Below are 109584 nucleotides of genomic sequence, written 5' to 3' on the forward strand. Positions count from 1 at the left end.
AATTAATAGCACAGTCGCAATCCCTATGAGGAGGCAGGGCACCGGACTTTGGCTCCTCAAATACATCCCGGTAATCTGATAAAAACTCAGGGACTTCAGAAGGAGTGGAAGGCGAAATTGACAGCAATGGAACATCACCATGTACCCCCTGACAACCTCAGCTGGACACAGACATAGATTTCCAATCCAACACTGGATTATGGACCTGTAGCCATGGCAACCCCAAAACGACCACATCATGCAGATTATGCAACACCAAAAAGCAAATATCCTCCTGATGTGCAGGAGCCATGCACATGGTCAATTGAGTCCAGTACTGAGGCTTATTCTTGGCCAAAGGCGTAGCATCAATTCCTCTCAATGGAATAGGATACTGCAAGGGCTCCAAGAAAAAACCACAGCGCTTAGCAAACTCCAAGTCCATCAAATTCAGTGCAGCGCCTGAATCCACAAATGCCATAACAGAATAGGACGACAGAGAGCAAATCAGAGTAACGGACAAAAGAAATTTAGACTGTACCGTAGCAATGGTGACAGACCTAACGAACTGCTTAGTGCGCTTAGGACAATCGGAGATAGCATGAGTGGATTCACCACAGTAAAAACACAGCCCATTCCGACGTCTGTGTTCTTGCCGTTCAGCTCTGGTCAAAGTCCTATCACACTGCATAGGCTCAGGCCTATGCTCAAAGAATACCGCCAGATGGTGCACAGCTTTGCGCTCACGCATGCGCCGATCGATCTGAATGGCCAAAGACATAGACTCATTCAGACCAGCAGGCGTGGGAAATCCCACCATGACATCCTTAAGGGCTTCAGAAAGGCCCTTTCTGAAAATTGCCGCCAGGGCACATTCATTCCACTGAGTAAACACAGACCACTTTCTAAACTTCTGACAGTACACCTCCGCTTCATCCTGATCCTGACACAAAGCCAGCAAGATTTTCTCTGCCTGATCCACTGAATTTGGTTCATCATAAAGCAATCCAAGCGCCAGAAAAAACGCATCAACATCACGCAATGCAGGATCTCCTGGCGCAAGGGAAAATGCCCAGTCTTGAGGGTCACCACGCAACAAAGAAATTATGATCATTACTTGTTGAGCGGGGTCACCAGAGGAGCGGGGTTTCAAAGCTAGAAACAGTTTACAATTATTGTTGAAATTCAAGAACCTAGATCTATCCCCAGAAAATAAGTCAGGAATAGGAATTCTAGGCTCTAACATAGGATTCTGAACCACAAAATCTTGAATGTTTTGTACCCTTGCAGTGAGATGATCCACACAAGAGGACAGACCCTTAATGTCCATATCTACACCTGTGTCCTGAACCACCCAAAGGTCTAGAGGAAAAGAAAGACAAAACACAGTGCAAAGAAAAAAAAATGGTCTCAGAAGTTCTCTTATCCCTCTATTGAGATGCATTAATACTTTTGGCCAGCTGTACTGTTATGACCTGGTGGTTAGGAGCACCCGAAATCACCTGATAGTTAAACCTCATACAGGACGAGCTCTGGGATGTGGGAGCTCTGCTGACCGCAAGTCCTAATCCTATCACACACACTAGAAATAGCCGTGGAGCGCTCCTGACCAGACCTAGGCGCCTCGTCACAGCCTAAGAACTATCTAGCCCTAGAGATAGAAAAAAAAGCCTACCTTGCCTCAGAGAAATTCCCCAAAGGTAAAGGAAGCCCCCCACATATATTGACTGTGAGTAAAGATGAAAGTCACAAACGCAGAAATGAAACAGGTTTCAGCAAAGGGAGGCCAGACTTACTAAATAGACAGAGGATAGGAAAGGTAACTTTGCGATCAGCACAAAAACCTACAAAAGACCACGCAGAGTGTGCAAAAAAGACCTCCGCACCGACTCACGGTGCGGAGGGGCCACTCTGCATCCCAGAGCTCCAAGTAAATCAAACGTCTGTGAAATCAAACTGTCCACTTAGGAAGCAACAATCAATTTCACATGCTGTTGTGCAAATGGAATAGACAACAGATGGAAATTATTGGCAATTATCAAGACACACTCAATAAAGGAGTGGTTCTGCAGGTGGGGACCACAGACCACATCTCAGTACCAATGCTTTCTGGCCGATGTTTTGGTCACTTTTGAATGTTGGTTGTGCTTTCACACACGTGGTAGCATGAGACGGACTCTACAACCCACACAAGTGGCTCAGGTAGTGCAGCTCATCCAGGATGGCACATCAACGCAAACTGTGGCAAGAAGGTTTGCTGTGTCTGTCAGCGTAGTGGCTGGAGGTGCAACCAGGAGACAGGCCAGTACATCAGGAGACGTGGAGGGGGCCGTAGGAGGGCAACAACCCAGCAGCAGGATACCTCAGCCTTTGTGCAAGGAGGGACAGGAGGAGCACTGCCAGAGCCCTGCAAAATGACCTCCAGCAGGCCACAAATATGCATGTGTCTGCACAAACACCAGGATTAGCAAATTCGCCACTGGCGCCATGTGCTCTTCTCAGATGAAAGCAGGTTCACACTGAGCACATGTGACAGACGTAACAGAGTCTGGAGATGCCGTGGAGAGCAATCTGCTGCCTGCAACATCCTGCAGCATGACCAGTTTGGCAGTGGGTCAGTAATGGTGTGGGGTGGCATTTCTTTGGAGGGCTGCAGTGCACACTCCTCCATGTGCTCGCCAGAGGTAGCCTGACTGCCATTAGTGTTATGACCTGGTGGTTAGGAGCACCCGGAATGACCTGATAGTTAAACCTCATACAGGACGAGCTCTGGGATGTGGGAGCTCTGCTGACCGCAAGCCCTAATCCTATCACACACACTAGAAATAGCCGTGGAGCGCTCCTGACCAGACCTAGGCGCCTCGTCACAGCCTAAGAACTATCTAGCCCTAGAGATAGAAAACAAAGCCTACCTTGCCTCAGAGAAATTCCCCAAAAGTAAAGGAAGCCCCCCACATATATTGACTGTGAGTAAAGATGAAAGTCACAAACGCAGAAATGAAACAGGTTTCAGCAAAGGGAGGCCAGACTTACTAAATAGACAGAGGATAGGAAAGGTAACTTTGCGATCAGCACAAAAACCTACAAAAGACCACGCAGAGTGTGCAAAAAAGACCTCCACACCGACTCACGGTGCGGAGGGGCCACTCTGCATCCCAGAGCTTCCAGCTAGCAAGACAAAATCATGATAACCAGCTGGACAAGAAAACAGTGAACAAATAATGACTATCAGGAACTTAGCTTCTGCAGGAGAAGGCAGGTCACCAGAGAGATCCAGGAGCGAACTGAACAAATGCAAAAACATTGACAGCTGGCATGGAGTAACGATCTGAGAGGAGTTAAATAGAGCAGCCAACCAAAGGATAAACCACGTCACCTGTGTAAGGAACCTCAGAAGCAGCAGCTTCACTCATAGCCACCAGAGGGAGCCCATAGACAGAACTCGCCGAAGTACCATTCACGACCACAGGAGGGAGCTCGACAACAGAATTCACAACACATTAGGTACCGGGATGAGATCCTCAAACCCCTTGTGAGACCATATGCTGGTGCGGTTGGCCCTGGGTTCCTCCTAATGCAGGACAATGCCAGACCTCATGTGGCTGGAGTGTGCCAGCAGTTCCTGCAAAATGAAGGCATTGAAGCTATGGACTGGCCTGCCCATTCCCCAGACCTGAATCCGATTGTACACATCTGGGATATCATGTCTCGCACCATCCACCAGTGTCACGTTGCACCACAGACTGTCCGGGAATTGGCGGATGCTTTAGTCCAGGTCTGGGAGGAGATCCCTCAGGAGACCATCTGCCACCTCTTCAGGACCATTCCCAGGCATTGTAGGGAGACCATACAGGCACGTGGAGGCCACACACACTACTGAGCATCATTCCAACTCCAGATCTCCGTAGGATATTAGTTGTGATTTACGTTGATAATTTTTAGGTTTTATTGTTCTCAACACATTCCAGTATGTAATAAATAAAGATATTTCATTCAGTGATATCTAGGATGTGGGATTTTAGTGTTCCCTTTTTTTTTGAGCAGTTTATATATATTTTACACAACTACAATTTCCAGAATGATCACTTGTGTTCTGCCCATCTTAATGTGCAGAAAGTTAATTATCATGTTATTCAAGTTGTGGCCACTGGAGGTCATCAGTTGCCTACTCTTCATGTTGTTTACCAACCTTTCCCTCCTAAGAGCAATGTCTTATGGGTTAGTTCCGCCCTCATTCTTCTTGTGGAAGACAATCTTCAGTAGCCATTTTTTCCTCAGGTCTGAACAGAGGCACACGTGCTCCTGTCTCGCTTACTTCCTTACCCCTGTCCTAACGGATCTCGGTACGTTTATAAAGGTTTAATGCATCTTATGTTTGTGTTAGTATTTAAGCCTTATGCAGCTCCTATAGTCAGATATAGTTAGGCAGATGTGCTCTGCAGCTTGCAGTTAGGTTCAGGTGTACTCTGCATTTAGATAGATGCATCTTTGTATAGTATTATTATTATTATTATTTATTGTTATAGCGCCATTTATTCCATGGCGCTTTACATGTGAGGAGGGGTATACATAATGAAAACAAGTACAATAATCTTAAACAATACAAGTCATAACTGGTACAGGAGGAATGAGGACCCTGCCCGCGAGGGCTCACAATCTACAAGGGATGGGTGAGAATACAGTAGGTGAGGGTAGGGATGGTCATGTAGCGGTTTGGTCGATCGGTGGTAGCTGCAGGTTGTAGGCTTGTCTGAAGAGGTGGGTCTTCAGGTTCTTATAGGGCAGTGCTGCAGAATTACTGTGTAATGCACTCTGTATAATTTCTGCTGTAATGTCCCAGTTATTTATGTGATTGCACCCTGTATATGCATATACTGAAATGCTGTTATTCTTTACAGTTTTTCACAAGTCATCCACTATGATTATTCACTGAACATCCACCTTGTACATCAACATCATTCACTATTCGATCATCTACTATGAATACTGTCCACCATTGTTGTTCAACGTTATAGTTTTGGTTATCATCACCCTAATAAATAAGACTTAAGCATCAACACAGTCTGTTTGCTGGGATGTGGATGAAGGTTTAGCCGTATGTTGGACTCCACATTCGGGTATCACAGCAGCCGCCATACAGCCGCAGAACTATACTGCAGCCCGCCAAGAAGAGCTACATCATTCCCGCCACGCGGAAGCTCACCGCACATAGACTCGGTTTCCCGCCAAAACACTCAACAGTACGCAGCTAAGCGCACAATGTCTCGAAACAGCACATCCTCACTCAAGACGAGGTCACGAGCAAGCTCTAACAGGTCATCATTAGCAGAGCTGGCTGCTGTCGCTCGTGCGGAAGCTGAAGCAGCCAAAGCGAGGTCCTCATTTGCTGAGAAAGAAATGCATCTAAAGCTGAGACAAGCAGAGCATGAGGCAGAAAAGGCACTTTTGCAGGCAGAACAAACTGCACGCCTGCAAGCCGAAACCACACGTTTGCGGGCAGAGCAAGAGGCAGAAAGTGCGCGCCTGCAAGTGTCTCTAGAAAGACTTATGGCAGACAAAGAGGCAGCAGCTGCAATAGCTAAGGCAGAGTACTTGGAAGCCATGAAGGATCCTGATTATGAGGGATGCAGCAACGTTCTTGGAACAGATCTAGAGCAGCAAGATCCAGCTCAGTGCGTTGCAGAGTACGTTCATCGACACTCCAGCATGGACAACACCCTCGACAGACTACAACGATCAGCCTACATCGATTATCATCGATCCAACCCCGAACTTCACTACTGCAAACAAGAAGACGTCCAACACAGAGGAGTCGACCACAGCTACCGTTCCACTGAGAAGAAGGTACAGCTCCCACCTCACCTTAAAAAGACATCTTCTTCACCAGAAAGGTACTATGCAGACTGTCTGAAGCCAAGAGCGTCTCACAGGTATGGTGATGCACCACACACTAGACACGGCTATAACATACCGGCTCGTACCAACACTGATCAAGCCACCGTAGACTTGGCAAAGTTCTTTGCCCGCCGAGAACTGGTAACAAAAGGACTTGTAAAGTTCACTGACAAAGCCGAAAACTATAGGTCATGGCGAGCTTCATTCCAGAACGCCATTCAGGGACTGGACCTTTCTAGTAGTGAGGAGTTAGATCTCCTGGTAAAGTGGCTTGGAACTGAATCGGTCGAGCATGCTAAAAGACTAAGAGACATTACCATAGAATACCCACACATAGGTCTATGTAAAGTGTGGGAAAGACTTGACGAATGCTATGGGTCCGTAGAAGTAATAGAGAATGCTTTATTCAAAAAAATTGATGATTTCCCTAAGATAGGGCCCAAGGGTTATCAAAGACTTAGAGAATTGAGTGATTTATTGATAGAGTTACAGGTTGCCCAGAAGGAAGGTCACTTGGCTGGATTGGCATTTTTAGACACTGCTAGGGGTGTCAATCCAATAGTACAAAAACTTCCTTACAATCTTCAAGAAAGGTGGATTATACATGGTTCACGGTATAAACAAATTCATAACGTACACTGACCCGCAGAAAAGGAACTGAGCGGCACTCGATGTGTTAATCTTCACAGGCAGTAACAGTATAGGAGAAGTCTCGGCATAAACTTCAAGCCACCAGTCTATGTGTTTGCAGATGCTTAGCATATAAAGCAGACAGACTTTCCAACTTGTTAAATAACAAAAGATGCAGCACTCACCAGATTCTTGCTGAAGATAGTGTCCTTTATTCGCTTAAAGCGATGTGAGACATTATGCGGAGAGGCGGCAGGAAAGAGGATTAGGTGCGGGGGAGAGGAGAAGGACTACGGCCGTTTCACGCAAAATGCGCTTCCACGGGTCCAGGTCCTGGACCCGTGGAAGCGCATTTTGCGTGAAACGGCCGTAGTCCTTCTCCTCTCCCCCGCACCTAATCCTCTTTCCTGCCGCTTCTCCGCATAATTAAATAAATAAGGCAGCACACTGCAGCGCTAGAACATACAAACTTGAAATACGAAATTTGAACTGCATTACTGCACTAGAAATATGAAAAATGAGAGCGTTTAGCGCATAAAAATGGCCAATTTTATGTGGACCTGGTAGCCACTTTACGGCATCTCTCTTATACCAAGTCCTACGCTTGCCTTACCTCGCTGAAAATAAACGTCTACATCTGAATGGGTACATGTGAAACATCTTCCTAGGTTCTGCACCTGTTCACACTTAGTCTATGTTTGGATGTGCAGGTCAGGTTTTTGAAATGTATTCTCTAGCCTTCTGATCGTGCACTCCGCCTTCTAGCCACAGGTGTTTTAATTACAGCAGGTCCAATACCCCTGCATAGAGAGAGAGAATTTTAGTCTAGGAAGAGGTTTCACATGTACCCATTCAGATGTAGATGTTTATTCTCAGCGAGGTAAGGCAAGCGTAGGACCTGGTATAAGAGAGATGCCGTAAAGTGGCTACCAGGTACACATAAAATTGGCCATTTTTATGCGCTAAACGCTCTCATTTTTCATATTTCTAGTGCAGTAATGCAGTTCAAATTTCGTATTTCAAGTTTGTATGTTCTAGCGCTGCAGTGTGCTGCCTTATTTATTTAACTATATACGAGTTGGCGACTCTAGGTTCAGCACCTGTTCACACTTAGTCTATGTTTGGATGTGCAGGTCAGGTTTTTGAAATTTATTCTCTAGCCTTCTGATCGTGCACTCCGCCTTCTAGCCACAGGTGTTTTAATTACAGCAGGTCCAATACCCCTCCATAGAGAGAGAGAGAATTTTAGTCTAGGAAGAGGTTTCACATGTACCCATTCAGATGTAGACGTTTATTCTCAGCGAGGTAAGGCAAGCGTAGGACCTGGTATAAGAGAGATGCCGTAAAGTGGCTACCAGGTACACATAAAACTGGCCATTTTTATGTGCTAAACGCTCTCATTTTTCATATTTCTAGTGCAGTAATGCAGTTCAAATTTCGTATTTCAAGTTTGTATGTTCTAGCGCTTCTCCGCATAATGTCTCACATCGCTTTAAGCGAATAAAGGACCTATCTTCAGCAAGAATCTGGTGAGTGCTGCATCTTTTGTTATTTAACAAATTCATAACGTACCATTCCCTCCTTTTACTGTATTTGTTGAGTTTGTCACCCAGCAAGCCAAGATCAGAAATGACCCTAGTTTTGATTTCACTCTGTCATGTTCCACTACCCCTGGTGTCAAACCCAGTAAGACACCCGTGGCAGTCCATAAAACTAATATTGATTCCACAGGTCTTCCTCACAAGATAATTAAGCCCCCTACGGAAGAGAGCAAACCTCAGGATGTCAGTAAGCAGTGTCCTCTACACAGGAAACCACATCCTCTACTAAAGTGCAGAGCCTTCAGGGAGAAGACTTTAGAGGATCGCAAAGGTTTCCTCAAGAAAAACAACATCTGCTTCAAATGCTGTGCTACAACCTCTCACTTCGCCAGGGATTGTGGAGCTAACGTGAAATGTGCAGACTGCAGCAGCACGGATCACAATACAGCCTTGCACCCTAGACCACCTCCAGGAGTGTTGTCACAGGTGTTATGACCTGGTGGTCAGGACAATAATGGACCTGGTGGTTAAGAGCACACGGAATGACCTGATAGTTACTGATAATAAAGGACGAGCTCTGGGACGTGGGAACTCTGCTGACCGCAATCCCTAATCCTATCAGACACACTAGAAATAGCCGTGGATTGCTCCTAATGCTCCCTATGCAACTCGGCACAGCCTAAGGAACTAGCTAGCCCTGAAGATAGAAAAATAAAGCCTACCTTGCCTCAGAGAAATTCCCCAAAGGAAAAGGCAGCCCCCCACATATAATGACTGTGAGTAAAGATGAAAATACAAACACAGAGATGAAATAGATTTAGCAAAGTGAGGCCCGACTTACTGAACAGACTGAGGATAGGAAAGGTTGCTTTGCGGTCAGCACAAAAACCTACAAAAAGACCACGCAGAGGGCGCAAAAAGACCCTCCGCACCGACTCACGGTGCGGAGGCGCTCCCTCTGCGTCCCAGAGCTTCCAGCAAGCAAGACAACAATAAAAATAGCAAGCTGGACAGAAAAATAGCAAACCAAAGAAAATACAAGCAGGAACTTAGCTTCTGCTGGGAAGACAGGTCACAAGAACGATCCAGGAGTGAACTAGACCAATACTGGAACATTGACAGGTGGCATGGAGCAAAGATCTAAGTGGAGTTAAATAGAGCAGCCAGCTAACGAATTAACCTCATCACCTGTGGAAGGAAACTCAGAAACACCCACCAGAGGAAGTCCATGGACAGAACCAGCCGAAGTACCATTCATGACCACAGGAGGGAGCCCGACAACAGAATTCACAACACACAGGCAGAGGAGCACGATGAGAAGCAGAAGAACACCGAAGAAGACACCCCCGCGGTCATCTCTCAATGTACGGAGATCTGTAAGGGACTCACGGGAGGAAGATCCTGCTCAAAAATCTGCCTTGTCCGAGTCTATCCAACAGGCCACAGAGACAAAGCGCTCAAGATATATGCAATCCTGGATGACCACAGTAATAGGTCTTTAGCCAGGTCCATCTTCTTTGACAACTTCAACATTGTAGGCCCCGGTTCTCCCTACTCCCTTAGGACATGTTCAGGTACCGTCGAGACGGCGGGGAGGAAAGCAACCGGATACAAAATGGAGTCCATGGATGGCCAGACCTGTCTGTCACTACCGACCATCCTGGAGTGCAACCAGATTCCTGACAACAGGTCTGAGATACCTTCACCAGAGGTGGCAACGTATCACCCCCACCTGAAGCGTATAGCCCACCTGATACCTGAGTTGGAACCAGAAGCGCCAATAGCTTTACTTCTGGGAAGAGATATACTACGAGTCCACAAGACTAGAGAATATATCAATGGCTCACGGAATGCTCCATACGCTCAGAGGCAAGACCTTGGATGGGTCATTGTAGGAGATGTCTGTCTAGGAGGAGCACACAAGCCGGTCTCAGTCAACAGTATGCTTACCAGCACACTAGAAAATGGACGTCCATCTCTCTTCCAGCCGTGTCACAATAGTCTGCTGGTAAAGGAACTACCGAGCAGCACTCCCCTACCTTGCCCTTTCTCAGTTCCTATCAACGAAGACCACGCCTGTGAAGGTGAACAAGACCACATAGGATGTACAGTCTTCCACAGGACGAAGGAAGACAACAAGGTAGCGATGTCTATAGAAGACAAGATATTCTTGGACATCATGGACGAACAAATAGTCAAGGATACGTCGAATAGTTGGGTCGCACCTCTACCATTTCGACCTCACAGGAGACGCCTACCCAACAACAAGGAATTGGTCTACAGCAGATTCATCTCCCTAAGACACAAGCTTCAGAAGTCACCTGAGACGAAGGAACATTTCTTTACCTTCATGGGAAAGATATTCCAGAACAACCACGCAGAGATTGCACCTGCACTTCGACACGAAGAGGAGTGTTGGTACCTGCCCATCTTCGGAGTGTACCATCCTAAGAAGCCAGGTCAAATTAGAGTGGTATTCGACTCAAGTGCCAAATGCGAAGACGTGTCATTGAATGATGTATTTACTGTCGGGCCCAGACCTCAACAACAGACTTCTGGAAGTATTACTCTGTTTCCGTAGAGATTCAGTGGCATTTATGGCTGACATACAACAGATGTGCCACTGTTTTCTCGTCAAAGAGGAACACAGAAACTACCTGAGGTTCTTCTGGTACCGTGACAACGACCCGGACAAAGACATCGCAGAGTACCGGATGCGGGTACACATCTTTGGGAACAGCCCTTCCCCAGCGGTCGCAATCTACGGCCTCCGACATTCTGCCAAAAAGGGTGAAGAAGAGTATGGCTCGGACGTCAGGTCCTTTGTGGAAAAGGATTTTTACGTGGATGACTGTTTGAAGTCCACACCGACAAGTGAGGCCGCAATCAGTCTACTAAAGAGGACTCGTGACATGCTCGCTCAGTCTAACCTAAGATTACACAAGATTTCTTCCAACAGCCGAGAGTTGATGGAAGCCTTTCCCTCTGAAGACTATTCCAGCAATCTAAATGATTTAGACCTCAGCATCGACCGCCTTCCCATGCAGCGGAGCCTTGGATTGCTGTGGGACCTGAAGACAGATACCTTCACCTTTCAGATCAGCAAGGATGAGAAACCCTTCACGCGCAGAGGAGTTCTTTCCTTCGTGAATAGTTTATACGACCCCTTGGGGTTCGTAGCTCCAGTAACCATCCAAGGAAAGCTGATGCTCAGGGACTTCACCCAAGACACTACTGATTGGGATGATCCACTTCCAGCGGTAAAGGCTGACCTGTGGACAGAGTGGAGGAAGTCTCTTGAAGCTCTGACCGACCTTCATGTGAAGCGACCGTATGCTCCTGTGCCATCCACAGAGGTCAAAACGCAAAGACTTTGTATTTTCTGTGATGCATCAGTCAAAGCGATTGCAGCAGTAGCGTACCTCAAAACCATAGACGTAAGCGGACAATGCCATATCAGGTTCGTTATGAGTCGGACGAAATTGGCGCCACTTCGTGAACACACGACACCCAGACTGGAACTCTGTGCTGCTGTCCTCGCAGTTGAGTTGGCCGAACTGATCTCGGATGCGATGAGCCTGAAGATCAAGGATGCAGAGTTCTACACCAATAGCAAGGTGGTACTGGGGTACATCTGTAACGAGACACGGACTTCGGATAAGAAGATCCACCGACCCTAATAAGTGGCAGAAAGACCGCCCAAACATTCAATCTGGCGATGTTGTACTCGTCAAAGACAGTCAGTCACATCGGAACGAGTGGCCACTTGGCCTAGTCGTTAAGACCCTTCCCAGTAAAGATGGGAAAGTGCAGAAAGTAGAGGTCAGAGTGTGCAAGCTTGGGGAGAACAAACTGTTTCTCAGGCCCGTTACCGAGCTTGTATTATTATTTTCCCCAAAAGAACCTAATTGTGGCATCTGTTGACGCCAAGCGGGGAGTGTTCTGCCCATCTTAATGTGCAGAAAGTTAATTATCATGATATTCAAGTTGTGGCCACTGGAGGTCATCAGTTGCCTACTTTTCATGTTGTTTACCAACCTTTCCCTCCTAAGAGCAATGTCTTATGGGTTAATTCCGCCCTCATTCTTCTTGTGGAAGACAAGCTTCAGTAGCCATTTTTTCCTCAGGTCTGAACAGAGGCACACATGCTCCTGTCTCGCTTACTTCCTTACCCCTGTCCTAACGGATCTCGGTACGTTTATAAAGGTTTAATGCATCTTATGTTTGTGTTAGTATTTAAGCCTTATGCAGCTCCTATAGTCAGATATAGTTAGGCAGATGTGCTTTGCAGCTTGCAGTTAGGTTCAGGTGTACTCTGCATTTAGATAGATGCATCTTTGTATAGTATTATTATTATTATTATTATTTATTGTTATAGCGCCATTTATTCCATGGCGCTTTACATGTGAGGAGGGGTATACATAATGAAAACAAGTACAATAATCTTAAACAATACAAGTCATAACTGGTACAGGAGGAATGAGGACCCTGCCCGCGAGGGCTCACAATCTACAAGGGATGGGTGAGAATACAGTAGGTGAGGGTAGGGATGGTCATGTAGCGGTTTGGTCGATCGGTGGTAGCTGCAGGTTGTAGGCTTGTCTGAAGAGGTGGGTCTTCAGGTTCTTATAGGGCAGTGCTGCAGAATTACTGTGTAATGCACTCTGTATAATTTCTGCTGTAATGTCCCAGTTATTTATGTGATTGCACCCTGTATATGCATATACTGAAATGCTGTTATTCTTTACAGTTTTTCACCAGTCATCCACTATGATTATTCACTGAACATCCACCTTGTACATCAACATCATTCACTATTCGATCATCTACTATGAATACTGTCCACCATTGTTGTTCAACGTTATAGTTTTGGTTATCATCACCCTAATAAATAAGACTTAAAGGGAACCTGTCACCCCGAAAATCGCGGGTGAGGTAAGTCCACCGGCATCAGGGGCTTATCTGCAGCATTCTGTAATGCTGTAGATAAGCCCCCGATGTTACCTGAAAAAGGAGAAAAAGACGTTATATTATACTCACCCAGGGGCGGTCCCGCTGCTTGTCAGGTCGGATGGGTGTCTCTGGTCCGCTCCGGCGCCTCCCATCTTCATTACAAGACGTCCTCTTCTGATCTTCAGCCACGGCTCCGGCGCAGGTGTACTTTGCTCTGCCCTGTTGAGGGCAGACAAAGTACTGCAGTGCGCAGGCGCCGGGCCTCTGACCTTTCCGGCGCCTGCGCACTGCAGTACTATACCACTTATATCCCATGCTCCTCTTGGGATTCTTGTGGCCAGTCAATTCATTACAGTCTGTGATTGGACCGATTTGCACAGACGTTTGAATGATCCCTTACAGTCAATGGCAGAGTTTCTAACTCTTATCTGTCTTTTTCTGAGCTCCTTTCAAATGCTTTATGACCACAGAACACAAAGGTGAAATGTACTGGGAAGCAAAGAGCCTGTGAAAGTAAAATAGTGCAAAAATTTTAATGAACTCAATTGCAAAAATGATTTTTAGCCCCAAATACATGCATTTAAATTAAAAAAATTGTCTCTAGGTGGCCAAATCTTTGAGCCTACGTATATGAAAAGTAACTCTATGCATAAATATGCCACCTACAGTTGTGGTCAAAAGTATTGACACCCCTCCAATTCTGTCAAATACTCAGTTTCTTCCTGAAAATGATTGCAAACACAAATTCTTTGTTATTATTATCTTCATTTAATTGGTCATAAATGAAAAAACACAGAAAGAATTGTCCTAAAGCCAAATTGGATATAATTCCACACCAAACATAAAAAAGGGGGTGGACAAAAGTATTGGCACTGTTCGAAAAATCATGTGATGCTTCCCTAATTTGTGTAATTAACAGCACCTGTAACTTACCTGTGGCACCTAACAGGTGTTGGCAACAACTAAATCACACTTGCAACCAGTTGACATGGATTAAAGTTGACTCAACCTCTGTCCTTGTGTGTACCACATTGAGCATTGAGAAAAGAAAGAAGACCAAAGAACTGTCTGAGGACTTGAGAAACCAAATTGTGAGGAAGCATGAGCAATCTCAAGGCTACAAGTCCATCTCCAAAGACCTGAATGTTCCTGTGTCTACCGTGCGCAGTGTCATCAAGAAGTTTAAAGCCCATGGCACTGTGGCTAACCTCCCTAGATGTGGACGGAAAAGAAAAATTGACAAGAGATTTTAACGCAAGATTGTGCGGATGTTGGATAAAGAACCTCGACTAACATCCAAACAAGTTCAAGCTGCCCTGCAGTCCGAGGGTACAACAGTGTCAACCCGTACTATCCGTCGGCGTCTGAATGAAAAGGGACTGTATGGTAGGAGACCCAGGAAGACCCCACTTGCCAAAACTTACCTGAAAAAGCCTAAAACGATTTGGAAGAATGTTCTCTGGTCAGATGAGACAAAAGTAAAGCTTTTTGGGCAAAGGCATCAACATAGAGTTAGAGGCATTCAAAGAAAAGAACACGGTCCCTACAAACATGGCGGAGGTTCCCTGATATTTTGGGGTTGCTTTGCTGCCTCTGGCACTGGACTGCTTGACCGTGTGCATGGCATTATGAAGTCTGAAGACTACCAACAAATTTTGCAGCATAATGTAGGGCCCAGTGTGAGAAAGCTGGGTCTCCCTCAGAGGCCATGGGTCTTCGAGCAGGACAATGACCCAAAACACACTTCAAAAAGCACTAGAAAATTGTTTGCGAGAAAGCACTGGAGACTTCTAAGGTGGCCAGCAATGAGTCCAGACTTGAATCCCATAGAACAGAGGTCCCCAACTCCAGTCCTCAAGGCCCACCAACATGTCATGTTTTCAGGATTTCCTTAGTTTTGCCCAGGTAATAATTGCATCACCTGTGCAATGCAAAGGAAATCCTGAAAACATGACCTGTTGGTGGGCCTTGAGGACTGGAGTTGGGGACCTCTGCCATAGAACACCTGTGGAGAGATCTAAAAATTGGCAGTTTGGAGAAGGCACCCTTCAAATATCAGGGACCTGGAGCAGTTTGCCAAAGAAGAATGGTCTAAAATTCCAGCAGAGCATTGTAAGAAACTCATTGATGGTTACCGGAAGCGGTTGGTCGCAATTATTTTGGCTAAAGGTTGTGCAACCAATTATTAGGCTGAGGTGCCAATACTTTAGTCTGGCCCATTTTTGGAGTTTTGTGTGAAATGATCAATGTTTTGCTTTTTGCTTCATTCTCTTTTGTGTTTTTTCATTTAAGACAAATTAAATGAAGATAATAATATCAAAGAATTTGTGATTGCAATCATTTTCAGGAAGAAACTGAGTATTATATAACAAAATTGGAGGGGTGTCAATACTTTTGGCCACAACTGTAGGTTCCTCAGTACTTCTTTAAGGAGTTGGTCTGTCTTAGGCCGGCTTCACACTCAGCGTATGAAAATACGGTCCGTATATTACGGCCGTAATACGCTGAAAAGTCCCGAAAATAGTGGTCCGTAGCTCCTCCGTAGGCAGGGTGTTTCAGCATTTTTTGCGCATGGCATCCTCCGTATGTAATCCGTATGTCATCCGTACTGCGTGTTTTTATCGCAGGCTTGCAAAACCGACATACGGATATACAAGGGATCCATGTGTTAAAAAAAAAAAAAAAAAAAAAAAATATATATATACAGTGGGGCAAAAAAGTATTTAGTCAGTCAGCAATAGTGCAAGTTCCACCACTTAAAAAGATGAGAGGCGTCTGTAATTTACATCATAGGTAGACCTCAACTATGGGAGACAAACTGAGAATAAAAAATCCAGAAAATCACATTGTCTGTTTTTTTATCATTTTTTTTGCATATTATGGTGGAAAATAAGTATTTGGTCAGAAACAAACAATCAAGATTTCTGGCTCTCACAGACCTGTAACTTCTTCTTTAAGAGTCTCCTCTTTCCTCCACTCATTACCTGTAGTAATGGCACCTGTTTAAACTTGTTATCAGTATAAAAAGACACCTGTGCACACCCTCAAACAGTCTGACTCTAAACTCCACTATGGTGAAGACCAAAGAGCTGTCAAAGGACACCAGAAACAAAATTGTAGCCCTGCACCAGGCTGGGAAGACTGAATCTGCAATAGCCAACCAGCTTGGAGTGAAGAAATCAACAGTGGGAGCAATAATTAGAAAATGGAAGACATACAAGACCACTGATAATCTCCCTCGATCTGGGGCTCCACGCAAAATCCCACCCCGTGGGGTCAGAATGATCACAAGAACGGTGAGCAAAAATCCCAGAACCACGCGGGGGGACCTAGTGAATGAACTGCAGAGAGCTGGGACCAATGTAACAAGGCCTACCATAAGTAACACACTACGCCACCATGGACTCAGATCCTGCAGTGCCAGACGTGTCCCACTGCTTAAGCCTGTACATGTCCGGGCCCGTCTGAAGTTTGCTAGAGAGCATTTGGATGATCCAGAGGAGTTTTGGGAGAATGTCCTATGGTCTGATGAAACCAAACTGGAACTGTTTGGTAGAAACACAACTTGTTGTGTTTGGAGGAAAAAGAATACTGAGTTGCATCCATCAAACACCATACCTACTGTAAAGCATGGTGGTGGAAACATCATGCTTTGGGGCTGTTTCTCTGCAAAGGGGCCAGGACGACTGATCCGGGTACATGAAAGAATGAATGGGGCCATGTATCATGAGATTTTGAGTGCAAACCTCCTTCCATCAGCAAGGGCATTGAAGATGAAATGTGGCTGGGTCTTTCAACATGACAATGATCCAAAGAACACCGCCAGGGCAACAAAGGAGTGGCTTCGTAAGAAGCATTTCAAGGTCCTGGAGTGGCCTAGCCAGTCTCCAGATCTCAACCCTATAGAAAACCTTTGGAGGGAGTTGAAAGTCCGTGTTGCCAAGCGAAAAGCCAAAAACATCACTGCTCTAGAGGAGATCTGCATGGAGGAATGGGCCAACATACCAACAACAGTGTGTGGCAACCTTGTGAAGACTTACAGAAAACGTTTGACCTCTGTCATTGCCAACAAAGGATATATTACAAAGTATTGAGATGAAATTTTGTTTCTGACCAAATACTTATTTTCCACCATAATATGCAAATAAAATGTTAAAAAAACAGACAATGTGATTTTCTGGATTTTTTTTTTCTCAGTTTGTCTCCCATAGTTGAGGTCTACCTATGATGTAAATTACAGACGCCTCTCATCTTTTTAAGTGGTGGAACTTGCACTATTGCTGACTGACTAAATACTTTTTTGCCCCACTGTATATATATATATATATATATATATATATATATATATATACACTATATATATATATATATATATATATATATATATATATATATACTATATATATATATACTATATATATATATATATATATATATATATATATATGTCAGGAGACACATATATGTATATATATTAATATTTCATCCAGCGCGATATAGCAGAAAGCCGGTAATTCAATTACCGGCTTTTGCTTTCTCCTTCCTAAACCCGACATGATATGAGACATGGTTTACATACAGTAAACCATCTCACATCCCCATTTTTTTTTGCATATTCCACACTACTAATGTCAGTAGTGTGTCTATGCAAAATTTGGCCGTTCTAGCTAGTAAATTAAGGGGTTAAATGGCGGAAAAAATTGGCGTGGGCTCCCGCACAATTTTCTCCGCCAGAGTAGTAAAGCCAGTGACTGAGGGCAGATATTAATAGCCTGGAGAGGGTCCACGGTTATTGGCCCCCCCCTGGCTAAAAATATCTGCCCCCAGCCACCCCAGAAAAGGCACATCTGGAAGATGCGCCTATTCTGGCACTTGGCCACTCTCTTCCCATTCCCGTGTAGCGGTGGGATATGGGGTAATGAAGGGTTAATGCCACCTTGCTTTATGAAATAAAAACAAAGGTTGTTTTAATATTTTATTGAACGCCCAATCCAATCACTGAAGACCCTCGTTCTGTAACAAAAAAAACATAATAAACCAACAATATCCTTACCTTCCGCAGATCTGTCCAACGATGTAAATCCATCTGAAGGGGTTAAAATATTTTGCAGCCACGAGCTTTGCTAATGCAACATTGCTCATGTCTGCAAAACCCCGGAGAATGTAGGTAAAGTAGGTCATTGACCTATATTTACCTGCATTTGCGGTGAGGCGCCCTCTGCTGGTTGTTCCTAGATCGTGGGAACTTTCCTAGAAAGCTCCCAGGCTCGAGATCATAAGAGGCGCCCTCTTTTTTGTTACAGAACGAGGGTCTTCAGTGATTGGATTGGGCGTTCAATAAAATATTAAAACAACCTTTGTTTTTGTTTCATTAAAATAATGTTTAATATTGTGTTTGTGTATTTTTTTAACCCTTTACTAGTATTGGATTAATAATGGATAGGTGTCATAATTGACGCCTCTCCATTATTAATCTGGCTTAATGTCACCTTACAATAGCAAGGTGGCATTAACCCTTCATTACCCCATATCCCACCGCTACACGGGAATGGGAAGAGAGTGGCCAAGTGCCGGAATAGGCGCATCTTCCAGATGTGCCTTTTCTGGGGTGGCTGGGGGCAGGTGTTTTTAGCCAGGGGGGGGGGGGGGGGGCAATAACCATGGACCCTCTCCAGGCTATTAATATCTGCCCTCAGTCACTGGCTTTACTACTCTGGCAGAGAAAATTGTGCGGGAGCCCACGCCAATTTTTTCCGCCATTTAACCCCTTAATTTACTAGCTAGAACGGCCAAATTTTGCATAGACACACTACTGACATTACTAGTGTGGATTATGCAAAAAAATGGTGATATGAGATGGTTTACTGTATGTAAACCATGTCTCATATCAAATATAGAAAGAATGGGGGCACCACGGTCAGTGGGACTCAAACCCTGGGTCTAAACAGTACCAAATGTAAACTAAACAAAAGAAAAAGTAGGCCCAAAACAAGGGGGAGTACAATACACAGGAAATATATATATAACCAAAACAGCTTTATTAACACATATATGCAAAAGACAGAATACATATTAAAAACATTAAAAATAGGGAAGAAAACACTGAACCCTATATAAGCACAGGCCCAAAATAAGGCCAAAAACCCACACCTACCCAAACCGAGTACAGTACATATGCCTATAGTTTACCCATAACCAAAATTACCATCATGATACCATGTCACAGAATGCCCAAAGAAAAGTCCCTGCAAGAAATACCAAAGGGACAGGAGGATGTCCTAGGATAAAGACACGTGACTCACCAGGTTAGTATGCCATGATAGCCATCTGGGCAAAGATGATTGTAAAGTAAGCACAAACACACGGTCGTGCCGGCCGTGGACTCAACATGCAAAAAACCAAAGCATAATAAACACTGCATGTAGTCCAGTGCCTACTCATGCACTGACTGCCCGGAAGCAGGAGGCCCCATGGAGGGAAAAATGAAGGCAAAATGCCGAATAATACCTATCCGAGGCAGGGCAGTGAGGCATATGAACCCAGAGAAGGAGAAGGTGCGGGCACCAGGCACCCAACGCGTATCGCCACGCACTGGTGGCTTCGTCAGGGGTGATGCCTGCAGTATCTGCCCTTTGCTTAAATATCATATAATTAGCGTCTTACCAAGAAACAGCTGCGTAGCGGCCGAGGGGGTCGCATGGAGAGCGCGTAGTGGCGATATCTGCAAGCCGGGCCCGGCATGTGTGCACTGCGCATGCGCCGGCATCTAGGAGCGGAAGTGTACACTCCGCTCCCAGTCACCATGGCAGCACGTGCACTGTGCTTGCGCGCGCCATATAGGCAAGTACCATGAGCACCGAGGACACAGAGAATCACCGTAATCGGTGATAGATAAAGGTACACACATCGGAGCATACATTCCCAGTCACCCTAGCAGCACGCGCACTGCGCTTGCGCGTGCCATATACGCAAGTACAGAGAGCACCGAAGACATAGAGGATCACCATGATCGGTGATAGACACAGGGGCACACAATAAGGCATGAAGGTTTCAGGGGAGACATGCGTCCTAAAAGCTAAATTAGCTAATGCAATAAGCGCCGAGGACATAGAGGATAACCCTGATCGGTGAAAAACACAGAGACACACATCGGAGCATACACTCTGCTCCCAGTCACCATGGTAGCACGCGTACTGCGCTTGCGCGCGCCACATAGGCAAATACAATGAGCGCCGAGAACATGGAAGATCACCGTGGTCGGTGATGAACACAAAGGCACACATCGGGGCATAATGGCTTCAGGGGAAAACATGCGTCCTAATGGCATAATAGGCTAGCGAAGCCAGATGCAATCCCAGACGCCAGAATGACACACATCATAATAAAGATCAAGGGGAATTAAGCGAGCCCCGGAAAGTAGAGCAATGCACCCAAAACATATGTCAAGGCAAATAATTAGCAATTATGGCCATAGGGCATGTGCACACATAAAGAACAGCAGTAGTGCCGAGCCCAATAAGTTGTAATAAAGCCCCCACCCCCACATGGGAATGCACAGGGACTAAATACCCAAGGCCACCCTATACTCCACACAGAAACAGGTAAATAAAAAAGCCCCAAACACCTGAATAAGGAAAAAGGATGGAGGCAAATTTAAATAAACATACAGACACATGTCCCACATTCTTTCTATATTTGGTACATTGTCTGTATATGCGGTGCTTGTTACCCGCATCTTCGGGGTGTAGGCACACGGTCTTTTTGATATTTAACATTTTGCCTAGATTGTTTATATTTGCTTTTTATTCAATATGGATTTGGCAGCGAGAGAGGCTGCATGGAGTAGCCAGGCTAAGAATCTGTTTAGTGATGATAGTGGGGGTATATTTGACAGTGGATCTGTGACTGATGGCTTTCAGCAAGTGACCAGGGAACTCACCAATTTGCATAAAACGTATGCTAAAACCTGGTGGAATTTAAAGACCCTGGAGGAATATAGACGAGTGGGCATTGTCCCCAGGGGTCTCAGGGTACAAATATTCCCAGCCTGGGAGGCGGATGATGGATTTAAGAAAACGTGGGAGTCTGGTTTATCTAAATGCTCGTTTATTATTTTGGATATGCTGATTGACCATGATCAGGAGGTCTTGAGGTCACTGAAGGATAAACTCCAGATTTGTGAGGGTAAATTAAATAGTTTTTATCATAACTCGCTGGTGGCACCGTTCCAGGGGCAGCTTAAGGCCACTCTTGATGCTTTTGAAAAAGAAATCACTAGCAGGAAGAGACAAAAATATATATAGGGTGGCCTTGGGTATTTAGTCCCTGTGCATTCCCATGTGGGGGTGGGGGCTTTATTACAACTTATTGGGCTCGGCACTACTGCTGTTCTTTATGTGTGCACATGCCCTATGGCCATAAGTGCTAATTATTTGCCTTGACATATGTTTTGGGTGCATTGCTCTACTTTCCGGGGCTCGCTTAATTCCCCTTGATCTTTATTATGATGTGTGTCATTCTGGCGTCTGGGATTGCATCTGGCTTCGCTAGCCTATTATGCCATTAGGACGCATGTTTTCCCCTGAAGCCATTATGCCCCGATGTGTGCCTTTGTGTTCATCACCGACCACGGTGATGTTCCATGTTCTCGGCGCTCTTTGTATTTGCCTATGTGGCGCGCGCAAGCGCAGTACGCGTGCTACCATGGTGACTGGGAGAGGAGTGTATGCTCCGATGTGTGTCTCTGTGTTTTTCACCGATCTGGATTATCCTCTATGTCCTCGGCGCTTATTGCATTAGCTAATTTAGCTTTTAGGACGCATGTCTCCCCTGAAACCTTCATGCCTTATTGTGTGCCCCTGTGTCTATCACCGATCATGGTGATCCTCTTTTCGACTCTGCAAAAACTCTTACTGTTTCACTTATTCATTCTCGTCTGGACTATTGTAACTCTCTACTAATCGGCCTCCCTCTTAATAAACTTTCCCCACTCCAATCTGTCCTGAATGCTGCTGCCAGGATCATATTCCTCACCAACCGTTACACCGATGCCTCTACCTTGTGCCAGTCATTACACTGGCTACCCATCCACTCCAGAATCCAGTACAAAACTACTACCCTCATCCACAAAGCACTCCATGGCTCTGCACCACCCTACATCTCCTCTCTGGTCTCAGTCTACCACCCTACCCGTGCCCTCCGCTCCGCTAATGACCTCAGGTTAGCATCCTCAATAATCAGAACCTCCCACTCCCGTCTCCAAGACTTTACACGTGCTGCGCCGATTCTTTGGAATGAACTACCTAGGTTAATACGATTAATCCCCAATCCCCACAGTTTTAAGCATACCCTAAAAACTCACTTGTTCAGACTGGCCTACCGCCTCAATGCATTAACCTAACGATCCCTGTGTGGCCTATTTATATAAAAAAAAAAAATAGGTTCCTCGCATCATGTTCTAATTCATTTTATGCAGTTAATAGCCCTCTGTGTCTGTACTGCTACATACTTAGGCAGTTAACTGGTTCATGCAGCTTTACATGAACACCCGAGCCTTACACTATGGCCGGTCCGAATAACTAAAGCAATTGTTACCATCCACCTCTCGTGTCTCCCCTTTTCCTCATAGTCTGTAAGCTTGCGAGCAGGGCCCTCATTCCTCCTGGTATCTCTTTTGAACTGTATTTCTGTTATGCTGTAATGTCTATTGTCTGTACAAGTCCCCTCTATAATTTGTAAAGCGCTGCGGAATATGTTGGCGCTATATAAATAAAAATTATTATTATTATTATCCTCTATGTCTTCGGTGCTCTCTGTACTTGCGTATATGGCACGCGCAAGCGCAGTGCGCGTGCTGCTAGGGTGACTGGGAATGTATGCTCCGATGTGTGTACCTTTATCTATCACCGATCACGGTGATTCTCTGTGTCCTCGGCGCTCATGGTACTTGCCTATATGGCGCGCGCAAGCGCAATGCACGTGCTGCCATGGTGACTGGGAGCAGAGTGTACACTTCCGCTCCTAGATGCCGGCGCATGCGCAGTGCACACATGCCGGGCCCGGCTTGCAGATATCGCCACTACGCGCTCTCCATGCGACCCCCTCGGCCGCTACGCAGCTGTTTCTTGGTAAGACGCTAATTATATGATATTTAAGCAAAGGGCAGATACTGCAGGCATCACCCCTGACGAAGCCACCAGTGCATGGCGATACGCGTTGGGTGCCTGGTGCCCGCACCTTCTCCTTCTCTGGGTTCATATGCCTCACTGCCCTGCCTCGGATAGGTATTATTCGGCATTTTGCCTTCATTTTTCCCTCCATGGGGCCTCCTGCTTCCGGGCAGTCAGTGCATGAGTAGGCACTGGACTACATGCAGTGTTTATTATGCTTTGGTTTTTTGCATGTTGAGTCCACGGCCGGCACGACCGTGTGTTTGTGCTTACTTTACCATCATCTTTGCCCAGATCGCCATCATGGCATACTAACCTGGTGGGTCACGTGTCTTTATCCTAGGACATCCTCCTGTCCCTTTGGTATTTCTTGCAGGGACTTTTCTTTGGGCATTCTGTGACATGGTATCATGATGGTAATTTTGGTTATGGTTAAACTATAGGCATATGTACTGTACTCGGTTTGGGTAGGTGTGGGTTTTTGGCCTTATTTTGGGCCTGTGCTTATATAGGGTTCAGTGTTTTCTTCCCTATTTTTAATGTTTTTAATATGTATTCTGTCTTTTGCATATATGTGTTAATAAAGCTGTTTTGGTTATATATATATTTCCTGTGTGGTGTACTCCCCCTTGTTTTGGGCCTACTTTTTCTTTTGTTTAGTTTACCATGTCCCATATCATGTCGGGTTTAGGAAGGAGAAAGCAAAAGCCGGTAATTGAATTACCGGCTTTCTGCTATATCGCGCTGGATGAAATATTAATATATATATATATATATATATATATATATATATATATATATATATATATGTCTACTGACACACATATATATATATATATATATATATATATATATATATATATTATATACCTATTCTATGTGTACATATTTATTCTACCTAATCTACTGGAAGCTGTCAGTGTGATTTTACTGCACACCGTAATGAATTGCCGGCTTTTCTCTCTAACAGCGCTGCGTATTCCTCGCAAGTCACACTGCTGGTCCGTGTGTGATCCGTATTTTTGGGGCTTCCATAGACTTTCATTGACGTTTAATTTGCACAATACGGTGACAAACGCAGCATGCTGCAATTTTCTACGGCCGTAGGAAGCCGTATAATACTGATCAGTTTAATACGGCAGATAGGAGCAGGGGCATAGAGAATAATTGTGCCGTATGTTTTGCGAGTTTTACGGACGTAGTTTCTGCGCTCTTACGTCCGTAAAACTTGCAAGTGTGAAGCCGGCCTTAGGGTACAAGTCTGCAGTCACTCTATGTGACTGTAGACTTGTGAATCCTCAAGCACGTGCACTGCGAGAAATCTCTGCTGTCAGGCAGCCATGTGATGGCAAGTATGTGATTTGAACATTTCCAGTCACATTCCGACTAGACGTGTCTGGCCTCGCTCAATACACTTGCACTGAGCAAAGCTGCCTAAGTCTAATCAGCACATGTATGCAAATCATGTACCTGTAATCCCATGATCGCCCGTTCCCCGCACAGGAGAAGCGTCACAGTGCAGTGCAAATGTACAAGTCTACAAACACATAAGAGTCACTGCAAGCTTTAAATGGGTTTCCCACTACTAGGACAACAACCCTTTCATGATCTAAATGTTTGACCCCTATAAAATAAAAAAGCCTATGCTCACCTCCCGTGCAGGCGCCGTTCCAGTGGTATCACGTTCCTGGAGCTCGTGTGGTTGTATGACAGGTGGTGCCTGATGCCCAATCAGCGTCACTGTTCCCACCTTCGACCGAATTGAACATGAAGAGGAAATCAGAGATCAGCTGCTGCCCGGACTTCCTCTCATGTTCAGTTTGTTCCAAGGTGGAGACAGTGACGCCAGCAGTGGTTGGCTGATCACATCAATCACAGTAGGGCCCTGGAGAGAGCAAGTGCCGACACCGCTAGAACAGCGCCAGCATGGGAGGGGAGTATAAGCTTTTTTTATTTTATTGGGACCAAGTAGTTAGATCATGCACAACCCTATAAACAGAGTACATGCAACAGCAAATCTGCACAATACACCAACACCTGGCTCACCCTTAGGAACATTACCATGCTTTTTCACTGAGCCACATACATACTAGCATCCCTGTGTGTGGAACATCGCTTTTTGCAGGTGCCGAGGCAGTTGTCCTATGAAGCAGGGACCTCTGACAATGTTGTAAGGCCGGGTTCACACTTGCGTATGGGGGCTTTGTGGATGGCTGTGTACTTCATCCAAAGTCATATTACACGACTCGTAAAAGGGTTGATTGTGACTTGTAGGATCGCTACTTCCAACAGGTGGCGCTATAGAGTTTAAGTCCTCTTTCTCTCAGAAGAGGCAATTTGCATATTTACTTCCTCCATGAAATTCCGCCGTTTAGGTCCGCCTACTTCTGCATGCATCCTGCGTACCTATCTTTAACACTGGGCACGCAGGACATGCGGATGCGTCCGCATGCGGCGATTTGAGGTGTGCGACGACCGTACGGGAACGCAAAATTTTGCATTCCTGTGCGGTCGCCGCACACCTCAAATCGCCGCATGCGGACGCATCCGCATAAAACGCATGTCCTGCATACCCAGTGTTAAAGATAAGTACTCAGGACGCATGCGGAGTAGGCGGGGTTTCAGGGAGGAAGAAGGGAAGTACGCTGCCATCCGAAGCCCTCGTGTGCAAAGAAAATAACCACTGTGTGGGACTGAAATTCTAGTGCCACAGTACACGAGTGGGAAGGGAAGAAGTTGACGCATGCGCACAGCTCTGTTTCTAGTCATGCGTAGTTGGGGGGTGGGGACATTACAGAACAGACGTGCATTTCATGTTCGCAGGGCCACACCAACGGCTTCTAACAGATCACAAAACAAAAAAAAACACAAACCGGAAAAATGAGTTAAACAGGCGGAAACGGAAAACTTACACGCCACTAGCAATATGGCGCGTTGCTACTTGCTATATGGTTGGCGCGCACCAGAGGGCGCTGTGACTAAAGGGCTAGGCCGGTACACCTGCGACCTGGATATAAAAGCCGTGCTTCCAGCTATTGTCGGCCTCTCTTGTACTCGCTGCCGAGCGGGGTGCCGGCTACAAGGTGCTTTCCTGAGGGCGACCGGGGCGCAAAGCTAAAGACATAAATAAGAGGGGTAACTGCAAGACACACACTGCTCGGTACACGGGTCACTTCGCAAGACTGTAACCCCCCGGTCTCTCCACGGAACGGCAGCCGGTCAACTGCTCCTTGCCCGTTACGTTGCATGTAGTGAAAGCACCAGCCTGAGCACATGACTCTCTCATCACAAGTGTAACTCCGCCGAGCCCATCCTCCCATCGGTGTGGTAGCGGTCGTGCAGTCGCTGCCGGTGACTTCTCCTGTGGAGATCCCCGGGCCTGTAGTGCGGTGATGCACACAGCCACTAGCAGTTATCCTATGGCCTCCCTGTATGTGGGTGACCTCCATCCAGATGTCACAGAAGCCATGCTCTATGAGAAGTTTAGTCCAGCTGGGCCTGTGCTGTCTATACGGGTGTGCAGGGACATGATCACAAGAAGGTCCCTTGGTTATGCCTATGTCAACTTCCAGCAGCCTGCAGATGGTGAGTATGGCTGTGTTGGCTCACTGCCTGGCCAAGCTGCTGGATGTCATTGTCATGTCGCTGTATGGTTGGCTTTGTGTGTGTCGCTGCCGATTTGCTTCAGCCCATCTGACAGCACTGCGTCCGTGCCCACCATCGGGCACATGCACTTACGTGTGCCCCCGGACACTGACCACAGACAGGATGGAGGCTGAAGCATCCGTCACCATATGAACACCGTAAAAGTGGAATGGGTTTCTCTGTAGTTGCCCCCCTAAATAGGAAAGCAGTCTGCTGTACTCTCCATATAGTCAACACTCCCAGAACTCAAATGTTGGCCTTTGGTGAATGGAGGCCTCTGGGGACGTTCCAGGATATGTCGGAAGGTACTAAGGCTGTGTCTTTTTGCTGAGGTTTTGGAGTGGAAAGCTCCCAAATTTTTTTGGACGATTTGCAGAGTTCCGCTCCAAAATAATCTTCCCACACCCCCCCCCCCAAAAAAAAACAAAACTAAGTGTGAACATAATCTTAAGTCTTACGCACACAGCCTTATGTAGTGGTGTCCTAATACAGTGCCCAGACTACATGCATTTGTTTTTTTTCTCGAGCTTTGCTGATTTCTTTACTGAAATTACCTTTCAGGTAGGCAGGGGTGGTTACTCCAAAAAAAACTTCTAATGATAACTGCTGATCATGCTCTTATCCTGGCAGGTATCAGTAAACATGATGTCTCCAACCTTGCTCCCATCCGGATACAATGTGAATGGAGGCAAAATAAACCTTTTAGTAATAAATAAAAAAAAAAAGTTGCAGGCAGCAATTTAGATAAAGTACAAGAGAGAGGCCTGGATGTCTTCCTGGAGCGTAACAATATTGTATCTTACAGTTATTACGGTAGGTTCTTTAGAAGGACGTAGATCTGGGGATATATTCTGACGGAATGTAGGCTGAACTGGATGGACAAATGTCTTTTTTCGGCCTTGCTAACTGTTACAAATTATTCATTTATACCCCATTCATCACTGAAACGCCAATCCTACCTTCTGATAGACTTGACTGCAGTCATGATATTCCATAAACTGATGATGCTACAGACAAACTGCTGTAACTGACTGTTCAGACTAAGTACAGGCACCTGAAGCATGATGGCGAGGCCAAACATTTTAAGTGCACCTTCTCACTTGCCCTGCCATGAAGCACTTAGTGATGGGACTTGGTTTGAACAGTGATTCTGTGTTGATCGTTCCTTTAATTGCACCTTCTCGCCTGCTTGCTTTCCAACTACCAGAGCTGTCAAAGAGGGGGTGCAGAGATAGGTGGGAAGGTTCATTTAAAGTGACCCTGTCAGCAGGATTGTGCACAGTAACCTACACACCGTGTCAGGTCGGCACCATTATACTGAGTAAAATGATACCTTGGTTGATGAAATCCGTCTTGTGGCTGTTTCTTAATCTTTATTTTTGGTTTTGTGGTAATGATATTGCTCGTGGGGTGGGTTATGTGGTGCTCTGATTGTATATTCATAATGCTGACAGGTCACTGATCCCTCACTGACCTGCCCCCAGGGCCGGACTGGCTATCAGGCAGTTCTGGCAAATGCCAGAAGGGCCGGTGCCAGTAGTGGGCCGCTGCACGCCGACTCACCCTTCCCTCCCCCAGCGCCGCCACTGCATTCAATGCAAACTAGGGGGCAGATCAGTGACCTGCCAGCGGGCTGTATTATGAATATCTAATCAGAGCACCACATACACCGACCCCACCTTGGGGCACGAGAATCTCATTAACACAAAACTGAAAATAAAGATTGAGAAACGACCACAAGACAAACTTCATCAACCAAGGTATCATTTTATGCAGTATAATGGCAGCGACCTGATACTTTGTGTAGGTTACTATGCACAATCCTACTGACAGGTTCACTTTAAATGTTTGGCCCTGCTATGATGTTCCAGACACCTGTACTTAGTCTGAACAGTCATTCTGTACTGACAGTCCCTTTTAATGGGCATTGATGACACATGCACACCACACTGAACTGCAAAAGTGTTTTTGCATCTGATACCACTATGCTCTTATGTTAGTCACAGAGGTGTGGGTACTGCATGTTATCACCAGGGCTGTGAAGTCGGTAAGCCAAACCTCCAACTCCTCAATTTCCATGACAGACTCCACCAAAATGGGCTCCGACTCCACAGCCCTGGTTATCACTAATTTTGTGCATCTTGCACCTAGAAAATTTGGCAAATACAGGTACAGCAGATAGTAAGCGTGCAATACCCACTACTCTCCTGCACTTGTAATAGCAATCTTAAGGCAGTCTCAGATGTGTATTACAAGTTCCAGCCTAACTAGGTTTAGGCCATGTTCACACAGTGCGTTTTTTACCGCGGAAACGCAGCGGTTTTGCAGCTGTTTTCCATGCAGGGTACAGTACAATGTACCCTATGGAAAACAGGACCCACTGTGCACATGATCCTGAATTTAAAAAAAAAAAACGCACTGATTAGCTGCGGTAAAAAAGTACCATGTCACTACTTTTTGTAAAACAGCAGCGGTTCTGCACCCATTGACCTCCATTGTGAGGTGAAAGCCGCAGTAAAACCCGCAGATGAAAAAAATATCTGCGGGTTTTACTGCGGTTTGTGGTGCAGAGCCGCTGCAGTGTGGCTGCCCCCCCGTGCCCCAATCCCACCCCCCATGCTCCGACGCCCCCTCCCCCCCCCCCCCCCCCGTGCCGCCATCTCCCCCCCCTTATACTTGCCCGGTCCCGTTGTCCGTCCGTCCGTCTTCTCCCTGGGCGCCGCCATCTTGCAAAATGGCGGGCGCATGCGCAGTGCGCCCGCCGAATCTGCCCGCCGGCAGATTCATTCCAAAGTGCATTTTGATCACTGAGATATAACCTATCTCAGTGATCAAAATAAAAAAAAATAGTAAATGACCCCCCCCCCCACCCTTTGTCACCCCCATAGGTAGGGACAATAAAAAAGAATTTTTTTTTTTTTTTTCCCCACTAAGGTTAGAATAGGGTTAGGGGTAGGGTTAGGGTACTTTCAGCCATTTTAACCCTAAAAAACTTCCTAGAAAACACACACTCTGGCTAGAAAACTGCATAAAAAGCGCATCAAAAAACGCATCAAAAAAGCACCAAAAAAAGGACCTGCGTTTTCTGCCAAGAGCTGCGGTTTCAGTCCTGAAAAAAAAAGGATGGAAATCAGGAACGTGTGAACATACCCTAAAAGTTTCATACTGACTGCTAGATGTGAATACTTTTCTGCCCAATGATGACAGAAGTATTCTGGGAGTGATACCTTTATTGGCTAACAAGAAAATATGTTTGCAAGCTTTCAGAGCACAGTGGCTCCTTCTTCAGGCAAGATTACAAATAGATTAAAGGTACCTTCACACATAACGATATTGTTAACGATATCGTTGCTTTTTGTGACGTAGCAACGATATCGTTAATGAAATCGTTATGTGTGACAGCGACCAACGATCAGGCCCCTGCTGGGAGATCGTTGGTCGCTGAATAAAGTCCAGAACTTTATTTCGTCGCTGGACTCCCTGCTGACATCGCTGGATCGGCGTGTGTGACACCGATCCAGCGATGTCTTCACTGGTAACCAGGGTAAACATCGGGTAACTAAGCGCAGGGCCGCGCTTAGTAACCCGATATTTACCCTGGTTACCATCCTAAAAGTAAAAAAACAAACACTACATACTTACCTACCGCTGTCTGTCCTCCAGCGCTGTGCTCTGCACTCCTCCTGTACTGGCTGTGAGCCGGAAAGCAGAGCGGTGACGTCACCGCTCTGCTTTCCGGCTCCCAGACAGTACAGGAGGAGAGCAGAGAAGCAGAGCGCAGCGCTGGAGGACAGACGGCGGTAGGTAAGTATGTACTGTTTGTTTTTTTTTACTTTTAGCATGGTAACCAGGGTAAACATCGGGTTACTAAGCGCGGCCCTGCGCTTAGTTACCCGATGTTTACCCTGGTTACCGGCATCGTTGGTCGCTGGAGAGCGGTCTGTGTGACAGCTCTCCAGCGACCAAACAGCGACGCTGCAGCGATTCGGATCGTTGTCGGTATCGCTGCAGCGTCGCTAAATGTGAAGGGGCCTTAAAGGTACCGTCACACTTAGCGACGCTGCAGCGATACCGACAACGATCCGGATCGCTGCAGCGTCGCTGTTTGGTCGCTGGAGAGCTGTCACACAGACAGCTCTCCAGCGACCAACGATCCCGAGGTTCCCGGTAACCAGGGTAAACATCAGGTAACTAAGCGCAGGGCCGCGCTTAGTAACCCGATGTTTACCCTGGTTACCAGCGTAAAAAAACAAACAGTACATACTTACATTCAGCTGTCTGTCCCTTGCCGTCTGGTCCCTGCACTGACTGCTGGCCGTAAAGTGAAAGTGAAAGCACAGCACAGCGGTGAGTCACACAGCGGTGACTCACCGCTGTGGCTGTGCTCTGCTTTCACTACGGCCAGCAGTCAAGGCAGGAACCAGACGGCAAGGGACAGACAGCTGAATGTAAGTATGTACTGTTTGTTTTTTTACGCTGGTAACCAGGGTAAACAGCGGGTTACTAAGCGCGGCCCTGCGCTTAGTTACCCGATGTTTACCCTGGTTACCAGTGAAGACATCGCTGAATCGGTGTCACACACGCCGATTCAGCGATGTCTGCGGGGAGTCCAGCGACGAAATAAAGTTCTGGACTTTCTTCCCCGACCAGCGATCTCCCAGCAGGGGCCTGATCGCTGCTGCCTGTCACACTGGACGATATCGCTAGCGAGGACGCTGCAACGTCACGGATCGCTAGCGATATCGTCTAGTGTGACAGTACCTTAAGGCTATGTGCACACGTAGGAAATGTGGTGCAGAATTTTCTGCACTAAATCTGCAGATTTGATGCAGTTTCTGTGCAGATTCTGTGCAGATTCTGTGCAGATTCTGTGCAGATTCTGTGCAGATTCTGTGCAGATTCTGTGCAGATTCTGTGCAGATTCTGTGCAGATTCTGTGCAGATTCTGTGCAGATTCTGTGCAGATTCTGTGCAGATTCTGTGCAGATTCTGTGCAGATTCTGTGCAGATTCTGTGCAGATTCTGTGCAGATTCTGTGCAGATTCTGTGCAGATTCTGTGCAGATTCTGTGCAGATTCTGTGCAGATTCTGTGCAGATTCTGTGCAGATTCTGTGCAGATTCTGTGCAGATTCTGTGCAGATTCTGTGCAGATTCTGTGCAGATTCTGTGCAGATTCTGTGCAGATTCTGTGCAGATTCTGTGCAGATTCTGTGCAGATTCTGTGCAGATTCTGTGCAGATTCTGTGCAGATTCTGTGCAGATTCTGTGCAGATTCTGTGCAGTACAATGTAAATCAATGTGAAAAGAAAAAAGCTGTGCACATGGTGCAGAAAAATCTGCTGCAGAAATGCTGCAGAACTGCACAAAAGAAGCGACGTGCACTTCTTTGAAATCTGCAGCGTTTCTGCGCAGATTTTTCTGCACCATGTGCACAGCTTTTTTCTTTTCACATTGATTTACATTGTACTGTAAATCACAGTGCAGTTCTGCAGCGTTTCTGCAGCAGAAAAATCTGCTGCAGTTCTGCACCAATTCTGCACTAAATCTGCATCGTGTGCACATACCCTAATAAGAAACAAGCACAACATTTAAAGAACAGTACAGCAGGACATTTGTTAGGGGGTGGGAAGTGTGATGAGTCCATAGATAAGCCAAGGTAATCAAATTAGGCATTTTCTTACAAATGGAGAGGCAGTGGGAACAATGTTCTAAGGGTACCGTCACACAGTGAAATTTTGATCGCTACAACGGTACGATCCGTGACGCTCCAGCGTCGTAACAATATCGCTCCAGCGTCGTAGACTGCTGTCACACTTTGCAATGTACGACGCTGGAGCGATAATTTCATGACGTATGTGCGATGTAGAAGCCGTTGGTTACTATGCGCACATCGTATACGATATATGTTACACCATGCGATCATGCCGCCACAGCGGGACACTAGACGACGAAAGAAAGTTTCAAACGATCTGCTACGACGTACGATTCTCAGCGGGGTCCCTGATCGCAGGAGCGTGTCAGACATTGCGATATCGCTCGAACGTCACGGATATATCGCTCGAACGTCACGAATCGTGCCGTCGTAGCGATCAAAATTTCACTGTGTGACGGTACCCTAAAGGTACCGTCACACAGCGATTTCTTTAACGATATCGTTGCTTTTTGTGACGTAGCAACGATATCGTTAAAGGGAACCTGTCACCCCGTTTTTTCAGTAGGAGATAAAAATACTGTTAAATAGGGCCTGAGCTGTGCTTTACAATAGGGTATTTTTTGTCCCCTGATTCCCTACCTATGCTGCCGAAATACCTTACAAAAGTGTCCTTTTTCGCCTGTCAATCAGGCTGGTCAGGTCAGATGGGCGTGGTCACAGCGCTGTTTTTCCCCCACATCTTGCTTAAGTTCACGTTGGTGGCGTAGTGCTTCTCGCATGCGCAAGTGCCGATTGCACTGCGCAGCTGTCGAAAAAGAGCACGCTCGCCGCTATTCAGTTCGAATCTCGGCTTCAGGAAAATGGCCGCCGCGATGTCCATCTGCGCACGCGCGGCATCCCGCGGCCATTTTCCTGAAGCCCCGGGAAGCAGGAGACTCCATCTGCGCATGCGCGGCCTCAGGAAGATGGCCGCGCCCACCGAGAAACCGTTGAATAGCGGCGAGCGCGCTCTTTTTCGACAGCTGCGCATTGCATTCGGCACTTGCGCATGCGAGAAGCACTACGCCACCAACGTGAACTTAAGCAAGATGTGGGGGAAAAACAGCGCTGTGACCACTTTTGTAAGGTATTTCGGCAACATAGGTAGGGTATTTTTTGTCCCGATTCCCTATCGTAAAGCACAGCTCAGGCCCTATTTAACGGTATTTTTATCTCCTACTGAAAAAACGGGGTGACAGGTTCCCTTTAACGAAATCGTTGTGTGACAGCGACCAACAATCAGGCCCCTGCTGGGAGATCGTTGGTCGCTGGGAATGATCAGGACCTTTTTTTTGGTCGCTGATCACCCGCTGTCATCGCTGGATCGGCGTGTGTGACGCCGATCCAGCGATGTGTTCACTGGTAACCAGGGTAAATATCGGGTTACTAAGCGCAAGGCCGCGCTTAGTAACCCGATATTTACCCTGGTTACCATTGTAAAAGTAAAAAACAAACAAACAGTGCATACTCACATTCCGTTGTCTGTCACGTCCCCCGGCGTCGGCTTCCCGCACTGACTGTGTCTGCGCCGGCCATAAAGCAGAGCACAGCGGTGACGTCACCGCTGTGCTCTGCTTTACGGCCGGCCAGCGCTGAAAGTCAGTGCGGGAAGGTGACGCTGGGGGACGTGTCAGACACCGGAATGTGAGTATGTAGTGTTTTTTTTTTTTTTTTACATTTACAATGGTAACCAGGGTAAACATCGGGTTACTAAGCGCGGCCCTGCGCTTAGTAACCCGATGTTTACCCTGGTTACCTGGGAACTTCGGCATCGTTGGTCGCTGGAGAGCTGTCTGTGTGACAGCTCTCCAGCGACCACACAGCGACTTACCAACGATTATGGCCAGGTCGTATCGCTGGTCGTGATCGTTGGTAAATCGTTTAGTGTAACGGTACCTTAAGTTATCTGGAGTATGTCAGGTGGAGGTGTGAATTGTATCCATGTAGTGACTCATAAATCCAGGTGTTAAAATTGAGCCCTAGTGTCAACGAATTAAACATATTCATTAGTTTGTATTCCCAAATTTTTCTTTCCCTGTGGTCCTTAAAATTACCTTTTAGTATTAAGACTTAAATCTGTCATACTGTGTCCAGGTCCAGAGAAATGTTTTCCCACCGGTGTCCATTTCATTCCTGATTGTGTGTCTGTGTAGATTCATCCTAGTTTGTAGTCTTTGCGTAGTTTCCCCAATATAGATATTTCCAGGGCACCTCATACATTATATCATGTACACCACGTTGGAGGATGTACAAGAAAAGGAACCCACAGCCTTGTAGTCCTGATTTGTGTTTGGTACACGGACTATATTTGTTGGTAATGTGTGGGTACAAGTTTTTGCATTTTTTATTGTTAATATGTGGGTACAAGTTTTTCAGCGCTGGGCCCACTTCCAGAGGACACTCTACTAGCCACCATGGATGTAGTGTCTCTCTATTCTAACATTCCTCATTCCTAACACATATCATCAATGGATTTGATTCCTCTTCATCCTCACTGCTGGAACTAATACCAGACAATCCCTGAACCGGTACCTTCTACATGTTGCCTAAAATACATAAAGGTAATCCTGGGAGGCCTATCATCTCTGGTATTGGGACTTTAACTGAGAATATCTCAGGTTGGATGGAGAACATTCTGAAACCCTTGGTGAGGCGCACACCCAGCTATATCCAGGACACCACGGATATTCTTTGTAAATTGTCAGCGCTGGGCCCACTTCCAGAGGACACTACTAGCCACCATGGATGTAGAGTCTCTCTATTCCAACATTCCTCATGAGGATGGAATTGCAGCATGTAAATATTTCCTTCAAAAGAACAATCTAGCCACAAAACCAACACTGCAATTTATCAGGTTTGTGCTCCATCACAACTATTTTTCTTTTGGGAACAATTTATACCAGCAGTGTATGGGCAGCGCCATGGGAAGCAAAATGTCCTCACAATATGCTAACTTATTTATGGCGAATCTAGAGGAAGAATTTTTGTCCTCTTGTTCTTTTAAACCTTTTGCATACTTCTGCTACATTGATGATCTGCTAATAATATGGACAGGCTCAAAAGATGAGCTACTCACCTTCCACAATAACTTCAAGTACCACTCAACCATCAAGCTCTCCCTCAACGTTTCAAAGACCCAAATACGTTTTCTGGACATGACCATATACATCAAGGACAATGCCATACAGACATCCATTTACCACAAGCCCACCGGACATCCGGCTTATCTTAGATGGAACAGCTTTCATCCAAGACACACAAAAAAAATCCATAATCTACAGTCAAGCTCTGAGGTATATTCGGATCTGTTCAGACAGCAAAGACAGGGAACTACAGCTGCGATCACTGAGGAACACATTCCTACAACAAGGATACCATCCACTGGTAATAGATAAGCAGATCCACAGGGCTACAAGGATTCCTAGAAACAGCCTCCTGGATTACAAACTGAGAGAGGAGAACAACAGGGTACCTCTTATGGTCACACACAACCCCCGCATGAGCATCCTAAGGAAGATTGGTGCTGATCGCCAACCCATATTCCATAGAGATCACAAATTGAAAGACATATTCCCAGAACTACCACTTCTCTCCTATAAACAGCCCCCTAACTTAAGGAATCTCCTTGTCAGAAGTGTCCTCATCACCATCAGTGACTGGCACATTTCCCTGTAACAATAAAAAATGCAAAACTTGTACCCACACATTACCAACAAGTACAGTCTGTGTACCAAACACAAACACCAATCGGGACTATAAGGTCATGGGTTCCTTTTCTTGTACATCCTCCAACGTGGTGTACATGATACAATGTACGAGATGCCCTGGGAGTATCTATATTGGGGAAACCATGCAAAGACTACAAACTAGGATGAATCTACACAGACACACAATCAGGAATGAAATGGACACCGGTGGGAAAACATTTCTCTGGACCTGGACACAGGATGACAGATTTAAAAGTCTTAATACTAAAAGGTAATTTTAAGGACCACAGGGAAAGAAAAATTTGGGAATACAAACTAATGAATATGTTTAATTCATTGACACTAGGACTCAATTTAACACCTGGATTTGAGTCACTACATGGATACAATTCAGACCACCACCTGACATACTCCAGATAACTAAAGGTACCGTCACATTAAGCGACACTGCAGCGATACCGACAACGATGCCAATCGCTGCAGCGTCGCTGTTTCGTCGCTGGAGAGCTGTCACACAGACAGCTCTCCAGCGACCAACGATGCCAAAGTCCCCTGGTAACCAGGGTAAACATCGGGTTACTAAGCGCAGGGCTGCGCTTAGTAACCCGATGTTTACCCTGGTTACCATTGTAAATGTAAAAAAAAAAAACACTACATACTTACATTCCGGTGTCTGTCCCCCGGCCTCAGCTTCCCTGCACTGTCTCAGCGCCGGCCGGCCGTAAAGCAGAGCGGTGACATCACCGCTGTGCTTTACGGCCGTCCGGCGCTCAGTCAGTGCGGGAAGCTGACGGCGAGGGGACAGACACCGGAATGTAAGTATGTAGTTTGTTTTTTTTTACATTTACAATGGTAACCAGGGTAAACATCGGGTTACTAAGCGCGGCCCTGCGCTTAGTAACCCGATGTTTACCCTGGTTACCAGTGAAGACATCGCTGAATCGGCGTCCCACACGCCGATTCAGCGATGTCTGCGGGAGATCCAGCGACGAAATAAAGTTCTGGCCTTTCTGCTCCGACCAACGATGTCACAGCAGGATCCAGATCGCTGCTGCATGTCAAACACAACGATATCGCTATCCAGGACGCTGCAACGTCACGGATCGCTAGCGATATCGTTAAGTCGCTCAGTGTGAAGGTACCTTAAGAACATTATTCCCACTGCCTCTTCATTTATAAGAAAATGCCTAATTTGATTACCTTGGCTTATCTATGGACTCATCACACTTCCCACCCCCTAACAAATGTCCTACTGTAGTATTCTTTAAATGTTGTGCTTGTTTCTTATTAATCTATTTGTAATCTTGCCTGAAGAAGGAGCCACTGTGCTCTGAAAGCTTGCAAACATATTATTTTCTGGTTAGCCAATAGAGGTAATATGTTTGCAAGCTTTCAGAGCACAGCAGCTCCTTCAGGCAAGATTACAAATTGAAGGAGCCACTGTGCTCTGAAAGCTTGCAAACATATTATTTTCTGGTTAGCCAGTAAAGGTATCACTCCTAGAATACTTCTGTCATCATTGGGCAGAAAAGTATTCACATCTGGCTAACACGGAATCACAATACAATTTGTTTTTGTACATCATACTGACTGCTTCAAAGATCCCAAATTCACCTTCAGTATGCTTGTCTGAATTTGGTCCTAGGCTGCATTCATATTTTGAAAACATATTTTGCTTTATTTCTTGGACAGCACAGTTCCCCATAGTTTTCTGGATAGTGAGACTCGCTGTATGTCTTATCTGTTTTTGCAGATCTACTTTCACACTAGCGTTTTTGGCTGTTCATCGCAATGCGTCGTTTAGGAGACAGAACGCATCCTGCAAAGTTGTCTGCAGGATGCGTTTTTTCACCATAGACTAACATTAGCGACGCATTGCGACACGTTGCAACCGTTGTGCGTTGTGTTTTTGCGGACCGTCGGCACAAAAAAAGTTAAATGTAACTTTTTTTGCACGTCAAGTCCGCCATTTTCGGCCGCGCATGCGTGGCCAAAACGCCGCCCTCTCCTCCCCGGAACTTACAATAATGCCACGTCAGGCATTATTTTCACAACGCGCGTCGAGGCGACGCATAGCGACGGCCCCGTGCCAACGCTAGTGTGAAAGCAGCCTAAGGCCTCTTTCACACATCCGTGTCTCTGGTACGTGTGGTGACAGTTTTCACACGTACCGGAGACACTGACACACATAGACCCATTCAAATGAATGGATCTGTGCACATGTCAGTGTGTTTCCACGGACCGTGTCAGTGTGCCCCACACGTAGACATGTCCGTTTTTTACCGTCAGCACAGGCGGCAAAACATTCCGCACACGGAGAACACATTCATGTCATCCACGTGATACGCTTCGGCAACGGGGAAGAAGCGCTAGAGTAAGTGCTGTTCCCCGGCGCCGGGTGCTGAAGACGCTCTTGCCATTCTCCCCTACCTTGCCGGCGATCGGCGCGAACAGAAGAGAATGAGGAGTTATAATAAAGTCCGAAGATGACAGCAGGTGGGGGCTTTTGTTACTATTACTCCCATCCAGGCTGAGGAAGAGACCCCACATGCAGCCACCTGTGTCCCGACACGCGTTTTGCGGTTATGCTTTTTCAAGGGGAGTGTGCACTATTTTTGCTTGTATATGTCATTAGAACCATTTATTGACATTCATATGATGGAAAGACTAACATTGAGATGCCTTTAGCCCGTATAACCATGTATATGTTTTTTTTGTACTTTTGTGTTTTTGTGATTTGAAGTTGCCATTTAATGACACCTTATATATTGTTTGCTTTATTCTGGTCACAGGTAGATGGGTTTTTGGCCTGTACTTTGTGGTGATTAGGCCTCATCTTCTCTTTCAGTTTGTGTCTTGTTTTTCCAACATGGAGACAAGACATTTAGGGCACTGAATTAAGTATACCACGTTTGTAGACCATCTGAATGTCTCAAAAATCTTATAGTCCTGCTATGCATTGGGGACTTGTATCCTGTCTATGGTCATTTTAGAAATGTAGGTTTTGCAGCTCCTTACACTGAAAGGATAGGTTAATTTTGCTCGTCAGCAGCTATTGAACGTCTTGTCATGATCTTTCCATGTTGGAGAAACAGGACAGAAACTGAAAGTAAAAATGGTGTTATCACCCCACAATTACCAATGAAAAGGTCCATCTACCCATGGAGAAATGTTTTTCTGGTTCAGGACACGACATAAACATTCAAAGCGAGAGAGGAGCACAACCACAGATTGACTACGGGGCTCTTGTGGCATAACGGGTGCTAAAGCCTCTGAAGACACAGCTCTGGTATTTGAAGGATTGTCCAAATAGTGGACAACTGCTTTAGTTATTTTCACATATTTCATTCCACCACTACCTCACAACTTGAACCTGGTATTTTTCAATCGCTTGTACAACAGAAATATATATTAACAGATCTGTGGAGTCAATAGTCCTTTTTGGTGGAGTTGTACAGGGTGGGCCATTTATATGGATACACCTAAATATAATGGGAATGGTTGGTGATGTCAATTTTCTGTTTGTGGCACATTAGTATATGGGAGGGGGAATACTTTTCAAGATGGGTGGTGACCATGGCGGCCATTTTGGATCCAACTTTATTTTTTTCAATGGGAAGAGGGTCATGTGACACATCAGACTTATTGAGAATTTCAAAAGAAAAACAATGGTGTGCTTGGTTTTAACGTACCTTTATTCTTTCTTGAGTGTTTTACAAGTTTATCACCACTTATAAAATGTGTTGAAAGTGCTGCGCATTGTGTTGGATTGTCAATGCAACCCTCTTTTCCCACTCTTGACACATTGATAGCAACAAGGCAGAAGAAATGCTAGCACAGGCTTCCAGTATCTGTTGTTTCAGATACTGCACATCTCGTATCTTCACAGCATAGACAATTGTCTTCAGATGACCCCAAAGATAAAAGTCTAAGGGGTAGTGATGGGTAGTTCGTGAGTGAGTAATTCAAAATGAACTAATCTTCAGAGTGAACTAGTTCATCTAGTTCACCATCCTGACAGAGATTAGTTCATTATGAACTAAACAGCAAGTGGGAGGAGAACAGAGAGTGATCCCTCACACAGCTCCTCACACTGAAGATCCCTGGTCTCACACTTGCTCTTTATAGCTCCTGATGCTGGAAAAGAAGGTAGTAAAACACTATACCACACATCAAATAGTAAATACAAATATAATAGTAATAATAAAAAATGAAATTGCACAGTAGACAGACACAGCTCATGTGTGTATGAGAGAGAGTGTTCTGTGGTGGTTCATGCCCCTCACCAGTCTTTGTGATAAGATCAGCCTCCTGTAGAGGATCAGCCTCAATACAGAACATCTAGTTCAGTAGTTCACATAGTTCATTTAGTTCACAGGTCACATGACATGATGCATTCCCTATCAGCTCCTCCCAGGATAGGGTGGAGAATTATCAGGCTGTCTAATAGAAAGATTTTCTTTGCCCCATAGCAACCAATCACAGGTCAGCTTTCTGATACTGCAGTAGTGCAGTGCTCTGCCAAGTGAAATCTGAGCTGTGATTGGTTGCTATGGGCAGCCAAAGATCCATTTACTGTGCGGCAGCTGGTAAATCTGTAGTTCTGTGTAGTTTCACCACATCTCTTCCTTTTGCCACCTATTGCAGTGGTGTGAAATGAATCCTGTCTGACTGCTCAGTGCTCAATACCAGAGACTGCAAGTGACCATAATGTGTGCAGATAATGCACTGAAGAGACAGGAGCTAGGTATGGAATCATTTCACACTTAGGCTACGTTCACATTTGCGTTGTGCGCCGCTGCGTCGGCGACGCAACGCACATAAAAACGCACCAAAATGCACGCAAAAACGCTGCATTTTGCGACGCATGCGTCCTTTTTTGCCGAAATTTGGACGCAAGAAAAATGCAACTAGTTGCGTTTTCTGCGCCAGACGCTTGCGGAAAAAAAAACGCATGCGTCACACAACGCATGTCCATGCGTCCCCCATGTTAAATATAGGGGCGCATGACGCATGTGTCGCCGCTGCGTCACCCCACGCAAACACTCAAAACACTAATGTGAACGTAGCCTTAGTGGAGATCAGAAGAAAGCAAAATGTTCCTACTGCTCAAATGTGATAAGTGTAGCTTGCAGTTCTGTGGGCAATCTGTCACGCCATTTAAATAATATTAATAATAATAAATATTTCGCAAAGAAAAAAAAATTACTAACTTGAATAAATAACTTTTGAATTTTTTTTTTCTCCAGACTGAGTACCCCTTTAATAAGAGTTTATGTAATGATCAGATGTATTAACTATTTCTGATTATTTTAACAAAACTGTAACTCATCCTAGGAGCCACAGCGTCTGTGTAACGAACTAGAACTGATCCATCTCTTCTCAGCAGAATCCAGAGAATGACTAAACTAAATGAACTAATCTTTTGAACTAATCTTTTCAGTGAACTAGTTCATGGTGAACTAATCACCAAAATGAACTAGATTTCCCATCACTACTAAGGGGGTCAGATCGGGAGACGTTGGTGGCCATTCAACTGTCCCACGACGACCAATCCACTTTCCAGGAAACTGTTCATGTGAGAATGCTCGGACACCCAAGATGGTGCACCACCACATTATGGTTGTCAGGTCCGAGCATTGTCATGTACTAGAAAATGGGGGAAAAAAATTCCAAGGACGGTGAAATTGCAAAAAAAGTGCCATCCCACACTTGTTTTTTGTTTGGCTTTTTTGCTAGGTTCACTAAATGCTAAGTGACCTGCCTTTATGATTCTCCAGGTCATTACGAGTTCATAGACACCAGACATGTCTAGGTTCTTTTTTTTTTTTTTTTATCTAAGTGGTGAAAAAAAATTCCTAACTTTGCTTTAAAAAAAATTGCGCCATTTTCCGACACCACCTCTGGTGGTCATGCCGACGGGCCGAAGATCCCCAATCTCGTGACGGGGTCACCGGTGCGCGCATTTCCGTCCGGAAGCGCTTGTTAATGCCGCTGTCGGAGTTTGACAGTGGCATTTAACTAGTTAATAGGTGCTGGTGGATCCCAATTCCACCCGTGCCTATTGCAGGCACATGTCAGCTGTTCAAAATAGCTGACATGTCCCGGCTTTGATGCCGGCTCACCGGGGGTTACATTGGATTGACTGACTCCTAAAATATATAATAATAATAATTTTTATTTATATAGCGCCAACATATTCTGCATCACTTTACATTAAAGGGGACTACATTTTGTACAGTAGCACATTGCAGGATGTGCTGTAAATGTTTTCATAATTTGTAAAAGCTTTAACCCTCCGTCACATACAACTGATCTGACAGGCGCTTCTTTTACTTTCATTTCTCCTTCCTCACCAGATTGTGAGGAAACCCCCTCCCTCCAGGTAGTCTTTTGTCTCTTGAAGGTCTGTGAAACCTGATATCACAGTTGGATTTCAGAACTTCAGGGGAGAGGATATAGCTGCACAGATCTCTCAGGCTCATTGTATGTGAATACGTCACATTCAGTAAGGTTGGTATTTTATGTTTCCAGGTCGTCCACATGACAGCACCACAGGAGGTTGCGCTTCATATCCTTGATAGGGACAGGAACACAGAAGAGGTTAAATAGCCCCTCCCAACCTCCACCCCTCAGTGTTTTTCCTGTCCCTATCAGGGACAGATGCAGGAGAGAGTTCTCCAGAAGATTAGGTTTTCTCTTTACCTGATCCGAGGTCAGGTCTTGGAGCAGGAGCTCCGGAGTGCGGTCCATCCTCCTGGAGGGGGCTCTGGCCGTGAGAGTCTGGCGACTCCTGAAGTCGCACGATACCGCTGGAGGTCCCTCTGCGACTAGGTCGAACTGTCTGCTCCCATGCGCTGCCTCATCCCCTCATCAAAGGGGGCGCTGAGGCAGCGGCTGCGGCGGCGGTGTCCGGCGCTCCCTCAGGCTCCACGTGCGGCCGGTGCTGGCGTCGCTACCCTAACTTCCGGTCCGGCGCTCCAGCCGGGGGTGACAACTTCCGGGGGGGCGTGGCCGGATTCCGGGGGTCGGCGGCGCCGGTTGTTTCCGGGGCGCCTGGGAGCTGCAGGGGGAGATCAGAGCGCAATGGCTGAGATTATGCGTCGGTTTCCAGGTCCCAGGCTGGTCTGCATGTGTTCCAGATGACGCATGCGCAGTACAGCTGGGAACCTGAAATCACCGTGGAGGCCAGCAGCTGAGCTCGGAAGGAGGACGAATCAGATGTCTTGAAGCCGGGTAAGATTGCTACTTAATGACTGACATCTGACAGCACACTTGACCCAGTAACATGGAAGGTGCTACTCGCCCAGACGTCCAATCCTTAGAGCTGCACACGGACCATGTGAGTAGTATGTGGTACGGGATGCATTCCAAAAAGTTAGTTCTGTACCTACAGGGATCTCCTTTACATTTCAGGATAAGGACATTCCCGAGAGGTCAACTACTAAAAAAAGGACTATTAGATGCCCACTGTGCACCACCAAACTCCGAGAGGGCTATAACAAGAAATTATGCGAAAAATGCATCGCTAAACTTCTCAAAGACGAGCAGGCTTCGCTGTTAGATAATATTAAATCTATGATTAGAGACGAAGTCCAAGCTACAGTGTCTACTATGGTGCCACCCCAATCTCCGCGGCCTAAAAGGCCTAGATGGGATATGGATGTGAGTTCCGAGGAAGGAGAGGTCTCAGGTTATTCCGATCCGGGCTCGGACGAAGAGGACAATACATTAACTGTGCTTCCGGAAGAACGGAAGAAATACTTGTTCTCATCCGAAAATACGGATATACTGCTAAAAGCAGTAAGAAGCACTATGAAAATAGAAGACTCGTCTGAGCCTTTATCAGTTCAAGACGAGATGTTTGGGGGCCTGAGAACTCGCAGGAATAGAGTTTTCCCGGTCAACAATCACATAACTGCAATGATAATGGAAGAGTGGGAAGATGTGGGGAAAAAATTAGTAGTCCCGAGAGACTTCAAATACCGTCTTCCCTTTGACCCAGAAGAGACTAAGGTCTGGGAGTCGGTTCCAAAGATCGACATTCCTGTGGCCAAAGTCACAAGGAAAACGGCTATTCCCTTTGAGGACTCGTCAGGGTTAAAAGACCCAATGGATAAGAGGTCAGAAGATCTTCTTAAGAAAGCCTGGGAATCGTCAGTCGCCATTATGAAGACGAATATAGCGGCTACCTCTGTAGCAAGGTCCATGAGTCTTTGGGTGGACGAGCTGGAGAGTCATATTAAAAATAGAACTCCAAGGGAAGAAATCCTTAAATCCTTTTCAGTTTTAAAGATGGCGACTGATTTCATGGCAGATGCTTCAGCGGAATCCGTACACTTTGCTGCCCGGAATAATGCACTGTCAAACGCAGCAAGAAGGGCCTTATGGCTGAGATCGTGGACGGGAGATACCCAATCCAAGAACAAGCTGTGTTCGATTCCATTCTCAGGTTCTCACGTCTTTGGTCCAGTCCTTGACGAGCTACTTGAAAAAGCATCTGATAAGAAGAAAGGTTTCCCTGAGGAGAAGCCAAAGAAACTGCAATTCTTCCGAAAAACTCGCTCCCACCCAAGACAGGACTACAGAGGCAAGGGGAAGTCCGGTAGGTGGAGCTACCCTAAAGGAGGCAGAGGAAGAGGTTCCTTTTGAGACCAATCAACAGGACCCAGCAAACAATGACGCCAACAATATAGGAGGGAGACTACAATACTTCCAAGAAGGATGGCAGAACATAACTCAGAATCAGTGGATTCTACAGACAGTGGCACAGGGTTACAGGATAGAGTTTACTCATCTACCCCCCAAGAGATTCTGCGTAACACAGACAGTCATCAGCAGTACATCAAAGGCTGATAACAGACATACAGGAACTCTTAGAATTAAACGTCATAATACCGGTACCCCATCATCAACATTTTCAGGGGCATTACTCCAGTCTGTTCTCCATAAGAAAACCAAACGGAGATTACCGAACAATAATAAACTTAAAACCATTAAACAAATGGGTGGCGTACAAACGCTTCAAGATGGAATCTCTCAAATCAATTACACCGGTAATAAAAAAGAACTCTGTAATGTGCACGCTAGATCTCAAACATGCTTACTATCATGTTCCCATCCATCCCTCAGATCAAAAATTCCTCAGGTTCGCAATAAGAAACCACAAGAAAATACTTCATTTCCAGTTTCAGTGCCTACCATTTGGTCTCTCCTCTGCCCCAAGGATATTTACGAAGCTCATGACGGAGGTCATGGCCTACTTAAGAGAGAAGAAAGTTCTCATCGCACCATATCTGGACGATCTGTTGCTGATCGCAGATTCATCCCAACAGATGGAAGAATCCTTAGGAATTACCACGTCACTCCTGAAACGTCTGGGGTGGGTAATAAATACAAAAAAATCGAGTCTCGAACCAGAGACGCAGAAGATATTTCTAGGGGTACTACTAAATTCCGAACTAGAATACTCCTTCCTGCCAGACCAAAAACAACGGTCAATAAAAAAAGAACTTCAATCAATAAAAAAACGGAAATACATCTCCATCAGGAAAGCAATGAGGATTCTAGGTCTCATGACCTCATGCATTCCCAGTGTACAGTGGAGCCAGTTTCACTCCAGAACGCTTCAAAAGGAAGTTCTTTCGGTATGGAACGGAAGAAAAGATTCACTAGACAACAGGATGTGGTTACCCAGCAGGGTAAAGCAGTCCCTCTCATGGTGGATCAACATAAAAAACCTCAAAAGAGGAAAACCATGGAAAATATCTCCATGCATAAATATAACCACCGATGCAAGCTCAAGGGGCTGGGGAGCCCACATAGAAGGTCGATACCTTCAGGGGACATGGCCTCCATTGATACGCGACAGTTCCTCCAACTACAGGGAACTCAGAGCGGTCTGGGAAGCACTAAAAAGGTGCCAACACGAGCTTCAGGGACACCACATCCGAGTCTTCTCAGACAACTCGACCACGGTAGCTTTTCTCCTACATCAAGGAGGACCAAGGCACCGTCCACTTCAGGCACTAGCAGAAGAAATATTCTCCTGGGCGGAAAATACCGTAAAGTCCATCACGGCAGTACACCTAAAAGGTTCACAGAACCAAATAGCGGACTTTCTCAGCAGAGAGAAGGTACAGCCGTCAGAATGGTCTCTAAACGAAGAAATCTTTACTCAGTTAATCCAACAGTGGGGCACCCCACAAATAGATTTATTCGCCTCAAGGAGCAATACAAAAATGAAAGAATTCTTTTCGCTAAATCCAAGAGACAATCCAACTGGCATAGATGCATTGGCTCAACATTGGGACATGGAACTCGCATACGCGTTCCCGCCACTAGCCCTAATTCCCAGAGTTCTGAGGAAAATCCAGGAAAGTCTAGCGGTAGTGATCCTAATAGTGCCATATTGGCCCAAGAGGAGCTGGTTTCCTCTGCTGAAGTGGATGGCGGTGGAGGACCCAGTGTTACTACCACTGAGACGGGATCTTCTAATACAGGGACCATTGGTCCATCAAAATCTAAAGATGCTACAACTCTCAGCATGGATCTTGAAAGGGAGATCTTGAGATCAAAGGGACTGTCTGAGTCAGTTATCTCAACTATGAAAAAAAGTAGAAAGCCGGTGACCTCGGCTATATACCAGAAGATTTGGAAGAAATTTTGTGCACAGACCAATACTCCAATATCCATTCTCCAACAACCAGATATTCCTCAAATACTAAATTTTCTCCAAACAGGTTTTGATATGGGCTTGAGACCTAGTACGCTAAAGGTACAAATCTCAGCTTTAACTGCCTTTTTTATGACTATCCACTAGCGAATCATCCCTGGATAATGAGATTCATCAAAGCTACACAACGTCTTAGACCAACAATACGAAGCTCAGTACCCTCTTGGAACCTCACTTTGGTGCTAAATGAGCTACGGAAAGCTCCGTACGAGCCACTTGATCAGGCAGACCTAAAATCTGTGACATTCAAGACTGTTTTCCTCGTCGCAATAACGACAGCAAGGCGAATAGGCGAAATTCAAGCCCCCTGACGAAGGAGCTTCCGCTCCGAAACGCGCGTCGGGCGGACGTGCACACAGGACCCGGACACATCGGTGGCTCCCACGCTGAGGTAATTATCAGGTGTTCCTATGGCAATTGTGCCTGGCTACACCTTTGCTATGCAGCTATTAGCCGCATACTCATGTCTGTTTAGGGTGCCCATATTATGTTTTGTCTAGGGTGACTTTTCCCATATTTGGCTCTGCTGGTGTGTTCGAACACTTTATTGTTGTGGCCCTGCTTATATCCAGATTGGATTACTGTTACCCAAGGTGGTTTTTTAGTCTTAGGACTGTATTCATATGTTATATGAGCATCCCTTCTGTATGCAGGTGCTGTATGTATGCACTATTCTATGTAGCTTGCTTAGGAACCCATTGTGGTATACAGTTTCATATATGATCTTTTTTGCTACAATTTATTTGTCCACTGTTGGACAGGTGCGTCATAGATTTACCATCACTATGTGGAGTCAGTATATATGTGTATAGTTACCAGCATATGTTGCTATTTTTGTGTCTGGTTTTCCGGTGTGCGCGTCCTGTTCTGTACAGTGGCGATTTGCTGCGGCGGTCGCCACCATTCCCTCTGTTTGTTCCACTGTAGTCCAGGGATCTGTATCTATTTTCCCTTTTACTGTTTTCATATTTATGCATTTTTGTATTAATAAAGATTTTTTCATATCTACTATATACCCTTATTGGTCGTTTTTCTGTGTGGTTTCCACACATCTCTCTCCGAAATTCAAGCCCTGTCCATAACAGATCCATACTTAAAGATACAGGAAGATTGCATCGTTTTAAAGTTGGATCCTTCATTTCTTCCAAAAGTTGTGACGGACTTTCACAGAAACCAGGAAATAGTTTTGCCTACGTTCTGCCAGAACTACAATAACGAAAAAGAACGTTCTCTTCATTCCCTGGATGTTAAGAGAACAGTATTGCAGTATCTAAAACTTACAGACAGCTGGAGAATTGACTCAAATCTCTTTATCCAGATGTCTGGGAAGAATAGAGGCAAAAAAGCCTCAAAAGCGACTCTGGCTAGATGGATCAAATCTACCATTTGCGCTGCGTATATTTCAGCCGGTGAATCTCCTCCAGATCACCTAAAAGCCCACTCACTGAGAGCAGTATCTGCTTCATGGGCAGAGAGTGCGGGTGCATCCATGGATCAAATTTGCCGGGCGGCAACTTGGTCTAGCTCAAATACCTTTTGCAAGCACTACAAGCTGGACGTTCTCTCAAAGCAGCAGACTAGCTTTGGGACAAAAGTCCTCCAAGCTGTAATCCCGCCCTAATAGGAGTTATTTGGTATTTCTCCTGTGGTGCTGTCATGTGGACGACCTGGAAACTAGGAGTTAGTCATACCGGTAATGGTATTTCCAGGAGTCCATCATGACAGCACCCATTATTTGCCCCCCCTTAAACTCTTGTCTAATATGTGATACGAACATGTAGAGAGGAAGTTCAATAAAATTGTGTTGTATCCATCCTGATGTGGTACTTTGTAAAATCACTGAGGGGTGGAGGTTGGGAGGGGCTATTTAACCTCTTCTGTGTTCCTGTCCCTATCAAGGATATGAAGAGCAACCTCCTGTGGTGCTGTCATGATGGACTCCTGGAAATACCATTACCGGTATGACTAACTCCTAGTTTTTATTCATCACAATAGTTTATTTAGCTTGTTTTATGAATGCATAGCACAAAATGTGAGGATATTTCATAGAAATAAGGGAGATTTTATAAAAGAAAGTGTGCTGCTCAGGCATATACAGTAGTTCCCTAACATATTCCTTCTCTTGCTTCAGATTATCTGCTGAAATGGAGAGGAAAATGTACAATTTATCCAAACAACTTGATGTTGAGGAAGTTACAAACATGCTGTTAGATGATAGAGACCTCACACTGAATGAGGATTTAGGAGAGGAAAGTGAGATTGATTCTCATGATGAGGTGGAAGAATGTGTCCTGGATTCTGAAACAGAGCAAGATGGTGACAGTGGTGAGGATGAAGAAGTTGGATCATATTATATTGGAAAAGATAAAAATACTAAATGGAACAAGAAGCCATTCCAGAAAAAACGTAGGGAACCTTTAAACATTATTACTCACCTCCCTGCAGTAATAGGAACTGCACGTAATGCAAAAACTGCAGTTGAATGCTGGAACAGTATATTTACAGATGACATTCTGGACTCTATTGTCACATATACCAATATATAGACATTATAAAGGACAAGTACATCTGCAACAGAACCATCAAGCCCACAGATGAAATAGAACTGCGTGCTTTTTTTGGATTACTGTACCTTGCAGGAGCTTATAGGGCAAATAGACAAAGTTTGGAGGAACTTTGGGGTAAAGATGGGGATGGAGTTGAAAAATTTAGCCTTGTTATGTCCATAAACAGATTCAAGATTCTAATTCGTTGCCTTCGGTTTGACGACAGAACTACCCGAACCGAACGCAAAACACATGACCGACTTGCTCCAATTCGTGATATATTTCAAAGATTTGTTGTAAACTGTAAACAAAGTTATTACCCTGGAGAGAATCTCACTATTGACGAAATGCTCCCTGGTTTTCGTGGTAGATGTGCCTTTCGTCAATATATTCCATCAAAGCCAAACAAATATGGAATAAAAATTTATGCCCTTGTTGATGCCAGTAAGACCTACGCTTACAACCTGGAAGTTTATGCAGGAAAACAACCAGAAGGTCCTTACTGTGTGAGCAACAAACCCATTGATGTTGTAAAAAGACTGGCTGAACCCTTATTTGGATCGGGTCGCAATATTACAGCTGACAATTGGTTTACAAGTTGTGATTTGATTGATTATCTGAAAATTCAGAAGCTGTCATATGTGGGAACTGTAAAAAAAAACAAAAGGGAATTGCCGCCACAGTTTGTAAGTGTGAAAGACAGACAACAGTACAGCAGTATGTTTGCATTCCATAATGGAAAGGCTTTAGTTTCCTATGTACCACATGCCAAAAAAATCGTACTTCTATCAACACTTCATGATGATGCTGCCATCGATCCTGGGACTGGGGCAGAAAAAAAACCGTAGATAATTACATTTTACAATGCCACCAAAGGGGGTTTGGATACAGCAGATCAGATGTGCTCCACTTTTAACGTCAGCAGAAACATCAAACGCTGGCCAATGGTCATATTTTTTGCCATGTTGAATTTGGGTGGTATAAATTCACAAGTAATTTATCTTGAAAACAAGCTTGAACCACTCCGTAGACGATTGTATCTGAAATAATTGGCCCATGAACTAGTACTTGGAGAGCTACGCAGGAGAAGCGTGAAAACAATCGGTATCCCCTCTCGCCTTCAAGTTCAGCTCAAAAGGTTCCGCCCAGAAGATGATGGTGAAAAGTCACCATCTGCACCACCTCACAAAAGAAGGAGATGCACCACCTGCCAAACGGAAAGCGGAACCAGAAGGCTTTCAAATTATGAATGTCTCAAATGTCATAAAGCAATTTGCCTGACATATGCAAAAATGTTGTGTAATTCCTGCTATTTGCTCTGCAAGTGTGACTTTTCTGGGGAAACCTCAGCATCTACTTCTGATTGAATATGTTTTTAATAGTACTTAAGGTACCTTAAAATTAAGTTTGTGTTCAAAAATTTTCTTTGTACATTTTTTTGAGAGAGTCGAACTGGGGACTATTTGGCGGGAGTTTTGAAAAGTTTGTATTTCATAGTTATTAGTTTTATGTTAAGTAAATGTTTTTTTTTGCAACTGATTATGTGTAGTCTCTTTTATTACATCCCTATGAAGGTCACTGATCACTTTTAGAGCACTGAAATTGCAAACATTAGATGTTATAGGTATTTTTCAAGCAGGCGCCTGACAGGCACATTGTATGTGAACTCGTTAGTCCGAATATTGTATGTGACGGAGGGTTAAAATGTCTTATAAATGCCTGGTGGAGATGAATCTGTGCTGCACTTTATGCACATGCTCAGTAGTGAGGCAGTGCTGGGGAGTTGGGAGTCAGGTAAATTGAGGAGTCTGAGTCGTTGGTTTGGCTTAGCGACTCTACAGCCCTGATTGTTAATTTACTTGTGTTCTATGAAGCTCAGACACAAGATGGGTTTCTTAGTAGTGCAGTGACAGCAGCTACACATGTGAGCATACCCCTACTAAACAACATCAAACCACTTAAATGTCACTCTGCACTTGAAAGCATCTACGGTAAGTAGTTAAATACCAGATATGAAAACTATATACATATACCACTGTCACTTTCCATGTAAAAAGTGGTCTTGGCTTCTGAGTCTGCTCCTTACACCCACCCATATAATATATATTTGTTATAAAGTCATGGTGGGATTAAGGGTGTTTTCACACTATGTTCTGGCACCTGTGCGTTGGACCCGTGTGAGTTTGTCTGAACGCTCCACAAAACGGGGCCATAGATAACAATGGTGTCAACAGAGCGAATGTGTGCTTTATCGTGCATCTTTTTTGGGAATCTACACCTACTGGGGACTGACATCCAGAAGTAGTAGTCTGGGTGTCTGTCTCCAGTATGTGTGCAGGCCCAAAATGCACAACATAGCGCACATTTGCACAGATGAATCGGGCACCTTTGTTTATGTGCAGCTATATTCGGGGAAAGAGTCACTGATGCCATGTGTGTACCCCTTGTGTTGCAGGCAGATAATGGGCAATCTTGGCCTCTTCTCCAGTATCCTATTTTAGGATCACCCTGATGTGTGTGGTGGTGGTGTTAGTGCCAGTTTTGTGTGGCAGCAATCGGCACGTAAATCTGCATTACTATAAATAAACTCCTCTACATTCCAGTTGCTGCTCTTGCTGGGAGCTCGGTGCTTTATTGCCTGACCCCACAACATGTCCCAGTTACCGCCTGAGCAACTATAAAAGTTTTACTAAGGCATTAATCCTGATTTATTTATTATTTTTTATTTTATTTTATTGCAATGTCAGATATTCAGTGTATAAGGGAAATATTAAGGCTGTTCTCATGTTCAAGATTTAATATGAATTTGGGTGCAGATTCTGTGCCTAAATCCTCATAAAAATTCATCCAATGCAAATGGTATTTGTACCATTTACATGAAGTGGAAAACAAATTTGTGCAAAATAATAACTGATGTGTGGCTGTGAATATGTGCAGTATGCTTATTTGCGCAGATTCTGCACTAAAAAAAAACCTGATCAGCCTATTGAATCATGCGGATCCACTGGGTCATCCGTGGCAGGAGTCTGTCCCCACCTTTTTGCTGCAGTTTCTATGAAATTTACAGATTGCATTTGCCTGTAGGAACACAGCCCTATAGGATGAATTTGCTGTGTCTCTATCAATGAACAAAATACTACTTTCTTTGTATTATATATTATTGTACAGTCTCGGAGTCGCCATTGGCTTATGAACTTGCTAGGTTTTTTGAAACAATTACTCAGCACTTACTGACGTATTTCAGCATTCGGTCCGTTCTCTTGTATACTTTGTAATATGATTGCTGTATTGAAACTAATTCAATATTTTAATGCATTTCTTGAATCTGCAGCCGAGCGTGCGCTGGATACCATGAACTTTGATGTAATCAAAGGAAAACCTATTCGAATTATGTGGTCCCAGCGTGACCCATCACTTAGGAAATCTGGAGTGGGCAATGTTTTCATAAAGAATCTCGACAAATCAATTGACAACAAAGCACTTTATGACACTTTTTCTGCTTTTGGCAACATTCTTTCTTGCAAGGTAAGTTTAGCACCTCCTTTGTTAACTAGGGTATTTTTTTTATTTTTTTGCAGCGCACACTAGGTCATTGATAAATGTCTTTTACAGGTGGTGTGCGATGAGAATGGCTCCAAGGGATATGCTTTTGTGCACTTTGAAACACAAGATGCTGCGGATAGAGCCATAGAGAAGATGAATGGCATGCTGCTCAATGACCGCAAAGTGTGAGGCTGTGTGAAAGTATAACTTTATGGCACTGAGATTGTGCAGGGAATTGAACCATAGAGTCCAGAATTGGAGCAATTGTTAGATGCCACAAAGAGAGGGAGTGGAATGATGCAACATTTGGTACACCGGCAGAATTAAAGGGGTTGTCCACTACTAGGACTACCCCTTCTCATTCCCCACGCTTGGCCCTGATCAAATAAAGCCTATACTCCCCTCACCTGCTAGCTCTGTTCCTGCTGTGTTGGCACTCACGGTCCCGGGGCTCTCGTGCGGTTCTTATGACACGTGAATCCAGAGCCTAATCGGCACTGACATCACTGGCCCTGCCTTCATCCGAATTGAACATGGAGGAAGTCTTTCTGTGTGTTTAAACATAATCTGCAGCACTGTAATAGTATTGAATATCATTTCATTTTTGTGACTTGTCCCTTTGAGGGCCCAATCTATCAACCAGAGTGAGTAGAGAGCCTTAGGACAAGGCATGACCATCTATTAAGTGGCCATCCATTTCATTAAACAAGCACTCCCTTGAATAATTTTTTTATATAGCTTTGTGTGTGTGATGTACTCACTGCCACTTACTCTGGGAACCAGTACCGTTCTGCTCTTCGGACTAGCCGGCTTGCTCTTTGAGCCAGTAGTCTTTTACAGTGTAAGCCTGCTAGGTGTAGAAGCCACTCCTGAGTCCTGCAGAGTGTAGTATGACCCTTTATCTGAAGAGTGGTGCATTCATTCCAAAGAGTAGTAGAAGAGTGCTGAATCCTGGAGAAAATGACGGTAACTGAATAAATACACTTTATACACGGATTTATATAAAAAAAATTAATGGGAGTACTACGTACTGCTTTGTTTACCCTACAGGAAAGAATTGTAGCCATCAGCACCTTCTTTGTGACCTTGCCCAATTGCACAGCATTGGGGCTTATTGAGACGTCCTTTTTTTTTGTGTACTCGTATTATCCATGTTTTACACTTTTAGCACTTGTAACAGTGAATGGACCTGTTCACATGTCCATGATTTTTGCATGGACCAAGCAGTCTGCTCCAAATCACGGAGATATGTTTGATATTGATTTGAGTGTTGGATCAAAATTGTCAATTCAAGTCTATGGGGCTGTGAAAAATCTTGACAGCATTTGAATGCCATCCAAGTGCAGTCCTTTTTACACAGACTATTACAGAAAAGAAGGTGGATAAACTTTTTTTTTTTCTTCCCATATGAGAAAAACAAATGAAAATAAAACCAAAAGCTGATGAAAATCATTGGTAAAACGTTGTCCTTTTTCTCCTATGTGAAAACAAACTCCTGAATGAGGTAGTAATGTGAGGTTTGTTTGTCCCAGATAACCTCTACTACATAGTTGTAATACAACCTTATTTTCTTTGTCATGCAGGTTTGTTGGTCGCTTTAAATGCCGAAGGGAGAGAGAAGCCGAACTAGGAGCTAAAGCCAAGGAATTCACAAACGTTTACATCAAGAATTTTGGGGAAGATATGGATGATGAACGGCTAAAGGAGACTTTCAGCAAATACGGTAACTGCGTGAAATCCTGAACCCATCAAGTCACCACTTGCTTCTGGCTTAGTGTGTGCCGTGGATAACCTTTGTGAGGTCCTTCGCTCAGCCCATGCATGTGGGCTTTTGGTTTCACGCGTATGCCGTGGTTAACCCAATGAGACCTGACTCTGCTCCCGCATGTGGGCGCCTGGTATCAAGCGTGTGCCGTGCACCTGCATGCTGTGACCCTGTAACCTTTGTGGTTAACTGGTGTCTCTTGGCTGCAGGGAAGACTCTGAGCGTTAAGGTGATGACTGACACCAGTGGCAAGTCCAAAGGGTTTGGCTTTGTCAGCTTTGAAAAACATGAAGATGCAAATAAGGTAAGAGCTCCCCTGGAGGATCAGTCAGACAGTGTCAGCAGGGGAGAGCCAGGCACTCGGGAGCTCTGCAGGAAGTGATGATTAAATGTGGGGAAAACTGAACTGTGACATTCTCTTAACATTTACTATTTTATTTTTATAGGCTGTAGATGACATGAATGGGAGGGATGTCAATGGAAAAGTGATGTTTGTAGGCAGAGCCCAGAAAAAGGTGGAGCGCCAAGCAGAGCTGAAAAGAAGGTTTGAACAGTTAAAACAAGAGAGGATCAGCCGCTATCAGGTATGGATTACATGTATTCTAAATACATGACATTGTACATTCAGTCCTGTCTGTGGGAATCAGTATTGCTTGTAGTTCATTCATTTCAATCCCTTCTTTCAATTCTTGTGTCCAGTAGGCAGCCTTCATCAACGTTTAAGCTGTCCCTGTTACATGCTAGTACAAGGAAAGCTGTCATTGCCAGTTAGAACCACTCGCTGAACTCCTATACATGGAAGGGCAGGGATTTACGTGAATGGAATACAAGTAATTCGGAATATTCCCCCACAAAAAACTATATATCATTCTGCTCAGTTCGTCTGGCTTAGGCTAGGGTCACATTGCGTTAGTGCAATCCGTTTAGCGCTAGCGGATTGCGCTAACGCAATGTTTTTAAAGGGTCGCATTTCAGGGTCGCGTTAACGTCCCTGCTCTCGCAGATCCCCGATCTGCGAGAGCGGGGAACGGACCTCGGGCGCGCCGCGGACGCTGCAAGCAGCGTCTGAGGCGCGCTACAAAAGACCGGCGCGTCGCTAGCGCGTGCCGAAAATGACACGCGCTAGCAATGCGCTGGTACATTGCGGGCAATGGGAGCGCTAACGGACGCGTTGCATGGCGTTAATTTCGCCGTGCAACGCTGTCCGTTAGCGCTCTGACCAAAACGCAATGTGACCCCAGCCTTACTGTCACCTCATTGGGGAATACAAAACCATGGGTGTTATGCTGCTGTCCACTAGGAGGCGACACTATGCATAATCTGAAAAAGATTAACCGTGGCTCCTCCTCTGCAGTATACACCCCTGAACAGTGTCAGCCTTCTCCAGTTTTTGCTTAGTGTCGCATAGGAGGCACACCTAAGATTTTTTTACTCTGTTTTTTCTGACTGATTACAGATGAAGAAAAGTGGGTCTCATGTGAGACTCCCAGCATGGCTCCTTCCTCGGCCCCCTATTACGGGGCGCCCGGTTGAAGTCGAGATGGCTATTCCCTATGTCGCTCCTTCCCCAGTCCCTCGGGTGCTGGTTCGAAGTCGAGAGCCCCCTTCCTTCCCCAATACCTTTTGGTTTCTGGGTTGAGGTCGAGGTGAGGATGAAGCCCCCCTGAAGGTCATAGCAGCACCCTCCCTAATCCCCCTCTGGGGGCATTAAATTGAGACGCCTCAGGTAGGGCCTGTACAGGCAGCACTCTGCAGCTCCCAGCAATGGGCCAGCACACTGCGCCTGCATCTAGGGACCCCAGCACAACTGCGGGCTCCTGTTGGGACCGGGGGGAGTGCAGGCAGGCATGGCACAATAGAGACACGGGGCTCCCTGCGCCCCTGTATCTGCGGCAGCACGAGCTCTATACTGCCTCAGGGGGACCCCTTACAGGGCCTCCCCTTCCGCTTATAGCCCCACCGCTATCCTGCCTTCAAATCTGGGGGGTGGTCCGGTTCAGATCTGACCCCCTCCCGGACTTCCGCACCGGCCTGGAGCCTTTCTGGGCATCAGGCATTTAATTTAGGCCGCAGCTTTGCCTTGCTGAAGCTGCCGCCTCCTCTCCAAGCCCCCCTCCCCCCCCCGGCCCACCCCCCCGGATGACAAATATGACACTCTACAGTGTCACAGGCAACTGTGACACTGACTGAGACAAGGAAACGGAGGGGTCCCTCATCCCAATGCCTCCTAGCACTACAGCGCTAGTTGAGGACTTAATCTCTTCCATCCATCGGGTGCTGGACATTTCTGATCCACCACCAGAGGCCCCAGAACACAAGATTTCCTTTGAAGGACCTCTGAAGCCGCCTAAGGTTTTCTCTAACCACCCAGAGTTTAAGGCGATCCTTAAAAAGCAGCTCACAGCCTGAGAAAAAATTTGCTAATCGCAAATATCTGGAGACGAGGTACCCCTTCCCACAGAAGGATACCCACCCGAAGTGGACCCCCCAGTCTCTAGACTAGCAGCACAGACCCTCCTTTCACTGACAGATAGCTCAACCCTCAAAGATGCAGCAGACCAGCAGGTAGAACGCTCGTTCAATTTTCGAGGCTGCGGGGGCATCCCTGGCTCCTGCGTTCACTTCAGTTTGGGCTGCCAAGGTATCCGCTCCTGAGCTGTCGGACAAAGCGGTTCAGATAGCAGTCGTGGCAGATTACATGCTTCGTGCAGCTCTGGATTCAGCAAGGGGTGTAGTGGGGATAGCATCAAACGCCATCACAATTCGGCGTATCCTCTGGCTGCGGGAATGGAAGCGGACGCAGCCTCAAAGTCCCTCACGCACCTCCCGTACCTCAGTGGGCGACTTTTTAATGAACAGTTGGACACGATGATATCCAACGCCAGCGGGGGTAAGAGTACCTCTCTTCCCCAACTGAAACCTAAACGCACTTACAAGAAGCGTAACCAAACTCGATTCCGATACTTTCGGAATTCCTCGGGCTGGTCCGTCTCGCGTCCAGCACAAAATCGTAACCGTTCCCCACGCAGGGACAACTCAGTCGACGCAAAGGTCGGACAAGACCTGGCAGTCAAAAGCAGCCCAGTATAAGCCCAGAGGAGGAAAATCTCAGACTTTCTCCTCATCATGACTCACGGACTCCGGAAGACACCACACCCGTAGGCTGCCGACTTTTGCTCTTTCATAAGGTCTGGCTGCCTATTACAGAAGACAGGTGGGTCAGGGAACTAGTGTCTTCCGGATACAAGAGAGAGTTCACCTCCAACCCACCGGACCGATTCTTCCTTTGTCCCCCCAAACAAGCTTCCAACAAGCGGTCTCCTCGCTTCTTCAAGCAGGAGTCATAGTACCGGTCCCCACGGCCGAGCGCTTCCGAGGGTTCTACTCCAATCTATTCATAGTCCCCTAGAAAGGAGGCAGTGTGTGGCCCATATTGGACCTAAAACAACTCAACAAATATGTACGGGTCCGTCACTTCAGCATGGAGTATCTTTGGTTCATCATTGCGTCCATGGAGAAGGGAGAATCTCTCGCCTCCATATACATACCAGACGCATACTTGCAGTTGGAGCGCCCCCAGACACAGGGCGTCCAATAAAGGTGGTGCAGTCTGTCAGGGGTTCGTGACGCCACCTGTGGTGTTCGGTCAGGGTGACCGACGCTGCTGTGGGGTCCGCTGGGGTGATGGCATGGCAGCTGGATGGTATACCTTCCCACAGGTGAAGTATGTCCCCAGGGCTTCCCAGTAAGGTAGATGGTGATGGTGTGAGGTGCAGTCAATAACGAGGACACAAGGTTGCAGTCTCTTTACCGAAGACTTCAGGATCCTCAATCCAGAGCACGCTTAACAGGGCTATCTGAGACCGGCCGGTCCGATGGGCACATCCAGAGTTTCCTTCGCAGATGGAAATCGTTGCCTACCACTAGCGCCTGTGTGTTGTAGTCCTACCCTGCTGAGCATTCGGAATAGTCCTCACAACTGCTGTTCTCGTTCGTTCGTTCTCTACAGCTCTCTTTGGTTCCAGATGTTTCTAGTTCAACGTCCCCCAGATATGTTATGGCTAGTGCGCACCCGTATGACGGGAAGGCCTGGAGGTCTTCCGGGACCTTAGAGACGCCCCTCTCCCACTGTTGCCCCCTATGTATTCGTAGGTGTAGTAAGGTAGACAGCCAACCTATAATTAACTGTCCTGCGGAGTTCGAAGAAAGGCCTAGAGTCAGTTACTCCCGCGGTGTTCCGGTCACCAGCTACGCGCCTCAGTAGGATGTTGCCTCGGTCTCACGGCACGACTCCTACTGGTACTTTGTGCTTGATCTCGTTTACACTGTTCCACAATATCCTTCCCTTCGTGTCTCTCTCTTGGATACCGCCGCGGGGTGTGCAGGCGCGGTTCCGTTACGTTCTGCTCTGTTCGCTAGGCACCTGCCAGGTTTTCACGCCCAACAGGGACCCCCCTGTTTCTTCTCCCTGCAACACCCCCTGCCACAAGATGTTGCCTGAATCCAACCCAGTCTGCTTCTGACTAACTTCCTCCCCAACCCCTAGTTTTACCAGTGTGAGTGGCCCAATAAATAAAGCCTTTTTCTCCCCCTAGTGGCCGGAGTGTGAAGTGTAATGTGTTCTGGTGATACCTGGTCAGGAGAACTCCTTTAGTGCCATCAGACGTACCATCACTCCCCTTAGTGGCAGAGCGTCATACTGCAACGACCAGGTCTCTGGGGCGCTGCACATATACCGATTGCACCTGCCCATCAGAGGTTTCTCCGGTTCGCAATCGACCAGGACCACTACCAGTTCGTGACTCTCCCGTTCGGACTCGCCACGGCTCCCAGAGTGTTTACCAAGGTCATGGCAGCCACCATGGACGTCCTGCACTCCAGAGGCATAGTAGTCATTCCATACTTGGATGATCTACTCATCAAGGCTCCCACCTTCAAGGACTGCAAGCTCAGCGTCTCAATTACAATCGACACCGAGTCGCATGGGCTGGTTAGTCAACTTACCAAAGTCATCACCAACCCCAAGTCAGTCTCTGACCTTCCTGGGAATGCTATTCAACACCTCCAAGGGTCTAGTGCTCCTTCCCAAGGACAAGGCACTGGCTCTCACCTAGGAGTTCGCACCCTCCTCCGCAAACCCCCCTTGATTTTTCCGGTTTGCCATGAGTCCTCGGCAGGATGGGGGCAGCAATAGAAGCCGTCCCATTTGCCCAGTTTCGCCTCAGGCCTCTCCAACTAACCATCCTCAAGTCCTGGGACAAAAACCCTTTCTCTCTCGACAGGGAGTTCCGGCTAACGTCGCCAACCAAGAGGTCCCTGCATAGGTGGCTCAAGCCAACCTTGATAGCAGAGGGGAAATCCTTTCTCACAGGTCAATGGAAGGTTCTGACCACCGATGCGAGCCTGACTGATTGGGGTGCAGTGCACCTACTTCACAGGGCAAGTGGTCCCCAGTGGAAGCGACCATGCAACATCCTGGAAATTCGTGCCATCCTCCTGGCATTGAGGGCCTTTCATCACTTACTGGCAGCCTCTCACATCAGAATACAGTCGGACAATGCCACGGCTGTGGCATATGTGAATCACCAAGGGGGGACCCGCAGTACCCAGGCGATGCGAGAAGTGTCACATATCCTCTACTGGGCAGAGGACACAGGGTCGGTTCTCTCGGCGGTCCACATTCCAGGTGTGGACAACTGGGAAGCAGACTTCCTCAGCCGGCAAGGAATAGACTCGGGAGTGGTCTCTCCATCCTGAAATTTTTCACCAGATTTGCCATCGCTGGGGGACCCTGGATGTGGACCTAATGGCATCCCACTTCAATGCCAAGGTCTCCAACTTCATGGCCAGAACACACGATCCGCGGTCGCTCGGAGCAAACGCTCTGGTTCAGGACTGGGCCCAGTTCCAGCTTCTGTACATTTTTCCACCTCTCCCCCCGATATCCAGGGTGGTGAGGAAGATCAAGCAAGAGGGAGTTCCAACCATCCTAATCGCACCGGACTGGCCCAGATGTACATGGTACGCCGACATCGTACAACTTACAGTAGACGCCCCCTGGCGTCTTCCCGACCGCCCCGATCTTCTATCACAAGGCCCGTTCTACCACCAGAACTCAGGGGCTCTCAATTTGACGGCGTGGCCCTTGAGACCTGGGTTCTAACCCAGGCAAGGCTCTCGCCGGATGTCATTGGAACCATGATCAGGGCACGGAAGCTAGCGTCTGCCAAGATCTATTACCGTACCTGGAAAGCCTTCTTTAACTGGTGCGAATCTCGTAGCCAGACTCCACTCCCTTATTCCTTACCCAAAGTATTGGTTTTCTCCAATCGGGTGTGGAGGCTAGGCTGTCCCTGGGCTCGCTTAAGAGCCTGGTGTCAGCCCTCTCAGTGCTTTTTCAAAGGCGCATGGCTACCAAGCTGCAAGTAAGGACTTTTCTTCAGGGGGTTTACACGATTGGTCCCCCCCTACAGACGACCACTAGAAATGTGGGACCTCAACCTGGTCCTGACAGCATTGCAGGAACCACCCTTCGAACCCCTTAAGGAGGTCCCGCTCCGCCTTTTATCCCATGAGGTGGTTTTCCTGGTGGCAATCACCTCGCTACGCAGGGTGTCTGAACTGACAGCACTCTCCTGCAGATGGCCCTTCCTGGTTTTTCACCAGGACAAGGTAGTTCTCCGTACGGTCCCATCCTTCCTTCCGAAGGTTGTCCCACTTCCACCTCAATGAGGAAATTTCACTGCCATCCCTTTGTCCGGTCCCGGTTCATAGAGTGGAGAAGGCTCTGCATACGCTTGACCTTCTCAGGGCATTTCGTATATATGTGTCTAGGACTGCATCCTTCCGGAGGTCTGACTCTTTTCCTTCCTCCGGAAGGCGGCCGCAAGGGTCTGCCAGCTTCCAAAGCTACCCTTGCCAGGTGGATCAAATCCACCATACAAGACGCCTACCGCCTTAAGAATTCTCCTCTTCCAGCCGGTATTACGGCACACACTACACGGGCGGGAGGGGCCTCCTGGGCCATTCGGCACAACAAATGTGTAAGGCGGCTACTTGGACTAGCCTACACACGTTTACTAAACACTACAGGGTTCATACCCAGTCCTCAGTGGACGCGAACCTGGGTAGATGTGTTGTGCAGGCGGCGGTGCCCCAAGTGTAGCGGCCTGTCTGCACAATATTCGTCCATTGGTTCCCACCCAGGGACTGCTTTGGGACGTCCCATGGTCCTGTGTCCTCCCCAATGAGGCAACAGAGTAAAACAGATTTTTGTGTACTCACCGTAAAATCTTTCTCTTAGCCTCTAATTGAGGGACACCGCTCCCACCCTGTTGCCCTTCCGGGCCGTTGTTACAGTCGAGTTCTCATATTGTTTGCTTGAGCTCGTACATAGTTGCCGCCTTATAGGTATGGTTGTTACTCATGTCACGTTCCTCCTACTGCTTTTGCCCAAAACTGGAGAAGGCTGATGCCGTCCAGGGGTGTATACTGCAGAGGAGGAGCCACGGTTAATCTTTTTCAGATTATGCATAGTGTCGCCTCCTAGTGGACAGCAGCATAACACCCATGGTCCTGTGTCCCCCAATTAGAGGCTAAGAGAAAGATTTTACGGTGAGTACACAAAAATCTCCTTTTACCATGCAGACTAGATGGCATCGGTTGCTATAAAATGCAACCATTGTAAAATCCATGTTCAAAGTGACTATTGGGGGAAAAAAACGCAAAAAATATTTCAAGGAGAGTACTGCTTTGTGTATAGTAGCTGCGATTGTATATTGTGGCAGCCATCAGTTTAGCCTTGTTGGCAAGTTGTGTGGCCAAAGATCACCATGTACCGTTGCTTCATCACAGCATAATTCAAGTGAATGGTGTTGCAACAAGTGAGTCTGAGGAACTCAAATTTTTTTTCAGCTTGCTTGTTGTATCCTAAGGCTTTTTTTACACTTACCGTTGTTATGGGGCCGCAAAAACTGGCAGCAATAATTCCACGGCGCGCCGTGAGGACCGTATTTACGGCCGTGAAAAAATATCAAGCCTGCTTGATAATTTTCATGGCTTACAGACACGGCCCCCTTTGAAAATCAATGGGGCCGCAAAAACAATGGAAGCTAGTTTTTGCAGTACACCGTGACTTCAGTTTTTGTGGGACGCTGTTTTTTTCCCAATACTTTTGCCATAGTATTGGAAACCCAAAATACGTCAATCCGCAAGTTTTTTGCGGTTCGTTATTGCGGCAGACTGTGAAAATTGTGGCGGCATGGCCCGCAAAAAAAGGGGTAAGGGTAAAAGAAGCCTAAGGGTCGCAATGAAACCCTATTCATCTACATTATGCAGCGATGTACCAACAAATGGTGATCTTTTGCCAAGCAACCTGTATAGCTGCCAAAGTCACGGAGTACCCCTGATATAGTCTTTACTTGTTTACAGGGAGTAAATTTGTATATTAAAAATCTGGATGACACCATTGATGATGAAAAGCTGAGGAAAGAATTTTCCCCATTTGGCTCAATCACAAGTGCCAAGGTGAGTAGAAACTCCTATTTATTTATATTAATCTTGCTCCAACTAGTGGTGTGAAAAACAATATTGGGTTTAACTTAGTTTGTCAGTAGGTTTTTGCTATCCTATTTGAGAGCAGCATAAAGTAGGGGAAGAAACCCTGAAGCTAATGCTGTCACTTACTGGACTTCTTGCTGTTGAATAAAAGCTTTAGGGTATGTGCACACGTATTCTGCAGGACTGCGGATTTTTCCGCAGCGGATTTGGAAAAACCGCAGTGCAAAACCGCTGCAGTTTTTCCTGCAGATTTATCGTGGTTTCTACTGTGGATTCCGCTGCGGCTTTACACCTGCAGTTTTCTATTGGGGCAGGTGTAAAACCGCAGCGGAATTCGCACAAAGAATGGAAATGCTGCGGAATGTAAACAGCTGCGTTTCCGCGCGTTTTTTCCGCAGCATGTGCACTGCGGATTTCATTTCCCATAGGTTAACATGGTACTGAAAACTCATGGGAAACTGCTGCGGATCCGCAGCAAAATCCGCAGCGTGTGCACATACCCTAAATCTGCTGCATTTCTGTTGATCTTCTCAGTGATGACATCTTGCCATGTTGTCCTAGTTATTCATGAGCTTTGGCTAGATCTGCTCCCAGTCATTAATTGGCAGCTTTGTGGCTATGCAAAGTGTGGGCAGGAATCTATCAATCAGTGGCACAGACCGGGCTTGATGGAGCTTATGATTAGTGGACTGGTGGATATGCAGCATTGATTTTACCAAAAAGCAGCCAGGAGCCCAATTGGAGACACAGATTTGTAATTGTGCAAAGTTCCTATTTTATGGTGCCCTTAAACTGGAAGCCATTGGTAAGGCTTTTTGATTATTTCATAAACATAACCTTTACCTACACCCAAATGTAACTGCATTTACCCTTCAGGATAAATAAGTGCTTCTTACTAAATTAGAGTATCATCAAAAAGTTAATTTTTCAGTTCTTCAATACTAAAAATTAAACTTACAAATTAGCCATTACAAACAGTGATCTATTTCAATTGTTTATTTCTGTTAATGTTGATGATTATGGCTTACAGCCCATGAAAACCCTAAAGTTATTATCTCAGTAAATTAGAATTAGCAAAAAACACCTTCAAAGGCTTGCTAAGCATTTAAAACTGTCCCTTAGTCTGTTTCATTAGGCTCTACAATCATGGGGAAGACTGCTGACTTGACAGATGTTCAGAAGGCAGTCATTGACACACTTCACAAGGAGGGTAAGCCACAAAAGGTCGCTGCTAAAGAAGCTGGCTGTTCAGAGTGCTGTATCCAAGCATGTTAATGGAAAGTTGAGTGGAAGGGAAAAGTGGTAGAAAAAGGTGCACAAGCAACTGTGATAACCACAGCCTTGAAAGGATTAAGAAAAGAGCATTCAAAAATTTGGGGAGATTACAAGGAGTGGACTGCTGCTTGAATAGATGTATTCAGGACATGCTCTACAAGTGTCGCATTCCTTGTCAAGCCACTCATGACCAATAGACAATGCCAGAAGTGTCTTACCTGGGCCAAGGAGAAAAAGTACTGGACTATTGCTCAGTGGTCCAAGGTGGTGTTTTCAGATGAAAGAAATTTTGCATTTCATTTGGAAATCAAGGTCCCAGAGTCTGGATGAAAAATGGAGAGGCACACAATCCAAGCTGCTTGAGGTCTAGTGGGAAGTATCCACAATCAGTGATGTCTTGGGGAGCCATGTCATCTGCTGGTGTAAATCCACTGTTTTATCAAGAACAAAGTCAGTGCAAGCGTCTAACAGGATATTTTAGAGCACTTCATGCTTCCCTCTGCCGGCAAGCTTTTTGGAGATGGAAGTTTCATTCTCCAGCAGGGCTTGGCACATATCCACACTGCCAAAAGCACCAATACCTGGTTCAAAAACATCACTGTGCTTGATTGGCCAGCAAACTCACCTGACCTTAACCCCATAGAGAATGTATAGGGTATTGTCAAAAGGAAGATGAGACACCAGACCCAACAATGCAGACGATCTGAAGGCTATCTCAGCAACCTGGGCTTCCATAACACCTCAGCAGTGCCACGGACTGATCACCTCCATGCCACGCTGCATTGATGCAAAAGGAGCCTCAACCAAGTATTCAGTGCATTTACTGAACATACATTTCAGTAGATTTGAAAATTATTTTTCAAGCTGGTGTTATAAAGTATTCTAATTTATTGAGATAATGACTTTCGGGTTCTCATTGGCTGTAAGCCATAATCCTCAACATTAACAGAAATAAAAACTTAAAATAGATCACTCTGGTTGTAGTGACTATGTAATGAGTTTCACTTTTTGTCTTGAATAATTGAAATAAATTAGGGCTGTGCATTTGGTAAGCCAAACCTCCGAAACCATTTCCCTGACTCTGACTCCCCAGCACTGCCTCACTACTGAGCATGTACATAAAGTGCAGCACAGATTCATATCCACTGAAAACAGAGATCCTTAGATCAGGAACAGAACAGACATTTTAAAACTTTCCCAAATTCTTATGACAACATTTTCCACACATCCTTCACTGAACGACGCTACCCGATTTATCATATTTTAGGAGTCTTGAGTTGGTCCATTTTATACCAACTCCCCAAAAATGGACTCTGACTGCTGGTCAGGATAATGGGTGTAGCGATGGTGGAAATAAATAGCTACAGCTTATAGGGTGGGTACAGCTCTTGAGTACGTGCCTTACCAATGCTGAACATCTACGGTGCTGTGTGAAATCTACATTTATCTACAGTAGATATGACCATATTCGCAAATAATTTTTAGACCGTTCATGGTGATGAATGTTTGCTGGAAATTATAACTAAAATTTCATTACCTGCTTCCCTTTATTGCACTGGAATCTCATCTTGTCCCTTCAATATTGTGTAGGGAAAGGTAATGCAGTGCTAGATAAACGCAGAGGAAATCCAGACGGAGCATAGATTGCATTGCGCTCTGTCTCTACGCCTCTTCTACATGCAAACTTATACATATTTTAATGTTGTGATAAACAAATAGCATTCCACCTTTTAATGCATAATGTCCCTTCCAGGTAATGCTGGAGGATGGCCGTAGCAAAGGATTTGGATTTGTTTGCTTTTCTTCTCCAGAAGAAGCCACTAAAGCAGTCACTGAGATGAATGGAAGAATTGTAGGGTCTAAACCACTCTACGTGGCATTGGCTCAAAGAAAGGAAGAACGGAAAGCTCATCTTACCAATCAGTATATGCAGCGTATAGCAGGAATGAGGGCTCTTCCTGCCAACACCCTCATCAACCAATTTCAGCCTGCTCCTGGAGGATACTTTGTGTCTGCTGTTCCACAGGTAGGTGTAGGGCAAATTACAGTTTTAAGTTGCTCCATCACATGCATTGCTTTGTAATGCGGCTTGTCCTTTTCCAGGCTCAAAACAGACCTACATACTATGCACCTAATCATATGACTCAAGTTCGCCCAGGCCCTCGGTGGCAGCAGACAGGACGCCCGCAAGGTAAAACATTTGTAAAACACTGTTGTAGACCTAAAGATACTGCCTTATTTTAATAGTCATGTTAGCGCACTGACTGATTTGTTTATTTTAGGCTTTCAACCCATGCCAAATGCGCTGCGCCAGAGTGGACCACGTCAGTCACTACGCCATCTACCACCTTCAAGTACTCAAGGCACCCGTGGTGTCCCCAACGTAGCCCAGAGAGTTGGTGAGTATAACTGAATTTTGAGCTTTCTCAACTCTTATTAAAAGCATTGTAATCATGCTCTTATATAAGGAGTCTTCTCACAGGTTCCATTTTTTAATCTGTATTTGTTGCACCTACCTGTGAAAAAGTATTGTACAGTCAACATGTTTCATCCCTATGTTTCCCTTTTTAGCAGCCCACAAACTCTCAAAATTCTCATTTTAAGTTGTCCTGCAGCATATTTGTATAATTGCTGTAACATATAGTTATGTAGTGGATTACTGTAATGCACTGTAAACTCATCCTGTCCTGCTACTTGGTGCAGGAGAAATGGTAACTACGTGCTTAAAGAAGTGCAGAGGAAATCCAGACAAAACATGCTTGACATTGTGTTCTGTCTCTACACCTCTGCCACATTTGTTCAATATCATAGTATTCATCTTAATCTGTAAACATACCTTAAAAATAACCAGTTCAGGCAATGTAAAGATTTCTCTTGCACAGCACTTAAATTGGTGAATTTTAGCTCAGTGGATTATTTATTTTTTATTAAAACCGGCATTTAAAATTTGGTCTTAAAGCGCACCTTTCAGCAGGAGTTTGCTAAGTAAACTACAGACACTGTCAGGTTGGCACTCTTAGGGTACCGTCACACTGTGGCACTTTTGTCGCTACGACGGTACGATCCGTGACGTTCCAGCGATATCGTTACGATATCGCTGTGTCTGACACGCAGCAGCGATCAGGGATCCTGCTGAGAATCGTACGTCGTAGCACATCGTTTGGAACTTTCTTTCGTCGCTTGATCTCCCGCTGTCCTCGCTGGATCGGTGTGTGTGACACCGATCGAGCAATGCGTTCGCTTGTAACCAGGGTAAACATCGGGTTACTAAGCGCAGGGCCGCGCTTAGTAACCCGATGTTTACCCTGGTTACCAGCGTAAAAAAAAAACCAAACAGTACATACTTACATTCCGGTGTCCGTCAGGTCCCTTGCCGTCTGCTTCCCGGACTCACTGACTGCCGGCCGTAAAGTGAAAGCACAGCACAGCGGTGAGTCACCGCTGTGCTGTGCTTTCACTTTACGGCCGGCAGTCAGTGAGTGCGGGAAGCAGACGGCAAGGGACCTGACGGACACCGGAATGGGTTAGTATGTACTGTTTGTTTTTTTTACGCTGGTAACCAGGGTAAACATCGGGTTACTAAGCGTGGCCCTGCGCTTAGTAACCCGATGTTTACCCTGGTTACCCGGGGACTTCGGCATCGTTGGTCGCTGGAGAGCTGTCTGTGTGACAGCTCTCCAGCGACCACGCTACGACTTACCAACGATCACGGCCAGGTCGTATCGCTGGTCGTGATCGTTGGTAAATCGTATAGTGTGACGGTACCCTTATACAGATTAAAATGATACCTGGGTTGATAAAATCTGTCTTGTGATTGTTTAATCTGTGTTTGCAGTTTTCAGGTAATGATTCTCGTGCTTTGAGGCTGCCTGTTTAGGTGGGGGCTTTATTTGGTGCTTAGTGCACAAATTTATCTTTATGGGCATATAACAGGTCACTGATAATGCTACTGTGCATGTGCCATTGCCATTTTGCTGCAGGAAAAAAAAATTGCAGGAAAATGACCCCAACGGCGCTTGCGCAGTAGCATCTATCAGCAAGCGTTAGACGCTACTACCCATGCTCCGGCACTATTTTGCTGAAGATACCGTATTTACTCTGTCGCCTCATTGGGGGACACAGGACCATGGGTGTTATGCTGCTGTCCACTAGGAGGCGACACTATGCATAATCTGAAAAAGATTAACTGTGGCTCCTCCTCTGCAGTATACACCCCTGGACGGCGTCAGCCTTCTCAGTTTTTGCTTAGTGTCGCATAGGAGGCACACCTAAGATTTTTTTTTTTTACTCCGTTTTTTTCCGACGGATTACAGATGAAGAAAAGAGGGTCTCCTGTGAGACTCCCGGCATGGCTCCTTCCTCGGCCCCCTATTACGGGGTGCCCAGTTGAAGTAGAGATGGATATTCCCCATGTTGCTCCTTCCCCAGTCCCTCGGGTGCTGGTTCGAAGTCGAGACCCCCCTCCTTCCCCAATTTCTTTTGGTTTCTGGGTTGAGGCGAGGATAAAGCCCCCTGAAGGTGACAACAGCACCCTCCCTAATCCCCTTCTGGGGGTATTAGGTTGAGACACCTCAGGTAGGGCCTGTACAGGCAGCACTCTACAGCTCCCAGCAATGGGCCAGCACACTGCGCCTGCATCCAGGGACCCCAGCCCAGCTGCGGGCTCCTGTTGGGGCCGGGGGGAGTGCAGGCAGGCATGACACAGACAGACACAGGGCTCCCTGCACCCCTGTCTCTGCGGCAGCATCAGCTCTATACTGCCTCAGGGGAACCCCAACCAGGCTCCCCCTTCCGCTTATAGCCCCACCGCCATCCTGCCTTTAAATCCGGGGGGGTCCGGTTCTGATCCGACCCCCTCTCGGACTTTTGCGCCGGCCTGGAACCCTTCTGGGCCTCAGGCATCTAATTTAGGCCCCGACTTCGGCCCAGCTGAAGCCGCCGCCTCCTCTCCACCCCCCAACCCGCCCCCCGGATGACAAATGACACTCAGTGTCATAGAGGGGGTGGATCGAGACAGAAAGGGCGCATTTTTACACAGCCTTGCCGCCTTTCTTCCAGCTCTCCGCCCCCTTCTCCCCCTCCTCTCCTTCTCAGCAGGCTTTTTCTGCTGCAGATTAACCCTGCATCTCCCGGTCTGTAGACCAGGACCAGGCAGCCAGTCTCCGGGGGGCACAGGACTGTGGATCTTCGGTGCTGGACCTAGGGGCACACTGGTGGGGTAAGATCACAGCTGAGTTCTTTACTCAGTGAAGATCAGCGAGGACTTGTTCTTTAGGCTGTGTGCACACGTTCAGGATTTTTCGCATTTTTTTCGCTATAAAAATGCGACATAACAGTGAAAAAAAGCATATATTAAGCATCCTATTAGAATGCAATCCGCAATTTTTGTGCACATATTGCGTTTTCTCCTATGCCTCATACAGAGTAATACAGAAAGAATAGCTCCTCCCCTGCTGCAGTATACACCCTCCTGCTGGCTCTAAGTGAACCAGTTCTTGATTAGTGTCTGTAGGAGGCACTTGGGTCTGCTTTCAGACCCCACCGTTTTTTTTTTTTTTTTTCATTTTTATTTTTATTCTATTTTTCCCTTAACGGAGCGAATGGGGGCGACGGATTCTTTCTAGGTTCCGATCTCCCCCGAACCATCAACAGGCAAGAATGCGGAGCGTCCCTCCCTCTACCCTTTCCTGCACTGTTGGATGCCAGCCCTGAGCTCATTTTGCAGGCGACGGTTCCTTCGCTTTCTGATCTCCCCCTCCATAGCAGGCAACCGCATGGAGTAGCCCTGCATTTACCTCTCCTGGAGCCAGGTGCATAGCCGGACATGATGATTATGGCGTCCGTGCAGCTCCTCACTGCATCACCACTGTTATAGCGTATGATGGAAGGCAGCAGAAACTCTCCACCCCCTCCCTGACTATGACGACGGTGGATTGAGCACCGGCCCACCACATCTACCGTGAGTACACCTGCGGGGCCGAGGCGCTGGGGGGTCCTGGTCCCTGGGATAAGGGAGGTCCGCAGATACCTTAAAGCCCGGGTCCGCAAATGGCGATCGTGTCGCTGCAGGCCGCAACCGCAAGCTTAAAATTTAGCCTCCGGCTTTTCTCTCTTCCAGGCTGGAACGTTGGCTCCGCCCACCGGCAGTTGCCGCCGCTTACTCTCTGGCACTTCTCGTTCTGCAAGAAGCGCCTTCTCTTCCTGATCTCGGCGGCCATCTTTAAACACCCACAGGGCTGATGTTGCAGCGCTGCTCCAGCGTTTAGAATCACAGCCTCAGGGATTTGCGATTACTGTGGACACATTGCAGACCTTCCCCGGGGACTCATGACACAGGACCTGGGTAAGCTGCAGAAACATATCTTAACCCTTCCCCTGCTAGTAAGCGCTCTCCTCAAGGCTACACTATGTCTCAATCAAAGCCTAACAAAAAGTCTGGGAAAGCCAAACTGTTTTTTGCTGCTTGTACCTCTTGTAAGGTATCTCTATCCCGGGGTCACAGTACTGCGTTATGCTCAGCTTGTGAATCGGTGACTGCTCAGGAACCACCTGTTACTGATACCGAACCCAGTGAGCCTAGTTCCCCTGAGTGGGCCTAGTTCCCCTGAGTGAGCTACCTCCCTTACCCGGTCTATGGCCTCCCTGGCCAAAGCGTTAGACTCGTTCCGAGACCCTTCCTCTAACCAGAGCACTCTTACGGACAACGCTTCCGATGATCAGAACCCCTTGTACACTAGGGGTCGTACCTTACCAAGGAGTTCTCGCTCTTCCACGAAAAGGACTTGTGCCTTGTCCCCAGACCATCACTGGGAATCGGGTTCTGAGAGTTCCATTTCTCGCACCCCCTCCCTCGGGGCTAGTAAAGAACCTGTCTCAGAGAAAGATTCTGACACGTTCCTAGATCAGGAATTTCAACACGATCAGAAGACTCTCGACACTCTCATTGAGTCAGTAAACAAGGCCCTGAAGCTAGATGAGGAACCTTTATCTAAAACGGATCATGCTGTGTCCTTTAAGAGGACCAATCGGGCTCAGAGTGTTCGCCAATCATCCCGAATTTAAGGAAATCGTTGAATCTCATAGGATCCGTCCAGATAAACGCTTCACAGGGCATAAGGCCATGGAGTCAAAATATCCCTTTGCTCCTGATCTAAGTAAATATTGGTCAGTCTCCTCCGGGAGATCCTCCAGTATTATTATTTATTATTATAGCGCCATTTATTCCATGGTGCTTTACATGTGAGGAGGGGTATACATAATAAAAACAAGTACAATCTTGAACAATACAAGTCACAACTGGTACAGGAGGAGAGAGGACCCTGCCCGCGAGGGCTCACAATCTACAAGGGATGGGTGAGGATATAGCTGGTCGTGCAGTGGTTTGTTCGATCGGTGGTTACTGCAGGTTGTAGGCTTGTTGGAAGAGTTAAATCTTCAGTATCGCACCTAGCTACTAAATCTCTTATCCTCTTCAGAGGGCGCCACGATTAAAAATCCCACCGATCGTCATATCGACAATATGGCGCGTTCAGCTTTTGAAGCCTCAGCAGCCGCACCCTTATCCATCTTTTTCCGCTACGTGGGTGGCTACAGCTATGACCCATTGGGCTGAGGTCTTGCCTTCAGCTGTTCTGGATACCAATTCGCCACCCTTCGCCACCACCCCCCCCCCCCCCCGAGGTAGCAGATCTTGCTACTCAGCCAGAGCTGGGGATTTTCTAGTGACCGCGTCTCTGGATGCCGCTGACTGCGCTTCTCAAGAAGCAGCAAACGCCATCACCATTCGGAGGTCCTTATGGCTCAGGGACTGGCGTGCGGATTCTGCTTCCAAAAAATCATTGACTTCTTTACCATATCAGAGCGGTCGCCTTTTTGGCGAAAAACTCAATCAATTAATTTCCGACGCCACTGTAGGGAAGAGTAAATTTCTCCCACAACAGAGACCCTTTCTGCCCTTTCAGTACCAGCAACAGCAGGCTCGGTCCCGATTTTTTTTTTTTTTTTTTTTCCCCATTCCAACTCAAACTGGTCCTCTACTTCCACATCTTCCAGTCCAGGCCGGGAACAACATAGGGATAGAGGTACCCAGATCTCTTACAAACCTTCCCCTTATGGATAGGCAGGCCTAGGCAGTCAGGATCCAGGGGGTCCAGACCGAGCAGAACTCCCACACAGACACCCTGTGGTATCCGGGGGACACCCTCAAAGTAGGCGGCCGCCTGCTTTCCTTCAGCGACACTTGGCTCTCGGTTGTTCACGACGAATGGGTCCGCGACCTAGTGTCCTCCGGATACAAGACAGAATTCTCCTCCCTTCCACAAAATTGTTTTTCCTGTCTCCTCCTCCCAGGGCAAAGGCATCAGTTCTTAAAAGCCATAAGCTCTCTAAAAGAAGACGGGGTTATTATCCCGGTCCCTCAAAGCGAAAGGTTTTTAGGTTTTTATTTAAACCTGTTCATTGTTCCAAAGAAGGACGGTACAGTACAGCCCATACTAAACCTAAAACTGCTGAACAAGTTTGTCAGGGTACGACGGTTCCGAATGGAATCGCTTCGTTCTGTCATCACCTCCATGGAAAAAGGCGAGTTTCTGGCGTCTATAGACATCCAGGACGCGTACCTCCACATTCCAATTTTCCCCTCTCACCAGAGGTTCCATCGCTTCGCAGTTCAGGAACAACACTTCCAATTCGTTGCTTTGTCCTTCGGCCTCGCCACCGCTCCCAGGGTATTCACTAAGGTCATGGCGGCCGCTGTGGCCATCCTTGACACCCGAGGCGTGGTGGTGCTACCGTATCTAGAAGATATCCTCATCAAAGGCCCCTCTTTCTGCGCCTGCAAGGAGGCTGTAAACATCACAATAGATTCTCTTTCTCGCCTTGGTTGGAAGATAACCTTCAAAAAAATATTCCCCAGTACCGGCTTAGCGAATTTCCTTTCTAGGAATGATACTGGACTCGTCCCAGGGGTTGGTGCTTCTTCCCCCAGAAAAGATCTCCACCTTACAGCGGGAAGCTCAGAAGCTCTCAACCTCGCATTCACTCTCTGCGCTTCAGTATGAGAGTCCTTGGCAGGATGGTAGCAGCTATGGAGGTGGTTCCATTTGCCCAATTACACCTCCTTCCCTTACAACATGCCATCCTGGCTGTTTGGGACAGGGACCCGTTCTCCCTCGACTGTCGGTTCTTCCTTCCCCAGCGAGTCAGTCTCTCAGGTGGTGGACACTGAAGTCCTCCCTGAATCAAGGGAAGTCTTTTCTTCCAGTACATTGGTTAGTTGTGACAACAGATGCCAGTCTTCTAGGCTGGGGAGCAGTGTTCCTACATCACACTGCTCAGGGCCACTGGTCACTTCAGGAATCACGCCTTCCGATCAAGATCTTAGAAATTCGGGCAATCAGGTTAGCTCTTCTCCAATTCCATCCCTTCCTGGCGGTTGGTAGTCCCATCAGGATTCAGTCTGATAATGCCACTGCAGTGGCATACATCAACCGACAGGGGGAAACCTGCAGCATGGCAGCCATGAGCGAGGTAGGCCACATTCTCCGTTGGGCCGAGGAAAACCGCTCAATGATTTCTGCGGTTCACATCCCTGGAGTGCACAACTGGGAGGCAGATTTCCTCAGTCGTCAAGGCCTCAACTCCGGGCAGTGGTCTCTCCATCCGGAGATCTTCCACCAGATCTGCTGTCGTTGGGGAACCCCGGACATGGATCTGATGGCCTCACGGCTAAATTCCAAAGTTCCCGTCTTCATAGCTCGATCTACGATCCAGCAGCCATCGGGTCAGATGCACTCGTACTCCCGTGGAATCATTTTCGGCTTCCGTACATATTTCCCCCGCTCCCCTTACTGCCGAGAGTCATCAAGAAGATCAGAGCGGAGGGGAGTACCTGTAATCCTGATTGCGCCCGACTGGCCGCGCCGGGCGTGGTACGCGGAACTAGTTCAACTAGTCGTCGATGTTCCCTGGCAATTACCGAATCGAGCAGACCTGCTATCACAGGGCCCCATTTACCACCAGAACTCCGAGGACCTGTGTTTGATGGCATGGCCGATTGAGTCCTGGGTTCTAACACAGGCAGATTTCTCTCCGGAAGTCATCTCTACCATAATCGGCGCTAGAAAGCCTACGTCTATGCGCATTTATCATCGCACTTGGCAAACCTTCTTTTCCTGGTGCAACGACCGGGGACGTTCTCTTGAATTTTCCATTCCTTCCATCCTCGAATATTTACAAACGGGTTTGGACTTAGGTCTCGCCTTTAATTCTCTCAAGGGGCAGATTTCAGCCCTGTCCGTTCTGTTCCAGTGCAAGATTGCCAACAGATTACAAGCGAAGACGTTCATTCAGGGAGTCTCCCATAGGGTGCTGCCCTATAAGATGCTGTTGGAACCATGGGACCTTAATCTGGTCCTTGGAGTCTTGCAAGACGCTCCTTTCTACAGGAAGTTTCCCTGTCCTTTCTTTCATGGAAGGTTGCCTTCCTGGTTGCGGTCACGTCCATTAGACGAGTCTCAGAGCTGGCGGCTTTGTCTTGTCAAGTTCCGTTCCTGAATTTTCATCAGGATAAGGTGGTTTTGAGAACATCCCTGTCCTTTTTGCCCAAAGTTGTCTCATCTTTCCACCTCAGTCAGGAGATTGTCTTACCGTCACTCTGTCCGGCACCAGTACATCGCATCGAGAAGGCCCTCCACACACTGGATTTAGTGAGATCTCTCGAGATGCGTCTCGCGGACAGCGTCTTTCCGCAGGTCAGCTACCCGGCTTGTGCTCCCGGAAGGGCCATGGAAGGGGTTTCCCGCTTCCAAGGCGACAATAGTCAAATGGATTCGTTCAGCTATTCAGGAGTCCTACTGAGTCAGAGGTCATCCTGTCCCAGCAGGGATTAAGGCTCATTCCACTCAGTGGGTGCGTCTTGGGCCATCCAGCACCAAGCTTCGGCAACACAAGTTTGCTGAGCTGCTACCTGGTCCAGTCTGCATACGTTTACAAAACATTACCATATTCATTCTCAGGCCTCGGCAGATGCGACCATCGGCAGACTAATTTTGCAGGCGGCTGTGCCGCATCTGTAACCTGTGGGTACAAGGAGCAATTAGTTGATTGTTCCCCACCCAGGGACTGCTTTAGGACATCCCATGGTCCTCTGTCCCCCAATGAGGCGTAGGAGAAACAGGGATTTTTGTATACTTGCCGTAAAATCCTTTTCTCCGAGCTAATCATTGGGGGGGACAGCACCCACCCACCCGGTTTTCTGTGTTGGTTTGGTTTTGACATAGTTCATCCTGGTTAAATGTTAAGCTCCTACTGCTTTGTTCCTGAACTGGTTCACTTGGAGCCAGCAGGAGGGTGTATACTGCAGGGGAAGAGCTATTCTTTCTGTATTACTTAGTGTCTTCCTTGTGGCAGCAACATAACACACATGGTCCTGTCCCCCAGTGATTGGCTCGGAGAAAAGGATTTTACGGTGAGTAAACAAAAATCCCTGTTTTTTCCACGGTGGAATCTCATTCCGGAATAAAACACAGCATGATCATTCTTTATTCGGAATCGCGGGGATTCCGCACACATAAAAATGCATTGATCCGCTTACTTTCCGCATGTGGCTATGCCCACCATGCGGGAAGTAAGCGGATCATGTGTGGTTGGTATCTAGGGTGGAGGTGAGGAGACTCTCCTCCAGGCCCTGGGTACCATATACCTGTAAAAAAAAATTAAAATTAAAATCGTGATATTCTCACCTTACTTCAGCCTTCCCGCTCCTCGCGATGCTCCCGTTCCCAGTGATGCTTTGCGGCAATGACCTGTGATGACGTAGCAGTCTCGTGTGATACTACGTCATCTGGGATCATTGCCACAAAGCATTATTGGGAAACGGGAGCATCGCGAGAAGCAGGAAGGCTGTGGGGGACGCCGGAAGGTGAGAATATCACGATTTTTTTTTTTTTTTTTTTTAAATTATTTTTAACATTAGATCTTTTTACTATTGATGCTGCATAGGCAGCATCAATAGTAAGAAGTTGGTCACACTTGTCAAACACTGTTTGATAAGTGTGACCAACCTGTCAATCAGTTTTCCAAGCGATGCTACAGATCGCTTGGAAAACGCTAGCATTCTGCAAGCTAATTACGCTTGGAAAACGGTAGTGTTTAGTGGGAAAACGCATGCCAATTCCGCATGCGTTTTACCTGCGGCATAGTTACGGAATTGCCGCGGAAACTTCCGCGGCAGTTCCGGACGTGTGCAGATAGCCTTAAGGTTGAACTTCAGAAAGGCAGATTTTAATGGACTCAGAGGGTAGGAAGGGTCCAATGGCTGGATGTTCTAAAGGACAGAAATGTCCAAGAAGGATGGGAAATTTTGCTAAATGAAATTCTCACAACAATCCCAAAAAGAAGGAAGGATTGGAAGGATTTAATTCTCTTACATTTTTTTTCTAAGCTTCACGATAGTCAACATTATATGCGTTATGTAAAATAGGAGGCATGTCATAAGCCCATAAAAATGCATACGTAAGCGAAGCACCACATAAAGACCTCTCCCACAAACGGCCACGGACCACGAGAATCTCATTAACTGAAAACTGCAAATAAAGATTAAACAATAACCACAAGACTGAGTTCATCAACCCAGGTATCATTTTAATCAGTATAATGGCGCCAACCTGACACTGTCTGTAGGTTACTGCTGACAGGTTCACTTTTAAACGCTTGTTAAAAAGGGAGTGGGACCTAAGTGAAAATTGGCAGTGTGGGAAGAGGTTAAAATATAACCCAATATTTTCAAAAAATGGCACCTATCTCAGGCTAATTCAGTATATGGCTTTGACGTTTTTGGGCAATGTACAGTACTTAGGCAGAGGAGGATTGCCATATAATGTAATTTTAGCTTTAGATTAAACATGGATAACACGTGCTTCATGTAAGAATACTTGATAATTTAAAATGGTGTTTTATTTTTAATTTTTTTTTTACACACAGGGGTATCTTCTGCTACTCAAACATTAGGCCCACGACAACCAGTCTCCGCTCCTCCTCCTCGGGCTGTGCCTCCATACAAGTACACACGTTGCCCACTCCCTGGAGTTCAACCTCTGCAGGTACATGCTGCCTGTTACTCATGTCCTGAAACACAGTAGTCTGCTGTGCAGTGCTTAAGAATACAGCCACTTGTAATATTGGTAAGCTTTATCAAAAGGACCTTTTCATGTTGAGCTGGATACACTATGTACTGGTGCCTGCAGAGCAGAATACGACTGTTTTTCTCTATTGTGGACCTATTGGCTAACAAATTATTTGGCACCTAATGAGTTAACTTTTGTTAAAGGGGTTTTCCAACAAACTACATTTTAACCCCTGTGCTATTCTGTTTTTGCAAAAAAAATTTGCGGGTAGAGTTTTACTTTTGAACGACACCATTGATTTTACCGTATTGTGTACTGGACCAAATGCTAAAACTGACCGGCAATTGATTCTGCTCATTTCGAGTCCGTAGATACAAAACATGTATACTTTTTTTTTTTATTATTTAAGTGGTGGAAAAAAAATCCAAAGTTTGTTTAACCCCTTCCCGACCTTTGACGCCACGTAGGCGTCATGAAAGTCGGTGCCAATCCGACCCATGACGCCTATGCGGCGTCATGGAAAGATCGCGTCCCTGCAGATCGGGTGAAAGGGTTAACTCCCATTTCACCCGATCTGCAGGGACAGGGGGAGTGGTAGTTTAGCCCAGGGGGGGTGGCTTCACCCCCTCGTGGCTACGATCGCTCTGATTGGCTGTTGAAAGTGAAACTGCCAATCAGAGCGATTTGTAATATTTCACCCATTATAACGGGTGAAATATTACAATCCAGCCATGGCCGATGCTGAAATATCATCGGCCATGGCTGGAAATACTAGTGTGCCCCCACACCACCCCTCCGATCGCCCCCCCACCCCCCCGATCTGGCCGGTACACTGCTCCGGCTCCCCTCCGCCCTGTGCTCCGCTCCCCCCCGTGCTCGTGTCCGCTCCCCCCGTGCTCCAATCACCCCCCCTGCACTCCGATCCACCCCCCCCCCCGTGCTCCGTTCCACCACCCCGTGCTCCATTCCAGCCCCCCCGTGCTCCGTTCCACGCCGCCCCGCGCTTCGTTCCACCCCTCCCGCGCTCCGATTCCCCCCCCGTGCTCCGATCCCCCCCCCCCCCGTGGTCCCCCCCCACCCTATCATACTTACCGATCCAGCCGTGGTCCCGTCCGTCTTCTCCCGGGCGCCGCCATCTTCCAAAATGGCGGGCGCATGCGCAGTGCGCCCGCCGAATCTGCCGGCCGGCAGATTCGTTCCAAAGTGCATTTTGATCACTGAGATATAATCTATCTCAGTGATCAAAATAAAAAAAATAATAAAGGGGTAGGGGTAGGGTTAGGGATAGGGGTAGGGGTAGGGGTAGGGGTAGGGGTAGGGTTAGGGCTAGGGTTAGGGTTAGGAATGTGCACACGTATTCTGGTCCTCTGCGGATTTTTCCGCTGCGGATTTGATAAATCCGCAGTGCTAAACCGCTGCGGATTTATGGCGGATTTACCGCGTTTTTTTCTGCGCATTTCACTGCGGTTTTACAATTGCGATTTTCTATTGGAGCAGTTGTAAAACCGCTGCGGAATCCGCACAAAGAAGTGACATGCTGCGGAATGTAAACCGCTGCGTTTCCGTGCAGTTTTTCCGCAGCATGTGTACAGCGATTTTTGTTTCCCATAGGTTTACATTGAACTGTACACTCATGGGAAACTGCTGCGGATCCGCAGCGTTTTCCGCAGCGTGTGCACATACCTTTAGAATTAGGCTATGTGCACACGGTGCGGATTTGGCTGCGGATTCGCAGCAGTGTTCAATCAGGTTTACAGTACCATGTAAACATATGAAAAACCAAATCCGCTGTGCCCATGGTGCGGAAAATACCGCGCGGAAACGCTGCGTTGTATTTTCCGCAGCATGTCAATTCTTTGTGCGGATTCCGCAGCGTTTTACACCTGTTCCTCAATAGGAATCCGCAGGTGAAATCCGCACAAAAAACACTGGAAATCCGCAGAAAATCCGCAGGTAAAACACAGTGCCTTTTACCCGCAGATTTTTCAAAAATGGTGCGGAAATATCTCACACGAATCCGCAACGTGGGCACATAGCCTTAGGGTTAGGGTTGGAATTAGGGTTGTGGTTAGGGTTAGGGGTGTGTTGGGGTTAGTGTTGTGGTTAGGGGTGTGTTGGGGTTAGGGTTGTGATTAGGATTATGGCTACAGTTGGGATTAGGGTTAGGGGTGTGTTGGGGTTAGTGTTGGAGTTAGAATTGAGGGGTTACCACTGTTTAGGCACATCAGGGGTCTCCAAACGCAACATGGCGCCACCATTGATTCCAGCCAATCTCGTATTCAAAAAGTCAAATGGTGCTCCCTCACTTCCGAGCCCCAACGTGTGCCCAAACAGTGGTTTACCCCCACATATGGGGTACCAGCATACTCAGGACAAACTGCGCAACAATTACTCGGGTCCAATTTCTCCTGTTACCCTTGTGAATCTAAAAAAATGCTTGCTAAAACATAATTTTTGAGGAAAGAAAAATGATTTTTTATTTTCACGGCTCTGTGTTGTAAACGTCTGTGAAGCACTTGGGGGTTCAAAGTGCTCACCACATATCTAGATAAGTTCCTTGGGGGGTCTAGTTTCTAAAATGGGGTCACTTGTGGGGGGTTTCTACTGTTTAGGCACACCAGGGGCTCTGCAAACGCAACGTGACACCCGCAGACCATTCCATCAAAGTCTGCATTTCAAAAGTCACTACTTCCCTTCTGAGCCCCGACGTGTGCCCAAACAGTGGTTTACCCCCACATATGGGGTATCAGCGTACTCAGGAGAAACTGGACAACAACTTTTGGGGTCCAATTTCTCCTGTAACCCTTGGGAAAATAAAAAATTCTGGGCTAAATAATTATTTTTGAGGAAAGAAAACGTATTTATTATTTTCACGGCTCTGCATTATAAACTTCTATGAAGCACTTGGGGGTTCAAAGTGCTCACCACACATCTAGATAAGTTCCTTTCGGGGTCTAGTTTCCAAAATGGGGTCACTTGTGGGGGGTTTCTACTGTTTAGGCACATCAGGGGCTCTGCAAACGCAACGTGACGCCCGCAGAGCATTCCATCAAAGTCTGCATTTCAAAACGTCACTACTTCAATTCCAAGCCCCGGCATGTGCCCAAACAGTAGTTTACCCCCACATATGGGGTATCACCGTACTCAGGAGAAACTGGACAACAAATATTGGGGTCAAATTTCTCCTGTTACCCTTGGGAAAATTAAAAAATTCTGGGCTAAATAATTATTTTTGAGGAAAGAAAACGTATTTATTATTTTCACGGCTCTGCATTATAAACTTCTATGAAGCACTTGGGGGTTCAAAGTGCTCACCACACATCTAGATAAGTTCCTTTGGGGGTCTAGTTTCCAAAATGGGGTCACTTGTGGGGGGTTTCTACTGTTAAGCCACATCAGGGGCTCTGCAAACGCAACGTGACGCCCACAGAGCATTCCATCAAAGTCTGCATTTCAAAACGTCACTACTTCACTTCCGAGCCCCGGCATGTGCCCAAACAGTGATTTACCCCCACATATGGGGTATCAGCGTACTCAGGAGAAACTGGACAACAACTTTTGGGGTCAAATTTCTCCTGTTACCCTTGGGAAAATAAAAAATTGCAGGCTAAAAGATCATTTTTGAGAAAATAATTTTTTTTTTTATTTTCATGGCTCTGCGTTATAAACTTCTGTGAAGCACTTGGGGGTCCAAAGTCCTCACCACACATCTAGATTAGTTCCTTTGGGGGTCTAGTTTCTAAAATGGTGTCATTTCTGGGGGATCTCCAATGTTTAGGCACACAGGGGCTCTCCAAACGTGACATGGTGTCCGCTAATGATTGGAGCTAATTTTCCATTTAAAAAGCCAAATGGCGTGCCATCCCTTCCGAGCCCTGCCGTGCGCCCAAACAGTGGTTTACCTCCACATATGGGGTATCAGCGTACTCAGGACAAACTGGACAACAATATTTGGGGTCCAATTTCTCCTATTATCCTTGGCAAAATAGGAAATTCCAGGCTAAAAAATCATTTTTGAGGAAAGAAAAATTATTTTTTATTTTCATGGCTCTGCGTTATAAACTTCTGTGAAGCACCTGGGGGTTTAAAGTGCTCAATATGCATCTAGATAAGTTCCTTGGCGGGTCTAGTTTCCAAAATGGGGTCACTTGTGCGGGAGCTCCAATGTTTAGGCACACAGGGGCTCTCCAAACGCGACATGGTGTCCGCTAACAATTGGAGCTAATTTTCCATTCAAAAAGTCAAATGGCGCGCTTTCTCTTCCGAGCCCTGCCGAGTGCCCAAACAGTGGTTTACCCCCACATATGAGGTATCGGCGTACTCGGGAGAAATTGCCCAACAAATTTTATGATCCATTTTATCCTACTGCCCATGTGAAAATGAAAAAATTGAGGCGAAAAGAATTTTTTTGTGAAAAAAAAGTACTTTTTCATTTTTACAGATCAATTTGTGAAGCACCTGAGGGTTTAAAGTGCTCACTAGGCATCTAAATTAGTTCCTTGGGGGGTCTAGTTTCCAAAATGGGGTCACTTGTGGGGGAGCGCCAATGTTTAGGCACACAGGAGCTATCCAAACGCGACATGGTGTCCGCTAACGATGGAAATAATTTTTCATTCAAAAAGTCAAATGGCGCTCCTTCCCTTCCGAGCCTTACCATGTGCCCAAACAGTGGTTTACCTCCACATGTGAGGTATTGGTGTACTCAGGAGAAATTGCCCAACACATTTTAGGATCCATTTTATCCTGTTGCCCATGTGAAAATGAAAAAATTGAGGCTAAAAGAATTTTTTTGTGAAAAAAAAGTACTTTTTCATTTTTACGGATCAATTTGTGAAGCACCTGGGGGTTCAAAGTGCTCACTATGCATCTAGATAAGTTCCTTGGGGCGTCTAGTTTCCAAAATGGGGTCACTTGTGGGGGAGCTCCAATTTTTAGGCACACGGGGGCTCTCCAAACGTGACATGGTGTCCGCTAAAGAGTGGAGCCAATTTTTGATTCAAAAAGTCAAATGGCGCTCCTTCCCTTCCAAGCCCTGCCGTGCGCCAAAACAGTGGTTTACCCCCACATATGAGGTATCAGCGTACTCAGGACAAATTGGACAACAACTTTCGTGGTTCAGTTTCTCCTTTTACCATTGGGAAAATAAAAAAATTGTTGCTAAAAGATAATTTTTGTGACTAAAAAGTTAAATGTTCATTTTTTCCTTCCATGTTGCTTCTGCTGCTGTGAAGCACCTGAAGGGTTAATAAACTTCTTGAATGTGGTTTTGAGTACCTTGAGGGGTGCAGTTTTTAGAATGGTGTCACTTTTGGGTATTTTCAGCCATATAGACCCCTCAAACTGACTTCAAATGTGAGGTGGTCCCTAAAAAAAATGGTTTTGTAAATTTCGTTGTAAAAATGACAAATCGCTGGTCGAATTTTAACCCTTATAACTTCCTAACAAAAAAAAATTTTGTTTCCAAAATTGTGCTGATGTAAAGTAAACATGTGGGAAATGTTATTTATTAACTATTTTGTGTCACATATCTCTCTGGTTTAACAGAATAAAAATTCAAAATGTGAAAATTGCGAAATTTTCAAAATTTTCGCTAAATTTCCGTGTTTATCACAAATAAATGCAGAATTTATTGACCTAAATTTACCACTAACATGAAGCCCAATATGTCACGAAAAAACAATCTCAGAACCGCTAGGATCCGTTGAAGCGTTCCTGAGTTATTACCTCATAAAGGGACACTGGTCAGAATTGCAAAAAACGGCAAGGTCTTTAAGGTCAAAATAGGCTGGGTCTTGAAGGGGTTAAAAAAAAACAAAACAAAAAACCCCTCCGTTTTTCGGGATCTGGTTCTGGGTGAGGGCTTATTTTTTGCGTGCCGAGCTGACGTTTTTATGTAAGCAGTTTTGGGATAGATACAATGTTTGCATCGCCTGTTATTGCAATGTTGTGGAGACACCGAGAACATAATTCTTGCGTTTTTAATTTATTTTCTCGTTATGCAGTTAACCAATCTGATTAATCCTATTTTGATCGGGCGTTTCTGAACGGGGCAATACCAAATATTTTTCTTTTTCTTTTATTTTGAATGAAGCAAAAAAGGCTGATTTAAACGTTTTGTATGTTTTTTAAATTTTTTTTTTATATAGATTTTGAAACTTTTTTTGAAACTTTTTTAAATGCTTTAATAGTCTCCATTGGATACTTGAAGCTGTGATCTTCTGATCGCTTGTGCTACACAGAGCAGGGTTTCAGTCTTGCTCTGTGGAGCAGAAATGCTCATTTGCTATAAACGCTGACCACTGGGCTAGATCTGCTGTGAGAACCACAGGGATCTCCTGCAGACTCCGGGTTGTCATGCGAACCCATTGGCGCCCCGTGATCATTTGACAGGCGCGCCTGATGGGTGTGGTTTGTGACACGCTTCATATACACTGCACATGTCATGAAGGGGTTAAACACTAGATCATGAAATAAAAGGAAGTTTCACATTTAAATGTTTAACCCCTTAGCGACCGCCGATACGCCTTTTAACGGCGGCCGCTAAGGGTACTTAAACCACAGCGCCGTTAATTAACGGCGCTGTGGAAAAAGTGAATAGCGCCCCCCAGAGTCGGATTTTCTCCGGGGTCTCGGCTGCCGGGGGTAGCCGAGACCCCAGAGAACATGATTCGGGGTTTTTTTTTTACCGACCCCGCATTTGCGATCGCCGGTAATTAACCGTTTACCGGCAATCGCAAAAAACAAACAAAAAAAAAGTGATCTCTTTTTAATTTCTCTGTCCTCCGATGTGATCGCACATCAGAGGACAGAGAAAGGGGGTCCCAGATAGCCCCCCGATACTCACCTATCTCCCCCGGTGCTCCTCGTGGCTCCCGGTGGGTGCCGCCATCTTCAAAATGGCGGGCGCATGCGCAGTGAAATCTTTGGGGTCTCGGCTGCCGGAGCATGAGCGGGGTCGGTTTTACCGACCCCTGTTTTGCGATCGCCGGTAATTAACTGTTTACCGGCGACCGCAAAAAAAAAAAAAAGTCAGTGTAATTCTCTGTCCTCTGATGTGATCGCACATCAGAGGACAGAGAAATAGGGGGATTTGGGGACCCTGCCATACTCACCTGGGTCCTCCTGCTGCTCCTCCTGGCCGCCGGCCAGGGCCGGCGTCAGCACCCGGCGCACCCGGGCAAATGCCGGGGCCCTGGCAAGACGGGGGGCCCGCCGCCCGCCCATTGGTCAGCCGCCAGCGCGCGTCACTCAGTGACAGTCACTACATCTACATGATCCCGACAACGCGACGCGACCACGTCCCCCGGCGCCGCCGCAGGCGGCGCCTTCGCCTTGGCTGCAGGGGGCCGGCCGCCGGGCGGGGCACAGTCAGCTGCTGTGTCTCTGACTCTGAGGACTGAGTGAGTCACTGAGACCATTTCAATAGCAGCTGCCTGCAATACGTCACCGCCGCCCGGCCCTGGCCTCACCATTGGAGAAGACACTTCTTCCGGTTCGCGCGACGCTGGGTGTGGGTCATCTCTCCTCCTTACATCCGGTCGGCGGGCGGAGAGGAGAGACATAGAGAGCTGCGGTTCGGAGTTGAGCAAGTTGGAGTGGACGTCCACCGTCCAGGCTGAGGCTGCGTCCACGGTCCACCATCCTCCAGATCATGATCCAGCACAGTCAGCCAGGAGGAGACTAGGACAGATCCGGACCGGCAGCCGCAGCGCCAAGCAGGAGGAGAAGAGGACGACGAGGGAATCTTCCAGAGTGACCGTAGTACGTGGGCTGCGCTGCTATATACTACGTGGGCTGCGCTGCTATATACTACATGGGCTGCGCTGCTATATACTACGTGGGCTGCGCTGCTATATACTACGTGGGCTGCGCTGCTATATACTACGTGGGCTGCGCTGCTATATACTACATGGGCTGCGCTGCTATATACTACGTTGCCTGCGCTGCTATATACTACGTTGCCTGCGCTGCTATATACTACGTGGGCTGCGCTGCTATATACTACGTGGGCTGCGCTGCTATATACTACATGGGCTGCTATATACTACGTGGGCAGTGTTATATACTACATGGCTGTGTTTATATGCGATCATGAATCGGGGTATGTGTAAAAGGGGGGGCCCACTGAGACTCTTTCGCCCGGGGCCCTCAAAAACCTGGAGCCGGCCCTGCCGCCGGCAAAAGAAAATGGCGGGCGCATGCGCAGTGCGCCCGCCATCTGTCTCCATCGGCCGGCAGGAGAACAGCAGTTGGGGCTAAAATTAGGGTTAGGGCTAGGGTTAGGGCTAAGGCTAGGGTTAGGGCTAAGGCTAGGGTTAGGGCTAAGGCTAGGGTTAGGGCTAAGGTTAGGGTTAGGGCTAAGGCTAGGGTTAGGGCTAAGGCTAGGGTTAGGGCTAAGGCTAGGGTTAGGGCTAAGGCTAGGGTTAGGGCTAAGGCTAGGGTTAGGGCTAAGGCTAGGGTTAGGGCTAAGGCTAGGGTTAGGGCTAAGGCTAGGGTTAGGGCTAAGGCTAGGGTTAGGGCTAAGGCTAGGGTTAGGGCTAAGGCTAGGGTTAGGGCTAAGGCTAGGGTTAGGGCTAGGGTTAGGGCTAAGGCTAGGGTTAGGGCTAAGGCTAGGGTTAGGGCTAAGGCTAGGGTTAGGGCTAAGGCTAGGGTTAGGGCTAAGGCTAGGGTTAGGGCTAAGGCTAGGGTTAGGGCTAAGGCTAGGGTTAGGGCTAAGGCTAGGGTTAGGGCTAAGGCTAGGGTTAGGGCTAAGGCTAGGGTTAGGGCTAAGGCTAGGGTTAGGGCTAGGGTTGGGGCTAAATTCAGGGTTAGGGTTCTTTCACACTTACGTTGGTACGGGGCCGTCGCAATGCGTCGGCCTGACATACCGACGCACGTTGTGAAAATTGTGCACAACGTGGGCAGCGGATGTAGTTTTTCAACGCATCCGCTGCCCAATCTATGTCCTGGGGAGGAGGGGGCGGAGTTATGGCGGACGCGACATACAAAAAAACGTTACATTGAACGTTTTTTGTGCCAACGGTCCGCCAAAACACAACTGATCCAGTGCACGATGGACGCGACGTGTGGCCATCCGTCACGATCCGTCAGCAATACAAGTCTATGGGCAAAAAAAACGCATCCTGGGGGCACATTTGGAGGATCCGTTTTTTGTCCAAAACGACGGATTGCGACGGATGCCAAACGACGCAAGTGTGAAAGTAGCTTTAGGGTTGGGGCTAAAGTTAGGGCTAGGGTTGGGGCTAAAGTTAGGGTTAGATTTGGGATTAGGGTTAGGGTTTGGATTAGAGTTGGTATTAGGGTTAGGCTTGGCATTAGGGTTACGCTTGGGATTAGGGTTAGGTTTGGGATTAGGGTTAAGGTTAGGGTTGTGATTAGGGGTGTATTGGGATTAGGGTTAGGTTTGAGGTTAGGGTTGAGATTAGGATTAGGGTTGTGTTGGATTTAGGGTTTTGATTAGGGTTATGGTTAGGGTTGACATTAGGGTTGTTTTGGGGTAAGGGTTGTGATTATCGTTAGGGTTGTGATTATCGTTAGGGTTAGTGATTAGGATTATGGATTGGGTTGGGATTAGGGTTAGGGGTGTGTTGGGGTTAGGGTTGGAGCTAGAATTAGGGGGTTTCCACTGTTTAGTTACATCAGGGGGTCTCCAAACACGACAGCCAATTTTGCGCTCAAAAAGTCAAATGGTGCTCCCTCCCTTCTGAGCTCTGCCGTGCGCCCAAACAGTGGGTTACCCCCACATATGGGGCATCAGCGTACTCGGGATAAATTGGACAACAACTTTTGGGGTCCAATTTCTCCTGTTACCCTTGTGAAAATAAAAACTTGGGGGCTACAAAATCTTTTTTGTGGAAAAAAAAAATATTTTTTATTTTCACGACTCTGCATTTTAAACTTTTGTGAAGCACTTGGGCATTCAAAGTTCTCACCACACATCTAGATAAGTTCCATGGGGGGTCTAGTTTCCAAAATGGGGTCACTTGTGGGGTGTTTCCACTGTTTAGGCACATCAGGGGCTCTCCAAATGCGACATGGCGTCCAATCTCAATTCCAGACAATTCTACATTGAAAAAGTAAAACGGCACTCCTTCTCTTCCAAGCTCTGCAGTGCGCCCAAACAGTGGTTTACCCCCACATATTGGGTATCGACGTACTCAGGAGAAATTGCACTACAACTTTTGTGGTCTAATTTCTCCTGTTACCCTTGTGAAAATAAGAATTTGTGGGCGAAAAGATCATTTTTGTGTAAACAAATGCGATTTTTATTTTTTATTTTCACGGCTCTACGTTATAAACTTCTGTGAAGCAGTTCGGGGCTCAAAGTGCTCACCACACATCTAGATAAGTTCCTTAAGGGGTCTAGTTTCCAAAATGGTGTCACTTGTGGGGGGTTTGCACTGTTTAGGCACATCAGGGGCTCTCTAAACGTGACATGGCGTCCGATCTCAATTCCAGCCTATTCTGCATTGAAAAAGTCAAACGGCGCTCCTTCACTTCCAAGTTCTGTGGTGCGCCCAAACAGTGGTTTACCCCCACATATGGGGTATTGGCGTATTCAGGAGAAATTGCATAACAAAATTTATGGTTACATTTCTGTTTTTACACTTTTGAAAATAAAAAAAAATGGTTCTGAATTAAAATGTTTGCAAAAAAAGTTAAATGTTCATTTTTTCCTTCCACATTGTTTCAGTTCCTGTAAAGCACGTAAAGGGTTAATAAACTTCTTGAATGTGGTTTTGAGAACCTTGAGGGGTGTAGTTTTTAGAATGGTGTCACACTTCATTATTTTCTATCATATAGACCCCTCAAAATGACTTCAAATGTGATGTGGTCCCTAAAAAAAAAAGGTGTTGTAAAAACGAGAAATTGCTGGTCAACTTTTAACCCTTATAACTCCCTAACAAAAAAAATGTTGTTTCCAAAATTGTGCTGATGTAAAGTAGACATGTGGGAAATGTTATTTATTAACTATTTTTTTGTGACATATCTCTCTGATTTAAGGGCTCAAAAATACAAAGTTTGAAAATTGCAAAATTTTAAAAATTTTCGCCATATTTCCGTTTTTTTCATAAATAATCGCAAGTAATATGGAAGAAATGTTACCACTAACATGAAGTACAATATGTCACGAAAAAACAATCTCAGAATCAGCGGGATCCGTTGAAGCGTTCCAGAGTTATAACCTCATAAAGTGACAGTGGTCAGAATTGTAAAAATTGGCTCGGTCATTAAGTACCAAATTGGCTTTGTCACTAAGGGGTTAAAAAAAGTGTCCCCTGTGCTGATCTTATAAATGTGAGCCTGCTGTGTACTGTGTAATGGCTGTGTCTGACTGTACAGGAACATAGTCTGATCCTACCACAGCTCCTGGGCAGGGGGAGGAAGCAAGAGTATACAGACAGGACAGCAGGGGATTGCAGCTGATTCTTTGTTAGGTGCTTGTTTTTAACCCCTTAGTGACGGACCCAAATTTTTTAAATGTGACCAGTGTCACTTTGTGGTAATAACTCTAAAACACTTCAACATATCCCAGTGATTTTGAGATTTTTTTTTTCATGACATTGTACTTTATGGTAATGGTAAATATAGGTTGGTATGTTGTCTTTTTCTCAAATTTGAGAAAAATGTTAAAATTAGCAATTTTAAAAATTTGAATGATTATCCCATGCAGATAGTCACACCATAGCAAAACATTAATAAATAACATTTCCCTCATGTCTGCTTTACATCAGCACTATTTGTAAAATTATATATTTGGTTAGCTTTTTAGGAGGTTTAAAAATGTAGCCGCAATTTTTCATTTTTTTCCCTTTTTTTTTTTTAGGGTCCTATCCATTTTTGAAGTGCCTTAAGGGTCCCATATATTGGAAACCCCCCAAAAGTGATACCATTTTAAAAACTGCACCCCCTGACACATTGAAAACTGCTGTCAGGTAGTTTATTAACCCTTCGGGTAGTTTTCAGGAATTAAGGCAATGTGGCATGACAGAAATGAAAATATGTATTTTTACCATCTAAATGCCGCTAACTTCTGAACAGATTACTACAGCTGTCAGACTCTAAGGCCACTATTTGGTCATGAATTGCCATAGCAAACATCAGGACCACAAAATAATGATCTGAGGGCACCAATTGGGATAAAGAGGAAGCCCCCCACTCTGTTAACCATTTATATTATGTAGTCCCTATTGACAGCAGCATCTAAGGGGTTAAACAGATTTGGACGGTGCAAACACTGATCGTGGCTGATGCAGCAAGTTGTTAGCTATAGTGTCCAGCCGACAGCTGCGGCATTGTCACCTGTATGGGGAGGCTATTCTCTTACATCTCAGGTCAGTAAAAACATGTATTGGCGGTCATTAAGGGGTTAAACATGTTTTACCTCCCTGTAAGTAGCATTTGTGATCCCCTGCTGTAATATCTGTGTACTCTTACTTCCTCCTCTGCCCAGGAGCTGTGGTATCTATTGATTAAAATGGACTTTAGTCCAAGTCGCTGTTTTCACTGGGAGCTAGTACTTTCTCCCCGTGTGAGTTGCTATCTGATAACACCCATTTGGACTTAAAGGGGTATTCCCATCTCCAAGATCCTATCCGAATATGTAGTAGGTGTAGATATATTAGCAAATACCTCCAATTAGAAATGTAGTATCGTTCTGATTCGCTATGTCGCTTACCCCCATGTGTGGGACATTGCAGTAGCTTAGGTATCCATGGTTATGACTAGAGATGAGCGAATTTGCTCGGGTTCCCTCTTATTTGGCAAGCTGCAGAGGGAACCCGCATTAGGAGCCAATACTTAGCTTGTTAATATCTCCAAAATTGAGGGAAAATTAAAAACAAACTCATTTTCTTTAGCTCGGCAGCCACTCTTACATCGTGACCAGTTCAGCTTGACACCATGTTAACTGACTCTGAGTAGGAAGACTTTTTAGGAGCCACGGACAAGTTGTATGAAAGCAGAAGTCGCATATGCTAATTTTTTTTTTTGTGTACTTTCATCCGTTATCTTGGCTCAGAAACTGAGGTCATTTCAACAGTGAATCTTAGCTTATTAAAATCTTTTTTAACCCCTTTCAAGGCGTATTCACCCATGCAGTTTTAGGGCTTGTTTACACGTTGCAGTTTTTCCACACGTTTGCAAGGGTAAAAAAAATGCACTTTACAGTACAAGCAAAGTGAATGAGATGTTCTCATGCTGTTGCAGCTTTTTTTTTTCTTGATCAAAGCATCTTAAAATCTGCAGCAATTCAATTCTTCCAGCGTTTTTCAATATTTTACAGTTTTTCTTGATAGCCAGCCCTTCGATTTTTGTTGCAGGAAAATCTGTTGCAAAGACTCAATGTATTCCGATATCCCAACTGTGATTTGCTGCAATTTTCTGATTGTACTCTGTAACAGTTGTATGTCAGTCAGCCATCTCAGTGCGTGTTTAGAATAAGCTTTTTATACTGCTGCACAGCTTAGGACACATCTATATACTCAATAGTAAAGCAATATCCTTTTCAATCAGAACCCCCAGCCTGCTGTCCATGTGCAGGGACAGGAGCCACTGACGGCTTCAATGCTGGCCGCTGCCCCTCCCCAAGAACAGAAACAAATGCTAGGTGAGTCAGCTGTGGCGTAGTTTCTATATGTAGAACTTTGTTTTTTGTTTTTTTTGCGTGACCTGAATGCTAGTAGTGACAGTATGAGTGTATTCCTTCAATCTTCTGTTTCTTATAGGGGAACGTCTTTTCCCGCTTATCCAAGCCATGCACCCCTCATTGGCAGGTAAAATAACAGGAATGCTGCTAGAAATTGATAACTCAGAGCTACTACACATGCTGGAATCTCCAGAATCTCTGCGCTCCAAGGTGAATATCCATGTAAACTGCTGTATTATACAAAATGAACATTCCTAACGGCTAACGAAAAATGTGCCAACCTCAGGCTCATTGCAACGGATAAGGTTACCACTTTGTGAATTGCTTTTCTTCAGGTGGAAGAAGCTGTCGCAGTTTTACAAGCTCACCAGGCAAAGAAAGACGCTGCCCAGAAAGTTGGGATCATTGCTGCTACCTCCTGAACCAGGGTAACCTGTAAGTATTTGGTATTTTTTATATCTTGTCTGAATTAAGCTGCGGGTTTCTTAAATGTACTTGTGTAACCTGAAAATAACCAAGCACTGGACAAATGCAGCATTTGATCATGGGGTTTAAATGTAAGTGTACGGTGCAGGTTTACAGCTCTTGCAATTTCGAAGTTTATAGCCATTCCTGTCTTCTCTTTTCCAGCATAGAGCTCAATGATTATGGTTAACTCAAGGAAGCAATATTGCTGCTGCCTCAATTGGACTAGGCCAGTGTTTCTCAACTCCAGTCCTCAAGACCCCACAACAGGTCATGTTTTCAGGATTTCCTTTGTATGGCACGGGTGCTGGAATTAATGCTTGAGCAGGTGTTGAAATTACCAACTGTGCAATACTAAGGAAATCCTGAAAACATGACCTGTTGTGGGGTCTTGAGGACTGGAGCTGAGAAACACTGGACTAGGCGATCGCATGATCTCTGGGTGTTGCCTAGCTTGTCAGGGCTGGATGAGTTCTATGACTCTGATCACTTCTGCCAATGACTAATTGCACCACAAGGGGGCTGTTTTCCTATTGGCACTCCCATGGATTATTTTTTTTATTACATTGCCATTTAGTCCATGAAGTCTTTCTCCATTTTGGTGGCATTTGTATAAAATGCACCGATTCCTAAAACATAAGTTGGGTACAGTAGTTCAATGCAATGTATACTGTAAATGTTTTCATAAGAATTTGGGAAAGTTAATAATTTTCTACAAATGTGTTATTCCTGAACTAAGGGTCTCAGCTTTTAGTTGAGATGAATCTGTGCTGCACTTGTATATGCTTCAGTAGTGAGGGGGTGCTGTGGAGTCAGGGAAGGTTTGGTCTACTGAATCCAAAGTCCTGGTTTCAGAGTAGGGGGAATGCATGGGAGAATTCTTGTATGCGATTGTGGGAAGAGGAGATAAGAGGGGAGTAGAGAAGGAGCTCTTGTGAGGATCAGAGGTTGCCTCCAGGTAAGTACCGGGAGACGAGGTCACAGATGTATGGAGGAGACAGGTTGTGGATGGCTTTGTATGCCATGGTTAAGCTTTTGGACTTAAGGTACCTTCACACATAACGATATTGTTAACGATATCGTTGCTTTTTGTGACGTAGCAACGATATCGTTAAGGAAATCGTTGTGTGACAGCGACCAACGATCAGGCCCCTGCTGGGAGATCGTTGGTCGCTGAACAAAGTCCAGAACTTTATTTCGTCGCTGGATCTCCCGTGGACATCGCTGGATCGGCGTGTGACACCGATCCAGCGATGTCTTCACTGGTAACCTGGTTACCAGCGTAAAAGTAAAAAAAACAAACAGTACATACTTACCTACCGCTGTCTGTCCCCGGCGCTGTGCTCTGCACTCCTCCTGTACTGGCTGTGAGCGTCGGTCAGCCGGAAAGCAGAGCGGTGACGTCACCGCTCTGCTTTCCGGCCGCTGTGCTCACAGCCAGTACAGGAGGAGTGCAGAGCACAGCGCCGGGGACAGACAGCGGTAGGTAAGTATGTACTGTTTGTTTTTTTTTTTTTACTTTTACGCTGGTAACCAGGGTAAACATCGGGTTACTAAGCGCGGCCCTGCGCTTAGTAACCCGATGTTTACCCTGGTTACCCGGGGACCTCGGGATCGTTGGTCACTGGAGAGCTGTCTGTGTGACAGCTCTCCGGCGACCAAACAGCGATGCTGCAGCGATCCGGATCGTTGTCGGTATCGCTGCAGCGTCGCTTAATGTGAAGGGGCCTTTATTTTGAACAAAAATAAATATCTGAAAGTGATAAAACAATTATAACAAACACCCCTCCCCTTCATCCTTGAACCTGTTTTCATGTTTCTAACCAGGCCAAATCTTACAATTCTGACCAGTGTCACTTTGTGGTAATAACTCTGGAGTACTTCAAAGGATCCCAGTGATTGTTTTTATGCAACATATTGTATTTCATGCTTGTGGTAAATTTAGGGGATTTTTTGGCATTTATTTGTAAAAATATCAGGTTTTTTGTGAAAATATAGCAACGTGGAAGGGAAAAAAAAATTAAAAATTTTACATTTTCCCTCCAAAAATTTCTCCTGAGTAGATTGATCCCACATATCTTGTGGAAAATTGTTTTGGATGCAGGGCCTGGAAGGGAAAAGGGGCATCATTTGACTTTTGAAGCACAAAATTGTCTGGGATAGCGGACGTCATGTTTGCAGAGCCTCTGATGTGCCTAAACATTGTGCACCCCCAACATGTGACCCCATTTCAAAAACCACTCTCCTCAATTAACTTATCTAGAGGTGTTGTGAGCATCTGAACCCATGGGTGGTTCGCAGAATTTTATAGCGTCGAGCCAAGAAAATTCCAAAAAAATACATTTTCTCCTTCGCCTCATTGGGGGACACAGACCTGTGGGTGTATGCTGCTAAAGAATAAGTTTTTTTTTTCCGCTAAAAATGCTCAAAATTGTTTCATTTTCATAAGGGTAACAGGAGAAAATATCAATACAATTTCAAAGATTGCAGGAGCGCTATCTTTTTCCCAAAGAATACTAATCTGCATAAAACATTGCACTTGCTGCCTATGTGCATAAAATGCTACACAAAATTCAAATAAAGGTTAGGAAGGAGGACGTTGCCTCTGAATCACATCGGATAGAATCATGGACTACTGTTTTTTCCCATGGGCGACCCGCAGAAAGTGACATCACTTTTTCTGAAAGCGGCAGTCTTTTTCTAGTGTCTCAATTTGGTGCTGCCTGCCGGAGCACTGGAGACAATGAAAGCACCACGGATTGAGGTTTGACAGGTTATTCCCCCACTCGGCTAATCCTCATTCAGTGAATCATCTCTATGTTCTAACAGATCTAGGAATGGCCCAATTCATATCTATGCATAGTAGGCATAGATTTTATTTCTTTTCCTTCTTCTTTCTATTATGTAGGATAATTTTTTATTATATTTTAACTACTACTATTCTTGTGCAATTTCTCCTGGGTACACAGATACCCCATATGTGAAAACTACTGTTTGGGCCCACAGCAGGGCTCTGAAGAAAAGGCGCACCAATTGAACTGTGGAGCACAATTTTGGCTGGAATAGACTGCGGATGTCATGTCACATTTGAAGAGCCCCTGACATGCCAAAACAGCAGAAAACCCCTACAAATGACCCCATTTTGGAAACTACACCTCTGGAATTCATCTGGGGGTGTAGTAAGCATTTTTAACCTGCAGGCAACTCACAGAATTGTATAACATTTGGCTAGGTAAATGGAAATATACTGATTTTTTTTTTTTTCCCCACCAAAATGTTTTTGGCCCCAAATTTTTAATTTTCAAAAGGGGTGATAAGGAGAAAATGAATTGTTCCAATTTGTTACGCAAATTCTCCTGAGTACGCTAATACCTCAGTCAAAAACTACTTTTCAGGCACAGTGCAAAGCTCCCCCATATGGTGAAGTGATAACAGCCTTATTCTTTGAAATTGTTTTTGCATCACTCTATTCTGAGAGCTATAACTTTTTCTTTTTTTTTAAATCTCGCCTTACTGAGCTGTATGGCGGCTTGTTTCTTTGTGGGACAAATGTCTTCAGCGATACCATTTTTATTTTTATTTTTACTCTTTGCATTTCATTCCCCTTTTTTTAGGGGTGGTATGATGAACCAGACATTTTTTTTGTTTTGTTTTTTTGCAACGTTTTTGTGTTTTTACGGAGTTTACTGAAGGTGTTAAATAGTGACTGTTTTAAAGGTTGAGTCGCTCCAGACTCGGCAATACCAAATGTTTGCTTGTTTTTAACTTAGTTCCTCTATGAGACTTTAACTTTTATTAGTCTCATCGCTGGTATGCATTGCATTAGGGTACGTGCCCATGATAGGAATAGGAGCGTTCTACACTAGCACTTCCCTTTTAGAACTATGCGGATTTACTGCATTTAATCAGTCTATACAGGGAAAGTATGCAGAGGAGGCTAGCTTCTTTGCTACGGAAATGAACATGCTGCGGCTCGGGAACCCGTACTACATCTTAGTTTACACAGCGTTAAAAAGCTATCTAAGAATCCCATCAACTGTGGTTTTTTTTTATTATTATTATTATATCAAAGTACCATATATTTTTGGCACCATGCTGTTTATTTACTGCAGAGTATTTAATCGTTTGTTTTTTTTTTTGTTTTTTTTTTGTAATGTAGAACGCAGCAAAAATACACTGCGTCTGAAACACTGCTATTCCTGATTGTGAGGACTTGGCTACAATGCCAGAAGCATCCAGACATGCTCTGAGCATGGTCTAACAGGCTTGCTGTAGCTTCATGATCCAGAGGTCATCATAAGGACCTCGTTGGGCCACGGCAATGACTGGACCTTCGTGATGTTGGTAGAGCGCCCACTACAGTCTAAATGCTGCGATGGCTATCCTGATTTGATAGGGTCACACTTGGCTGTTTGCTGTATTTTGATAAATTCAGATTTCTCTACAGCAGCTCTGCTAGCGCACTCGTTGATGAGCTCTGTAACTCTGCACACGTTATTGAAAGCTTTCTGCGTACATTGTGCATAAGCAGAAAGCTGCCAACCCATGGTAGATTAAAGGGATACCCGGATACACAAATACCAATGACTACAGAGCAGGAGATCATTACATATGACTAGCAGAGCTGCAGCAAATAAAATGGTGCTTTATCAAACCTTCAGCAAGAAGCCCAGTAAGTGACTCTGCATTAGAATTGGGGTCCCTGCCCTTATTTTATGCATCTCCTATGTGGGGGCAGTAAATATCTTGTGACAGATTTTTTTCAAATCAGTCTAACGCTTAAATTTCCGCTGCAGCTTTTATCCTTTGTATTAATAGAATAAATAGCTGCCAGCACATTAGATTAGTTGTTTAGTTTCCAAGCAAGAGATTGCAGAAGATATCAAAAGGGAAAGGGTAGGGAATTATATTCCCCCCTTTTAGCTTGTTGGAGGTGGCCTTTTATCAGGGCTGTGGCGTCGGTAAGCCAAACCAATGACTGACTCCTGACTCCTTAATTTACCTGACCTCCGACTCCCCAGCACTGCCTCACTACTGAGCATGTACATAATGTGCATCACAGATTTATCTCAACTAAAAGCTGAAATCCTTAGATCAGGAACAGAAGACATTTATAGGACATTTCATAACTTTCACAAATTCTTATGAAAAAAATGTACAGCACATCCTGCACTGAACTACTGTACCCAATTTATTATATATTTTAGGAGTCTGTTTATTTTATAGACTCTGACTCCACCAAAATGGACATAGACTTGCCCTGCTGTGCATGCAAGCATCTTTCATCTGTATAAACTATAGAGATGTGCAGTTGCAATTAAATGTCTAATTTTCTACTTTCTCATTCCTTTTTAATTGCAGGAAGTAAAGAAGCCAAATAATCCCAGAATGTGTGTTTGGAAAGTGGCTGCCAAGAATCTTGTCTCGTCCACATGCTGCTTATCTCAAGAGAGATGCCATCTGTTTGTAAAACATGGAGTCTATGCACTGTCGCTTTATTGCTCTTAGGATGAAGTTGCGTCTTGAGTGAAACATCTCCAGGATTCTTCTGCAGGACTTTTCCCCCTAATTGCAAAAGGGTTTTTATTTTTTTGCAGTATCAGTTTGAAGAAAATTTGAATGTGAGATCTACACGGTTTTCTCAATGAAATAATAAAAAGGTTTTAGTCCAATGATGTTTGATGTGTAACATAGTAACATAGTTAGTAAGGCCGAAAAAAGACATTTGTCCATCCAGTTCAGCCTATATTCCATCATAATAAATCCCCAGATCTACGTCCTTCTACAGAACCTAATAATTGTATGATACAATATTGTTCTGCTCCAGGAAGACATCCAGGCCTCTCTTGAACCCCTCGACTGAGTTCGCCATCACCACCTCCTCAGGCAAGCAATTCCAGATTCTCACTGCCCTAACAGTAAAGAATCCTCTTCTATGTTGGTGGAAAAACCTTCTCTCCTCCAGACGCAAAGAATGCCCCCTTGTGCCCGTCACCTTCCTTGGTATAAACAGATCCTCAGCGAGATATTTGTATTGTCCCCTTATATACTTATACATGGTTATTAGATCGCCCCTCAGTCGTCTTTTTTCTAGACTAAATAATCCTAATTTCGCTAATCTATCTGGGTATTGTAGTTCTCCCATCCCCTTTATTAATTTTGTTGCCCTCCTTTGTACTCTCTCTAGTTCCATTATATCCTTCCTGAGCACCGGTGCCCAAAACTGGACACAGTACTCCATGTGCGGTCTAACTAGGGATTTGTACAGAGGCAGTATAATGCTCTCATCATGTGTATCCAGACCTCTCTTAATGCACCCCATGATCCTGTTTGCCTTGGCAGCTGCTGTCTGGCACTGGCTGCTCCAGGTAAGTTTATCATTAACTAGGATCCCCAAGTCCTTCCCCTGTCAGTACCCAGTGGTTTCCCGTTCAGTGTGTAATGGTGATATTGATTCCTTCTTCCCATGTGTATAACCTTACATTTATCATTGTTAAACCTCATCTGCCACCTTTCAGCCCAAGTTTCCAACTTATCCAGATCCATCTGTAGCAGAATACTATCTTCTCTTGTATTAACTGCTTTACATAGTTTTGTATCATCTGCAAATATCGATATTTTACTGTGTAAACCTTCTACCAGATCATTAATGAATATGTTGAAGAGAACAGGTCCCAATACTGACCCCTGCGGTACCCCACTGGTCACAGCGACCCAGTTAGAGACTATACCATTTATAACCACCCTCTGCTTTCTATCACTAAGCCAGTTACTAACCCATTTACACACAATTTCCCCCAGACCAAGCATTCTCATTTTGTGTACCAACCTCTTGTGCGGCACGGTATCAAACGCTTTGGAAAAATCGAGATATACCACGTCCAATGACTCACCGTGGTCCAGCCTATAGCTTACCTCTTCATAAAAACTGATTAGATTGGTTTGACAGGAGCGATTTCTCATAAACCCATGCTGATATGGAGTTAAACAGTTATTCTCATTGAGATAATCCAGAATAACATCCCTCAGAAACCCTTCAAATATTTTACCAACAATAGAGGTTAGACTTACTGGCCTATAATTTCCAGGTTCACTTTTAGAGCCCTTTTTGAATATTGGCACCACATTTGCTATGCGCCAGTCCTGCGGAACAGACCCTGTCGCTATAGAGTCCCTAAAAATAAGAAATAATGGTTTATCTATTACATTACTTAGTTCTCTTAGTACTCGTGGGTGTATGCCATCCGGACCCGGAGATTTATCTATTTTAATCTTATTTAGCCAGTTTCGCACCTCTTCTTGGGTTAGATTGGTGACCCTTAATATAGGGTTTTCATTGTTTCTTGTGTGTGTATGTGTGCTATAGTTTTTTCTTTTTTATCACTTCAGGTGCAAATTTCTTTGCATTCAATAACCGATCCCAATTAAGATTTAATACATTTTTATGCAGTTGACATGCCGAGAGCCCTGGGGAAAAGGAGCATATAGTTCTCAATAGAATTCTTCATATGACGTTATAACCTGCAGTAGTCAATCTTTCTTTCTGAGTTATAAAATACAAAAAGACATCTTAAGAACAATTAACATTTTATGATTGGTACATTGTTTAAACACCAAGCATTGTTTAAACACCAAGCTCCATCTCCCTGCAGTTAAAAATGGACGGTTCTTACCTAAAAAATCCTTCTCACACTATACATTGGCTGACACAGAACCATGGCTGCTACAAGGAGACAGCTAGCCAAGTTGGCTTTGTTCCTCCAACCAGCTATACTGCGCCTGCAGCCACTGAACTAAATTAGTTTGTAGGCTAGCAGTAGGAAAAGCAGAAAAATAAAAATGTTTTAAACATAACTGAACCCATGGATGCGTTGAAACCATCTTGAAAAATGGAAAAGGGGTCCGACAAAAGGAAAAAGGTAATTTGGTAAAGGAATATGCATCTTCTGAACCACATCCAAATGACAAGGAGGAACTGCATAGCAAATTGTAGAATATTTTTTTTTTCTCCTTTTACTCCTTGTGAAAGTTAAAGGGAACCTGTCACCCCGTTTTTTGAGATTGAGCTATAAATACTGTTAAATAGGGCCTGCGCTGTGTGTTACTATAGTGTATGTAGTGTACCCCGATTCCCCATGTATGCTGAGAAATACATTACCAAAGTCGCCGTTTTCGCCTATCAATCAGGCTGGTCTGGTCAGGTGGGCGTGTTCAAAGCGCTCTTTTCTTCCCCAGCTTTCCGTTGGTGGCGTAGTGGTGTGCGCATGTCCAGAGTTCCGACTTCCCTGCGCCCACGTGAAGACACAGCGCGCGATCTGCGCTGTAATCCCTTGCATCGGTGGGGGCGGCCATCTTCCTGTGGCCGCGCGTGCGCAGATGGAGTACTCTGCTGCACGGGGCTTCAGGAAAATGGCCGCGGGCAGCCGCGCGTGCGCATTAGAGATCGCGGCGGCCATTTTCCCAAAGCCGAGTTTGCATCTCGGCTTTGGGAAAATGGCGGCCGCGATCTCTAATGCGCACGCGCGGCTGCCCGCGGCCATTTTCCTGAAGCCCCGTGCAGCAGAGCACTCCATCTGCGCACGCGCGGCCCCAGGAAGATGGCCGCCCCCACCGATGCAAGGGATTACAGCGCAGATCGCGCGCTGTGTCTTCACGTGGGCGCAGGGAAGTCGGAAATTGGACATGCGCACACCACTACGCCACCAACGGAAAGCTGGGGAAGAAAAGAGCGCTGTGAACACGCCCACCTGACCAGACCAGCCTGATTGACAGGCGAAAACGGCGACTTTGGTAATGTATTTCTCAGCATACATGGGGAATCGGGGTACACTACATACACTATAGTAACACACAGCGCAGGCCCTATTTAACAGTATTTATAGCTCAATCTCAAAAAACGGGGTGACAGGTTCCCTTTAAATCTGGGATAATTTTACATTTTAATGGCAAACGTTAATTTTTTTTTTCTATTCGCCACGACAGCACCCACTAGAGAGAGGGGATCCGCCCCTAGGAACAGGAAACCTACAGAGAGATAAAAGGGGTGGCCCCCCCTCGCTCCTCAGTTGGTTTCCTGTTCCTAGAAGGGAACCCACAGAGAAAACTCTATGGCTAAGAAGAGGAAGGCCTGCCTGGGCTACCGCCTGTACCGACTCTGCTGAGCGACAGGGGTCCCAGAGCAGGTGGACAGTGTCGGGGGAATGTTCCTGCGGGCTCCCCCCTCATCTGGTGCGGCTGACAGGGAAGCCTGAAGGTGCCAACGGTCTCCCTGCTGGGACACCGTTGGGTAAGTGCTAATGAATGCACGGCGCAGTGTGGATACCTGCGGTAATGCCCTCCTAAGTGGAGCTGAGCAGCGGTGCGGCGTCCCTGGGCGGAATCTTCCCTCCGTTCCCTCCAGAGGTAAGAGGCGACATGGTGTGGGAAGCAGCGCTTAGGGCGCTTCCGGTATGCAGCAGACGCGGGCGCATGCGCAGTAGCGTCGGCGTCCCATGGAAGGAAGCTTGAACTTCCGGGGTCGCGGTGTCAGAGGACCATTTCCGGGGGAACCGCCATATTGGATTCCCCCATGCGATCCCAGTGTCCGGACGCCGGACTTGTGAGTAAAAAAAAAAAAAATTTAGGAGGGGATGTATGCAGGAGTGGCTACACTATAAAGGTCAGGATTAGAAGTGCAGTCAGTGTGCATTATGTCGTCCCAAGAGGAGGTCAGTGTGCACTCCATGGAAGAGCCACTAGTACCTAGTAGCGAAACCAGGAAAAAGAGCAGTGGACACTCTAAGATAAGTGACTCCACTGATAAATCGGGAAGGAAATCGTCCCGTTCCACATCCCAAACTAAGGCAACACCGCAGCCGGTAAAATTAATACGCTGGGTGAGTGTACACATAGCTTCACTGAAGCATATATTGATTCCTTTGCTTGTATTATTCTAGGCAAAGAGGACGGGGAAGAGTAAGCACAAACAATGTGCTATATGTACCGAACCCCTGCCTGACTCCTATACTAAGAGTCTATGTCAGGCATGTATAGATAACACCTTACGGCAGGAGGAATCGGTGAAAATGAATGAGATACGGCTCATAATTCGGGAAGAACTTCAGTCGTTAGGGGGCGGTTCTTCCTCGATTAATATCGAGAAAAAGAAAAGAAGAGTATCCTCACCTAGAGCTGACACGTCAGCAGAGAGTGGGGAGGTCGACTCTGATGTCTCTCAACTGTCTGATTCTTCAGGGGAAGAAGACTTTGTTTGCTTTCCAACTGAAGGCATAAACAACTTGGTTAAATCGGTGAGAAATACGATGGGGGTATCTGAGTCAAAAGAACCCCAAACACCACAGGAAATCATGTTTGCTGGTCTTTCCCAACGGAAAGGCCACGTGTTTCCAATAAACCAGGCCATAAAGGACCTCGTTAAGAAGGAATGGGGTAAAGGTCAAAAAGGGTTGGTACCAATACCCTGTAAGAGGCGCTACCCCTTTGATGACGAAGATTTGAGTACATGGACCAAAATACCAAAGGTCGATGCTGCAGTTGCATCTACATCTCGCCGGTTCTCCTTGCCCGTGGAAGATGCAGGTTCCTTATCAGATCCCATGGACCGAAAATCAGATGCGCTCCTTAAAAAATCGTGGGAGGCCTGTGTCACGGCATTCAAACCGGCAATTGCAGCCACATGTACTGGCAGGTCAATGTTAGTCTGGCTGGATCAGCTGGAGCAAAATATTAAAAATGGTGTATCCAGGGAGAAGTTACGAGCATCTATCCCTTTGATCAAAGGTGCGGCTGCCTTTATATCGGATGCCTCTATTGACTCCCTACGACTGGCGGCCAGAACAGCTAATATCTCCAATACGGCTAGGCGGGCTTTATGGCTAAAAAACTGGAAAGGAGATGCCCAATCTAGATCCAAATTATGTGCCATACCCTGTCAGGGTGAGTACCTGTTTGGAACAGTCCTTGACGATATACTCACGAAGGCAGGTGAAAGGAAAAAAGGATTCCCTAATCCCTTTGTTCCATCTTACAGAAGGGCCTTCAGGAAGCCACCATTCGGAAAGAAGGGAGGCTTCAGAGACAGATGGAACAATAAGGATTTTAAACAAAAAGGAAACCTGTTTAATAAACGTCCATTCAAGCCAGCCGACAAATTCCAGTAATTATATTCCTCCAGTGGGTGGAAGATTAAAACAGTTTAGGCAACAATGGGAAGAGATAACAATAAATACTTGGGCCATTAAATTAATATCTTCAGGCCTCACATTAGACTTTATTAGAACTCCACCGGACTCCTTCCTCCTTACCACCTTAAGATCCAGACCTCAGCAAGAGGCGCTTAAAACAGAGGTTAAAACCCTCCTACGCAAACAAGTCCTAGTGGAAGTCCCATCTTCCCAGATGGGGAGGGGATTTTATTCTCCCTTGTTTCTGATTAGTAAGCCGGATGGCTCTTTCAGAACCATAATTAATTTAAGAAAGCTGAACTCCTTTATAAGGCCTAAAACATTCAAAATGGAATCCATTCATTCAGCCATAAAGAATCTATTTCCAAACTGTTACATGGTAGTATTGGATCTTAAGGATGCTTACTATCATATTCCTATACATCATTTATTCCAGCAGTTCCTTCGGGTAGCAGTCTGTATAGAGGGACAAATTCGTCATCTACAATATAAGGCGATGCCCTTCGGATTATCCATGGCCCCAAGGGTTTTCACAAAATTGCTATTGGAAGTTATGTCTTTCCTAAGAGTAAAAGATACTTTAGTCATTCCATATCTAGATGACCTATTGATTGTGGGTAAAGACCCCCTACAGTGTGAGCAGAGGTTACGGGAAGTAGTGATTTCCTTACAATCCCTGGGGTGGCTGGTTAATTGGGAAAAATCTAGACTCCAGCTTGTTAAGTGTCAGAAATTCCTGGGGCTCCTTCTAGATTCAGCTGACCAGATTTGTAAGCTGCCTGAGGATAAGAAATTCTCCATAGTTGATAAGGTATCCTTAGCAATAGAAAATCGTAGTATGTCACTCAGACAGAGCATGTCATTACTAGGTTCTCTGACATCGTGTATTCCTGCGGTCCAGTGGGCTCAGGCTCATACTAGGCTTCTACAAAAATTTATATTAGAGGAAGACATCAAGAATAGAGGCTGTCTGGATAGAACAGTTTATCTAACAACGGAAGTATTACACTCCCTTAAGTGGTGGTTAAATCAGAAAAACCTTTCAAGGGGGGTTCTCTGGGTAATTTCCCCCTCTAGTATAGTGACCACAGATGCTGGTCCTAAAGGCTGGGGGGCACATTTTAAGGATCAGTGGGTTCAGGATCTTTGGTCTAGTTCGGAACTGGATAGTTCTTCGAATGTCAAAGAGTTGAGGGCGATATATTATTCCCTACTTCACTTTCTTCCTCAGCTCAGCGGCTCTCACACAAGAGTGTTCTCCGACAACACCACGGCAGTAGCTTACTTAAACCATCAAGGAGGTACGCGGTCGGACAGACTCGGGGAGCTGGCATCAGACATCATGGAATTAGCCGAAGGACATCTGCTATCACTATCAGCAGTTCACATCAGGGGCACAGACAACTTTCGTGCCGATTTTCTGAGCCGTCACACCCTCCATCAAGGGGAATGGATGCTAAACAGAAAAATTTTCAAAATGATAACAGCGCAATGGGGTGTTCCTCAAATAGACTTGTTTGCCACAAGAGCCAACCGACAGGTCAGGGCGTTTGCCTCTCTAAACAGGGAGGACAAGCCGGACATACTCGATGCCCTCCAAGTACCCTGGACTTTCGACCTGGCATATGCTTTTCCTCCATGGAATCTACTACCTTTGGTAATAAGAAAAATAAGGGAAGAAGGAGCAAGAATTCTATTAATAGCCCCATTCTGGCCCAAAAGGCCATGGTTCTCATGGCTGAGGGCGATGTCAGTGTCGGACCCGTGGATTCTGCCTCAATCCAAGGACCTGCTCTCTCAGGGTCCGTTCCTTCATCCTCAGGCAAAGGGCATGAATTTAACTGCATGGAGTTTGAAAGGCAGTTACTAAATCTCAGGGGGTTTTCTAGTGGGTTAATAGATACTCTGATGAAAAGTAGAAAACCCTCAACTACCAGGATTTATGTTAGAATTTGGAGGAAATTCCTTCAATTCCATACTACACAACTTTCCGCTGATATTCCTATATTTCCAATATTGGAATTTCTACAAAAAGGTCTGGAATTAGGTCTTTCAGTAAGCACTCTGAAAGTACAGGTGTCAGCCTTAGGAGCTCTTTTTAATTTTGATGTAGCAGGTAATAAATGGATATCTCGGTTTATATCTGCCTGTGAGAGATCGAGACCAATTAGCATACCTCGGGTCCCTCAGTGGGATCTATCGATAGTCCTAAATGCATTGACTCAATCACCTTTTGAGCCTCTCCATGCAGCCTCACTAAAAAATATTTCTTTAAAAACGGTATTATTAGTGGCATTAGTTTCTGCCAGAAGAGTAAGTGATCTTCATGCTTTATCTATAGATCCTCCCTTTTTTGTGGTAACATCAGATAGGATACTTTTAAAAACAGATCCTTGTTATCTCCCTAAGGTGGCTTCTACCTTTCATAGATCCCAGGAGATCCTGTTACCTACCTTTTATGAGAACCACTCAACTCCAGAAGAAGAAAGACTTCACACCCTAGACGTAAAAAGGACTGTCTTAGCCTATTTAGAGAGAACTAGGGACTGGAGGAAGAGTAGGGCTCTCTTTGTGTCTTTTCAGGGTAAAACCAAGGGTGCCGGAGTCACAAAGAACACATTATCTCGCTGGATCAGAGAGGCAATAATCTTGGCGTATAAGGCTGGAGGGAAAGATCCTCCAATGCATGTGGGAGCGCACTCTACAAGAGCCTTGTCGACTTCCTGGGCAGAAAGGGCAAATGTGCCAATAGACCTTATATGTAAGGCTGCAACTTGGTCTTCACCGAATACCTTCTATAAGCATTATAGATTAGATCTATCCTCTACTTCTGATCTCACCTTTGGTGTATCGGTCCTTGACTCAGTAAACCCACCCAGTCTATAGTCTCTGCAATTCTCTCTAGTGGGTGCTGTCGTGGCGAATAGAAAATACCGGATTACGTACCGGTAATGCTCTTTTATAGAGCCCACGACAGCACCCGTTCACATCCCTCCCTTTTCTGTATATAGTTGCACATGGTGCTTTTTTGGTGAGGTGTAAATATTAGAAGATATAGTATGAGGTTGTAAATATGTATATATATGTATATACCCGAACCTGTTAACTAAAACCTGGCGGCGGTTCCTCCTATTCTCTGTAAAACAACTGAGGAGCGAGGGGGGGCCGCCCCTTTTATCTCTCTGTAGGTTTCCTGTTCCTAGGGGCGGATCCCCTCTCTCTAGTGGGTGCTGTCGTGGGCTCTATAAAAGAGCATTACCGGTACGTAATCCGGTATTTCACTTTGCATTCTTGTGCAATTTCTCTTGAGTACACTGATGCCCATATGTGGTGGAATACTACTGTTTGGACAGAGCATGGCTCAGAAGGAAGAACCACCATTTGACTTTGAGTACAAAATTTGCTGAAATCGATAGGACACCATATCGTGTTTGCAGGGCCCGATGCGCCTAACAGTGGAAACCTCCCCCCCACCCCCCCAAAATTGACCCTGTTTTGGAAACTACACCCCTCAAGGAGTTTATTTTAAGCTGTGGTGAGCACCTTGAACCCACATAGGTGATTCACAGAATATTAGAACGTTGAGCCGTGAAAATAAAAAAATACATTTTGGACTGTACACAAATGGACCAGTACACTTTGTTGTGCAATTTCTCCTGAGTACACACATACCCCATATCTGGTGGAAAACTACTGTTTTGGCACATGGCAGGGCTTGGAAGGGAACAAAACACCAATTGAATTCTGTAGCGCAATTTTTTTTGGAATAGATTGCAGATGTCATGTGACAAAGAGCCCCTGACATGCCAAAAACAGCAGAAACCATCACAATTGACTCCCATTTTAGAAACTACATCTCTTTATGAATTCATATAGGGGTGTAGTGATCATTTTTAATTCACAGAATTGTATCACACTTTGGCTAAGGCAATGGAAAATTATCATTTTTCTCCACTAAACGTTTTAGCAGCAAGTTTTTAATTTTCAAAAGGGATAATAGGAGAAATTGAACGGTCCAATTTTATGCAGTTTCCCCTGAGTACGCCAATACCCCATATGTGGTCAAAAACTACTTTTCAGGCACAGTATGAAGCTCAGAAGTGCCATATTGGTGTTCAGATCTTACTAGAATGGTTTGAGGGTGCCATGTCACATTGGAAGAGCCCCTGAAGTGCCAGATCAGCAGAATGACTCCCCCTTCATAAGTGACCACATTTTATAAACTACACCCACCCTCCAGTGAATTCATCTAGGGGTGCAATGAGCATGTTGACACCACCTGTGCCTTAGAATTTTAATTTTATACCATTGGGTGGTGGTTGGGTTTTAATATGGGCTAATAGGAAAAAATGGACCTCTGTTTGTTGTGCAATTTCCTGAGTGTACCAATACCCTACATGTAATCAGGAAATAATTTTCACTCACAATGCAAAGCTCCAGAAGGGAAGGAGTGCCATGACCCACTGGGAGAGCCCCTGAGTACATTGTAGTGACCAGTATGTTATGTCCAGCTCATGCTTCTGGAGACATGCACGCATAAATTAAGTCGACTCATCATTACAGAAATGCTGAACATTGTGGACGCTAAATGTGGTTTAGCACACGGGCTCAGAAGGGGGGGGGGGGATTTGGAATTTGTAGCACAGAATTTCTTTTCTTTTCAGAGTTTCTTTTGAGGAGCAATTTTTCTTTTCCAGAACTTTTTGTTACCAGTGATATGGAGGCCCCCTATGTTTCCATTTACAAATGACGGACCCGAGTGGGGACTTGCTTTTTTTTGTGGATTGAGATTTCGCTTTTATTGGGAACATTTTACATAACATTTGGGATCGCATTTATATCAGTTTCCATCTAAATTTCCAACTGACCTGATTCAGATGAAACCCCAGATGGATTCAATCACTATAATGATATTGAGGGGAGAGACTCGCGTGAGTTTCTTGCACTGCAGTTGCAAGTGTGGCCCTGGACTTACTCTGGACTCCATCTGGAATCTTTAGCTGTGTCCATCTTTTCAGAAATGCACAAAACTTTGGCCTGCCCACGCTTATATGCACACTTAAAAAGATGGACACTGCCGGATCATAGGCCTGATAGCGTCCACATTGTCTCCATCTGCCTCATTTTAGGGATTATTCCGTCCGAATCACACAATTCATGGACTTGCATGGAAACCCCGATGTAAGCACTTGGCGTAGAACGAAGGATAAATGTGCCAAGCCTTACTGTAAAAAAAAAAAAAAAACAGCAGGTGAATTGGTTTTATTCATTTTTTTCACCGTATATAGTGATAAGGCGGCCAAGGTGCGATTACAGCGATACCAAACATTTAGTTTTTTTTACGTTTGGCTGCTATCACACACAAAAGATGTTTTTTTTTTTTTTTGCAAAAACAAGCTTTTGAATCGCCATATTTTGAGAGCTATAATTCTAGATTCCTGGAAACCGTTATGTGAGGGTGTGATTTTGCTGGACGAGTTTACTTTTTTTTATTGGAACCATTGTCAGGCACATAAAATTTTTTGATTGCTTTCTATTCCGATTTCTAAGAGGCAAAATGAACAAAGCCCAGCTATTCAGGAAATGTTTTTTGGGGGAGTTTTTTTTTTTTCTTGCCATTCCCGAGTTGTAAAATTGATATGACCACTTTATTCTTCGGGTCAGTACATTTACAGCATTGCAATGCATTATATCTGTCAGACCTGCACTGAGAGAAGCGTCTTAGACTATACCCTGAGCATGGTCTAACATGCTTGTCGAGGTCATGACCTCTGGTTGCCATGACAACAATCAGGCCCTTGCAATGACATCACAGGGGCACCAATCGGATGGCAGAGGGAGCTCTCCCAGTCTCCTGAATGTTATGATTGATATCAATCACAGCATATAAGGTGTTAAACAGCTGGGGTCAGTGCGGGGACCGCTCCTGGCTGTGAGAGCCAGGGTTTGACTATCATGCAAGCCGAGCTCACTGTGGCGATAGAGTGGACACAGCTCCTGTGCTGTGCACAATCGCCATGATGTATATCTGTCATTGGTCAGGATCACCTATCCGACCATGACTTATAGGTACATCAAATGTGTAGGGGGTTAAAGGGAACATGTCAGGCGATTCATGCTTCTCAACTGGGGGTAGCATGAATTGCAGCTTGGCTGTATGATTGCAGCCAGATGATGTATTCTCTGGAGTGCTCCCCAGTTTCAGAGAAAATATACTTGTAAGATCTGACCTGTTAAAGTCAGATGCCGCCCCTGCCTGGCTTTTCCGAGTGCTGCTAGAGGTGATTGACAGGTCTATCGCTTTCTACATGTGAGAAAGAGACCAGTCAATTACCTGGAGATGCTGTGAGAAGAGCCGGATGGATGCAGTGCCAGACTAGTCTGTTTTTTGGCTATGGTCCCCAGTTGGATCATTAACCCCTTCCTCACTTCCACTGTAAATGTATGGCATAATCTGACAGTGTGTGTATGGAGCGGGATACAAGGCGGAGATTGCTCCAATACAACAGATAATGACCGTGAATCACAA

The 109584-nt window shown here is 45.8% G+C and overlaps 1 protein-coding gene and 2 non-coding genes across 7 annotated transcripts; all 3 read left to right on the plus strand.

Annotated features, from left to right (window-relative positions):
* Window positions 1-25941: 25941 nt before the first annotated feature.
* Window positions 25942-97547, plus strand: PABPC4 (poly(A) binding protein cytoplasmic 4). Of its 5 annotated transcripts, XM_069757175.1 has the most exons (15): window positions 25942-26752; window positions 52825-53018; window positions 53106-53221; window positions 54620-54759; window positions 55011-55105; window positions 55248-55385; window positions 63232-63327; window positions 66389-66661; window positions 66739-66826; window positions 66918-67034; window positions 77617-77735; window positions 91275-91368; window positions 91487-91617; window positions 91743-91842; window positions 97234-97547. In XM_069757175.1, exons 1-14 carry the CDS (start codon window positions 26560-26562, stop codon window positions 91827-91829), a joined length of 1881 nt encoding a protein of 626 aa, XP_069613276.1. In that variant the 5' UTR covers window positions 25942-26559; the 3' UTR covers window positions 91830-91842; window positions 97234-97547. The 5 variants fall into 5 exon arrangements, 2 of the variants coding, with proteins under 2 accessions (XP_069613276.1, XP_069613277.1); XR_011319304.1 differs by lacking the exon at window positions 55011-55105 and having other exon boundaries at window positions 26211-26752; window positions 77617-77816; XR_011319302.1 differs by lacking the exons at window positions 91275-91368; window positions 97234-97547 and having other exon boundaries at window positions 26412-26752; window positions 91743-91841.
* On the plus strand, window positions 66188-66316 carry LOC138673260 (small nucleolar RNA SNORA55). Its single transcript, XR_011319914.1, has one exon. It is a non-coding gene; the product is annotated as a small nucleolar RNA SNORA55 (small nucleolar RNA).
* LOC138673261 (small nucleolar RNA SNORA55) lies at window positions 67302-67432 on the plus strand. Its single transcript, XR_011319915.1, has one exon. It is a non-coding gene; the product is annotated as a small nucleolar RNA SNORA55 (small nucleolar RNA).
* Window positions 97548-109584: the final 12037 nt, after the last annotated feature.

This window comes from Ranitomeya imitator, chromosome 3 (assembly GCF_032444005.1).
Source record: "Ranitomeya imitator isolate aRanImi1 chromosome 3, aRanImi1.pri, whole genome shotgun sequence".
Lineage (NCBI taxonomy): Eukaryota > Metazoa > Chordata > Amphibia > Anura > Dendrobatidae > Ranitomeya > Ranitomeya imitator.

What these genes read in the sequence shown, in the direction of transcription:
- PABPC4 (XM_069757175.1), top strand. Translation starts at nt 26,560, where the DNA reads ATGCACACAGCCACTAGCAGTTATCCTATGGCCTCCCTGTATGTGGGT. An exon ending in CTGCTCAATGACCGCAAAGT is followed by an intron (nt 53,222 to 54,619) that starts GTGAGGCTGTGT and finishes TTTGTCATGCAG; the next exon opens with GTTTGTTGGTCGCTTTAAAT. An exon ending in AGAGGATCAGCCGCTATCAG is followed by an intron (nt 55,386 to 63,231) that starts GTATGGATTACA and finishes ACTTGTTTACAG; the next exon opens with GGAGTAAATTTGTATATTAA.